Here is a 144,179-nt window from a genome sequence, read left to right on the forward strand (position 1 = left end):
AACCATCTTCTTTCCTTGTTTATGAATTGGGAATAATTTCTATCTCAAAAGTGTATGGTAAAGATTAAACAAAATAACATTAAAACATTGCTGGACTCGTAGATTCTCAAAAACATTAACCACATGCTCTCCTAAATCCTACATTCTCCAATCTTTCTATAACAGGAGGGTATTTTTGTTTTGTTTTGAGATTATAGACCTTTCTAGAAAACTTTAGGACAGAAAAGAAAGTACCACTAGTACCATAGATTGAAAATACATTAAATAAACTTCAGTTATGAAAGTTTATATTAGACATGCTGCTGCTAAGTCACTTCAGTCGTGTCCAACTCTGTGCGACCTCATAGCAGCCCACCAGGCTCCCCCATTCCTGGGGTTCTCTAGGCAAGAATACTGGAGTGGGTTGCCATTTCCTTCTCCAATGCATGAAAGTGAAAAGTCAAAGTGAAGTTGTTCAGTTATGTCTGACTCTTAGCGACCCCATGGACTGCAGCCTACCAGGCTCCTCCATCCATGAGATTTTCCAGGCAAGAGTACTGGAGTGGGGTGCCATTGCCTTCTCCAATATTAGACATAATTTATAATGAATGGGGACTCTCTGTTAGGTCATAAGTACAAAAAATAAGCCACTTGTTTTTCTTAGTACTCTGTACTAGACATTAGGGGAGAGGATGCTGTGTGTCTCAATGCCAGGCATGAAAAATAAGCAAATATCTTCCCAGGATGCCACTTTGCTAAAAGCCTACCATATGTCCACAGAGCAGTGAAGCATTAACAGCACATCTCATTTTATATCTCCACTTGACAAGCACAATGTAAAAGCAAGGGTGAGTTTACACTACATATGCTTATTCAATTTCCATTACCGCTAATCATGTGCACACAACAGGAAGACCACAGCTCTTCAGAATGAGACTTTTTAAGAGACAGATTATGAAAGTCAGTGAACTTTCAAATTTCTTACATTAATTAGCACTTTATATAACTGTGGATATATTATTTCATAGCCTTAACTGTTAGTTGTGGCCACATACCCTCTACATGCTTTCAAAAAGTAACATCATTTTTAATCTATTGCCTGGCAAGACCTGTAGACAGTTTGTCTTCATAAAAAACCCTCCATGCCATTTTCTGAATTGCAGAGTAGAAACATTGTCTCAAGGCAAAGATGCACCAGTGAAAGGAAGGAAACATTTACATAAAAAGAAAAACCCTCCACTATGTTTCTTTTTTTTTATTATTTTTATTTTTACTTTATTTTACTTTACAATACTGTATTGGTTTTGCCATACATTGACATGAATCCACCACGGGTGTACATGAGCTCCCAAACATGAACCCCCCTCCCACCCCCCACCCCCACACCCCCGTCCACTATGTTTCTATTTGGATTTTACTAAACTAGAGCATGCCATTTTTAAAAGGAGATAAGGAAACTTTAAACAGCCTTCCAGGCGATTTTCTATTTTGATAATACAAGGAAGTATTTACGAAATTCTTCAGCCACAACAGCACAATACCTGACATTACAAACACACTTCTCTGTGCAATTTCCCCCAGGATTTTTATAATGCAAATAAATGTGAAATTGAATAATTTTTTCAGTATTTCACCCTGGATTACATCTTTTTAAAGCATTTAAGAGTACAGAATATTGGAGAGGAAGTGTATTTTGATGAGATATGAGAACACATTGTCAAAACTGCAGAGCCTCACATCATCCCTATATTAAATCAACTAGAGTGTATTATTTCCACCAAATCTGCCTATATTTTAGAGAAACCCATTTTCCTGTGGAATATCCTATAGTAAAATAAAGTTTCTTCCACACCACAATACAGGGAGCAAAATAAGCCAAAATCCAATACTTGGAGATATATAGAGTTTACATTTACCTCTTTATCCTTAATTGACTGAATATATCGTCTTAATGTTATCCAAGTCCCAGTTCAACTGACAATCTCTGAAAATTGCTAATGTTACTCTGCTTTCTGCCAAATGATCTTTCATTAGATTTCCAGTCTGTGGAAGTTCTTCTTGAGGTTTCATAGTTTGAGCCTCTCCTTTTAAAATTGTATCATCAGGGGTGTTTGAAGCATTTTTATGGAGGGAAAACTCTGCCAAACGTTGCCTTTAAAGAAAATTTTTATGACTGTGCTCTCAGTCAAGTGAAGCGTGATTACTACATTCAGTTCACAGGGAGGGTAAATAAGTGCCACAGGGGAAAGAGGATAGACACAGGTTCAAGTTCATGCACAGTAAGGATTGAACAACTTTTCTTTATAGCGTTGTCCTTATTCTCTTCAATTACACATGATTTCATCTCCATCATCCTCCAAATGGAAAAATATCAAAAACAAAAACAAGTTTGGTCTTATTTAGCTGGTTAAGTCTTTCTATTACTGTCACCAAATGATTGTATGGAAATCTCAATTCAAAAGCAGGTTAATTGTGAATATAAAACTGACCCCAAAACTTCAATTAATTATCGCAGTTGAACTTTTTCTTTAAAAGATTCAGAAGATGCACTCCTAAATACTGAGAGAGCATCTCTGTTTATTTGGCCCCCCATGTCCACCCCCAAGTGGGCTGCAAAAGCCTCTCCAAGCTAAAACTAAAACCCTCTAATCTGCTAGGGGACAGACATATAAGTATCTTGTAAATGGTGATGGGGGTTGGGGGGAGTTATTTCCTGGAACAGCATTAGGACTATTCCTAGAATTGCCCAGCAAACCATTCTCCTATCCAATAACTGAGAGTCAATTCACTAAACTTCCACAGTTGACAAAATATGAATGCAGGTTGAATGAACATGTTAACTCTATCCATATTACAGGGTGAGTGGAATAAGACTTTCAAGAATGAACGAATAAAACACAATTGTGGACTAGCAAGACATTCTTCTTAAATTATATAAGTGCAAAATAAAAAAATTTTAAGAGACCTCCTGAAACTGGTTCAACTGGCTGGTTATTATAGGCAGAGTGGGATTAGTTGTTGCTTCTTTTTAAATGAATTAAGTAAACACTTCTTAATTGTCTGGGGTCACAAATTAAGCTTCTGGAAGAAGAGTAAACAAGTCACTATATATCATATAAAGATGCTTCATTAAAGGGACAGCCAAGCTACCTGGTTCTACCCTACTCTTTGACTCATATTATTGAACCAGAGAGCTGCCAGCCTCTCCCTTGGAGGATAGCCATTAAACTGCTGGCTAAGTGGCAGGAAGTACACTATAAATAATCTTTCCTACATACTTCTTCCCTGCCTCTTTAACAACCCTAGAGTGTTAATAATTTTGGGAAACAAGAAAACACAAAAGGAAAAAAATGTTTAAAAATTAATGTGATACCTAAAAATATAATTTATATTTCATTCATATAAGCAGATTTGCAGGAAAAAACTACAGTTTTTTTTCTCTACTTTTGTATTAAATGAAATCTGTCATATGAATTTATTCATCCTGTCTACCTATTAGATATTACTGCTTCTTTTTTTTTTTTTTTAATCATTTACTTAGCTGAGGTTCACAAACCCCATTCACATCTCAGCAAAAGTTTATCCTTTTGTGAGTGAGTCTTGTAATTCTTTTTTTTGTGTGTGGCCGTCCCCTTGTGGATTTAGGGATCTCAGTTTCCTCATCAGGAGTCAAACCCATGCTCTCTGCGTGGAAGCACAGAGTCCTTAGCACTGGACAGTCAGCAAATTCCCTGTGTCTAGAAATTCTGACAGTGGCGTTAAACAACCAAAGCCTGGAAGTCACTTTTGCCACTCCACTTACCCTTACATCTAACTCCAACCTTCCTTCCATTTCCACTGAGGTTACTCTCATTCAGACTTTCCGAAGTTTCAGTAACACCTCCACTGCAACCTCTCTGACTGATTCCTCACAAATGCATTGTGTACATTGATAAGAGAGTAGCTTTTTCTTGTCCTGCTTCCAGCATAACTTCTGCTCAAATGACTTCGACAATTACTAAACATACAAATGAAGTCCAAGTACCTTGGTTAGTATTCACTAAAGGCATTCAAATCCACACTCTGTTCTGACCCCAACTTCTCCCATAATTGTTCCCACTGCTTCCCCTCAAATCATGCCATGATCCTGACAATTAGATGGTTCTCTTGGATCTGCCCTGTAAACTCTCCTTCGTTTGCTGAGTCCACTGTATTCACTGCCAAGATTTTTACCTGAGGTCAGCGTCCCCAATAATGCCATAAACCCTTGCCAATTCAACCTAGTAACCTAGCTCCTTTAGATCTCTGCTCAGATTCCATCTCCTCAGGAAACACTTTGTTAAAAATTCAGAGTAGATTAGGTCTTCTACTTCATATTCTCCTGACAGTGTGTTTCTCCTTTGTGGTGTTCATAAGCATGTATGATTAAATATTTGCATAATTACTGCTCTACTTCTGTTTCTGCTACAAGACAGAAAGCTCCATGAAGGCAAAGACTGGTATCCATTTTTTCTCTATATTAACAGCACCTGGGGATGCAATCATTCCCCCTTCTTACTTCCTATGTGCAAAGTTTCTATTCCTATACTAACGCACAACTGTGCTAAGTCACTTCAGTTGTGTCCGGTTCTTTGCAACCCAATGGACTGTAACTCACCAGGCTCCTCTGTCCATGGGATTCTCCAGGCAAGAATACTGGAGTGGGTTCCCATGCCCTCCTCCAGGGGATATTCCCGGCCCAGGGATCAAACCCACTTCTCTTAAAGGCTCCTGCATTGTCAGATGGGTTCTGTACTACTAAAGCCACCGTCTCACTTCTCTTGGCCCTGCAGTAATATGCCATGATAAGGTGTATATGCATCTTATCTGCAGCTTTCTTGCTCTGTTCACCTTTGTCTCATTGACAGCACCTTGCACAAATCTGTGCAGCTAGCATTTAATCTTTGTTCAATCTACCGGAGTGGAAAAATCATTAAATGAGTGTTTTTACACACTGTAAAACCCATATGTAAGAGCTGACCTTTGACAGACTGGGATTATTAGCTCTGACTTCAGATAATCAGTATAAATTCTTGTCTAAGTGAGAATAAATGAAGTTTACATTTTTTGCCATTTCATTAAAGGGAAGGTCTTAAACCCTAAACTAACCATTTCTAAGTAAATTCATTTTTATTTTTATTGTGTTTACCCTCCAAATAGAGTTTATTTCACATTTGTGTAGTTCAAATTCTTTTCATTCAAAGTCTATTAAACTCTTTTTGGCATGTAAATGTACTAGGCTTCTTCACACAGAAATATGTCAGTTTGCTAAAAGGTCAAATTTTTTTCAGCAACATGTGGGTCTTCTCATGTCAAACCACCCCAGCCAGCTTTTCTCGAGGCTTGGCAATGTGCCAGCAGCTCCAGAATTTCCACAGAAGCTCACCAATTTCTACTGGAAATACAGCATCATGGTTCAGTGTAACTATGGGACTAGTCTTAAAGGTACAATTTCATAATAAGTGTACTATTTTATTTAAAGCCTGTATCCATTTGGATTGGCTTGAATGGAAGCTAATGTAGATTGCATGGAACATATTCTTGCACCACCAACTGATGGTGCTGCCAGATGGGTCAAGAAAGACCTAGTATTACCATACTTAGAGACAAATTTTCATATCGCTTTAGAAACAAAAATTAGACAATCATTTTTCCCTAACGTCATTCAGGAATAATTCACAGATATAATTGTACATATTTAAAGTGGACAGCACAGTTATTTGATGTACGTTGTGGAATGACTACCAATATTGAGATAATTAACACATCTCTCTTCACATAGTTAACTTGTGTGTGTGTGTGCACACGCGCGTGTGTATTTGGTGAGAATGCTTAAGATCTACTATCAAGTATACAATGCCATATTAACTACCATCACCATGCTGTATATTATGTCCTCATAACTTATTCTTATAACTGGAAGTTTGTGTTGTTGTTGTTCAGTTGCTAAGTCATGTCTGCCTCTTCTCGACCCCCTGGACTGCAGTATGCAAGTCTTCCCTGTCCTCCACCATCTCCCAGGTTTACCCAAGTTCATGTCCACTGAATCAGTGATGCCATCCAACTGTATCATTCTCTGTCGCCCTCTTCTCCTTCTGCCTTCAATTTTTCCAAGCACCGGGTCTTTTCCAATGAATCAGCAGTTCGCATCAGGTGGCCAAAGTATTGGAGCTGCAGCTTCAGCGCCAGTCCTTCCAAAGAACATTCAGTGTTGATTTCCTTTAGGATTTACTGGTTTGATCTCCTTGCTGTCCAAGGTACTTTCCAGCACCACAATTTGAAAGCATCAATACTTCAGTGTTCTGCCTTCTTTATTGTCCTGTCTTCACATCTGGACATGACTACTGGAAAAACCATAGCCTTGATTATACATACCTTTGTCAGCAAAGTGATTTCTTTGCCTTTTAACACATTGTCTGAGTTTGATGACAAAGAAGCTTTCCTGCCAAGAAGCAATTGTCTTCTAACTTCATGGCTGCAGTCACCATCCACAGTGATTTTAGAGCTCAAGAGTAGGAAATCTGTCACTGCTTCCACCTTTTCCCCTTCTATTTGCCATGAAGTGATGGGACCATATGCCATGATCTTAGTTTTTTAATACTGAGTTTTAAGCCGGTTTTTTCACTCTCCTCCTTCACCCTCATCAAGAGGCTCTTTAGTTCCTCTTTGCTTTCTGCCATTAGAGTGGTATCATCTGCATATCTGGAAGTGTTTACCCTTTGACTGCTGCTGCTACTGCTGCTAAGTCGCTTCAATCGTGTCCAACTCTGTGCGACCCCATAGACGGTAGCCCACCAGGCTCTCTCGTCCCTGGTATTCTCCAGGCAAGAACACTGGAGTGGGTTGCCATTTCCTTCTCCAATGCATGAAAGTGAAAAGTGAAAGTGAAGTCGCCTAGTCGTGTCTGACTCTTCACTACCCCATGGACTGCAGCCTACCAGGCTCCTCCATCCATGAGATTTTCCAGGCAAGAGTACTGGAGTGGGGTGCCATTGCTGACTACATCTCCCCATTTCACTCTCTTCCCAGCTCCTGGCAGCTCTCTCTGTTTCTATGAAGGTAGCTTTTTAAAAAAGATTACACCTATAAGTGATACCATATGATCCTGTCTGTCTCTCTCTGGCTTATTTCACTTAGCATAATGTCCTACAAGTTTATCCATGTTATCACAGATAAGGGCAGAATTTTCTTCCTTGTAATGGCTTACTAATATTCTATTATATATATATATAATATCACATTTTCTTTTAACTATTCATCTGTCAAAGGACATTTAGGTTGTATCCATATATTGACTATTGTGAACAATGCTGCAATGTGTGCAACACATAATGCAACATGTGTGTGCCGATATTTCTTCAAAATACTGATTTAATTTCCTTCAGAGGCAATCATTCTTCATTCTTCTCCAACCAACAACCTTGTAAAGGGAGTCATATATTTACTAATAAAGAATTGGCTGCTCTATTACACCTTGAAACAAACTGCTTATACAAAGTTCAAATTTCAAATAATTTTTGTTAACAACAATTGTTTCAGAACCATCCAAAGGGCTTCCCTGGTGGCTCAGATGGTAACGAATCTGCCTGCAAAGCAGGAGAACCATCCGAGTGTGAACCAGGATCTATCGCACGTATAATTTCATGATAACTGTCTTCTCTTATAAATAAATGAAAGTCTACTATTGCTTGAGAAGCAGTTTTCCTGATTTGCATCAACAAATAATATATAGTAAATCATCTTATAAAATGCATAGTTTCTCTCATTCTTTTCTACCTAATAAAATTCTTTGTAAAAGAAAAAGAAAACTTGATCAGTGCTGTGTGCATTCACTAAAGACTACTAAACCAAGTTCAAATCAGAAAGAAAGGGGAGCTATGCAGAGATGTAGGGAGTGTCCTGCCCATAGTGATTATCCTTCCTACCCTTCTATCCTTCACCTGCCTCTACAATCAGCCTGCCCAAAGCAGTGCCCAGTTAGGATATGTGAGTTCTATTCAAGACAATTCTTTTAATTTAATGTGCTTATTTTGATAATAATCTAAAATTTTATACACAAGAATATTCTGGATTGCTTTATCCTTAAGACCAGCTTTATCATTTCAACAACTTTGCATTTGTCTATACTGTCACAGTGAAACTAAACAGTTAGCGTCATTTGTTGAAGCTAATGACAAAAGCACAGATGTGGACTTAATATACAAAGATTTTCATGCCAAATGAAGGTTAGATGGTTATCACTAAAGTTTCTGAAAACAATGGTTATGAAGCTGTCTCAGTGAAGAAACATGAAGGAGATTTTGAGGTAGCCCTGAGCATATGGTGATATAGACATCCCAAACTTAAAGGAAACTGCCTTGCAGCAGCTGGTTTCATATTTATGTTTTGAGCAATGATTAAGTTTCAGTAAACAATGTCATCTGTCACAGGCAAGCAATGTTTTAAAATAAAAATGTTATGTTCTCTTTTAGTTTTGCTTGCATTTGATTGGTAAGATAACTTTGAAGATTACGCTGGAGGGTAGTATGGAAATTATGGGAAACTACTCTCCACCCTTAGCTATCAGTTGACAGCTCCATTGGGAAGGAAAACAGAAACACAGTATTACTGTACTATTACATGTAATTTTCCATGTTGTTTTAAACCAAGAAACAAAAAATAGTGATCACATTTCTATCCTTCCCCATTCAACAAACTTATAAAAATAAGTAGTATATTTCTTATAAGCATAAAATGTTTGAACATTTTAAAATATTGAAAATCATGTTGAAGTAAAATAATTTTAAACTACACTGAGGAGAGCTGTGATCATCTTTTTTTCATTTAAGAGGACATGCATGTCTCAATTTTGAGAAACACTGTTCTTATATACCCAGCTTCTGTTGTCCTGTAATTGACTAAAAATTACTCTTTTCACTCTTCCCTTGAAAACCCATTCCTCTACTCCATGTGGTTCTAGGAGAACTATAAATCATGCTGCTATTTTCCCCTTATCCTAGGTATGGGCACATAACTCACATTGGAACAATCAAAATTCTCTCTCTTAGGAATGTGAATATTGGATAGTGACATATAAAAGTTAGAAGACAGAACTGAGTTATTTCCAAGGAAAATGATTATGGGTCCTCACTGCCAAGATCACTGGAGAAACAGTGGGTTTCTGTTCTTTCCCAAAGCCTATGTTTTTGAACTATTCATTTTCCATTATGAGTAATGCATTATGTGTCCTTTAAATTCCTTTTGTTTGTTGCTTAGGTTAATCAAAGTCAGTTTCTATTGGTCACCACCAGGAATCCTACTTGATTTGCTAACCTAAACAAAACAAAGACAAACTTACGCAAACATCATAAAACCAAAAAGCACTAAAGAAATAGGAATATAAAAAAAGGAATATAAAAAAAGAAAACAAAGACTGTGCATATTTTGTTCCTTTCTTTGACTGAGTTTGGATTCACTTAGTAATATGTTTTAAAACTGGCATGTAGTCAGCTCTATATCACATATGACTAAGTGTTTCTTGAAAGTAAGACCAAAATCTTTGTCATGATCTCTCTAGCCTCTCACAAAATGCTTGGCATACATACTAGGTAGTCAATAAATACGTTCTGAACTTACAAAAGTTCACAGGTATATGAATATGTCAACAAAGAGCTTTTAAAATTCATTGAGTTTATTGTAGAGAGACACAAATGAGATTTCCAGTTACTAAAGAATGTTCTTTAAAAAGGTAATTATTGCCATCATGAACATCCTTCACTCGACAGTAAGCTCCTTTAAGTCAGAAAACAGTTTCTATTTTCATATTTCCAGAACTCTAAAAGTGACTGGTACGTAGCTGTTATCCAATAACTTTTTAATAACTTAATGCATATCAAAATTAGATACAACACTCTAGAATCTTCATGATGTAAATTAATGTGACTTGATTTTGTAGACACTATCTGTATCTTACTCTGCTGCTGCTGCTGCTAAGTTGCTTCAGTCGTGTCCAACTCTTCGCAACCCCATGGACTGCAGCCTACCAGGCTCCTCCGTCCATGGGATTTTCCAGGCAAGAGTACTGGAGTGGGTTGCCATTGCCTTCTCCGATCTTACTCTAGTTTATACCTAATATTCTGCCCAAACTATCTGTATTACTCTCACAAAATTCTCCTTAAAGCTATCATGAGTGTCATGCAGTACCACCAGTTCTTCTAATTATCTAACAATAGCTAGATTTGTTGAGGTCTGAGAGCACTGACTTATTAAATTAATTAGTAGCACTTATTTCTGTCAGAAGTACTGCCATTATCAACATCTTTATTAAGATGGTCTCATTCCTTTTTGCTGAACCAAAACTTCTGTGACCTAGGTTACTCTTGCACAGAGCTTTAAGAACCAGCTAGCCTTACACTTATCTGTAATCCATCTGTTTCTCACTTTCCTGATCCAAATGGGCCACTTTGATGAGATGCTCCACAGAAAGGAGACTTGGTCTTTTATATGTTCCACTTAAAAATGGATGTTGGTGTCACTAATTATTAGAGAAAACAAATCAAAACTACAATGATTTATCACCTTACACTGGTCAGGATGGGCATCATCAAAAAATCTACAAAAATAAATGCTGGAGAGGGTGAGGAGAAAAGAGAACCCTCATAAACTTTTGGTTGGAATGTAAATCAGTACAGCCCCTAAGGAGAATAGTATGAAGCTTCCTTAAAAAATTAAAAATAGAGTCACTATATGATCCAGTGATCCCACTCCTGGGCCTATCTCTGGAAAAAAAAAAAAAACTCTAATTGGAAAAGACACATGCACCCCAATGTATATTGTAGCACTATTTACATTAGTTAAGACTTGGAAGCAACCCAAGTATCCATTGACAGAGGTATGGATAAAGAAGATGTGGTACACATATACAATTAAATATTACTCAGCCATTAAAAAAAAGAAGGAAATAAAGTCATTTGCAGCAACATGGATGGACCTAGAGATTATCATACTGAGTGAAGTAAGCCAGAAAGAGAAAGATAAATATCAGATGAAATTGCTTATATGTGGAATCTAAAAAACTGATACAAATGGACTTATTTACAAAGCAGAAATAGACTCACAGACATAGAAAACAAATTTATGGTTACCAAAGGGTAAAGGGGTGAAGGTGCTTTCACATATTAGGAGCTCAATATATGAATTAACGAATGAATAGATAGATGGGTGGACGAACAAATAACATTGTTCTAATACTGGTGGCTTTTTAATGATTGAACCACATATATGGTAGATATTATTATACAGATATAAAAACCTCTGGGATAACACTTGGTATCATTACAATTGTATTCAAGAGGATTTTATATCTGTACAATAATATTTACCAAATGTGCCATTTTATCATTAAAACACCACCAGTAACAGAGCAATCTGTGATTTTATTCTGGGCTCCCTGATGGCTCATTCAAGCATCCTTCCATCCATCCATCCATCCATTCAAGTGAAGGAAAGAACTCCAGCCACATCCTTTCCTCCTAAAAGGGGACTACATGCAGGATCTATTTTTTTCTGTGGTTCTTCAGTTCAGTTCAGTCACTCAGTCGTGCCCAACCCTCAGCAACGCCATGGTCAGCAGCTTTCCAGGCTCCTCCGTCCATGGGATTTGCCAGGCAAGAGTGCTGTAGTGGGGTGCCATCACCTTCTCCGATTATAAGGAAAAGGCTGAAACATTACTTAGGTTTTATTTTCTATTTAAAAGTTATTTCAAAAAATATTAAGTAAATAATAGGAGGGTGGTAAATGGACAGGTCAAAACTTATAACTCTATAAGAATTACCTAAGTTTGAAAAACAGCAATTTTAAAATAATTGAAAGTTGACTATGCTCAAAAGAAGCATCAAGATTAGGTCAACCTATTTTACTATAACCAATTCATGCTGCTACTGCTGCTAAGTCACTTCAGTCGTGTCCGACTCTGTGCGACCCCATAGATGGCAGCCCACCAGGTTCCCCCGTCCCTGGGATTCTCCAGGCAAGAACACTGGAGTGGGTTGCCATTTCCTTCTCCAATGCATCAAAGTGAAATGTGAAAGTGAAGTTGCTCAGTCGTTTCCGACTCTTAGCGACCCCATGGACCGCAGCCTACCAGGCTCCTTCGTCCATGGGATTTTCCAGGCAAGAGTATTGGAGTGGGGTGCCATTGCCTTCTCTTCATAGTTGTTATTAAAGTTTAAAAAAATGAATAATTTGGTTCTGTATTAGAGGATATAATATCTTCAGGCATATCTCAAATTTATTCATTGTCATTATAAGCATTATCTTTTGCAAATCAAGCAAAAAAATAAAATATGTAACTTTTTAAATCGTGTATAATATTTACAGATTTTTCTCCCACTCAACTCTATATTTTACTCTGTAAAGAGAAAAATACCAAGACCCTGAAAAAACTTATAAATGCTTCTTAAAAGGCTTTCTAGAAATTTATTTGAGGCAGAAATATTAGGAACCATGTAAAAGAAAGTAAAACTGAGAGTAGATTCCATTCTTGATGCTCCACTGTAATGAGAATATGACAAAAGGCAGGTCCCATTTAATAGGTACAAAGGTAAAAGTGGTAGAATTAATTTCTGTAAGTTGGATTAGATGAAGTTCTTATTTTGCCCACCCTCAGCTCCTTCAAATTCTGTGAATTTGTGAGTTTTTTTAATTTAGTAGAGGAAAATTAGTAACATTAATTTTAAAAGATAAAATTCGTAAAACATGAATTATTTCTCATGAATTGTTTTTATTTCGGACATAAGCTTCCACTTTGAGACATCCTTTTCAGGGAAAAATTCAAAGTTATAAATACTATGAATATAAAGCAAATATAGACTATTAAATTATTCCAGATGCAAGTGTTTCGGCGCCAAAAGCCAAGAGGATTGTAGCGCTGTGCTTCAGTTGTTCAGTCATGTCCGATGCTTTGTGACCCCCACAGACTATAGCCCACCAGGCTCTTCTGTCCATGGGATTCTCCAGGCAACAATACTTGAGTGGGTGCCATTCCCTTCTCCAGGGGATATTCCCAACACAGGGATTGACCCTAGTCTCCTGAATTTCAGACGGATTCTTTTGGAGCCACCAAGGAAGCCCCAAGAGTATTGTAATTCAGAAGCGAATAACACATACGTGCTTCAACACCTAAAATTTGTATAGTTTAATGTATGTAGTGATACTTCAATAATTTCAACTCACTGAGAAAAATGATAGAAAAATACGTAGTAAAACTGAAAGGAGAATTACAGAATTAGCTAACTACTGGTAATGGTGAGCACTGACTGAAATAAAATTCATGCAAGCAAGCCGAAAATGACAAATAATACTTTAAAACTCTCTGTCACAAAAATTGTGACAGACAGTAGCTGAGGGGCAAATTAGAGAGCTGAGCCTCAGGCACTCTAGTTGGCTTGTAAGATTAATCAAATATATGTCCAGTAAGACTCAGATATATACAGCTTCAATACAGCAAAGGGATTGGCAAAGTCACTAAGGCTAACTGTTAGAGAAATACAACATGTATACACAACAGTCGTCAGCAAAACTCCATCATCTTGATCTCTTGCTCACTGTTCCCAGAAGAGTGGCCAGTGTGAAAAACTAAGTGCAAAAGTTCTGTCAGTTCCAATTTATTTATTTAATCAAAGTAGTTGATTATAATATATTATTTTCTGGTGTACAACACAGTGATTCAATATTTTTTACAGATAATACTCCATTTAACGTTATAGTCTGGCATGTAGTTTGTGCCTCTTACTCTCCTACCCCAGCCCCTCTCTCTTCTCTCACCTCACTGGTAACCACTAGTTTGTTTTCTTTATACATGTCTGTTTCTGTTTTGTTATATTCATTCATGTGCTTTGTACTATATATTCCACATATAAGGAATAACATTCAGTATCTGTTTTCTCTAACTTATTTCACTAAGCATAATACCTCCTAGGTCCATCCATGATTTTGCAAATGGTATCATTTCTTTTTTTTTTTTTAATGTCAAGTAATATGTGGCGCTAGTGATAAAGAACTCACCTGTCAATGCAGGAGATGCGCATGGGATCCCTGGGTCAGGAAGACCCCCTGGCAAAGGGCATAGCAACCCACTCCAGTGTGCTTGCCTGGAGAATCCCATGGACAGAGGAGCCTGGTGGGCCACAGTCCATAGTGTTGCAAAGAGTTGGACATGACTGAAGCAACTTCGCACATACACATTTCATTTTACATATATTTATATAAATGTGTGAGGTCTATATATACATATACATGCCACATCTTCTTTATCCGTTCATCTTTTGGTGGGCACTTAGGTTACTTCCATATCTCAGCTATTTTAAATAATGCTGTCATGAGTATTGGGGTGCTTGTATTTTTTCAAAATAGTGTTTTTGTTTTCTTTGGATGTACACACAGGAGTGGAATTTCTGGATCATACAGCAGTTCTATTTTTAGTTTTTTGAGTAAATTCCACACTGTTTTCCACAGTGATTGCATAAATTTACATTTCGAACCAACAGTGTACAGGGTCACTTTTCTTCACGCCCTTCACAGCTTCTATTATTTGGAAACTTTTTGATGATAGTTTTTCTAACAGATATGTGGTAATAAATCATCCTAGTTTTGATTTGCATTTCTCTGATAATTAGCAAAGTTCAGCATCTTTTCACACATCTGTTGACCATCTATATGTCTTCTTTGGAAAAATATCTATTCAGGTCTTCTGACTTTTTAAAAATTGTCTTTATTTTTTATATTGAGTTGTATGGGATGTTTATATATTTTAAATATTAACCCTGTATTCTTCATTATCATTTGCAAAGAGTTTTACCCATTAGGTAGGTAGGTAGTCTTTTCATTTTTGACAATGGTTTCTTTTGCTGGGCAAAAGTTTCTAAGCTTAATTAGGTTCCATTAGCTTATTTTTGTGTTTGCTTCTTTTGCCTTAGGAGGAAGAACCAAAAAAAAAAATGTTGATATAAGTTATGTCAGGGAATGTTCTACCTACATTCTCTTCTATGAATTTTAAGGTTTCAGGTCTTACATTTAGGTCTTTTATCAATTTTGAGTTTATTTTTTTATAAGGTATGAAACAATGTTCTAAACTCATCATTTTTTATGAGGCTGTCCAGTTTTTCCAGCTCTATTTATTGAAAAGACTGTCTTTTCTCCATTGTATATTCTTGTCTCCTTTGCCATAGATCAACTGACAATAAGTGTACGGATTTATTTCTAGGCTCTCGATTCTGTTCCATTGAGCTATAAATCTGCTCTCATGCCAGTACCATGCTGTTGTGATTACTGTAGTTTTGTAGTAGAGTCTGAATTTAGACAGCATGATATCTCCAGCTCTCTTCTCTCTCAAAGTTGTTTTGACTATTTGACATCCTGTTGTTTCCATAAAAATTTCAGAATTATTTGTTCTGATTCTATGAAAAATGTCATTGATATTTTGATAGGGATTGTATTGAATCTGTAGATTGCCTTTTGTAGTACAGTCATTGTAACATCATTACCTTTTTCAGTCCATGAACTTGGTATATCATTCCATCTGTTTGAGTCATCTTCAATTTCTTTCATTAGTATTTTATAGTTTTCTGACTGCAAATCTTCTACCTTCTTAGCTAATTTATGACTATATATTTCGTTTTTTGGATATAATTGTAAATGGGTGTGTTCTTTTAATTTCTCATCTGGACAGTTCATTATAAGTGTATAGAAAGCAACATATTTCTGCATATTAATATTTTATCCTACACCTTTACCAAATTCCTTGATGAGCTTCAGTAGTTTTTTGCTGGCATCTTTAGAATTTTCTATTCTATGTATAATATTATGTTACCTGCAATTACTTCTTTCTTCCCAATTTAGATTCTTTTTATTTCTTTTTCTTCTCTGGATGCTGTGGCTAGGACTTCCAAAAATATTTTGAATAGAAGTGGTAAGAATGGGTATCCTTATCTTGTTCCTAATCTTGGAGGAAATAATTTCAGCTTTTCATCATTGAGTATGATGTTAGCCATGTGATGATAATAAATGGTTGTTGAATTTTGGCAAAATTGACCTGTGAAGCTCCTTGATCCTGGTTGAACTTTTTTGATTACTGATTCAGTTTCATTGGGCTTCCCTGGTGGCGCAAACAGTAGAGTCTGCTTACAGTTTGGGAGACCCAGGTTCGATCCTTGGGTTGGGAAGATCCCCTGGAGAAGGAAATGGCAACCCACTCCAGGATCCTTGCCTGGAAAATTCCATGGACTGAGAAGCCTGGCAGGCTACAGTCCATGGGGTCGCGAAGAGTTGGACATGACTGAGCAACTTAACTTTCTTTCTTTCTTTCAATTTCATTACTGGTTATTGGTCTGCTTAGGTTTTCTATTTCTTCCTGATTCAGTCTTGGAAGATTGTATGTTTCTACATATTTATCCTTTTCTTCCAATTTTACTCCAATTTGTTGGTGTATAACGGGTCATAGTAATCTCTTAATTTTTAAACTTCTGTGATATTGGTTATAACATCTCCTCTTTCATTTCTGATTTCCTTTATGTGAACACTTTTTCTTTTTTTCTTAATAAGTCTGGCTAAAGATTTATAATTTTTTTTTATCTTTTCAAAGAACTATCTCTTAATTTCATTGATTTCTTTTTTTATTTTCTATCTTACAAAATATCAGTCTATTATGTCCCTCATTTTACTAACTTTGAGCTTGGTTTGATCTTTTTTAGTTTCTTTAGATGTAAAGTTAGATTGCTTATTTGAGATTTTCTTTGTTTTTTGGAGTAGGCTGGTATTACTATGTGGAGAAGGAAACAGCAACCCACTCCAGTATTCATGCCTGGAAAAATCCCATGGACCGAGGAGCCTGGTGGGCTACAATCCATGGGGTCGCAAAGAGTCAGACACGGCAGAGCAACTGCTTTTGTTACATCCCATACATTTTGGAAAATTGTGTTTATATTTATATTTGTCTCAGGTAATTTTTTTATTTTCTTTTTGATGTCTTCATTGACTCATTGGTTATTTAGTAGCATGTTGTTCTGTCTCCAAATATTTGTGATCTTTCCAGTCTTATACTTGTAATAGATTTCTAGTTTCATATTGCTGTGGTTGGAAAACATGCTTGATAGGATCTCCATCTTCTTAAATTTACTAAGGTTTGATTTGTGGCCTAACACGTTACCTATTGTGGACAATGTTCCACATACACTTGGAAAAAGTTTGCACTTTCCTTTTTTTTTTTTTTACTGGATAAAACATTCTGTAGATATCTATTAAGTTCAGCTGATCTATTGTTTTATTTTAGACCACTGTTAACTTTTTAACTTTTCTGTCTGGATGATCTCTCTATTGATGTAAGAGAGGTATTAAAGTCCCCTACTATTATTATATCGCTGTCAATTTCTCCCTTTGTGTCTGATCATAATTTCTTTATAGATTTAGAAGCTCCTTTATTGAGTGCATACATGTCAATGAGTCTTCTTGTATTGATCCCTTTATCATTATTTAAAGCCTTTCTGTCTTTTTTACAGGACTTCCCAGGTGGCTCAGATGGTAAAGAATCTGCCTGCAATTCAGGAGACCAGGGTTTGATCCCTGGGTTGGGAAGATCCACTGGAGAAGGGAATGGCAACCCACTCCATTATTCTTGCCTGGAAATTCCATGGACAGAGGAGCCTGATGGGCTATAGTCTATTGGACCGCAATGGGTTGGACACAACTGAGCAACAAATAGACTTTTTAATAAAGTCTAATTTGTCTGACATGAGTATTGCTATCCCCTTTTCTTGTTGTTTCCATTCACATTACTATCTTTCTCCATCCCTTGAATTTCAGTCTCTGTCCTTCTTTCTGAAGTACATATAGATGAGTTCTGGGTTTTTTTTAAATCCAATTAGCCACCCTATGTTTTCTGATTAGAGGATTTAGTCTATTGACATTCAAAGTAATTATTGATAGGTATATACTTATTGCCATTTTAGTACTTATTTTCCCATTGTCTGTAAAGTTCTTCTCTGTTCTCTTCATCTTATTTTTGTTTCTTCCCTTGTGGTTTGATCAATTTCTTTCATGCTGTGCTTATGATCCTTTCCCTCTGATTTTTGCCCAACTATTGTAGGTTTGTGATTTGTGGTTAACATGCGGTTCACAAATGTTGACTTATAATTATATCTACTTATTTAAATAGGTTTTCCTTTAAGTTCAAACTCATCCTACACTTGTTCTTAGTCAAAAGGCTGAGAAGTGATCAAATTCATTCTAAAAGTTGTACGTTTTCATTCCTCTCCTCCACATTTTGGGGATTTCATATCATATTTTAAATCTTCATGCTTATTCCTTAACTGCTTATTATACTAATTGTTGCTTTTATAATTTTTTGTCTTTTAATCTTCATACTAGTTTATTTAAGAGGTTGATCCTCAGTATTTATCATATATTTACCTTTACTAGTGGGATTTTTCATTTCCTCTAGTTTCTTCTTTTTATTGCCTTCTTTTTTCAACTTCAAGACCCATTACTTCTTTTAGATTTAGTATTGATGAGTTCTTTTAGATTTTACTTGTCTAAGAAGTTCCATTTTTCTCCTAGAATTCCAAATATACTCCTGGGGAGAGTAACCTATGTTGCAGGTTTTTCCCTTTCGGTAGTTTGAATATATTTATGCCACTCCTTCTAACCTGCAAAATTTCTGTAAAGAAATTAGCTAATAGCCTTATAGGGAATCCCTTGTATATGATTGTTTCTTCTTGCTGACTTTAGAATTACATTTACCTTTAACTTTTATCATTGTAATTATATCTTGGTGTAGGTCCATTTGTGTTCATCTTGTCTAGAACCCTCTCTTTTTGTACCAGATTATCTGTTTCCTTCTTCAGGTTTGGGAAGATTTTGGTCATAATTTTATCAAATATATTTTTAATCCTCTCCTGTTTCTCTTCTTCTGGGGCATTTATAATGAGAATGTTGGTGTGCATGATACTATCTCAGAGATCCCTTAAACTTTTTATTAATTCTTTTTTTCTTTTTGCTGTTTTGATTCAGTGATTTCCATTTTCCTATATTCCAGATCACTTAGATGTTCTTCTTAGTCTGCTATTAATTCCTCCTAGTGTGTGTGAGTGAGTGTGTGTGTGTGTGTGTGTGCATGTTTTAATTCCAATAATTGTAGTCTTCTGATTTGACTGCTGTTATCTTTTAATTTTCTAGTTTCTTGTCAAATTTTTTCACTATTTTCATCTATTTTTTCCTAATTCAGGTAGCATTCTTATTATTAAGGTTTTTTATTATCTGGTAAAATGTCTATTTCTATTTCATTAGTTGTTTTTTTCAGGGGTTTTCTCTTGTTCTTTCTACTAAAATAAATTCCTTTGTCTTATCATTTTGCTTAACCTTTCTGTCTACGAAAGTATGTGAAATAGTTATCTCTGGTGGTTTTGAATGGGTTTCCTTATGTGAGAGCATCCCTATATAGTCTGCATATGCTGATTACTTTGATGGGAGAGCTGGAATTGTTGTGAACACAAGTCACATCTTTCCTCTGGGTATGCTACCAGCTATCACCTTGGTGAGAAGTGGGGCTAGAAATGGAAGGACTGGCACTGGAGCCAGTTGCGAGCTGGGGCTAAACCCTCTCCTCACTGGCTATCACCAATTTATGAGGAGCAGGGTAGGTCCCAAGTGGCATGAGAGAAGCCTAAAGGATCATGGCCAAGCGGTTGTGTGTTTTCCCCTCTTCTAGCACCTGTATCCTCACCCAGAAGGGGAACAGTGCTGGAGCAAGAGGGTCTGGTGTGGATACTTGGTGCATGTCTGGGAACAGGCTGCAGAAATCTGACCTGGGTCAAAGATATGGACTGCTTTTGATGCACTGCTTCTATAAGTGCCAGTAATGGCTGGGCCCAGATGGCAAAGAATCTGCCTGCAATGCTGGAGACTCGGATTCAATTCCTGGGTCAGGAAGAACCCCTGGAGAAGGGAATGGCTACTCATTCCAGTATTCTTGCCTGGAGAATTCCATGGACAGAGGAGCCTGGTAGACTATAGTCCATGGGGTTGAAAGAGTCAGACATATGACTGAGCAGCTAACACTTTCACTTTCAGCTCCCTTTTCACTTTTCCACTCTGTTCAGATGCAGTTTGGGGTCTGTGTCGCACAGCCAAACCCTTGCCCCAGTATGGAGTTGTTTCGTGAAGCATCAGGCTGGACTGTTTGCTTGGTTAAGGCTGCAGCATTCACCAGGGCAATCACAGATCCAACCACTGGTGCAATTTTCAATACAACTTCTCTTCCCTGCTTTGGGAACAAAAAAACATGTATGTGCTTCTTATGAACAAGTTCAGGCTTCCCACAGCCCTCTTGTTAGTCTCACCAGCTTCCAAACAACAAAGGGAGTTTATATTCCCTGTGTTGGGCCGCAGAGCTTGGGCACTCAATATGTGGCTTGAACCACTCACTTTCCAGGAAAGATCTCCACCCATGTAATCTCCCTTTTCCTCTGAGTCCTCTCCCAGGAGCAAAGGTTCCAACTTGATTGCTTCTCTTCTCTTCTTGCTCAAATCAACATGGATCTTTGTTTACAGCCTTTGTTGTATAGGAGTCTTTCTGTCAGTCTCCAGTTACTTTTTAGTGAGAATTGTTCCACATAAAGATTTATTTTCCATGTGTTCATGGAGAGAGGTGACTTTCACATTCTCCTACTCTGCTATCTTAATCTCTTCCAGAACATTCCATCTTCCCAGCTTCTAGAAGCTTTCTGAATTTCTTGGCACCTAGCACTCATCTTTCCACTCTAATACTCTAATATTTGTGTTTTAATTATGATATATCTTGGTGTGAATCTCTCTGGATTCATCTTATTTCAGACTTTCTATTATTCCTGTGCCTGGATATCTGTTTCTTTCTCCAGGTTAGGTAAGTTTTCAGCCATTATTTATTCAAATATTTTTTTTGCCCCCTTTTTCTCTCTCTTCTTCTATAATGCAAATGTTGATGTGCATCATGTTGTCCCATAATTCTTGTAAACATCTTCATATTTTTAAATTCTTTTTTCTTTTTTCTATTATGATTGGGTGATTTCCATTATTCTGTTTTCTAGATCACATATCTGTTTTTGGTATCACATAATCTAATACTTATTCCTTCTCATGTATTTTTCATTTCCATTATAGTCTTCATCTCTGATTAGTTCTTTCTCATATTTTCTCTTTGTTGATATTCTCACTGTATTCCTTCATTCTTCTCCTCAACTTGGTGAGCTTCTTTATGACCATTACTTTGAACTCTCAGTCGGATAAATTATTTAGCTTCATTTCATCGGGGTTTTTTCTTTTTCTTTGAATGTACTCCTATGTTTCTTTATTTTGCTTGACTTTCTCTGTTTGTTTCTATGAAATAAGCAAAACAGGGACCTCAGTCCAGTTCAGTTAAGTCACTAAGTCGTGTCCAACTCTTCACGACCCCATGAATCACAGCATGCCAGGCCTCCCTGTCCATCACCAACTGCCGGAGTCTACCTGAACCCATATCCATCGAGTCGGTGATGCCATCCAACCATCTCATCCTCTGTCGTCCCCTTCTCCTCCTGCCCTCAATCTTTCCCAGCATCAGGGTCTTCTCAAATGAGTCAGCTCTTCGCATCAGGTGGCCAAGTATTGGATTTCAGCTTCAAATCAGTCCTTCCAATGAACACCCAGGACTGATCTCCTTTAGAATGGACTGGTTGGATCTCCTTGCAGTCCAAGGGACTCTCAAGAGTCTTCTCCAACACCACAGTTCAAAAACATCAATTCTCCAGTGCTCAGCTTTCTTCATAGTCAAAATCTCACATCCATACATGACCACTGGAAAAACCATAGCCTTGACTAGATGGACCTTTGTTGACAAAGTAATGTCTCTGCTTTTTAATATGCTGTCTAGGTTGGTCCTTCCAAGGAGTAAGCATCTTTTAATCTCATGGCTGCAATCACCATCGAAAGTGATTTTGGAGCCCCCCAAAATAAAGTCTGACACTGTTTCCACTGTTTTCCCCATCTATTTGCCATGAAGTGATGGGACCAGATGCCATGATCTTCGTTTTCTGAATGTTGAGCTTTAAGCCAACTTTTTCACTCTCCTCTTTCTCTTTCATCAAGAGGCTCTTTAGTTCTTCTTCACTTTCTGCCATAAGGGTGGTGTCATCTGCATATCTGAGGTTATTGATATTTTCCCCAGCAATCTTGATTCTAACTTGTGCTTCCTCCAGCCCAGTGTTTCTCATGATGTACTCTGCATATAAGTCAAATAAGCAGGGTGACAATATACAGCCTTGACGTACTCCTTTTCCTATTTGGAACCAGTCTGTTGTTCCATGTCCAGTTCTAACCAGTCCATCCTAAAGGAGATCAGTCCTGGGTGTTCATTGGAAGGATGGGTTTGAAGCTGAAATCAAATACTTTGGCCACCTGATGTGAAGAGCTAACTCATTTGAAAAGACCCTGATGCTGGGAAAGCTTGAGGGCAGGAGGAGAAGGGGACGACAGAGGATGAGATGGTTGGATGGCATCACCGACTCAATGGACATGGGTTTGGGTAGACTCTGGCAGTTGGTGATGGACTGGGAGGCCTGGCATGCTGCGGTTCATGGGCTTGCAAAGAGTTGGACATGACTGAGTGACTGAACTGAACTGAATTTGCCTATGAAATATTGATCAAACAGGAAACAGTTCCAACACAAATGTTACTCTTAAGAAGATACAATAACAAAATATCTGATGTCAATAATAAAATCTAAGGGTGCTTGTGAGTTTAGACTAAGTTTGAAACTGTTGTTTTAAAAATGTTTAAAGTCAGAACCTATTTTCTGCTCTACATTAATCTACCATTTTGTCTTGCTACTTCTAATAATACAGTCATACTGTATATGATGTTATGATTAAAATAAAGACTTGTGATGAATTTTCTTTATTTTTAATAAAAAGAAATAATTACATAGAAATAAAATTATACTTAACTTAAACAGCTAAATTGAAACCACTATTTACCTGAGTCCTTTAACACTCATTTAAATAATATGTGTTTTTAATAGTAACAGTTATATGCTTACTGAGAGAGTTTAATTAAGAAATACAGTGATGAAATTAGAAAGGTACTAAAGGAAGACATTTGGACATTTAGTTTCTTATACCATTGACTATTTGCATTCACTTTATGTTTTGAAAATGCATTTAGGAACAATTTAATGAGCAATATAGCAATACCAGATGTACTTGAGAAGCTGATTATGAAGCAGATGGTTTTATAATCACACTTGTGTTTTGAAAGGTGTTATTCTATTATATAAGGTTTGCATTTATGACACATGCTTCTCATTTAGTATTGTGGATAGTGTCATCCTGTCAGAACATCTCACACATTTCTCTTCCTTTGCATCTGTTCAGTAAGTAAGCTTACTGATTCTCTTAGCAGGAGGAATAAATTATACAATTACATTGTTGAGAGTATGGTACATTACACAGTCTAAATTTTCTCATTAACAGGATGACATCAATATAACTTATATTATAGGCAACCATGGAAAATCAACAAGATGTATAAAAGCCAAGTTAGATTGCATTCCATTGATTAAATACCTGATCCATGTAACTTAACAAGATTTGATGTGAACATTTTATTCGTTAATGGTATCTTTCTGTTATATATGATATAGTTTTGCTTAACCAAGCCCAAAGGGAAAATGCAGTCTGGAAGTAATTCTACATCAAGAGGCTATAATAATTATTTTGGGCATACCAAACTAATAATACAAATATTAGTCTCTACTTAGCTGTAATAGAAAATAAACGTGACTACAATAACAAGCATGGCTTTTTGAAGAAAGCAATTAAGGATTATGTCTTTTGACATGTAATAAATTTCAATTTTGTCACTTCTTCAGGATGTAATGAAATGTAAGAAAAGTGGTTCAAGAAAAAGCCTGATTTGTCTATGAACTCATCCTTAAGTGTCCTGATACATTTACAATGTTCTCTGCCTGATTTGTCAAGATAATCTAATTCTGGATTTGAGTGATCTGGCAGGATTTATCCTATTATCTTAACTTGGTATTGATATTGGTATTACTGTGAGGTGAGACCTTCATTCATTCAACTAACATTTATTTACCACCTACTAAATTCTCTTGCCAAAGCCTTTGACTGTGTGGATCACAATAAACTGTGGAAAATTCTGAAAGAGATGGGAATACCAGACCACCTGACCTGCCTCTTAAGAAATCTGTATGCAGGTCAGGAAGCCACAGTTAGAACTGGACATGGAACAACAGACTGGTTCCAAATCGGGAAAGGAGTCTGTCAAGGCTGTATATTGTCACCCTGCTTGTTTAACTCATATGCAGAGTCCATCATGAGAAATGCTTGGCTGGATGAAGCACCAGCTGGAGTCAAGACTGACAGGAGAAATATCAATAACTTCAGATATGCAGATGACACCATTCTTATGGCAGAAAGTGAAGAACTAAAGAGCCTCTTGATGAAAGTGGAAGAGGAGAGTGAAAAGCTGGCTTAAAAGTCAATATTTAGAAAACTAAGATCATGGCATCCGGTCCCAACATTTCATGGCAAATAGATGGGGAAACAATGGAAACAGGGAGAGACTTTACTTTGGGGGGGCTCCAAAATCACTGTAGATGGTGACTGCAGCCATGAAATTAAAAGATGCTTGCTCCTGGGAAGAAAAGTTATGACCAACCTAGACAGCATATTAAAAAGGAGAGACATTACTTCAACAAAGGTCCGTCTAGTCAAAGCTGTGGTTTTTCCAGTAGTCATGTATAGATGTGAGAGTTGGACTATACAGAAAGTTGAGCGCTGAAGAATTGAGCTTTTGAATTGAGCTTCTTATTAGAGAAGACTCTTAAGAGTCCTTTAGACTGCAAGGAGATCCAACCAGTCCATCCTAAAGGAAATCAGTCCTGAATATTCATTGGAAGGACTGATGCTGAAGCTGAAAGTCCAATACTTTGGCCACTTGATGTGAAGAACTGACTCATTTGAAAAGACCCTGATGCTGGGAAAGATTGAAGGTGGGAGGAGAAGGGGATGACAGAGGATGAAATGGTTGGATGGCATCACCAACTCAATGGATATGAGTTTGAGTAAGCTCCAGGAGTTGGTGATGGACAGGGAAGCCTGGCATGCTGCAGTCCATGTGGTCACAAAGAGTCAAATATGACTGAGTGACTGAACTGAACTGACTGAAATTCTCTTGTGTTAGCCCTTAAGTATACAAATATAAGTGCATACCCTCAAGGAGATCACAGTTCTGTTTTAAAGCAGAAGCAGAATGCAAATATTCATAATTATTTGTGTGTGTGAATTACTATTATCATAAATAAATATTAAATTACAGTTAGTGATATTTATTCTGAGGTATTAAAGGAGTTTTACTCATGCCTGCAATTTATTTTGAGATGCACTAAAATAAGATGAATTAATGATGCAGAAAGGGATGAGTGGACAGACAGCTATATTGTAAAGCAAATACAATCAAATATTAATGATAGAATCTAAATGTGGATATACAGATATGTATTGTAAAAATTCTTTTAATTTTTCTGTATGTTTGAAAACTTTTTATAATACAATTCTGGAAAGGAAAAGAAAGCAGTATGCTTAAACATGAAAGCATGGAGGAAGTGCAGTTATTGGTTACAGGTGGTTTAGAGTAAGAACATGAAAGCTGCCTGTTTTAAGATGAAAAATATGGTTAATAAAGGAAAGTCAAAGAACTGAGAAACCAGGACAAGGAAATGGAAGGTCCATCTACTTGAATCTATATGGATACTGAAATGATAAAATGCTTTTTGTATTTGTTGTACTGGGGTGTGACAGTGAACCAGTACTTAAGTCTTCAAGTAATGGGAGAGACTGGTCTGTGAGTAGCTAACAGAAAGAATAATGAGTGACACATTCTGAATGCAGGAGCTTCAGTGTTGAAGGCCTTCTGGAAAGAAGGAAAAGCAATATTCTGAATACAACAGAGAGAATAAAAATGGCCATTTATTTCTATTTCAAACTCAGAATCACAAGGGCCATAAGAGAAGAAAAAATGACCAGTACCTGAGAGACATAAATTTTTTTTTTAATGTAATAAGGCTACAACCAAATCTTGGTTAGAGCATGAAGGTAAAGGAAGTGCTTAATTAAGAGGTTGAAGATGTAGGATGTTTTCATAAGGACAAATCACAAGTTCCATAGGGTGATCTATAAGAATCTAGAAAATGAAATTGGGAATACAGGTAAAAAGTAGAATCAGATAAGGTTAAGCATAAGCCATATAGGATAGAGTCCAGGGCTTCCTCTGGGGACTAGAATATACAAAAATCAAAGGTGTGGTGGGAATGGTCTTGGTGGTCTCAAGACTGAGTTGAAAAAGTTCCAAATGAAGGAAAACAGTTGTAGGTATCTTTCCAAAAACATGCAGAAAGAGTAGATATTTAGTAGGCAGACAGGTTAGGAAGGGATTTATAAGCAGTGGGGACAGTTGAGCAAGATTCAGACATTTGTAAGTTTGATGTTTCAGGGGTTTCAAACAGTTGAACATATGTAGTATATCACAAGTGCAAAGGCAGGAGTTCTAAAAGTTAAAGCTGCTGAGAAAGGCAAGGTAATACCTGCTCTGTGGAAAGGGTTTCAGATGTATCCTGTAAATACTGGGGAATTATTGAAAAATTGTACAGAAGGAAGTGACATCGACGTGATAACATATCCTAGTTACAAAGATTACTCTGGATTCGGGATAGAACTTGGGTTGGATGGCATCATTCTAGAAACAGAAAGACCAGTTAAGAAACTGTGTCAAGGACAGGTGACACATGATTAATGCCTAAGCTAGAAATGGGCAGTAGGAATGGAGAAGCATGGAAAGAAATGAGACATGTTTAGGAAAAAGGACCAACAGTCTGTAGCAACTGAGGCAAAAAGTAAGATAAATAAAAAAAATTCATGACAGTCAGGTTTCTGGGATGCTCATGGAGCCAATAACTATTCAGGACAGGAAGTAATGAAAGTTGAGGACATAATGGAAATCGAGAGGGCTTGGAATAAGGGAAATATTAGATTGCTTTTGTAACATGAGGTTGAATACAAATGTGAACTTGTATAATGATAATTTGGGTTTTAGAATCAGGGAATGAGTGTAGATTACTAAGTAGCTTTTATATATTGAACTAAAATTTGATCATTCCCTGCCTATCTACTGCTAACCCAAACATTACAGTCAAAGAACGCAAATTACTAGGAAGGAAGCATGGAAATCAAGAGAGGTTTACAAGATTAATACATTGTAAGATGTTCTCATTTGAAAAATAAAATGTAATATTCAAAATGGTTAAAATTGCAAATAGCTAGAAAAGAGTAGTTCTGATGTATTATCTCAATATTTCTGATTTAGTAATACTTTTAAGAACCATAATTATAACCATGAGCCCATTACCAATATGTACCTTGATATACTTATGGAGTCAACAAAACTGGAAGCATAGTCTTCGCTTTCTTAGAATAGCTGCAGAGTTGAACTAACAAAACAATGTTATTTCAATACCTTTGTTTGCATTACCTTAGGAATTCATATAGCTCCTTTATTTTACAAGCAGTGATGACCTAATTTTTTGGCTCTGGCATCAGAGGGGTACTCTCCTGAAAACGTCAATGCTAAGCCAATGAAGAATGGACTTAAAATCTAGTAAATATACCAAATATGCCTGACCATAGGAAACTATTGCTTAAATAAAAAATTAAGAATCATTTCATAAATGCATTTATTTTTGGTATCATATTCTAATACATTTAGGATATAAAATTTCTCTGATCAGTGGATCTATGTAGAAATCATTTTTCATTAAGAATATACAATCATACAATACTGAAATTGATTCCTACATTTTAAAATACTAATATTATGAGATTTTCTTGTGTTAAATAATAAAAGCTAAAATTTAAAGTTCTTTCACTTCTTGAAAACTGAAAAATAAAATCACATTTATTCCAAAGGGAAATGCATTTCTTTAATTTGCTATGGAAGCTGTCTTGTAAAAATTCCTAATTACAAGGTAAAGTCAATAAAACTATAGCTTTGGGCTTCTTTTTTGGCACAAAAATATTACTATAGATGAATAAGGCATAATTCTGCCAAGTTCATGAGTTCATTTTTCTCATTTCTGTTTAGATACAGCATTCTACACTGGATGGACATAAAATCATTTAATGCTAGAAAATTGTCAAAATTCTAATCAAAGCTGACATTTTTTTTAAACCACTTCTGTCAGTATTTGAATTTGACATACTATTAGCAGTAGACACATTTAGCATTCTCACATAAAATACATTTCTTTTCAAACCTTTCTATGACTTTTAATTCTCTAGCTTTGTTCTGCCTGTTCAAACTTGATCTGTCTCCACTGGAAGAACATCATTTATACTATTGCTCTTTTTGCCTCTATTGAATTTGCAACTGGGGTCGGGGGAATTTAATCATTAGTATTTCTTGTGTGTTAAGGACATATGCTAAATAAGACACAATCCTCTTTTGGTTACAAAAGATATAACAACACAAAGGCAACTTTAAGAGTTCTAGTGGCTTCTTTCATTTTTAGCACTGCATTAGTGCTGTTGAAACTTAACGTTGAAAGTAAAGAAGGATTTGTAACATGGCAGGCTGATGATGTTGTCAAGCAATTGTTATCCTTTCATCTAGGATTTCTGACAAGAGGTTATTATTCATGATTGTTTAATTTAAGTACTATTAGAATTAAGTCTTTTTATTATCCAAATAGTAAAAATTGGAGCAAGTCCATTTAAAACTGAGCTCTATTCTGATAAATATATACACAGCATTTCAATCAGCATATAATCAAACATAATCAACCATCTCCCCAAAATCAGAAATAAATTAGGCCACCTCAGAACAAATTGAGGGCTGAGCACTTCAGCATTTTAAGGATTTTTTTCCTCCCGCACCTTTGTAAGTCTTGTGCAACTGACTCAGTGAAAGTAACCCCCTGGATTCTCCAACTTTTTAAAAGCAATTATCTTGGATTCTTTGACTTTGCCTTTGATCTTGCCCTTCTCTTGATCCTAGGGCCTATGTGGCCTCTAATATTCTTTTCTTTACAGCCTGTATTTTGCCAGTCATCACTTCTAAAACTTCATAACAGAGCTTAGTTTCCTCTCTTGTACCTTTTCTGTGGTCTAAAACATAATATTTTCTCCCTCTCTAGGTCTTTCTACACTGGTCCACTCTGGGAAATCAAGGGCCATGTAACTACAGACTTCCCCAGCAACCTGACTGGATTGTGAATCCCAGTTTAAGATAATCCATATCCCTCTGCCTACCTATCCTATTTTTCCCCCTAGGATTCTTATTCCTGTCACTTTGTTTTTCTCCTAGGAAAAAAGAAAACTATTAAGGAGCAGTAACATTTCAATTTGCCTGAAGTGAGCCTATGAAGAGAGAAAACCCCAGAAAATTCTTTAGTCAATTTTTTGAGCATGCTTGGAAATCAATTCATTTTTAAAATTGAAAAAATCTAGCAAGTTTTTACCTCGTCTATCCTATATGACTGTGCCCTAAGATGATCAAATAATTCAAAAGGAAGTTTCTTTTTATAGAAGTAAGAAAACTCCTAAATAAACTAACCATGAAATTAAAATACCACCATTTTGGAGCCATTAGGAAATTAACTGAACTAATCAATGATGGTAACAGCTACTTTATGTCACAGGAGTCAAATATACTTGCCTTCTTATGGAAGTACACATTATTACAAATGAAGTATCTTTATTTTAAGAAAAGTAAAAATTCTATTTATCTTCCAGATCTAAGTTCCAAATTATAAGAAATATAAGAGTTAGAGGACAGATTAAATGATACTATGATATTTAGATGTGATTTTACTTCTATAAAAAACACAATAAATTAATTTTAAAACTCAAAATATTCACAACATAAAATATGTCTTGATCTTGTTGTTCAGAAGAGGTATAATTAATACTGACTCTGAGAGCATAAAAGAACATCTTAAATTAGGTGTCTATTCATTTGTTTACATTCTTTCAGTGATTACAGTCCTATGCTTCCATTGTTCAATGTACAAAAATTATATATGAATTATATATATAATTTAATATATTTCACACAGTTTTCTAGTTTTTTACACCTGAAAGTAATATCAGATCCTGTTAGTCTCTCAAGGCTGGAAGATGAACATTCCTCTCCCCACTTTTTTAACTTAATCTTTAATATTTTGAAAAAATACTTTGATGAATTGAAACTTTCAATGCCCTTCAGTTGTAGAACACAGTAAACAACAGGAAAAATGATAATGTTCACTATAAAAATTGGTTCTCTGTTATCTTTGTATTAGTATTAGTTTGTATAGTTGGATGACATCACTGACTCAATGAACTTGAGTTTGAACAAACTCTGGGAGATAGTGAAAGACAGAGGAACCTGGAGTACCACAGTCCACAGTGTCACAAAGAGCTGGACGTGATTTAGTGACTGAACAACAGATATTTCTAAGCAACAAGACATATTTTATGTTATGAACTTTTAAAACATCAAAATTACTGTATTTCTCCCTGTATATTAGCACTATAATCTTAGATTTTAACTCATGGCTTATCTCTAAAAATGTGGCATCCATTTAGAATATAACCAATGTTCTGCTTCCATCTTATTTTCTTCCATTTCTTTTCCATTTGCCTTATTGACTTTATAAATTTATCCTACAACAAATTGTATATTGGTAAACTTCAAAACAGTTCCACTTGGTGTGCAATTTCAAACTGTTTTCATTGTCTTACCTTGAACAGAGGCAAGGTTTACTTCCATGTTACATTTCAAACCTCAGGGTCCGGGTCTCTCATATACATTTGCAGAGGCTTTCAATCGTCCTGAGCCATCAGAGAGAGGGTTGCCTTTAAATGATGTATTGGATACAGAGGTGAGACTGGCACAATCAAGTTTTAATTGAAACCTAATATTCCATAAGCTAAAGCTGGCTTTTGGTAATCAAGAAATATTTTTTCATAACTCTGGCAGAGGCTGTTAGTTTCTCCAGCACATTCTCTTCTACCCCATGGTTCTTTCAACTCTTTCTCTCCTCTGCCCATGCACTTTTTTCAGCTTATGTGAGTAAGAAAACTAACATTAGATGTGTATATCCTAAGATTTCTGAATTCTGCTTTGGCCGGTGGCTATTTTTTTTTATATAAAAATTCTTTTCATTTGTTTGTTATTTTAATACTTTCTCTAGCCTTTATGCTCCACTCTGAGTAATTCTTGTCCTTTTGACTAGGAAGAGAAGTTTTCAGGGTTCAGATGAAAGTATTACAGGAGATTGAAAAAGGACATAGATACTCATATTAAATACTATGTAATTTTGATGTTTTATAATATCCCACCACACTGCATCAAGTTCTTTTGGATAGATATTGATAAGTAATATATGGGAATAAAAGTGACAAATGGGTAGCTAAATCAAATGAAATTTCTTAAAAATGTGGTTACTATTATTATATCAGAGAAAATTAAGTTCACCCTCATGTTACCAAAAAAAAAAAAAAATCCAAATTTAAGTGGCTCAAACACACAAATTTTGTCTCATAATTCTTTTCACTCAAGGAATTTAGCCCTATCTTGGGCTATGTCAGTTCAATGAAGTAATCAAGGACCCAAACTCCTCCAAATTTTGACGTCATCATTATTTTATGTAGCCTTCATTTATATGTTTTTAAATATTGCTGGAGTTCCTGCCATTATGTCAACATTCCAGTAAAGGAGACAGAGAAATAGGCACATTCACTTCAACATAAGCCGTACAAACCACCTTTCATTTATGACCCTTTGGTCACAAATTGATAAGGTGGCTAGCTTGTCTGTAAAGGAAGCTTAAGAGAATCTATATTCGGGCGACTGAACATATTTTTAGTTTTCTAAGCTTGAAACCTCAGTAATTCTTTTACAATACCAGATGAGGAAAAGAAGGAACAGAACAAACTCTCAGTCTCCGTCAGTTCTTATGGAATTATCGACATAAGATACTGTGCCCTGAAGACACAGACAAACTGGAAAGTTCAGCAATCAAAACGTTAAAGGATTAAAAAGGCGAGACCAACTAGAGACAAGGTATAGAGAAAGGCAATATTGAGTAAAAAGAGGTTGATGGCTTAAGAACTAACTCAACATATGCTGAACACCTCAAGGATCTACCATGATGTTTCATGGGACCAGATTTGGTCTTTTAAACAGGAGAAGCAGAAATATAAAGTCAGACACCCTACATTATCATTGATCAGTGTATCTTTTAGATTAAGGAAAACATAATGATGCTAAGTAAAAAACTGCCACTGCTTCTTGCAAAAAGTCTGAGATGGACTTCTAAGGCATTTGAGGTGGGGGAGAATTTGCTGTCTCTTTTATCTTACGGAATTAAGATAATCTATGTGGAGCATTACTAGAGCATTAACCTAGTTTTACAGGTGAGGATTCTGGGGTTCAGGAAAGTGAATGCAGAGTTCTCAGGCACAGAGCTACTAAGTTTTAGTATTAGTACTATACATATAGAATCATTCTGACTCTTATTTCATAGACTTTAAATCTACTTAAATATTCTCTTGGCAGGATGTAATAAGTCATCAAATTTTAGCTTTTCAACCTTGAAAAAGTCTCAGCACAACAATTTAGAATTCTTATTTTCAGATCTATGTTAACATTGATTCAGAAGGGTGGTCTAACTATAGTCATTTTATATTAGCTACATTGTATGCTTTTATAAGGATTCATTTAATTCATTGCTCAATCTTTTTATTTATCTTCAACTATTTATCATAGTTGGATATTAAGAAAGTCTGACCTTGAATATTTCCAATTCAAAATATTTTGAATTTAACCAGGTACTCAGTTCAATTCTGCACCTGTTAACTAAGTAGTCTATGTTCAGTTCAGTTCAGTCGCTCAGTCGTGTCCAACTCTTTGTGACCCCATGAATTGCAGCATGCCAGGCCTCCCTGTCCATCACCAATTCCCGGAGCTCACCCAAACTCATGTCCATTGAGTCGGTGATGCCATCAAGCCATCTCATCCTCTGTTGTCCCCTTCTCCTCCTGCCCCCAATCCCTCCCAGCATCAGAGTCTTTGTTAGAAGCCTGAATATTCTGCTTGATGGTGGAGAATGAAATAGTGAAAAAAACAAAATATGGTACCTGCTGACTCTGAACTGAAGTTTAGTATGGAGACAGATATTAAACAAGCACACTAATTGCCATATAATTTTAAAACTTTTTTAGATGAATAACATGGCCCAAATAAAACACATCATAAATAATTTCAACAAATATTTATTGAATGAATTTTAGGGCACAAACCATATATGGTAACAGGACTGTGTGTGAAGTGAGACTGTAAAGTTAAGATATATCAAATTGTCAAGGACCTTAAATAAATAGCAGGGTAGGTACTTATACAATGTATAACGAAATGGTAAATAAAGTGAGTCATTAAGGTTGTAAAATGGAGGAAGGACATGATTTTACTTGTGTTTTGGGAAGAAATCTTTGACAATAGTGAAAGGATAACATGATTGGCTATAAAACAGAATCAGAAAGATCTGTTTATTGGCAACTGCAACTCTTCAGGTAAGAAATAATGAGGGCCTGAATCTAGATATTGAAATAAGAGGTATAGAAATTATTTTGAAAAATATTTCATGGGTACTTATGATTGAAATTGGTGATTAATAATTCTCTAAAATGTCAGGAGATTAGCAACCCACTCCAGTATTCTTGCCTGCAGAATTCCATGGACAGAGGAGCCTGGTGGGCTACACAGTCCATGGGGTCACAGAGAGTCAGACATGACTGAGTGACTAACGCTTTCACTTTCACTTCCAAAATGTCAGGAATATGAGAGATGAACATTAACCATATGTTTCTTGTTTGGATGACTAAGGTTATGCTAATAAATAATACAAAACAAAGAACAAGTATTGTAAAGAATTTAAGGAAAGACAAAATAGTTCCTGATATTGGAGACCTGTTCTGAAACACACAGGTAGGCCTCAGTGTTACTACAAGTCCTTATGATGCTAACAGTTAAACCATGATATTCTGCTCTTGGACATAAACAACCTCACCAAAGATGAACATCAAACACAAATAACTCTGTAAACATGACTACTGCTACTGCTAAGTCGCATCAGTCGTATCCGACTCTGTGCGACCCCATAGACAGCAGCCCACCAGGCTCCACTGTCCCTGGGATTCTCCAGGCAAGAACACTAGAGTGGGTTGCCATTTCCTTCTCCAATGCATGAAAGTGAAAAGTGAAGAAAGTGAAAAGTGAAGTCACTCAGTCGTATCTGACTCCTAGTGACCCCATGGACTGCAGCCTACCAGGGTCCTCCATCCATGGGATTTTCCAGGCAAGAGTACTGGAGTGGGTTGCCATTGCCTTCTCCGGTAACCATGACTACATAAGACAAAAAGACGATTATTGGGAAATCCACAAAATACCAAATATTTCCCTCCCTCAGCTAAAATAAGTGACTGTTACTCTTTTACCAATTATAGCTTTATTCTCACTCTATCCAGCCCTCTGACACAAAAAATTTATTGAGATACTCAGTCATAGATTTGCTCTTTGTTTCTGGCAGCACCCAGTCTAGAGCGAGCCTCTATTTCCTTAGGTCCTCTTCAAAATTATTCAAACTATATTAAAATCTTACAAGTTCTAACATACTTTTTGTGAGACATCCTCTTTCACTATGTTTTGCATTTTCCCTCACTGTAACCAGTAATAAGTTTAACTCATTTAACTGTAAGTGTATGTTGGTAGTCTTTGGCTTCATATCATTGCTAATATCAGACTATATAAACTTCTGGGTATGTAAGAGACAGTTGAAAATTCAGTCTTGGATTTCAGATAAAAGGAAAGACTGGATACATATATTAGAAAGTTATCAACTTTTATGATAATATTTCTGAAACTCGTATATACAGTTCTAGTAGATTTGGTAAATGCACAGTGATCTACACTCCAATGAGATTGGAAAAGATTAGTTTAAACATGGTTGAGAGGTTCATTACTTCAGAATTATAGGATTTAGTTTACATTATGAATGTTACTTTACATTATAAATAGTATAGAAAATTCTAAATGTATTTGAATATGGACCATTTTTCTAGCTAGACCTAATGCTGTGAAATATTGTGTAGAACATTACTTGGGAAATGTTTCAAAAGAAAGGTGAAACATTGGGGGCAGATGATATTCCTCAAAGAGTAAACATACACCAAAAAAGGAAAAATATATATATATAATCTGTTTCAAAACATAACCATTATTAAAATTTATGTAAATTTATTATGAAATAAACTATATTATCAACAAAGGTAATGGATACTCAAAACTCAACCTTTTCTATTTTTTTTAATTACATCATACTATTATTTATGTTTTTTATCTTGTTTGACCTGTATGGTGGACAGTGAAGATTTTAAAAGAGAATTAAAATGTTTCAATTTATAAGGTAATACATATTTTGTTTGGAAACACAGCTACTCCTTCTAAAAAGATACATATTAAATACAATAGAGTACTTACCTACCGGGGTGGAGGGTGGAAATAGGTGTGGAAGCTGAAACTCCAATACTTTGGCCACCTGATGCAAAGAGCTGATTCATTCGAAAAGACCCTGACGAAGGGAAAGATTGAGGGCAGGAGGAGAAGGGGATGACAGAGGATGAGATGCTTGGATGGCATCACTGACTCTATGGACATGGGTTTGGGTAGGCTCTGGGAGTTGGTGATGGACAGGGAGGCCTGGTGTGCTGCGATTCATGGGGTTGCAAAGAGTCGGACACGACTGAGCGACTGAACTGAAAGGAAATACATAAATAAGAAAGAAATTTTGTCCTAATCAATGATGAAAATGTATACAAACTGAGGAATATGACTAACCCAAATCTGAGATTACCCCAAGTTCTGAGGGGAAAATTGCATTAGAGTTAAGTAGTGCAGAAAGAGGAGAGTGAAAAAGCTGGCTTGAAACTCAACATTAAACAACTAAAACCATGCCATGCAGTCCCATCACTTTGTGGCAAATACTACAGATCGGAAAAAAGTGGAAGCAGTGACAAATTTTTATTTTCTTAGGCTCCAAAATCACTGTAGACAGTGACTGCAGCCATGAAACTAAAAGATGCTTGTTCCTTGGAAAGAAAGCTATGACAAACCTAGACAGCGTATTCAAAAGTAGAAACATACACATTACATATAAAATAGATAGCCAATGGGAATTTGCTGTATGATCCGAGGAGCTCAAACTTGGTGCTCTATGACAACCTAGAGGGGTGGGATAGGGTGAGAGGTGGGAGGGAGGTTCAAAAGGAAGGGGATATATGTATACCTATGGCTGATTCATGTTGATGTATGGCAAAACCCAACACAATCTTGTAAAGCAATTATCCTCCAAATAAAAATAAATAAAATGTTTTAAAAAGAAACAAAAAAAGCAGAGAGTCATTTTGCCAACGAAGGTTAGTATACTTAAAGTTATGGTTTTTCCAGTAGTCATGTACAGATGTGAGAGTTGGACCATAAAGAGGGCAGAATGCTGAAGAATTGATTTTTTTAAATTGCGGTGCTAGAGAAGCCTCTTGGGAATCTCTTGGAGAGCAAGGAGATCAAACCAGTCAATCCCAAAGGATTGGAATATTCACTGGAAGGACTGATGCTGAGGCTGAAGCTCCCATACTTCATCCACGTTATGCAAACAGCTGACTCACTGGAAAAGACCCTGACCCTGGGAAAGATTGAGGGCAGGAGGAAAAGGATATGACAGAGGATAAGATGGTTGGGTGGCATCACTGACTCAACTGACATGAGTCTGAGCAAACTCCAGGAGATAGAGAAGGACAAAGAAGCCTGGTGTGCTGCAGGCCATGGGATTGCAAAGAGCTGGACACAACTTAGTGACGGAACAACAACAAAATACATGATTTGACAAACTCCCAAAAAGCATTTTCTGCCTCTTACTGGTTATGGAAGTATTTTCCCTGCAAAAAGTTGTTGAGATGCTTGAAGAAGTGGTAGTCAGTTGGCGAGAGGACAGTCCTGAGAATCTGGTGGATAAGGCAAAACTTTGAAACCCAATTCATTAAACTTTTGAAGAGCTGATTGTGCAACATGCAGTTGGGTGTTGACATGAAGAACTGTGCCCTTTCTGTTTACCAATGTGTTGAAATTTTCAGTGCATCTCATCCATCTGCTGAGCATACTTCTCAGATATAATGGTTTTGCCAGCATTCAGAAAGCTGTAGTGGATCAGACCAGCAGCAGACCACCAAACAGTTACCATGACCTTCTTTGGTGGCAAGTTTGGCTTTGGGAAGTGCTTTGGAACTTCTCATTCCAACCGCTGAGCTGAGCTGGTCATCACTGGTTGTTGTATACAATCCACTTTTCATCTCATGTCACAATCCAACTGAGAAATGGTTCATTGTTGTTGTGTAGAATAAAAGACGACACTCCAAAACGATTTTTTTGATTTGTGGTCAGGTCATGAGGCACCTGCTTACCAAGCTTTTTTACCTTTCCAATTTACTTCAATGCCAAATGACCTTCAATGTCGACATTGAGTTCTTCAGCAACATCTCGTGTAGTTTAAGGGAATCAGCTTTGATAATGGCTCTCAATTATTGTCACCTTCCGAGCGCCAGCCTCTATGCTCCTCATCTTCAAAGCTCTTGTTTCCTTTGCAGAACTTCACCATCACTGCCCTGTACATTCATTAGTGTTTCCCGGGCCAAATGCTTTGTTGATGTATGAGTTGTCTCTGCTGCTTTATGATCCACTTTGAACTTAAGTAAGAAAATTATTCAAATTTACTTTTTGCCTAATATCATTTCTATATTCTAAAACAAACAGCAAGTAATAAGTCATTAGTAAAAAAACATAAAGTAAGAAATGCACATTAAAGTGATGTATAACATAACCACATTTATTTAGAATGCATTTCAACATAAAATGGCAAATTTCAACAACACAAAAAACACGATTATTTTTGCACCAACCTAACATATTTTAAAAATTTAAAAACTTTTAATTTCTATGTCTGCCCAATAATGTTTTTGGAAACTTTAATACTTTTTAAACTTAGCTTAAATTATTATAGTTTTTGTTGCATAATCTTTGAGCCTATCTTGGGCTAATTGGTAATAATTAAAATAAATAAATCATATATATGTTGATTTATAGTTTATAAAATACCTTAGCTCATTCATTAGTTGCTGAAAAATCAATAAACAATTAGGTGAATGGGAAAGAATAGCATTCATAAATTACTAATGTAACTTATACATTCATATACAGTTGTTGTAAAACTGCCACCATTGATTTTATGTCAAGATACTTGGATTGCCCTCATATTACCTCTTTGACCTCAGGCATATTTCTTATTCATAAGAAGGGCACCCTTTATATGCACCAAGCCTATCTTCCAAAGTCACTGTCAAGATCAATTTGGATAATGGAAAATAATAGCAGATTAAATTATTGAGAGGTAAATATTCAACTTTAGATGGTGTTTTCATTTAAACATCACAACAATCTTATGAGGGTGATTATCATTCCCATTTTTATAAATAAAGAAATCTTGTCACAGAGAGCTGATATAATTTGCCCAAGGGCATATGGCTACCAAGAGACAGAATTAGAATTTGATATCAGTCTGATTCCACAGCCAAAGCTCTTAGACAAAGTGCTAAACTGCTAAATGACAACTCCATCCCTTCAGATTTTGTAAAACTTGACTACATAATATTAACTAGCTATTTCAAAATTTTCTAAGACCTAAAATTCTTACAACAGACACTTTTCTTTAAATTTCCCAGAGACATAAAGTAATAAATCTAGCCAAAACACCCCATAAACATTGACATGCAATTTAGGCAAAAAAAAAAATCTGTTAGACTGGAGGATTGACTTAGTAAATATTTTAGTCTAGTGACTTGCCAACTACTTGTCTCCTCAGTATGTTATGTATATAAAACATTGAATCAAATACATTCATTAGTGACTCAATTTGAGGATTTATTATTGCTTGGTAATTCACTTCAAGTTAAAAATTGATACCAGAGGGGTTAATCTTAAGCATTAAAATTAGGAAATCTGAGGGATCCATCTCTTTTCCTTTCAAGTCAAAAATGCTATCATCATAAGCCATTCATTCAGATGGCTTTCTTTAAGATGTCAAATTTCTATTGTAATGTGAAATTTGGAGAACAACACTGCCATCCAGGGGATAGAGGATTGAAAATGCAGAGCCAGAATAACTGAGAAACGTAATGCAGTGGTTCTTACCCGGGACTGAAATACTCGGTTGTGTTGGAATCTGTTGTGAGGTGAATTAATAATAATAGTTCAAGTACTAAAGATTGTAAACAACATGCTTTCAAAAAGTGACAGTTTTGTCAATAGTAAGTTCTTTTTATCCACTAATTCAAGTGATAGAAAGGTGTAGCATTTCCCTTTATTTTTTTATACCCCATAGTTGTCTTTTCTAAAAACAAACAAAAAAAATGAGGCATAATTGACATACAAAAGCTGTAAATAATTAATATATACAACTTGATGACGTTGGAGAGACATATATGGTGAAACCATCAACACAATCTATGCCATTAGCATATCCATCAGCTCCAATAGTTTCCTCCTGCCCTTTTTATTATTTTTCTGATGATAAAAACACTAAAATGTTTTCAAGATCCATCCTCTTGACAAATTTTATATGTATAATAATGTATTGTTAACTGTAAGTAAGAACTATGCTACCTAGTAAATACATAGTACCTATTTATTTTGTATAACTAAATCTTTGTGCCTTTTGACTAATACTTTCCCACTTTTCCCTCCCTCCAGCCTCTGGCAATCATGATTATACTCTGCTTCTATGAGTCTGACAGTTTTAGATTCCTGATATAAGTAGTATTACGTAGTGTGAACTTCCAGATGTTCAAGCTGTGTTTAGAAAAGGCAGAGGAACCAGAGATTAAATTGCCAACATCTGTTGGATCATAGAAAAAGCAAGAGAGTTCCAGCAAAACATCTACTTCTACTTTATTTATTATGCCAAAGCCTTTGACAATGTGGATCACAACAATTGGTGGAAAATTCTTCAAGAGATGGGAATATCAAATCACCTTGCCTGCCTCCTGAGAAATCTGTATGCAGATCAAGAAGCAACAATTAGAACTAGACATGAAACAACAGACTGGTTCCAAATTGGAAAAGGAGTACATCAAGGCTATATATTTTCACCCTGCTTATTTAACTTATATGCAGAGTACATCATGAGAAATGCTGGGCTGGATGAAGCACAAGCTGGAATCAAGATTGCTGGGAGAAATATGAATAACCTCAGATACACAAATGACATCACCCTTATGGCAGAAAGTGAAGAAGAACAACTAAAAAGCCTCTTGATGAAAATGAAAGAGGAGAGTGAAAAGTTTGCTTAGAATTCAACATTCAAAAATCCAAGATCATGGCATCTGGTCCCATCAGTTCATGGCAAATAGATGGGGAAACAGTGGAAACAGTGTCAGACTTTATTTTGGGGGGCTCCAAAATCACTGCAGATGGTGATTGCAGCCATGAAATTAAAAGACGCTTCAGTTCAGTTCAGTTCAGTCGCTCAGTCATGTCCGACTCTTTGCGACCCCATGAATCGCTGCATGCCAAGCCTCCCTGTCCATCACCATCTCCCGGAGTTCACTCAGACTCGCGTTCATCGAGTCAGTGATGCCATCCAGCCATCTCATCCTCGGTTGTCCCCTTGTCCTGCCCCCAAACCCTCTTAGCATCAAAGTCTTTTCCAATGAGTCAACTCTTCACAGGAGGTGGCCAAAGTACTGGAGTTTCAGCTTTAGCATCATTCCTTCCAAAGAAATCCCAGGGTTGATCTCTTTCAGAATGGACTGGTTGGATCTCCTGCAGTCCAAGGGACTCTCAAGAGTCTTATCCAACACCACAGCTCAAAAGCATCAATTCTTCGGCGCTCAGCCTTCTTCACAGTCCAACTCTCACATCCATACATGACTACTGGAAAAACCATATCCTTGACTAGACAGACCTTAGTCAGCAAAGTAATGTCTCTGCTTTTGAATATGCTATGCTTACTCCTTGGAAAAAAAGTTATGACCAAGCTAGCATATTAAAAAGCAGAGACATTACTTTGCTGACAAAGGTCTATCTGGTCAAAGCTATGGTTTTTCCAGTCATCATGTATGGATGTGAGAGTTGGACTATAAAGAGAGCTGAGCACCAAAGAATTGATGTTTTTGAACTGTGGTGTTGGAGAAGACTCTTGAGAGTCCCTTGGACTGCAAGGAGATCCAACCAGTCCATCCTAAAGGAAATCAGTCCTGAATATTCATTGGAAGGACTAATGTTGAAGGTAAAACTCCAATACTTTGGCCACCTGCTGCAAAGAACTGACTCCTTAGAAAAGACTCTGATTCTGGGAAAGATTGAAGGCAGGAGGAGAAGGGAACAACAGAGGATGAGTTGGTTGGATGGCATCACCAACTCAATGGACATGAGTTTGAACGAGCTCCCAGACTTGGTGATGGACAGGGAAGCCTGGTGTGCTGCAGTCCATTGGGTCACAAAGAGTCGGACATGACTGAGTGACTGAATTGAAATGATGTAGTATTTGTCTTTCTGTGTCTGGCTTATTTCACTTAGTATGATGTCTTCCAGGTTCAACCATGTTATTGCAAATGGCAGAATTTCCTTCTTTTTAAAACTTGAGTAATATCTTTGTGCTTGTGTGAATCACACTTTTGTTTTCCAGTAATCCACTGATGAACATTTAAGTTGCTTCCTTGTCTTGGCTACTGTGAATAATGAATGCTGCAGTAAACATTGGCTGCATCAATTTACACCCACAATGTGCAAGGGTTCCTTTTTCTACACATCAATACCAATATTTGTTATCTTCTGTTTTTTGTTTATAGAAATCCTAACAGATTCAAGGTGATATCTCACTGTGATTTGGATTTGTGTTTCCTGGATGACTATTGATGTTGAACATATTTTCACACACATGCTGGTTATCTGTATGTCTTTTTTGGAGACATGTCTGTACAGGTCCTTTGCCCATTTTTTTTTTTAACTTGGGCTGTTTTCCTTTTGGTATTGAGTCATGTAACTCTCAAATATTAACCCTTTATCAGATGTATGGTTTGAAATTTTCCCATTTTGTGAGTTACCTATTAATTTTGATGATTTCCTTTGTTTTGTAGCTTTTCAGTTTGCTGTAATACTGCTTATCTACACTTACCTGAACTTTTAGGTGTCATATCCAATATCATTACCAAGGCCAGTGTCAAGAAGCTTTTTCCTTATGTTTTGTTGGTTTAAGGAGTTTTGTGGTTTAAGGTCTTTTTTGCAGGTAGACATACAGTTTTCACAAGACCATTTATTGTGAAAGTTTTAAAAGAGAGTTTTTCTTTTTAAATCTTTTCCCCAGTGTATATTCTTGGCATTTTTGTAAAAAAAAAAAATCAATCGACTTTATATGTGTGGGCTTATTCCTGGAACATTTATTCTATTCCATTTGTGTGTGTGTGTGTGTGTGTGTGTGTGTGCGTGTGTGCGTGCACGCCTGCTTTTACCATACTGTTTCCATACTGTTGTGATTACTGTAGCTTTGTAGTATATTTTGAAAAGGATGGGTGATGCCTCCAGGTTTATTATTCCTGCTCAAAACTGTTTTGGTTATTTACGGTCTTTAATAAGTCCATATGCATTTTAGGATTATTTTTTCTATTTAAAAGCATTGAATTTGCTTTGGGTAGTATGTGCATTTTCGCAGTATTTATTTTTCCAGTCCATAGACACAGGATCATCTTTTCATTTATTTGCCCTGCTTTAATTTCTTTCATCAGTGTTTTACAGTTTTTAGTGTACAAGTTTCACACCTTCTTGATAACATTTATTTTAAATATCTTATTCTTTCTTCTGCTATTTTAAATGGGATTGTTTTCTTAATTTGCTTTTGGGATAGAACATTGTTAAGTGTACAGAAACACAATTTTTGTTTGTTGATTTTTATCCTGAAACTTTATAGAATGTGTATTTTATTAGTTCACTTTTTATGTGTGTGGAATTTTCAAGGTTTCTACAGATAAGATCATGTCATCTGCAAACAGAAATCATTCTACTTCTTCTTTTTAAATTTTGATGCCCTTTTTTTCCTTTTCTTGCCAAATTGCTCTGGCTAGGATTTCCAGTATTATGTTGCATAGGAGTAGTGGGAGTGGGCATCCTTGTCTCATTCTTGACATCAGAGGAAAAGTTTTCAACCTTTTAGCTGTTAGCTGTGGGCTTCTTACACATGGATTTTATTATGCTGAGGTACATTTCTGCTATACCTAATTTGTTGAGAGTTTTTATCATGAAAGGATGTTGACTTTCTCATTTTATTAATATATTGTTTTCTTGATGCTATTTCATTTTATATGTCTGCTCTCTTTTAGTTCACTGAGGTTAATATAAAATCATTACTTTGAATTTTTGTCAGGAAAATTGCTAGTCACCATTCCCTTATGGTCGGTTACTTGATCTTTATTTTGTTTCTTTGGTGGTATCATGTTTCCTTGATTCCCATTATCATAGTAGCCTCGCATTGTCCTCTAATAGACTTTTCAATCTGGCTTCACAGGAAAGTCATTCACCTGGCAAACTGCCCAGAGATCCTAGGTGGGACTACTGGCAGGGTCCACAGGAAGGATGGCTGGTGAGGGCTGTGCATGGGACACAGATGAGCAGGCCCACTGCTAGGGTCCACATACAGGCAGGCCTGATGCTAAGGTCCACACCTATACCTTTCCAAAGGCCACAATAAAATTAGAACATATGTGGGGAAAATGCTTTAAAGGGAAAAAAAACACTATATGACCAAAGCAAAAGAAACTGAAAAAGCACATGATGAATTTCATCAACCATTTCTACATATCAAAAAAAAAGCTAGACAAATACAAGAAAACTACCTGAGTTTTATTATTCACTACAACAAACACAAAATGTCACTTCAAATGGTAAAATATTAAAGTATTCCCATTAAAATCAGGAATGATCTAGAATATATTAGAAGCTCTAGAAAATGTAAGAAAAGAAATTGCTGTTAAGTCACCCAGTCTGTGGTATTTTGTTGTAGCCTGGGTAGACAAATACAGTGGAATCTGAGAAAGTCTTAAGAAACTTCAAGTTGGAAAACTTGAGTCCCCATTGTATACGTTTGGGAATCCTTACTTCCACTAAATGGAACACTGTAATAAAGACAAAAGAGGTCTCATACCAGTTGCTTTTAATGGTAATACTATTGCTGTTTCATATCTCTGACAGCATTTACCTGATCCAGTTCAGTTCTTCAAGAATAAAACAAGCAGGTACTGCTTTCTAGAGAAACATGTAGTCTGATTAACACAAATATTAATACATTATTATTATTAGAGGACATATTCATTACTAGAATCACCTTTGTAAAGAATCAAAATTTTTGAGATTGCAGCATCAAAAGACAGAGATGATAGATAGGGAAGTGATACATCAGGGACAATGAAAAACTACTAGTCACTTTAAAAATGATATCTAAGTTTACTGAGAGGTTATCACATAAAATTAGCCATGTGGTGCTTACCCATGAAATTAAAAGGTGCTTACTCCTTGAAAGAAAAGTTATGATCAACCTAGACAGCATATTAAAAAGCAAAGACATTACTTTGCTGACAAAGTCCATCTAGTCAAGGCTATGGTTTTTTCAGTAGTCATGTATGGATGTGAGTTGGACTATAAAGAAAGCTGAGTGCCAAAGAATTGATGCTTTTGAACTGTGGTGTTGGAGAAGACTCTTGAGAGTCCCTTGGACTGCAAGGAGATCCAACCAGTCCATTCTAAAGGAAATCAGTCCTGAATGTTGACTGGAAGGACTGATGCTGAAGCTGAAACTCCAATACTTTGGCCACCTGCTGCAAAGAACTGACTCATTTGAAAAGACCCTGATGCTGGGAAAGATTGAGGGCAGGATAAGGGGACGACAGAGAAAGAGATGGTTGGATGGCATCACCGACTCAATGGACATGAGTCTGAGTAAACCCCAGGTATTGGTGATAGACAGGGAGGCCTGCTGTACTGCAGTCCATGGAGTCACAAAAAGTTGGACACGACTGAGTGACTGAACTAAACTGAACTGATCACATAAAAGAATAAACAGTACATAAAAAATTTCAAAATAAAAGTAGAAAACTGTAAATAATAATTTTAAAGAATTATGGAATCATATTAAAAACACCTTTTTCCTGAATTAGAAGACAGATTTTCCATAAGCTCTACATTTATCTTTAAAACATCCTTTCCTATATATTTTATGACTAAAGTGCCTACTCCCCAACTGTGGTGAAAAGCCCCTTCACTCCAGGAGATCAGTTTTGATAAGAAAAACTAGCTGAATAACAAGATAATTACAATTTCAGCATATGATTTATGAATACAAAAACTACCTTTATGCAACACTAGTCAAACAGAAAGTCGGGGTTAATCCACCTGTGCCCAAATCACACATTAAAGAATACCAATCCAAAGACAAGACTAAATTGTAAACTGAATACAGACTCAGGAATCAAGAGCATAGACTCTACACAGCACCCTCTTTTGGGGCAGAAGCTCAGAAGTGGGCCTGGTTTAAATTTTCTTTCATTACAGTATTGAAATTCTTAATAAGTTTGTGAATTTGAGTTTTGTTAAGTGAAATCCAGCAGGACAATGGAACATACATCAAGAGCTTAGTCTCAGATTAGTGTGGTCTTTCCTATCACATACTCCCATTCGGAATCTCTGGCTTCCTACTTCCCAGACTGCCTAGCAATTGCTGCCATCTTGGTCCAGTACAGGCACCCCTCCCTGGGGCCTCAAACATGAGTCCCAGGCACCTGTGAAGGTGTGCACTAGCCCCATGGCATCCCGGTTGCTTAAAGGAGCACCACGTTAAACACCAAATAAAAAACACATGACAGGTCAAAAGACACCACAGAAGAAAAGAAGAAACTTTCCCCCACTTTTTGAATTGGGGCAGGGGCAGGGGGACGGGGAAGGGGGTTGGGGAGTGGTGCCCTGTATTTTCATTTTGCCCTGGGCCCGTCAAATTATGTCACCAGCCCTGGGGTGCTGTAGCAGGGGTGGGCTCCAGCTGGGCAACTCTTGGTAAGACACTTGGCTCCTCAAAAGTTAGTTTGCAAATCTGTAAAATAAGAATAATAGTTTCTATCTCTTTAGATTTGACTATTTTAGAGATAATTCACGTAAAGCGTTTGTCCCAGCACTGGACCCCTTATAAAGCTCAATACTACCAAGTGTTAACTATTAATAATGTTATTTAATTTCGACTCACTTCTTGGTTCTCTGCTTGCACATTGTACTTCAAAACAGCCATTTTCACAAGCAGCAGCAACGGTACATCATGGTTTTGCTTATATGTTCTCTATATAATGTAAACCTTTCAGTGTGCAGAAAAATATGGCCATGCTTGAGTTATACAGTGAGGATAGGGAAAAAGGTGAATCTAACAAAAGTGCTTGTCAAAAGCGCAGAAATCTTCACAAAAGCTAGGTAAAAATTCGGGGCAAAACTGGTCGCTTTCATTCCCATTGAGACAAGAAAAACAAGGTCCTTACAAAGCTGAACCCATTTTGCAAAGGAATATAAGAAAATCAGCATCCTGAAAAACTTCTGAAGAAGGCAATAACTTGCAGAACACCCTCTCAGCCGCCAGCCTGCCTGGTTTCCATAGGAACACGCAAATCCGGTACGGCGCACTCTACGCAGGAAGTTGTTCTTCGTCATTTCCGCTCCTCTCCTCAAAGTCAGTGTACCTTTTACTTACGCGTCTGCTTGAGCAGACGGCGGATGCATTTTGGGCCACTGAGGCCGCCGTTGGGGGCGTGACGACGCATCCGCTTTCCGGCAGCTACAGTTCACGTGCGGCAGCGGCGGATCTTCTGCTGAGAGCTACCATGGCCGAGCCGGGGACTTTGAACCTCAATAATGAGGTGAGCACGGAGGTCTGGAAACGTGTGGGGCTGACCTTTAGGGGCCTCAGGACGGCTTTTCTGCGTCTTTTGGAAGGGTCTGGGACGAGGCGGGAAGTGCCCCTAACGGCTCAGGCGAATTTTCTGGAACTCTGAGGACTGACAGCCGTGACTCCCCACCCCTACTCTTCCACTTCCTGGTTTCTAGGTGGCTGAAATGTCTTTGGACGTCGGTTGTCTTGAATTTTTTTCCATGTACCTTGGGAAGATCATTTAATTTCTCTATTCAGTAACCGTTTGTAAAACGAAGCTCATGGTAGTACTTCCTTGAGAGGTCGAGAGCGGTGGCTTTCCCTAGGAAATTGCTCATCTTGAATGAGACCGTATCATTTATAAGGATGAATGCTTCCTCAGTACCTCATTTCTTCTTTCAGCTTTTGTTCCATTTCTCTGCTACCATCTGCAGCAAAATTTTAATACTTGCTGCCCCCAAGTTTTCATCTCACCTCTTTTAAATCCAGTTTTATCAGACATTTGCCCTCATCACTTCCACTCACGGGTTAATTTCACTAGCTTACCGTTTTTTGTCATTATCTCCTTTCTGGTTTCTGGTTCTATTCAAGAAATTCAAAAGTCATCGAAGCATTGAAGTAGGCTGGAAAGCGGGGGTCAGTTGAGAACTTTACAGCTCCAGCAAAAGGAAGTTCCTCGTATATATTCAGTGGTTATGTGTCTGCTCTTTAGACATACTTTCTGTTTTTAAGCAACCTGTATTCAGGTAGGAAAGGGTAATCGCATCCATCAATGATACAGAATACTCACAGGGAAAAAAAAAGATACTTAGTGCAGAAAAGTTTACAAAGAAAGGAAAATGAAATGAGTGATATTTGGTCTTGATCTTTAAGGATCTTACACAAGATTGCATTTAGTGATTCAATGAAGGGGAAAGAAGGCATTCTAGCCAGAGGGACACATAGGCGAAGAAAGACTGTTTTTGGTGTAAAAAGAAAAAAAAAAGGTAATATAAATATGGCAATGGTTGAGAAGTATGTTTTTATGTAAAACATTAAATTCTCTAAAAGTATGGGGCGGGGAGCGGAAGTGGGAAACATCTTGAGTTATACAGGAGTAAAGAACACATTACTGATGAGAACTTGTGAGATGAAGTAGGAAATAAAGTTAGTGTATTACTGTCTTCAGTTCAGTCATTCAGTCGTGTCAGACTCTGCAACCTCATGGACTGAAGCATGCCAGGCTTCCCTGTCCATCACCAACTCCCGGAGTTGACTCAAATTCATGTCCATTGTGTCGGTGATGCCATCCAACCATCTCGTCCTCTGTCATCACCTTCTCCCGCTTTCAGTCTTTCCCAGCATCAGAGTCTTTTCAGATGAATCAGTTCTTCACATTAGGTGGCCTAAGCATTTGGAGTTTCAGCATAGCATCAGTCCTTCCAATGAATATTCAAGACTGATTTCCTTTAGGATGGACTGGTTGGACCTTGAAGTCCAAGGGGCTCAGAGTCTTCTCCAGCACCACAGTTCAACAGCATCAATTCTTCGGTGATCAGCTGTCTTTATAGTCCAACTCTCACATCCATGCATGACTACTGGAAAAACCATAGCTTTGACTAGGTGGACCTTTGTTGGCAAGGTAATGTCTTTGCTTTTTATTTTTTATTTATTTATTTTTAAAATTTTTACTTTTACTTTATTTTGCTTTACAATACTGGATTGGTTTTGCCATACATTGACATGAATCCACTATGGGTGTACATGTGTTCCCAAACATGAACCCCCCACCCTCTTCCCTCCCCATAACATCTCTCTGGGTCATCCCCGTGCACCAGCCCCAAGCATCCTGTATCCTGCATCAGACATAGACTGGTGATTCGTTTCTTACATGATAGTATACATGTTTCAATGCCATTCTCCCAAATCATCCCACCCTCTCCCTCTCCCTCTGAGTCCAAAAGTCCGCTGTACACATCTGTGTCTCTTTTGCTATCTTGCATACAGTGTCATCATTGCCATCTTTCTAAATTCCATATATATGTGTTAGTATACTGTATTGGTGTTTTTCTTTCTGGCTTACTTCACTCTGTATAATCGGCTCCAGTTTCATCCATCTCATTAGAACTGATTCAAATGTATTCTTTTTAATGGCTGCATAATACTCCATTGTGTATATGTACCACAGCTTTCTTATCCATTCATCTGCTGATGGACATCTAGGTTGTTTCCATGTCTTGGCTATTACAAATAGTGCTGCGATGAACATTGGGGTACATGTGTCTCTTTCAATTCTGGTTTCCTCGGTGTGTATGCCCAGCAGTGGGATTGCTGGGTCATAAGTCAGTTCTATTTGCAATTTTTTAAGGAATCTCCACACTGTTCTCCATAGTGGCTGTACTAGTTTGCATTCCCACCAATAGTGTAGGAGGGTTCCCTTTTCTCCACACCCTCTCCAGCATTTATTGCTTGCAGACTTTTGGATCGCAGACATTCTGACTGGTGTGAAGTGGTACCTCATTGTGGTTTTGATTTGCATTTCTCTAATAATGAGTGATGTTAAGCATCTTTTCATGTGTTTGTTAGCCATCCGTATGTCTTCTTTGGAGAAATGTCTGTTTAGTTCTTTGGCCCATTTTTTGATTGGGTCATTTATTTTTCTGGAATTGAGCTGCAAAAATAAACTCAAAATGGATTAAAGATCTAAATGTAAGACCAGAAACTATAAAACTCCTAGAGGAGAACATAGGCAAAACACGCTCCGACATAAATCACAACAGGATCCTCTATGATCCACCCCCCAGAATTCTGGAAATAAAAGCAAAAATAAAGAAATGGGATCTAATTAAAATTAAAAGCTTCTGCACAACAAAGAAAAATATAAGCAAGGTGAAAAGACAGCCTTCTGAATGGGAGAAAATAATAGCAAATGAAGCAACTGACAAACAACTAATCTCAAAAATATACAAGCAACTTATGCAGCTCAATTCCAGAAAAATAAACGACCCAATCAAAAAATGGGCCATGTCTCTGCTTTTTAATATGCTGTCTCGCTTGGTTATAACTTTTCTTCCAAGGAGTAAGCATCTTTAATTTCATGGCTGCAGTCACCATCTGCAGTGATTTTGGAGCCCCTCAAAATAAAGTCAGCCACTGTTGCCATTGTTTCCCTGTCTATTTGTCCTGAAGTGATGAGACCAGATGCCATGATCTTAGTTTTCTGAATATTGAGCTTTAAGCCAACTTTTTCACTCTCCTCTTTCACTTTCATCAAAAGGCTCTTTAGTTTTTCTTCGCTTTCTGCCATAAGAGTGGTGTCATCTGCATATCCGAGGTTGTTGATATTTCTCCGGGCAATCTTGATTCCAGGTTGTGCTTCACCCAGCCCAGCATTTCTCATAATGTGCTCTGCATATAAGTTAAATAAGCAGGGTGACAATATACAGCCTTGACATACCCCTTTCCCTATTTGGAACCAGTTTGTTGTTCCATGTCCAGTTCTAACTGTTGCTTGCTGACCTCTAGATTTCTCAGGAGGCAGATCAGGTGGTCCAGTATTCCCCTCTCTTTAAGAATTTTCCAGTTTATTGTGATCCACACAGTCAAAGGCTTTGGTGTAGTCAATAAAGCAGAAGTAGATGTTTTTCTGAAACTGTTGCTTTTTCTATGATCCAGCAGATGTTGGCAATTTGGTCTCTGCTTCCTCGCCTAAATCCAGCTTGAACATCTAGAAGTTCATGGTTCATGTACTGTTGAAGCCCAGCTTGGAGAATTTTAAGCATTACTTTGCTAGCATGTGGGATGAGTGCAATTGTGCAGTAGTTTGAGCATTGCCTTTCTTTGGGATTGGAATGAAAACGGACCTTTTCCAGTCCTGTGGCCACTGCTGAGTTTTCTAAATTTGCTGGCCTATTTCGTGCAGCACTTTCACAGCTTCATCTTTTCGGATTTGAAATAGCTCGACTGGAATTCTGTCACCTCCACTAGCTTTGTTCGTAGTGAGGCTTCCTAAGGCCCACGTTACTGTCTTACTGCCAGGTTAATAAGTCTGGATTTCACTTGACAGTAGACATCGGGGTATATTGAAGAGAACTCTTGAAGGTATTTGGTTTATATTAATAACCATATGTTAAGCTCGTGCTAGTTACAGAAAGGATTTGGTGGTCTTTTTTCCCGTTAGATTACAGGTGAAGTATAAAAGCCCGTAATCGGAGTGATGTCCTTGGAAATTCACTGCAAATACTAGTGAGTTTCCCATTTGATTTTGAAATTACTCTGAAGAGTGGTGACAGTCGTTTACTCTACTCTTCACTTAAGGTTCTTTATTTTCCTTTTAGCTAGTTTCCAGCCCTCTTCAGAACAGTTAAAATTTGACCTTTAGGATGTTGTCACCAATTTCATCTCAGTATGAGCTAGGTGTCCATTCTTTATGCAACCAGGATGCTTCTATGCTGAAAGCATTTGTTTACCTGTTTCTCTCTTTTTGTGTGTGGGTCTATCACCTGCACCATGTGTGATCTATGAATGTTTGCTGGATGATTGAATGAACTAATCAGATTAGGAAGTTTATACATCCCATTGGAGAAGGCAATGGCACCTCACTCCAGTACTCTTGTCTGGAAAATCCCATGGACAGAAGAGCCTGGTGGGCTGCAGTCCATGGGGTCGCTAAGAGTCAGACATGACTGAGCAACTTCACTTACACTTTTCACTTTTCACTTTCATGCATTGGAGAAGGAAATGGCAACCCACTCCAGTGTTCTTGCCTGGAGAATCCCAGGGATGGCAGAGCCTGGTGGCCTGCTGTCTATGGGGTCACACAGAGTCGCACACAACTGAAGCGACTTAGCAGCAGCAGCAGCAGCATACATCCCATAGTGAAGTCAATGTTGTATGTTATAATATGAAAGTAGGGGAAAAAAGACAAAGTGGTGATAGTGGAAGAAAAGTGTTATAATTTAAAATTAATAGAATGACTACAAAGGGAAAAACATATTGCTTACATAAAAATTCAAAAACCCAGGGGGAATAAATGAGACAACCAGTTAGAAGAAAAATACTGTAGATATGACAGATAAATGGCTAATGTCATTACTATAAAATAGCTTAATGGAAACGAAGATAAATAATCTCATAGGAAATTGGTTAAAAGAAATGAATTAACTTATTTAAGTAAGAAATATATATATGAAAAAGAGTTCAAATTCACTGTTTTCTTTCATGTCTTTCCATTACTTTTTCCCCCTTTTAAAAAAATTTATTTATTTTGAATTGCAGGAGAATTGCTTTTCAGTGTTGTATTGGTTTCTTGTTGCCATACAACAACTCGAATCAGCCCCCTCCTTCTTGAGCCTCCCTCCCACCCCCATCCCACCCCTCTAGGTTTTTCTTCATCTCCACTATCCTAATCCAAGTTATATCTCCCAGCAGAACTGCTGTCATTGCCTCCCAGCTACTTGACCCATCTTCAATCTCATTCTGTAGTACAGATGGAGTGTGATCTTAAAAACATGCATAATCATGTGTTTTCTTGCTTAAAACTGATGGGGTGGTTTCCTGTTGCTTTTGGTCAAGACTGCTGCTGCTGCTAAGTCGCTTCAGTCGTGTCCGACTCTGTGCGACCCCACAGACGGCAGCCCACCAGGCTCCCCCATCCCTGGGATTCTCCAGGCAAGAACACTGGAGTGGGTTGCCATTTCCTTCTCCAATGCATGAAAGTGAAAGTAAAGTCGCTCAGTCATTTCTGACTCTTAGCGACCCTGTGGACTGCAGCCTACCAGGCTCCTCTGTCTGTGGGATTTTCCAGGCAAGAGTACTGGAGTGGGGTGCCATTGCTTTCTCTGTTGGTCAAGACTAAAGAAGGCCAATCTCTCCACTATTATACCACACCCCTCACCTGCCTCAGGCACTGTACTCAAGCCACACTGGCTTTCCTCCCTGTCAGTCATAGCCCTACCATGTGCATAGGTGGTATTCCTTTTATCCTTAGCTCCTTTTCCTCTAAGTACATTTTATACGTCTTTGTTGCTTTATCAGGGAAATGGTTCTTGACTTCCATTTACTCCTTTTGTGAGCTTTTGTAGCACTATTTACTTCTTTTTAGCATTTGTAAGAATTGCTTAATATGAGGGACATGTGAACATGAGAGATTTCTTATGCCCTCAACCTGACTAAATTTTTGCTCACCATCATATCCTCAGTGCCTGTGTGTTTACTGAGTAACTCGAGACATTGTTTTTTTGATCATTGATAACTGAATAATTAGCTCTTCTATAACTGAGATTCAGGAAGATTTCAGGGATCATATAACTGCCTGAAATTATATGCAATTTGTTGTGCTTATGCCTGTCTCTGGGGGGCAGAGGTTTTGTCGTATTTGCAAAAATTTGTAAATTTCTGGTATTATCTTTGAAATATTGATATTCATGAAGTGAAGTGAAGTTGCTCAGTCGTGTCCAACTCTTTGCAACCCCATGGAATAGTAGCCTACCAGGCTCCTCCCTCCATGGGATTCTCCAGGCAAGAGTACTGGAGTGGGTTGCCACTTCCTTTTCCAGGGGATCTTCCCGACCCAGGGATCGAACCCAGGTCTCCCGCATTCCAGGCAGACGCTTTAATCTCTGAGCCACCGGGGAAGTTGTTGATACTCATATCTGTGGTTAATTTGATTGGAATCCTTTTTTCATAATTTTTAGTTACAGTCTTTTCTTTTAAAAACTTGAATGGCCAGCTAATTAACAGTATATTTAATTTCAGAACTTCTTGTGAAAATAAAAGCCTGACTGCAGACACAACTATTATATTATGTGAACTTTAAATATGTTCAGCCCTAATTCTTTTTTTTTTCCAGTTGTTTTCCAAGGCTGACAGCTGAAAGTTACAGAACACTTCCTGACTCTAGGTTCTTAAAATACATGTAGTTTTCTGAAAGAATATAAGCTCCTACCTTTACTTTAAAAAAAAAATAAAATCACTTTTTACTTAATCTTATGATTATTTATTGCATATTTTATCTTCAATACTCATGTGGACTTTGAAAAGAGAATATTTAACTGATTTATTATAGTAGCTTCCCTAATCTTTAACATTGTTCCTTGTGTATGGATAATAATAAGTACTATATACTTACTGGGCAGATAAAAGTATGAATAGTTCAACTGAATCACTTAATGTTTAAATGAGGGCGAGAAATCTGCTAAATGTAAACTTTTTTCTCCCTTTCCATTAGAACCAGAAATGGGATGTATAATTGAAAACAATAGTGTCAAGGCTTTTAATGGATAAAGAATTTGCAAATCTAGAGCTGGATTTTCTCCAGTCATGTAGGCTGCAATGGTATATAAAAATGAGAATTAGAAGGTGAAACATTCTGATATGGTAAAGTACTTTAATTCTACAGGAGAACCAAGGGCTTCTATATGAAAATGACAATATTTTATTCTTGATAGCAGATTATCAAGGAGTCTATTAAAAAATTGCTTTCCATGTCCTTTAAGATAGTAGAAACTAAAATCCAGAGAACAAGCTGATTTGCAAAGGCTTATTGTCAAAAACTGATTTTGTATATGTTTTTGAAGTTGCAAAACTCCAGTTTCATAATTAAATATGTGATAACTTTTTAAATAATTCTTTACTGAAATACTAAACTAGGTTCGGTATAAGAGAATCATTTTCTGTTCGGTTCTTTAACAGTTCTAGAAAATTATGCTAGGTGGCAGCATATACTCAATCATGATTAAGTTGTAGACCATCACCAAGCACTGTAGAATTTTAAATTGTTGTTCTTCAGAAATAAAAGATATAATTCAGTAATAATATATCATCCAATAGGTCAAATTAGAAGTTCTCTGTGTAAAGCTGTAGTTAATGTTATTAACTATGAAATAGTTCAAATGTATGGATAAATGATACAAAAAATATCCTTGTAATCTACTTCCTATATTTAGCAAATATCAATATGTTGCCATATCATAGTGCTTGATTCCACCTACCTTCCTTTCCACATTAGAAGTAAACATTACTCATTCTGTGTGTTTTCTCATATGTAGTTTATAATTTTTGTAACATATACCCATATTCATAACCAGTGTATAGTATTACACTTTACATGTGAGATATCATACTGTTTAAATGCAGTATCATACTATGTATTCTTCTAAAAGTTATTTTTTCACCTAACAGTATTTTCAGAGTTTATCCATAATACATATAGATCCCTGCGTTGATCCAGCATTTTCTCTCTTATGCAACATTTTGTAAGAATGCCACATTGAGTAGTCTTGTGTGGAGCCCTCTTCTATAGCTGGAGGTATGTCTTCTGGACAGATTCCTGGAAGTGGGATTTTGTTAGATATTGCCAGTTTTCCCCAGAAGGAGTATACCAATTTGCATTCTGACCAGCAATGCATGAGTTCCTGCTCAAAGTCTCACAAGCAGAATGTGTTACATTCTGTTGTATTTGCTAGTCTGCCAGGTGAAAAATAAAAGTGAAAGTTGCTGAGTCATGTCTGACTCTTTGCTACGCTGTGGACTATACAATCCGTGGAATTCTCCAGGTCAGAATACTGGAATGGGTAGCCTTTCCCTTCTCCAGGGGATCTTCCCAACCCAGGGATCAAACCCAGGTCTTCTCCCACATTGCTGGTGAATTCTTTACCAACTGAAACAAAAGGGAAGCCCAAAAATACTGGAGTGGGTAGCCTATCCCTTCTCCAGCAGATCTTCCTGACCCAGGAATTGAACCAGGGTCTCCTGCATTGCAGGTGGATTCTTTACCAACTGAGCTAGCACTAAGTAACGAGTGGACTTCCCTAGTGGCTCAGATGGTAAAGCATCTGCCTACAATGCAGGAGACCCGGGTTCAATCCCTGGGTTGGGAAGATCTCCTGGAGAAGGAAATGGAAACCCACTCCAGTATTCTTGCCTGGAGAATCCCATGAACAGAGGAGCCTGGTGGGCTATAGTCCATGGGGTCGCAAAGAGTCAGACACGACTGAGCGACTTCACTTAAGTAATGAGTAAACTGAAGTTTTAATGTGTCTTACAAAACAGAGGAGTACTCGGATTTTTATTGGCACTGCAAGCTTCTCCAGAGCAGCTGGATCTTTGAATAATTGTTTTCTAATAACCATGTGTTTGTGTTATAAATTAATTCATATATTATGTAAACAAAGCATAAGCAATGTACTATTTAGATCAATGCAAGACATTATATATATTATGGATAAACTGAAAATACTGTTAGGTGAAAAGGTAACTTATAGAATGATACATATTATGATACTGCATTTATACAGTATGATATGTGGGCTTCCCTGGTGGCTCAGACAGTTAAGTGTCTGCCTGCAGTGAGGGAGACCTGGGTTTGATCCCTGGGTCAGGAAGATCCCCTTGGGAAGGAAATGGCAACCCACTCCAGTACTCTTGCCTGGAAAATCCCATGGACAGAAGAGCCTGGTAGGCTACAGCCCAAGGGGGAGACAGCCCATGGGGTCGCAAAGAAACAGACACGACTGAGTGACTTCACTAATTCATATATGTAGCAAAGTTACTACATAACCAAAAGAGGTTGGCTAATTGACAGACTAGCAGATAGCCAACTAGGCATAATTTCAAAGTAACATTTACATTTACCACAGCAAGGGTTTTAGTTGCATGATTCAGTGTTGGGCTGTGATAAAATCTGTCCCCATAATCGAGTTATTCCCGTCCAAATTGGAGTTTCCAAGGCTCTGAGCTGGGGAACCTTTCTCTGGAATCTTCTTGATTCAGAAACTGCCAGCTTTTGCTCTTTGTGGTTCCCTTTCCTATGTTTATATTGAGTCTTGCCCGTATGTTCACATGGTCTTTTTCTGAGCAAGTATATTAGCTTTTCATTTGATCATCATAATTTTTCTACTATCTACATAAGAGTTGATCCAGGTTTCCATTACTGTGTTCAGATTTCACCAGGTTAACTGAGGGCATCTCTGTGCCCAGGTTCTAGGTGATACCTCACTTTCAGTGCATGTGTTCTGTGTGGATGTGGATGTTTGTGTGTCTTAACTCTTCTTGTGCTCTTGCAGTTACTGAATGCATTCTTTTGCAGCTTAGAAGCACTCAGTGTGGGCTTACCAGTCTCGGTAATGATGAACTAGAGTTTTGTCCTTCGGTTTTTGACTTCACACTCTTTTACTTCTTTTTCATTGTGTCTCTTTCCTGTCAGCACATTTCATTATTATTCCTGTTTTGTCCTTTCTCACTTTATTTCTCTTTCCTTGTTTTCCTCCCAAACAGTATTATACGCTTTTCACATTTGTAACAATCACAGTTATGTTTGCTTTTGGTTAAAGAATTCACCAAAGTGTGTTGCCCTTAAGCAGTACATTGGCCTTCTGACAGTCCTGGGTGTTTAAGGACTGTTTGTTGATGTCTGGGATATCTGTCAACCAGCTTCATAATTCCTGGGTGACAAATGAATTGGCAGTCTTTTAAATTCTAAGTAAAGGGCTACTGGTAGCTGTTTGTCAGTTGTGCAAAAATAAATTTAAATGCTTGGAAAAAGCTAAGTGTTTGAGACAAACAGTGTGAGGAAAATAAAAGTAATAATTCCATTTTTATATGAAGTGAATATATGTATTTTTTTAGTATACTAAACTTACCAAATAACTGAAAAAGTTAATAGGCTAAAAAAGCATTTTTTGGCATCGGCATGAAACTAAGTACATGAAGCATTCCCTTTGGTTTTCAGAATTCCCTTATGCAGTAATGACAAACATAGTGCTTCTTAAATTGGAGTTTTAAAATTGGAGTCTAGCTTTCCCATGATTGGAATGTAACTGAGGACCGGTTCTGCTTCCTGCAGTTTATTAATTAAGTTTGGTTAACAGCAGTTAACCAAATGGATAATCTTCTCCTGCACTTGCAGGGTACAACAATTGGAAACATTTGTTAATATATTTTATCACTTGCTATTCATTTTATGAATGACTTGACTTTCAGAAATGGATCATAATCCACTATTAGGCTGCTTATGAAATGTAGCAGTTCATTTTTGTACTTAAATCTGATCTCAGTGGCTTTTTGTTTATGCAGGTATGTTTTTTTTTTTCCTAAATAGATCTAACTTTGAAACAAATTCTAAAGAAGTCAATGTTAATAGTGGAAATCTGATTATATCCTGTTAATATATTACTGTTTAGAAACAGTGAATGATCATGGGAGTATTGCTCCTTTTCTGTTCATTTACTTAACAAATATTTATTGAACACGTGTTATATGTCATCTGCTATGCTAACTGTTAAGATACAATGTTGAATAAAACCGGATATTTTACTTTCATGGAATTTATAGCCTAGTGGGAGAAAGACACATTAAGCATTATCAGATTAAAGGTAAAATATTAAAATAGGGTCATGATAACTCTATAAGCACTTTTTGACCCTCTGAGGGAGGCCAGAAGACACTTTACTGAGAAATGACAATTAGGCCAAATCAGATAAGATGTTAACAAGCTAACAAGAGGAGAAAGAGTACTCCTAACAGAGAAGACAGCAGATGTAAAGACTGGTGGTAGTTGTAAGCATGGTGAGAATGGACTGAAAGATGGCGCTTGTGGCCATCCTAAGGACAGTGGAAACCACTGAGCTGAAGAGAGTTAAGTAAAGGCGTTACATCAGATCTAAGTGTTGAAAAATATGTTCTGAATGAGTTGTGGATAACTGATTGGAGAAGGACAAAGATGGATATTGATAAACTAGTTGGCAGTAACTCAGCCAAGAGAGCCAGGAAAGTCAAGATAGAAGGAAAAATGGTACAATTTGGGAGATAAATAGGAAATAAAAGTATTAGGACTTAGTAATAGATTCATTGTGAGGGATTTAGAAAAGAAAGTTAAGTTTATAATTGAAAAGATTGTTCTATTCTCTTAAATATGAAAGACCAAAAAAGAATTCCAGTTGGGAGTGAATAGCATGGGTTCAGTGTGAGTTGGAGATGTTTTTAAGCATACTTGAAATGTTAAGTAGGCAGTTACACATTTAGGTCTGGAGCTAAAGTGGAGATCTCAGCTGATTGTAGACATTTTTTAGTCATCTTTCTTAGGTGGCAAATTAAAACTGTATATACACATATGATCACTTAGAGCTAAAAAAATATATCTTGAAAGGAAGAACTGGCCTAATCAATTCAAGACTAATTAGATGTGGATGTGTCTTCAAAGAAGACGAAGACGAAGTGGCTAGAGAGAAAGAAGGAAAACCAAAATAAGTATTCTGGTATACAAGAAAAGGGGAGTATTTTAAGAAGGAGAAATTATTCATCAGTATCAAATGCTGCTGAGATTTCAAGCAAAATAAGTCTGAAAAATTCCTGTTGGCTTCAGGGACTTTTAGAAGTCATTGGTGTCTTTGTGACAGCATTTAGTAGACTAGTGGAAATGGAAATTAAACTGGAATTATATGGCATGCATAAATGGAGTGATCTGTTTGAACATCTCTAAAAAACCTGACTCTGGGGCAGTTGAAGAGAGAGGATGCTTCCTGTAAACTTTGTAGTGAGGTGGTTTTGTTTCTGTTTTTGATGAAAATGACTCAAGCATGATCAAAAATTGGTGTGGACAAGGGATGGGGACGGATGTGGGGGATGAATTGGAAAATTGGAATTGACATAGATAAACTACCATGTGTAAAATAGATAGCTTGTGGAAACCTGTTGTGTAGCACAGGGAGCTCAACTCAGTGCTTTGTGATGAAGCAGATGGGTGGAATGGGGGGAGGGAGCTCCAAAAGGAAAGAGAAATGTATATATATACACATGTAACTGACTCACTTTGTTGTACACTGCTAACACAGCATTGTAAAGCAACTGTACCCCAATTTTTTAAAAATGCGTGAGAAACATCCATTTAAGAGATTGACAATGCTGGAGTAAATGCATAGTTTGTAGTGAGCATTCTAGGAAGGCAGAAAAGGATGGGACCCAAAATACAGTTAGAAGATTAGCCTCAGAAAAGTTTAGTAATGTTTCCTATATTGTGACTTTATTAAGTGCTTCCCAGGTGGCTCAGTGGTAAAGAATCTGCCTGCCAGTGCAGAAGCCACAAGAGACATGAGCTTAATCCCTGGGTTGGAAACTGGAGGAGGAAATGACAACCCACTCCAGTATTATTGTCTGGAAAATCCCATGAACAGAGGAGCCTGGCGGGCTTATAGCCTTTGGGTCACAAAGAGTTGGATATCATTGAGCATGCACATAACTTTATTAATAGAGGGGATGGATGATGCAAGGAAATTTACATTCATGATAGTAGAAAGATGATGGCTCCCATCTGATGTTTATTTTCTTCATGAAATTGAGAAGGAGAGGAAGAGAAAGGTTAGATGTTTTAGGAAAGCAGGCACAGATTTAGAATAATGATTGCAAAGTGAATTGACCAAAGTATGTATTTATGTATGATAAGAAGTGTAAGGACTCATTCGAGATTAGTTATGATGGGTATCTAGTAAATAGAATATCTCAAATGTTCATGGCTCTTGGGGTACTGTGGTAAAGAACTCAGAATATTGTTTTTATCTAGGATTCACTAACCAGAGGGATAGGTATAATATATTGGCAAGTGTTGGTTATGTACCTGAACTAGATAAGAGAAGGAAAATTGAAAAGGACTAATCATTTGAGGAAAAGTATAGGGCTTCCCTGGTGGCTCAGAGGTTAAAGCGTCTGCCTGCAATGCGGGAGACCTGGGTTCGATCCCTGGTTTGGGAAGTTCCCCTGGAGAAGAAAATGTAACCCACTCCAGTACTCTTGCCTGGAGAATCCCAAGGACGGAGGAGCCTGGTGGGCTGCAGTTCATGGGGTCACAAAGAGTCGGACACGACTGAGCGACTTCACTTTATAGGGGTCAGTGAACTGGTGGTTCCAGTGAAATCGTAACACCTTTGTGGTGGCTGGGGTTGAACATGCAAGCTGAAAGAAGTTTTGATCTCAGTATATAGAATTTGAATTGATGGTTTCAGAAAAGGAATAATCATGAACAATGACAGGGACTACAGTGTGACCATGAAAGTGGGTGGCTGTGATGGAACAAATTAAGTCATTAGAAAGGAGGAAATCAAGGAATGAGGCTATAGTATTGGGTAGATTATTCAAGTGGACATCTGCATCACCCAGAATAATGGCAAAACTTATGGTGGAGAGAAACTGTGGGTTGGTCGCCCATATTGTCAATGAATAAGGGGATGAATGATATTAGTGAAGGGTAAAAAAGTAACAGCTAAATACAAGAGCCTTGTAAAAACAGAATGATGTTGCTACTGTTATTTTGGCAAGAAGAATTTGAGAATTATACATGCCAGACACTCTTGCTTGCAAGGCACAGAAAACATTATGTAACTATTGCAAGGGACCTGCCCTTCAAGAGATTATAGAAAAAGACCGCTTTATGAGCAATTAGTGACAGTGCAGTGGTAGGTGCTGCCTACAGGTATAGTGGGAACTCCAGGGATAGAATGACTATCCTACTGAAGAAGTTGTTGAAGATTTCACAGGAATGATTATATCCAAACTGAATTTCATGTAGTTCTTAAAGTGGAGAATGGGGAAAAATAAATAAATAAATAAATAAAGTGGAGAATGGGATGAAGGACATTAGTGAGTGTCGCTCAGTCATGTCCGACTCTTTGCGACCCCATGAACTGTAGCCCACCAGGCTCCTCCATCCATGGGATTTTCCAGGCAAGAATACTGGAGTGGGTTACCATTTCCTTCCCCAGGAGATCTTCCTGACCCAGGGATTGAACCAAGGTCTCCCACATTGTAGGCAGACGCTTTACCGTCTGAGCCACCAGGGAAGTCTGAAGGACATTACAGAAGGAATTATATATGTATGCCTCTTAACAGTGATAGAGAAAACATGAACTCAAAATGGCAGCATCCCGTTGCACTAATAGCATGCAGTTGTTTATCAGTAGAATATTTCTCTCTCTTGGCCAATAGTTATTTGTTTTTTTTTTTTTTTTTTTTTTTTAAATTCTTAGAGCTCAGCATTGTTCTCTAATGGGGTAATTTAAAGTGTCTGTGTGTGCCTGCATGGTGCCTGCCCTTGTGTTTTTCAAGTTATGCTTAAAATGATTTGTTAAATATAAATGAAAGGGATGTGCTCAAAATAAGTAAAATAAAATCACTTTCATGCATTTGCTTTTGTTAATACAAATGCTCATTCAGTAAATTAAATTCCTACAGTTTATAGGTGAAGCTTTGTTTTAAACCACAAGGATTTAGAGATAAATATGATGGTCTCTGATCTCAGTGAGTTCACAGTTTATTATGTGCCAAACCCAACAAGATATAAGTGTAATTTAAAACACTAGCCACTGGGAATGCTGTGTTTTGTTCTGTGTTTTAAATCATGAGATGTTTCTCATAAGTCCTCATACACTTGTTTAGAATGTTGATTTATTTCTTATTCCTTCACTGTTATGGAAGAAGTTAGATTTCATCAAGCTGTAAATAGAGTTAAACGAAACTCGGCCAGAGTGGCAGGCATATTCTGTATTATTAGTATTCACTATAAGGTATATTCCTCTTGAATTAAGACTCTCTGTAATTTTGGCTTTATTCCTTGAAGGTTGTGAAGATGAGAAAAGAAGTGAAGAGAATCCGAGTTTTGGTTATCCGAAAACTTGTCAGGAGTGTTGGCAGACTGAAGTCAAAAAAGTTAGTCATTCAACGTTATGGTCCTGTGACTAATAAAATGTCAAAAGTTGTTTTTGTTCAGTATTTACAAAATTTGAGGGTGGGGCCTGGAGGAGTAAATTAAACGTCTTACTCTTACGGCACTTTGTTTTATGTGTAGACAGATCTTGAGTGAGGTAAACTGTGCTGTGTCAGCATGTGCCTACATAGTGCAAACCACATTCACTTAAGATGTATGAGAAATTCTGTTTTCAGAACTCTTCTTTTGGCTTTGTCAAACTGAAAAGTCTTTGAAGTTATTTATATATTTTATGTTATTAGAAGTTATTCTTTTAAGATGTTTTTCATATAGGCTAGCAAATCAAGTGATACTCTGAATCAATTATGAAGATTTTATATCACCGTATTCCTTGAATTGCTGATTAATTTGAAATCTTGAGTACCTTTTGGAAGTATTTGTCAAAACATTGTGTTCCATTTAAGTTTTTTGAAAAAATAATGTTTTATGTTTTTGTTCTCACTAGTATGAGAACAAAAGTATGTTATTTATACTTCTTATGCTTTAAAGCATGAATACTTACAAAGTCTTCAAACATGTTTTGTTTCTGGTTAATTTGTTGTTTTTGTGTGTATGCTTCATAAGGTAGCTCTCCTCTGATACAATTATATATTTAATTTCTTTAGGTATTTATTTAATTCCAGAAAACAAATTTTCATTTAATTATATCCAAGCTTATCGCTTACATGAAATGCAATGTGCTGTTAATTGACTGGAAAGTGTTATTCAGCTTTCCTATTAAGGAATTAGAAGACAAGCTATCAGTGATAATAGTCATTAATATAATGCCAAAATCTTGGGTTTGTTGTTGGAGTTGGAGTATGCGTTGGATGGGGGAAAGGGCAGTGCAGGATGACAGAATGCTTGTTATTTAGAGATTATTAAGCTTTTGCAAAAGAAATGGAGAGACTTTTTATTATGATGCTAGTCTAAAATGAATGCTTTTTCAGGCTACATATTATAATGTGTTTTTTGCAGGGGTACCGAAGATGCACTGTTAAAAAACCAAAGACGAGCACAACGATTGCTCGAAGAAATTCATGCCATGAAGGTAAGAACTTACGTGGAGTTGTGTATGTGTGTGTTTCCATGTCTCCTGTCAGCTACATTTTGTGTATGTGTGTTCAGTGTTATTTATTGAATATAACTGAGAGTTGGCTAAGGCTTGTTTGTGTGGATCTGTTTGGTGAAGAATGTAGCACTACATTTAGAAAATTAGATTTGTTTGCATTATTTTATGTTTTTTACTGAAGTTGTTAAAGTACTAGATTAACTTGAGTCAGAACTGCCAGATTAAACTCATCTATATTTAATAATGCTTCATGCCTGAGGTTTTTATTTTTACTAAAAGTTTAGGCATGAAGTCTAAGTTAAGTTCCTGTTGTTTGGTAATGTGGATGGTGATATTGGTGGCTGACATCATGCTTTGCCTATTGCCAGCTCAATAAATTTTTGTGTGGTGGCATCACCATTTTATTCAGCTCTGTAGTAACTTGAAATAAAATTAGTATTGGACCAAAATGATCCGTATTTTCGTTTCTTTCAGCCAGACTCTTCACTAGCATAATTTTTAGGTCTTCTCGCTGTTCTTTGTGGAAACTTTCATTTACCAAATGACATACTATTAAATGTCTGGAAGACTGTTTTATTGAAGAACTTAAAAACAACATTTGGTACCAGCAATTACCTTAATTGCAGGGTCATTTTGCCTGTATGTTTGACTATTACATTTTGGTAGAACTTCTAAGTTTTGAGATAGATAAAAGAGCAAGAGAAATCTCTTAACGATATTTTAATTGAGTTAGATTATCAAAATTTCTCACTGTTTTTTCCTTTTGAAAGGATGATAAAGTGTCCTATAAGACAAAGTTACCATAGTTAATCTGAATAGAAACACATGTAGGACATGATTCTTTGGTGTGAGGTATGGTGTTTGTGGCTTTTTTCCCTTAATCGGTATTTTTTTTCACAGGACCATAAAACTCATGGAATCCATTTGATATGTCATAAGTTTTAATATTCTTACTGTCCAGCCATTCATTCAAAATACTCTATATTTGACTCTTAATTATTATTTGTATCACTTTGTTTTATATGTTATTTAGACTTTTTTTTTCATAAAATTCCTATGAGAAATGAAATCTTTAGAGATTTTTGAGGATAACACTAAGGTAAGAAGTTATGATTTGTGCTGTTGTCTTTCACTTTCTCTTAACCAAGCTCCTTACTAAATTACATTCCTTACCTAAATTTTCCCTGTAATTTCTTCTGAATAGTCATTTTTGTAGTCCTAAATTATTCAGAGGCTTTGAGGTACTATGTGGAAAGGATGGATTATATACAGTAAGCCTCTGTGCATTGTATCAGGAGTTTAGAAACAAAAGATATTCATTAATCTTTAAAATACATCCCTTCCATAACTCAATAATGAATTTAATTTAATTAGAAACAAAGTTGTTCTATTTGATGTATATGTGAAACTTGTTCTCTGTAATTCTTAAACCTCACCAGCAGTAGAAAATCAGATTCACTGATAAAGTTCATAGATTTACAAGATTACTGTCATGATTATAGTGTTTATTTGTTTCTGTTTTTCCCTGTGTTTATAAAAGACCATTGTGGAATTGTTGCCTCATAGAAAGCTAAAATTCATTGCCTGATATAGTCCTTGAGTCATAAAATTAACAGTGTATATATTTCTTGAGTCAATGTCAGTGGTTAGGGTAGTTTAATTTGGATACTCTACCTTCAACTTTCACAGTGCTGTTTAAAAATTGGATTAAATCTAAATATAAAAACTAGAAAAAGAGTAAGTCTATATGTTTGCTTTCCTTACATGTCAAATTTCATTCTTCAGTTATGGTTCTTTTACAAAATTGGTCTACTTTTCTTTCTAAAAGAAGCAAATACATAAAGCATTTTTAAATTGAAATATCATTTGTAATTTCTTAAGGGAATGTTTTATCATGTACATGGGAGTATCAAAGAAATAGTCACAAAACAGAAAGCTTACAGTCTCAATTAAATTGGAAGAAAAAACCTTTTCTTACTCATTTTTCCAGATGAATTTTTTCCTCGGCTCATATACCACTACATTTTTATGGTCTTGTCCTATACTTGCTTTCTATGATAATAGGGTATTTTGTTGCAAGAGGACTTCCTTAAGAAGAAAACCTGAGGTATTTTTAGAAATAAGAGTTTGTTTTTTCTGGTCAAGGAAAAAAATTGCCTGGTCTTTATGATACTATAAAATGATAGATTCCAGTTTTATAGCCTATAATGTATGAATGTAAAAGAAATCTTGCTGCCTTTTCTAATAGTATTCACACTTTTAACTTTGATTCTGGTGTATATACACTGGCTTCTGAAACAGTTCTTTTCTCTTTGGATATTAAGGTAGCTTTTTGACTTAGATCTCTAGGTTGTTTAGCTAGAGGAGATAGTAAAATTAAACCATAAAATGAAATTAATAAAAATGTACAGAAATCTTTTTTCTCAATAATAAGGGTTAAATAACTAGCTTTTATTCTTTACTGTGTGCCAGGCACTGTATTGTGTGTTTTATATTCACGACCTCATGAGGTAGATATCATTATCTCCATCTTACAGAGTAGGAAACAGGCTTAGAGAAGTTCAGCAGCTTGTTCTCGGTCAAATAGTTGTTAGGTAGTGATCTAGTTGTAACTAACTATAAAGTTGATATTGTTAGCCATTTCACTATATTCCTTCATTAAAATGAGAACTTCTGAAATATATGTAGACTCTGTCTCCTAAAGATTGGATGAGTTAGTCGCTCAGCCGTGTCCGACTCGTTGCAACCCCATAAACTATAGCCCACCAGGTTCTTGTGTCATGGGATTTCCCAGGGGAGAATACTGGAGTGAGTTGCCATTTCCTCCTCTAGGGGATCTTCCTGACCCAGGGATCGAACTTGAGTCTCCTGCATTGCAGGCAGATTCTTTACCTTGCCATCTGAGCCACCAGTAAAGAGGTAATATAATAAACATGAAGCTTTCTCTCTAAGGAAAAAAGGTCCAAAGATGTGTGATAAGTTTACAGATTCTTTATTTCCTCACAGCTAAATATACCCAGTTAACTTTTTTTTCCTCACTTCTCTGAGGCCATTAATTTTCTTTATGCTAAGTATTCATATACAATGATAATTTACATGTGAGATCTTGCTCTGTCTGCTACTCTTCTCAGTGTTAAAACTCTTTCACCTTTTGTTCCATTCTTTTTCTATTTTTGCATGTTTCAATCTCTTATTAAAAGCATCCTTTGCACTTTATCAGCTATTAGAATTGCTTTGTCTTGTGCTCCATCATGGCCTGTTTCTAAGTTATATACAACTTATACCCAGATTTCCAACTACACATTAAACTCCATCGTCTATCTTTCCCTGAGTTTCTTCCTGGGAAGAAAAGTGAACAGATGGCAAGGCAGCTGTTTTAATTCTTCCTCTCTGATTTGTAAAAATACACCTTTTTTGCAATTTTTTTTTCCTTTTGTTTGTATTTCCCTCTAACTTTTTGGAAAATATTTCAAAACTAAACGAAAATTGTAATGTTATGGTGTAATAATAATAATACATTGTATCACATACATGTTTATCCCTTACTGGCAATGGTGAGTTCCAGACACTTGGTTTAGATATTGTCTGACAGATTCCTCCCTTTTAAAGGCTCCTTTTTCTATTTTAGCATTTGTTAACTCATCTGTAAGATGGTAACTTTGAGACTATGTGAATATCCTGTGGTCTTTTCACCCAGTGACTGATGTTCTGTGACTGAATCAGTTAACAGTTTTTATTGTTTCTGTGCTGGGATTTTTTTTTTTTTCTCTCATAAGATTTTAATCCATTGAAAGGATTTTCTTTTTGGAGGGGGCGGGGGGGCGGGCATCATGCTCCTGCTATTGCTGCTGCTAAGTTGCTTCAGTCATGTCTGACTCTGTGCGACCCCGTAGACGGCAGCCCACGAGGCTCCCCCGTCCCTGGGATTCTCCAGGCAAGAACACTGGAGTGGGTTGTCATTTCCTTCTCCAATGCATGAAAGTGAGAAGTGAAAGTGAAGACGCTCAGTTGTGTCCGACTCTTAGCGACCCCATGGAGTGCAGCCAACCAGGCTCCTTCGTCCATGGGATTTTCCAGGCAAGAGCACTGGAGTGGGGTGCCATTGCCTCTACTTTTAGCATCATAGGATAGGGATAATAGCAATTTTTGCTTTTGGAGAGGAAAAGACGGTTGTTTTTGTTGGTTCTTCATCTGCTGAGTAATTTGAGGGGTTTTTTGTTTTGTTTTGTTTGTGGCTGCGCTGTGCAGTATGCTGCAGTATCTTTAGTTCCTTATCAGGGATCGAACCCATGCCCCCTGCAGTGGAAGCATGGAGTCCTAACCACTGGACTGCCAGGGAAGTACCATATGCTGGCTAATTTTGAATTGTACTCTGAACTTTACGAAGATTAAACAATAGAGATTCAGGGTTTGGTTATTCTTCTCCAGTGAATGGTGGCTTTTTCAGTTAACTTTTGGAGTAGGCTTTTATTTCAAACTGTGGCTCAGCTGGTAAAGATTTTGCCTGCCATGCGAGAGTCCTGGGTTCGATCCCTGGGGGGGGGGTTGCAAAGATCCCCTGGAGAAGGGAAAGGCTACCCTTTCCAGTATTCTGGCCTGGAGAATTCCATGAATTGTATAACCCATGGGGTCACAGAGTTGGACATGACTCAGCGACTTTCACTTTCACTTGAATTTCAAACAGTGTTTCTTGGATAGCACCTTTAGCTTCAGTTCAGATCTTTTGCCTTTTGGTGAGATGAACTGAATCTGTTTCTTTGATGAATTGTTCAAGTTTCAGAACCGCTTGTATGGTTCCGTTTCTTCTGTGTTTCCCCTGCTCTCTCAGCGGGTAATGTACCCAGGCTTCACTGTTCCATGTGGTCCTTGGCCACTGCTCCTGAACCATGAAAAATGCAGTTAGTTTTAGGTTACATTCTGAAGAGATGGTGACTTATTTGTACAGCTTTCCATCTGTATTCCTAGTGCGCTTTGACACTGCGTCAGGGTCTGCCTTCTTTCATTTACCCTGCTTTACCTTCAGAGGTTTTTTGTAGTGTGCCCAGTTTTCATTTTTGCCTTATTTTGCTTTTTGAAGGAAAGGTTAATCATGTTATCTGCTAGTACCGTGGTCTGTCATTCCCAGAAGTGGAAGTAGCCAAAGTTCAAAGTAATTGTAAATTGCTAAAGAGGACTGAGCACCCCACAACACTGCAAGTTTAGATCTTAGAGAGAGAGAATAAATAGACTGAGAAAGTGTAGATAGTGAAGGAGAAAGAGAACCAAGAGAGTATGGTATCTAGGAAACCAAGTGAAGAAACTGTTTCAAGAGAATGGAGTGATGAACTAAGTGTTTATATTGATACTGTTGTTCTTGTTTTCAAAATTAGCAATATTATTTGTAAAGTGTAAACTCACCTATTAGATCATAATCATTAATGAATTTTTCAAGTTGCCTCAATTCTAGACTCTAGAATACCTTGCAGAATTGTGCTGATAGAACCAGAAGGGATTTTGTTCTTGCTCATGTCATCCTAAGCATGCCTTCTATTCTTCCCCTTCCCTGTCTTGTTTCTTTTTGTAAATGATATTAAAATCTCAAAAATTTGAAATGTTTCCACCTTTATGTCTGAAACCTAGAACCTGCAAACACTGGTCCAAGTATGAAAGAGGCATAATGTTTCTGTTTCTTGGAAGCATAACCCACGTTATGGTCTTCTATAGTTACAGGTTCAGCACTATGACCTGTAAGTCTCTTATAAATCTGTACTTTTCATTTAGATTATTTTTCTCTAATGCATTATAGAAATCAAGTAATAAATAATTTTTTAAACCTTTAGGTAACTTTAAAGATCCTCAATAAAAATTGTCAACTTAGGATAGTATGTTTTTGTTTGTTGGTTTTAATGTTAATTTTCAGAAACCAAAGAATGAATAGGCTCTTCATTTTATAGCCAGCTTAAGCAGCATTCTTAAGACCATTTAACTTCTAAATCAGTTTTGTTTTTTTTAAGGGAGAACTTTTATTGGTTCTGAAGGCAGAGCAGGATTCCCTGATTTAATATCCTCCTGTACTCAGCTTGTGACATTTGAAATGATAAACAGGAAGTCATAGTGGTATTTTAAAAGGGCAAGGGACCAGTGTATACCACTCTCCTCACACTCTTACAACATCATTTAGTAACAGATCATCACATTGGAATTCCAGTTTGCTTTCTTGGCATGTGGATCCTGCAGCTTGAAGCCAGTATTTTGAATAGTTCATATTCCTGAAATCCTTAGCAGTGTTGCATTTTTTAATATGTAGGAGTCATGGTTTTCATTGTAAGCTGCTTTGATATTAAAGAGGTTATGTCAAGTCTGTGGTGGCCTTAAAGTATTTTTGTGTTTTAAATAAAAGCAGTTGTAGCAAATAAAAATGGTATCCATTCGCTGCTTTTTAAACTCCTTGCTTTTATTTGAAAACGAAAAGGTACAGGTCCTTGTTGGTAAAATTGATGAAGTACTGTTACCACTTACTGAGTCATTATATACACTGAATTTTAAAAGGAAAGACTGACTTTGGAATTGCTTCAATCCAGTTCAAAGGCTACTTAGTGTGTAAACAGGATTTAGGGGTAGGAAGGAAGGAGTATCATATGAGGTTTTTTTCCCCCAGAATGTATATTGTTGTTTTTTCTGTTTTGTTCTCATTTGATTTTTTAAATTTTGTAATTCTGGAAATTTGAACTTACAACCTTGGCATGACATTCCAACTAACTGTGAAAGTATCCAAAGCCCCTTTCAACTATTAATTTTAAAAAATTTGGACAACCAATACTACTGTCCTAATTCCAGTATGGAATAATGCAGTGATTGAGAAAAGGAGCAAATATTGCAGCATATTTTGTTGGAAATACCCAGTGGGAGACAAAGGGCCCCAGAGGAAAGCAGCAATAAGGATAGTAAATAACTTTTCTTTTAATGAGGTTCTTTCTATTCATCTTGGGATATCACCTGAATTTTGGGTTAAATGGAGACATTATTTTTAAACATTTAAATTCCTTACTTTGAACATATATTTTATGTTGCTAGATTTCTATTGTAATGGAAGCTCTCTCTGTATTTTTTTCTGTGTTAGAATACCTCATGTTAATGGTTTGCTGTTCAATTAGTATTTTGTGACAAGAGAAACTTTGTTTTTCTTGCCTGTGAAGAATTTTATTTTTTTCTCTACCTGCCACTAAATTATGTAAACTATGTAGTCTTCCAAGAAATAAAAATAATCCTGAGTAGTGATTAATTCAATTAAAAATGTGGGGTTTTTTTTTAGCAATTTGCATTGAGAATGTATAGTTCTCTTTTATTTTCCCCTTCTATAAAAACTAAACTCTTTGCAAGGCATTTTAATTTTATATATGAGTGAGGTTGAGAGAGAAATTCTCACTTTTTAAAATTATTGATTTTTGTTGAAACTCGGTATATTAAAATATAGTAGAACTTATGAATTTTGGTTGTAGTGAATCAGTAACTATAGTTTTCTTCTGTTAATCACAATCTAAGGTAGCATCCTAGTTTATTAATGATCATATATCTTTAAGACCCATGAAATTTGCAACCAGAAAAGAAGAAAGTATAAAGAAAAAAAAAAACAATTAGGAATTTACAGTACAGCTGTTACAAATTCCATATTATATACTCAGGTTGGTTAAATGTTTTTTAAATTAGAGCCTATTATATATGTAGATTAATAGATTTCTGCCGTCAGGGAGCACACTGGGGAAAAAGCATGTTAGTCTCTCTAATATATGCCATACCCTGTTATAGTCAAAGAGTTGTAAGAACCTAGAGAACGGTTCAATTTATTTAATTACTTTTAGGACTTAGGGAAGATCTTATAGAATGGGTGGCACTGAGTTGGAACCTGAAGAATAAATATGATTCTGTTTTCAAAAAGGTAGACTAGAGAAATAGAGCATAAGAACAAAGCATATAGATCTGCAAGTACCTCCAAGTTATGATAGGGTCTTTGAAAATTATGGAAGAGCAAAAGATTGCTTTTAGCTAGTAATTAATTGAGGAATGTTTCTTGGGATAATTTAATTTAAAAATTACTGATTTTTCAAATTGATGTGATTTCCTTGATAGTAGTTAATTGAACCCCAATTAGACAGCAAGGATAGTGTTTCGTGTAACAACTTCACATCCAAGATTTACATATTATTTATAGCACTGTGAAGCTCAATTTCAGATATAAGGATACTGCTCTTAAATAGCTTAATAATTTTAGTTATTATTTAGCACTTGCTCTATGTCACATTTTTTGCTATAGTCTACATGTATTATTTGTAATCTTCTTATAAACTCATAAAGGTTCCTGTTTAACCCCATTTTAATGAGATGGAAACTAGGGATTTAAGTGTTAATTGCTTTGCCCAGGGTTTTTCAGTCTATATCTATCTATATCAGTAACCTGTGTTCTTAACACTCTACTAACCTAACCTCTCTTAACTTAAGAATTAAGTACACAGTTTTTTATCAAGATTGATAAAGGTATGATAAATGTGCTTTTGCAGTGTGTTTTTAATAGAAAAGTAAAAATACTGGTGAAATACTGTATCATCATTGCTCCTTTGAATTGAAAAATAGTATTCATTTTTAATTTGGTATAATTAGAATAGTTGGGACTCCTAAAGATACAGAATATCTTGTTATCCATAAAGGCTTTTGTGTGTAAATTTAATATTTAGAAATAATGCCTGGAAGCTAAATACCAAAATAATCAATTCCCTTGGGATTATGTACTGATAACAGTGATTATATTTCAAAAAAGTTTTATTCCTTACTCAGTGTGGCACTTTATTTCCCTTGTGGCTCAGCTGGTAAAGAATCTGCTTGCAATGCGGAAGTCCTGGGTTCAGTCCCTGGGTTGCAAAGATCCTCTGGAGAAGGGAAATGCTACCCACTCCAGTATTCTGGCCTGGAGAATTCCATGGACTGTAGTAGTAGTCCATAGTCCATGGGGTCACAAAAAGTCAGACATGACTGAGCAACTTTCACTTTCACTTTAAAAACATACTTGAATGTAACATCCTATTGATACAGGTTCCTTAAGCTATTAACACTTAGAAATATAATTAAGAAATGAGTATGTATTTTGTTATCATATATGCCCTTGGAAAAGTTTACTTCAAATTTGAAGGTTCTAGAGAAAATACTTTGAAGGAATTTGAACTTACAGTAACAAATAATGTGACTTTCTAGAGACTTTGAAAGATTGTTCCTTATGCTTTCAGTTAAAGATTGCTCTCTTTCTTAACACATGCCTATAACCCTTTTAGAACATCCCTATATCTTAGTCATAATTCTAAAATTACAGGGAAAGACTGCCTCAGGCACCTAATACAATTTCCCTAACAATTTCCTGCCTTTTGATGCATTTTCTAGGTGCTACACTGTGGGGGATATTTGCTATGAGCTTATATAATTATTCATTAAATTTGAGGTTTTGTTTGTTTCTTTGTTTCCTTAACTCTTTGTTGTTGGGTTAAGAAATCTAAAGTTGCAGAGGTATGTAGATTAAAAAAATTCAGGAGTAAAGTGCATTTAATATATTCATACCAAGCTATAATTTTGTCCTCTTTTTGACATACATACTAAATAATAAAAAATAATACCTATATATTATCTCACCTTCTCTAATTGTTCTTATTCTCAACATGTTATTCTAAATATGGTATTTAAGTATTTTGTTTACTCCCTATAAACTTGCCACGAAATAATGCCCATTTAAACAAATGTTTGGATTCCACTCAAAAATGGTTAACTTTTATCCCCAAAGCCAGCCATTTTGTTAGAAGAGAATCTCTAGAATGAAAAAAATCTCTTTACTCTGACTTATTTTAGAATGCAAAAGTGTTCTGTGTACAGTCTCTGGGTTGAAATAATTACTCTTATCTCATTTTGTCTGCCTGCCTCTTTGAACATGACAGAAGTGAGTCATTTTATGTGCCAAGAACAGTTTAGATCAGGGGAAAGGAGGATAAAAATGTCCTATTCTGTTTTCTAAAAAGTGTTTCTATTGTGAGCGATAAGGTGGTTTTAGAGTTTCATTTGACTAGATTATTTGATGATGTTTATGCTTAGTTACTATTTTTAAGTGAAATGCAAATGTTTGGACTGTCAAATTGTACAAGTTGTTTTTAGCACACTGAAATCGTAATTATTTTTCATATATAATTATTTTCATGTCTAATTATTTTCATATCTTGATGAAAATAATTTATAGTTGAAAGATGAATTCTGTTTTTAAAATACAAAACTTCAACTTTAAACATGAATGAAAGTCAAGTTGGAAGTAAAGTCAGGCAGTATAATAGTCCTTTATGTGCACACATCCCAAGACCGTCAGTTCAGTTCAGTCGCTCAGTCGTGTCCAACTGTTTGCGACCCCATGAATCGCAGCACACCAGGCCTCCCTGTCTGTCCCAACTCCCAGAGTTCACTAAAACTCAGGTCCATCATGTCCGTGATGCCATCCAGCCATCTCATCCTCTGTCGTCCCCTTCTCCTCCTGCCCCCAATCCCTCCCAGCATCAAAGTCTTTTCCAATGAGTCAACTCTTCACATGAGGTGGCCAAAGTACTGGAGTTTCAGCTTTAGCATCATTCCTTCCAAAGAAATCCCAGGGCTGATCTCCTTCAGAATGGACTGGTTGGATCTCCTTGCAGTCCAAGGGACTCTCAAGAGTTTTCTCCAACACCACAGTTCAATAGCATCAATTCAGTAGATGCCTAAAATGGCAGATGATATCCAATCTTATGGACTTCCCTGCTGGCTAGTATGGTAAAGAATCTGCCTGCAATGCAGGTGACCCAGATTTGATCCCTGTGTTGGGGAGATCCCCTGGAGAAGGGAACAGCTATCCACTCCAGTAATCTTGCTTGGAAAATTTCATGGACAGAGGAGCCTGGCGGGCTGCAGTCCATGGTGTTGCAAAGAGTTGGGCATGACTGAGTGACTTAACAGTTTCAAACCAATCCTATAAATATTGTATGTTTTCCTAAATGTAAATACCTGCAGTAAAGCTTAGTTTACAGATTAGGTGCCGTAAGAGATTAATAGTAACTAATAATAAAATGGAACAATTTTAAAGTAGACTGTAATAAAAGTTGATCTCTCTCCTTTATCAACCTCTTCAACTCTGCCAAAAATGTGGCAGAGGCTTCTTGATTGGCAAATGCAGCTTTCCAGTAATTTTTACATTTTTCAGTCCAAACCTGTTACTGAATCTGTGTAATTGTCCCTTACTTGCAGTAAAGCTAGTGTCACCTGTTTCAGTAAGTCTTCCTGTAGGCTCAGTGCTTTCTGGTGCAGCCCACGGCTGTCACTTGAAATGTGTTTTGTGTTCCTGTTGTCCATCCACAAATTTAATGCCTTTTCCATTTTAACTAGGCACTTATCCATGATTTTTGCAGTTTGAGGCTCAGCAGCAAAACTAGCTTGAATTTCTTTTTTTTTTTTTTCCATCATAATTTCATGGATGGAAAATTTGTTCTTACTATGGATCTTACCAACCTCAATACAGGATTTATTATTATTATTATCAAGAACTTGTACATTTTCACTTAAAGAAAGCACTTTACTGCTTCTCTTTAGCATATCCAAATTGCCAGTGTCACTACTCCAAGGCTCTGTGATACCTCAGCAGTCAGTCTGATAGGAAATGGCTTCTGAATGACTAATGAGCTTGAAACCTGGGCAAACGGATGATTGATGTACCAGGCAGGACAGATCAGAATAGCACAAGGTTTCATCACCCTATTCAGAGTTACGGCTCAGGATTTAAGATTTATGAATTGTTTATTTATGGAATTTTTTATTTTTGAACTGCCATTTACTGTGGGTAACTGAAACCACAGAAACCAAAGCCACAGATAAGGGGAGGGTACTGTACTATTTGTTGATCTTTAGTAATGCTTTGAACTGGCTGCCAGCAAAAACCTGAAATTGGTAAAATTTTCCAGTAGTAAACCTACTTTGTTTTGTTATATCATTCTCATAATAAGCAACCTAAGTTAGCTTTTCCTGTTGTCTACCAGACCAGATCTAATTCCTTGTGGGTAGTAAAAGGTTTTTATCAGTTGGTCTTTCTCTTCCTGATCCTTTTTGTCTGCATATTACAGTCAGCTTTGCATCTCCTCCACAGACTTTGTACACTGTCATGTTTTTAAGTTTCATGGGCTTTATTTGATAACAAGGCAGAATTCACCACCTCTGACATGCTCTTTACAAAACTAGAGTAAATCATTTTCACAGCCTTCACCATCCTCTATCACAGTGGCTTTACTGGGGGAGGCAGGGGATAAATGCACAAAGATTCATGCCTGGGATGCATATCATAATGGATGGGAGGTTTGGCCAATTTGAGAAAGGTTCCCAGTAATTTGAGTATCTTTTTATTTTCCCACCATTGAGAGCTACAACACTGAGGAGAAATTGCCCTGCTACTTCATCTTCATATGTATAGTTCTTAAGTGATAGTTTTTAACAGTCTATATTTTAGTACATCTTCCCTTGTGTTATGTTAGGTCATTTATGTGTTATTTTAAAAACTAAACTCTACTCTTTCTGGTTATTTGTATTTTTAAACAGCACCTGATATTCTGCACAATAGTAACATGTTTCAGATGTTAATGTGCACATCTATTATAAACAGATATTTGAAGAGATAATAGCAAAGCACCATTAAATTTTTCTAATCAGAATGAAGATAGATCTCTATCAAAGTTGTTTGGTAATGTTTTTTTTCTTTTTCATATTTTCCATCTAATGCTAATGTTTGAGATTTTATTATTGAAGAATTTTGGATTTAAGAATTTGAATTTCAAAAGTTGAACTAAAATCAACAGTAAGTTGATAACTTTTAAAATGCGGAAGGGTGTAATTCTAACAGTGAATAAGAATAAAGCCATTTGCATTATTTCCTGCAATTTTTAACAAGTTGGATTGACACTGTTTTTGTACCATTAACTAATTTGTGTCCTTGAGTCTATTTCTTCACCTTAAAATTTGAAATAATTCCTGTCTGAACTATTTGCTATAGGGATTAAATAAAATATGCCACATCAATGTTCCTAGTATAGTACTTTTAATTTTTCAAGATTTTGAATGTCTGTAGTCTTTTACTCCATATAATTTGCATGGATGAATTATTATTCGAGATAGCCATTGTCTTCAATACCATTTTTTTTAAGGTAGGCCAAAACTATTCAATGACAGAGAGTTCCTGAACCAGAGGTCTTTTGGAGATGTAGCATACCACACAGTCCATTATCATTGTCCATGTTGCATTATGACTTTAGACTAGTGCAGAAATCATTCTTATTCTTTTACTTTGTACTGTAGGATCCAAAAAATGAAAGTTTTACCTGGTATGTTTAGAACTGTACTTTGCCTGAAGAGTTTGCACATTTTTATAATGACTTCAGAACCATCCAGATGGCCAAAGTACTTTACTTCAGCTCAACAAAAATGTACTAGGTCTGTACTTTGTATGCCAAATACTGTGCTAATTTACAGGTATAGAGAAATCAGTATGGCATTTGCCCTTGAGAAGCTTGTAGTCTGATGAGAGACATGGACATGTAAACAGTTTCAGTACAGTGTATTGCATACAATACACTAGAATACAGTACATCTCCTGGTAGATGTATTGGAGGAGCACCACTTACTACTGCTTTGAGGACTCAAGAAAAACTTCCTGTAATATGAAACTGACTCTTAAAAAGTGACTGACTGTAACTTCACAGGTTACAGAATGGAGACTTAAATTTATATGGCTTTATTGTGCCTTATTATTTGAAAAAAAAGGAAGTACTTGTAGGATCAAGAGTTATAAAGTTTTTAGAGTATTTTACTAGTTTGCCTAAATGAAGTTATGTTATCTGTGATAATGATGTAGATTCACATCTCAGTGTAGTCGTGGATAAAGATTCATGGGGTTTTTTGTTTTTAACTTAGAAAATTAAAAAATAACAAATGTGAATGAAAGACATGGTTATAAGTGTACTCTCTTGTAGTTCATTCAGCTCCTGAGCAGGAGCAGTGTTTACTAGCAGGTCTGGTGTATATTATACCCAATACTGAGATAACAGATACTTAGCTTAACAATTTATAATGCCTAATAGGTAAAAATAACTTCAGTATCTATTCTGTTAACAAGTATTTCTGAACACTTACCAAATGACATGCCCTTTTCTAGGCGCTTAACATACACCTGATGCTCCTCAAGTAAGAGGAGTGCTGAGGTCTGCTCAGTAGATTTAGCAGTGTGGAGATTAGTGAGGACAGGAGAGACTGATGGGGATATTTGTGTTCAAAGTCTGCTTGAAGTGGCTTTAAGAGAGAAAGAGCATTTGGAGATAGCAAAGATTGGCAAGTTTTATGATTAGGGTGGCTGTATGACTAGATTTCCCTCGTGGTGTGGTAATCATCACTTGTCCCAGCATTATTTTTAATAGAGCCTCATTTCACTCTCAAATGGGTACTGGTTTAAACAGCTAATTATATGGTCAGTGTGGTTATAATTCTTTGCTCTCATTATTCTTCTGACACCCAAATTTGACCAGTAGTATCCTTTCTAAGCTGCCTTTTATGAGTTTTTGAGAGAACCCAATTTTCTTTCCTGGCGTAACAAAATGTTGCATGGATTATACTTTTTTCTGCCTCAGATTCTAATCAGCCATGTCTCTAAGAAGCCTTGCTTCATTTCAGTGACACTCAGAAACAGAGTTGAAACATTAATAGATCTTGATTGGGGAGAAAGAGAGTGAGAAAGCTAGGTGACTGGTTAGAGAAAGGCATTTTGCAATAAAAATTGTTAAAGCACACAGCAAAGATACTGGGGTGGGAGAATAGGAAACTTATTCAGGGAATTCTGTGTAAAGCTGAATGAATGCATATAAGGCTTATGGAAAAAGAGTATTATAGTGTTAGAAAGAGGCACCGAGACCAGATAATGAAAGGATTTCAACACCAGAATAAAGGTTTCGGGCTTCTTTCTGTATTCAAGACAGTGACATAATGGTCCTTGGAATTACTGGTTGTGGAGGCAGGAAACTGCGTTACGTTATTATAACCCACACAATCCATAATGAAGTTCTGATTCTGTGGGTAAAATAATGGTAATCCAAAGGAGGGAACTAAATTCAACAGACACCACATCAGAGTAGTGGAAAGGGGGATGGGGAGCACAGCAGAGGCATGCCGAGGAGACCCGCAGTCTCAGATGACTCTGAGCTGTCTAACCTGCGTAGCAGAGGCTGGAGATGCCATTAAATGCCATAGATAACACAAGAATAGGTGAAGGATGAAGACAGAGGTGTTTTATTTGGAAAAATCCCTTGGCAAAATGATGACAGAGTATAACCTTATTGAAGTTCCATCTGGTACTGTATTTAGGAGACAGTAGAACAGTATTTAGGAAATAGGGTTTTTGTTGTCACTGAAGGGTAACCATAATGACATTCCCATCTGTGGAAAAGCATGAATTTGGATGTCAATAGCTCTCTCACGAGTTATTTCAGATTCTTTATTTCAGAGAAGTGCATTTATTGCTTCATTTCCAAATAGACAAAAAATATGTCCAAGAATCCAGACTTTTCTTGGCACCTTGTAAGTCCCTGTATTAGAGATTAACCCCTCATAATCTAAGATATCATGTTCTAGTTTTAATCACATTTTGGAAAGTATAAACATGTTTTATATTTTATTACATTAGAAGCCCAACCTTAATGAGAGTCTCTTGGAATTAAAAGCATCAGCTTGATTAATGCCTTCAAGTTATTTTTTGTCTTAGTGTCCCTCTCCACAGCCTGCTATAGAATAGTTTGGTTGCAAACGTACTTTCCCCACTCAGCCAGAGACAACATTACACTAGTTTTATGTTTAGTTATGAGTTGGTATATTCATTTGTTCAAACGAAAGCCTTTGGAGAGAAACAAAGACAAGGAGATAGCCAAATAATCAAACTTTGAGATTAGCTAATTCCCACTGAGTTTGCTCTTTTGAGTATAAGCAAAGCCATAGCATCTGGCACTGTGGAATAAGGAACTGAAATATTCTGCTGGGTCTGGTTATTAGTGAATGGCTATCTTTAATGTGAGAAACTTGAGCAATGGTAGTTTAAATTAATGAGTTTCTTAAACTTTATTGGCTTCTCATTTTCTCTTTTTAAAATTGAATGGTTGAGGGTCCCCAAGGTTGAATGATTCACTGGAAGGATTCACAGGACTCAGGAAAAAAAAAAAAAACAGCTTTTATACTCAGAATAACAGTTTATTTATACTCAAGGATACAGATTAAAATCAGCAAAAGGAAGAGGCCCATGAGGGAAGTCTAGGAAAAAATCAGGCAGAAGCCTGTAGATGCCCTCAGCCGGTATAGTGTGGTTGCATGGACACACTCCTAGCAGAAATGTATGAGAACACTTGCAAAGCGTTGCCTACCAGGGAAGCTCACTTGAGCCTTGGTGTCAGGGGTTTTATTGGGAGCCAGTCACATAGACATGAATCACCTGCATGACTCCTCTCTACTATGCAGACTCCAGCTCCCCAGAGTGAAGACATAGTCATCATAAATCACATTACTAGGACAAACTACCTGATCAACTTGGTAAGCCTGTGGCCCAAGGGCTCAGAACTTAATTCCTAGGAACTGGCCAAAGGCCAGTCCTGAAGAAGTTAGGCCTTCTCAGGAATGTGCAGTTGGAGCAGCCCAGGCCTGCTGATTTAACCCTTTCCTGCACAGGTGGAGAATTATGTCATAGCTGGAGTCCCTTATAATTCTGATGTTTTATAAACAGAGTAGTAACTCATATGTTGTAAAGTAGTTAATGCTTTATTTCATCTTTAAGAAGGCTTAGATAATCATAACTATTTGAAACCTGAAATAAAAGAAACAAGTTATGCTGATGCTAGAAAACAAAGCTGAATTGAAAGTCAAAAAACAAAAGAATGTGTGTCTTATACAAGTCAAAACAAGCCCTGCTTACTAATGAATAAGCTTACAAGTCAGAAGATGAACATTAAGGAAATTAAGGAAGTGAACATTAAGGTAATCTATGGAGGAAAAATTACTTAGGCCCAGTTTCAGAAGCTTAAGTTCATTTAGCATTTGATTAGCAAATTATTGATATTTTTAATTTCTCAAGCACTTATGATAAATTTGACATCTTTTTTAGTAAAAAATTTTTGCAGCATTTTTGTACAATTGTGTAAAATTGCTGGCTTTACTTGTCTAGTATAATGTTAGTCTCTCACTCATTTTAAACTTGTTTAGTGAAGTATTCAGTATTTAACACCTGTTACATAGTTCCGATATCCTCATTTTCCCATTGTTTTTTCTCGATCAATAGTTTTCTAATTGAGATTAGTTTTACATTTTAATATTGTCATTCTTTTTCCCTTTTAATGTGCTTGGGTCATATTTAAAATTTCTTTGATTTAAAAGTGTTCAACATTTTCTTTTCATAAGTTGAAATATACCTAGGCATTTTTTTTTCCCCCCGAGTCCATAATGTATGACTTTGGTATAAAATTTGCAAATTACCATCTGTAATAATGCATCTTGTTCTGCATTTAAAGTTGCAGAATTATTTGAAATGGTTAAATTCAACTTAAAGTAGAGAAAGCTCTAAAATTTAAGAAAAATACTTTTATCTGAAAAAAGATACTAGAATTAGTTTTTATATAAAAGAAAGCTAAGTGTTCCTGTCTTAGTCATTTTACTTATCATTAACCCCAAATACTATAAATGGCATAGTGTAAAATAATCACATAAGCACTGAACTGATGTCTTTTCTTTCACATTTTTACTGGTATTTTCTTAACCATGTTGAGGGCTTCCCTGGTGGCTCAGACATTGACGAATCCGCCTGCAATGCATGAGACCCGAGTTTGATCCCTGTGTCAGAAAGATCTCCTGGAAAAGGGAATGGCACAATCTTCTTGCCTGGAGAATGCTATGGACAGAGGAGCCTGGTGGACTACAGTTCATGGGTTGCAAAGAGTTGGACACAATTGAGTGACTAACACTATGTTTAAGTCTAGTGCATGAGGGGATCATATGACCTTTCTACACTGAGTATGTATAATGTCTTTGGAATAGGAACAGAGCTGTTGTGTAAAAGTGTCTTTTCCTGGGTCTGGAAATGAATCTTAATTTTTGAGTTGGTATGAAGTCTTTTCTCAGAAAGAGCAGTCTTATCTTTTATGGCACCTGCCTGGCTTATTAGCTAATGTGGTTTCCTGGCCATTCACGATATATCTATATGTTTCAGTGAGTTCTTAAGTAGTATTTAGCCTTTTTCTGCTATACCTAAAAATTAAGGTAGTGTAGAATACTTTTGAGCAGTAATGTTCTACTTTGAAACAAATATCCTAGTGGGTCCTTGTAGTTTTTTCTAGTATTTGTCTTTGCTTTGCTTTTCTAAAGAAAAAGCCCACATTGGCATCTAAAAATTCTTTGGAAATTCTGAATTTGACTTTTCTGTTGATAAGAGACTTTACTGACCTCTCACTGAGGAATAAGCATTTTAAATGTCTTCGCCCTGGTCCATTTCTATTGAATAAATGTGTCATTGTACTAGGATCAGATACTCAGAGATGAATAAGAAACCATTCTCACCCTTGAAAAACTTATACTCTAGGTTTTTCATTTCATTTTCCCATCAAGAAAATGAAAGACAAGATTAACATAAGCATAAATTATTCCCCAACTTTTTTATGTAGTTCCTCGGACCTTTTGACCAGATGGCTTACTGCCTAACCATGTGCAAGCTAGCTTCTTCCCATGTACTTGAAGTGGAAGTGTTCCCAAGATGCTAGTTAGATTATACGTCAATTTCTGAATAGCTAGCCTGAAAGCTGAAATTGTTGAAACTCTTTCATGAAGCCTCTAAATACCACTTGTCTTTTAGAGTTCTCTACTTTTTACCTAAATGAGGGCTTTTTGGAGTTTTATGTACAAAGCTTGCAATCTTTCATGCTTTTCAAACTCTTATGGGAAGCCATTCATTTATAATGAAGAAAGTAGCTGAATTGTCAGGTAAGGTACTACAGCCACAACTTCCCATCCCATTTACTGCAGTAAAAAATTCCCATCATCCAAGGCATTCTTTGAAAACTGTAGATTACTTCAGATCTTGTATTAAAAAAAAAATTATACTATTTCCTGTAGCTTATATTACTGATCTGTTAGACCCTAGTGAATTTTGCTATTGCAACTGGCTTTCATAATCAATTTGAAGGATAATTTATTCTTACAATATGAGTAAATTGAGTTTTGTGGCTAGATTATAATCTATCATTAGAACTACTAAATCGAAACCAAGAATAGTGAAAATGGTTTCTTAAGACTTCTTCCTTTAAAAGTATATTAGATATACTGAGTCAGAATGGATACAGATTTAGAATTTGGAGAACAATTTGAAAGTCTTGGTGGTTTACCATGAATTTCACAAGTAGACTGCATAGCTGACTCTTAGAAGAATTGAGAAAGGCTGTCAGTTAGATTTCATCTTATCTTCTAAAAGGAATACTAACATTTGAGGTGCTGCTCTCCATTTGGAATAACATATCAAAGAGTCTTTTCTGAAAGGCAGTTCCTGATCTTTTCTGAATAAAACTGTAGGGAAGAAAGAATAACTTCACAATTTATATTTTATTACCAAATGAACTGCTTGATTTATTAAATTCCTCAGTGTCTAATTAGGATAGTTCTGAACCAAAATCTAGTTATGGCATAGCATTTCTATTTATACAGTGTTACTTAAGCACCATTTAAAAATTTTGTATGATGTCATAGGAGATATGGTTATATTTAAAATTAAGTTAAAAATGAATTGACCCAAAACACTGAATTATGCTATTGTTGTTCATTCGCTAAGTCGTGTCCAACTCTTTGCGACCCATGAACTGCAGAACGCCAGGCTTCCTTGTTCTTCACTATCTCCAGGCATTTGCTCAAAATGTGCATTGAGTCAGCGTTGCCATGCATTGGTCACTTAAGAAGGCTTTCTTACATCTCCTTGCTGTTCTCTGGAACTCTGCATTCAGTTGGGTATATCTTTTCTCCTTTGCCTTTCACTTCTCTTATCTCTCAGTGGTTATCTCAGGCAACCACTTTGACTTCTTGAATTTCTTTTTTCTTGGGGATGATTTTGGCCATCGCCTCCTGTTCAATGTTATGAACCTCCGTCCATAGTTCTTCATACACTCTGTCTACCAGATCTAGTCCCTTGAATCTGTACATTACCTCCACTGTATAAGCATAAGCAATTTAAGTCATACCTGAATGAGGTTGTGGTTTTCCCTGCTTTCTTCAATTTGAGCCTGAATTTTACAATAAGGAGCTGATGATCTTAGCCACAGTTAGCTCCAGGTCTTGTTTTTCCTGACTGTATAGAGCTTCTCCATCTTCAATTGGACAGAATAGAATCAGTCTGATTTTGGTACTGATGATTCCTTAGTGGAATGCATATCAAACTTAAACTCTGAAAGAAGCTTGTAGAAGGATATATAATAAAATTATAATTATGTAAACACTGCCAGTAATTTTTTTTACTTTTCTTTGTGTCTGTGTTTCTTAGTTTTCTAAAATGAAAGATTAATCCTTTCCAGAGTAGAAAAATATTTGTGGTTTAGATTTTTTTTATATCAAGGATTAAAATTAAGTATTTCTCTGTAAATATGGGCTTTTCTTTATAAATTGATAGAATTTCCAGTGTCCTAAAATATCATTAAAATAAGTAATCATTTCTTTAAATAACAGAGTCCTTGAAAGCAAAACACAGGAAGAAATTCAACTCATAATATAATGACAGTTTAAAGTTAGGCTCATAACTAAAATTAGTTTACTGTTTTACAGGAGTTGAAACCTGATGTAGTAACTAAATCTGCTCTTGGTGAAGATATCAACTTTGAAAAAATCTGCAAAAAGGTAATTTTGCAGTAAGTTATATTTCTTTTGGGAATAGTTCCATGTTTATATTCTTGACCTCATTTTTTCTTTTAACTTTTTTTCCTTGAATAAACCAGTTACTGTTAGTGTGTGATGATTTTCCCTATTTGAGCTCTACTGTTGCTACCAAAAAATTTTTTATAATTAATTAATTTTACTTTATTCTTATATCACACCTCCAGAGACCTTAAAAGGTATGTTGAAGTTAATGTGGCATTTGTGTGCTAGACTGCAATTAGTCTGTTAATCTTATTATTTAGAACAAAGATTTTTTATTTTTTCCAAATACTAGTTTTTATAAATATTTAATCTCTGCATTTATCCTGTGGAAATTACTTCTACCCCCTTTTTATAAGTAAGGAAATTGAAGCTCAGGAAGTAAGAAGTGAGCTAAGTAAGAGTACACCACTGTTAGGTTCACAGTTACTTACGTGGACTTTTACACAGATCTTCTGCCCCTTGCGTTTGCTATACTTGCTTCTTGCTTTTCCCTCTTTTTCATTTCTGCCCATTTTGCTGAAGCCTACATACCAGTTCCACCAGGGAACAGTTTTGAATTAACTGATTTTTGTTAACTGATTTTCTGTTTTCAGTTTTATTCACGTTTGAATTAACTGATTTTCTGTTTTCACTTTTATTCACGTTTGCTGTAATCTGTATTATTTCTTCCTCTTGGATTTCTGTGTACTTGCTCTTTCCTCTCATTTCTTAATTTAGAAGCTTAAATTACTAATTTAGACATTTCTTTTTTTTTCTTTGAATATAAACATTTAATGCAATAAAATTCCCTCTAAGCACTGCTTTAGCTACATCTTATAAATATGATATATTGTATTTTATTTTCTTTGATTTTAAAATGTTTTAAATTTCCCTTAAAACTTCACCTTTAACCTATGGTTTGATTAGATGGATATTGTTTAATTTCTGAACAGTTAGAGGGTTTGAAGTACCTTTCTGTTTTCTTTATGATCCATGAGCATAGTTTTCATGATTGTTATTCTTTTAACTTTAGTATTTATGTTATTTGTTCAGAGTATGGCTTATCTTGGTGAATATTTCATGTGCACTTGAAAGCAATATTATTATATTGAGATCAGTGTCCTGTAAATGTCATTTAAGTCAAACTGATTGATGGTGTTGTACAGATGATTTACAGCTTTACTGACTTTCTGCCTGCTTGTTTTATTGATTACTAGAAGAGATGTGTTGGAATCTACAACTATAAATGGCAGTTTTCCTATTACAGCTTTAAGGAAAAAAAAATACTCTTAACTCCACATTTATGTACACTAGTACTCATTTCTCTGCAATTAATTGATATTAGACATTAGAATTTTAAAACATTTTATCATAAGAAGGCCAGAAAATGAAAGCTTGTTGTATGTTTGAGGAAAGGGAACATTTGTTTTTGTTATGGTCCTTGTCAGGAAAGCAACACCAAAAAGTCAGGAGCATGATTTTACAGCTTCTTTATTTTGATTCTACCTGATTCTACAGTAAATATTCTTACTTCATAGCATTCATTCATAGAGAGGAAAAAAATTTAGTTCTATAATACTTTTTTACTTGGTGTATATGTTTCTGACAAAATAATGACATGTTAAATAGAATAGTTATATTGTATAAAAATATGGTAGAATGTATTTGTTTTCTCTTGAGAGTTTAAAAAAATAATTTAAGGTTTTTACCAGAATAAATTTTTTTCATTTTCTTGTTGCTGCACCCTAAGAGTATCTCAGTAATATTTAATCTATGATGGGAATAAAAAACATTTTTGTTGCCTAATATTATGTTTCCATTTAAATTTCAGCACTGAAGCTTGACAGTATTTTTTAATTGGAACTTGAAAATATCCAAAATAATATATCTTTGTCTTTTTTTCTTTGAACTTTTCAGTCTGATTATTTTCACTTGGAAGTTTATTGTTAGTTAATGTATGTGTAGTGTTTGTAAAATCAGGTTTCTTTAGTGCATCTTATTTCATTTACAACCTTTTGTTTAACCTTCCAGTGTGTGAAATGTCATCCTAAAAAAATGGGTCTGTATTCACTTATCATTTATATTTTCTAAATAGTAAATTCATTTGCATATCACTAGATTTATAGTCATGAGATGTATCATAAACATGTAGAAAGTTTGGATCAAACTGGAATGTTGTCAAGCAAAAAAAAAAAAAAAATTCATTACATTTCTGCCCTTTTAGTACCTTCCTCCAAATGAAAGGAAGGAAAGGGAGGTGGAGAAGAACAAAGGAAGACGGTTCTGTTTTATAGGTCTTGATGGAACCCTTGAGGATTTAGAGCCAAGGGAAATTGCCTTGCTTAAGAATGGTTTCAGATTCCTCCTGAGCTATTTGATTTCAACTATTTTGTTACTGTTTTATTTCATTTATGATATTCCCATTGAATTAATGTTCTTCTGTATCAAAATATGTTAGTAAGTTAGCTGAGTGTCATGGAGAGAAGACTGATTGGTTTGCCACAGGAAGGGAAGTTAATTAAAGATGACCAAAGAGGTAGTATAAGGCTGTTACATAGAGCTTATACATTTGAAGCTGTCTGACCATCAGAATAGAGCAGAACAAGCTGATTTGTGTAACTCCTTAGAGCTTGCTTAGTTCTTCCACATACATTAGTATCTCAGTTGATCTTACAACATTGATTTCAAGTGTAAACATTCATGTGTGCACATGCATGTGTGTATGTGTGTGTAGTAATACTAGTAGTATCTTCATTTTCCAAATTCAGAAATAGTTAGAAAGATTAAGTAGCCAGTTAATATTTGTATGAGAGTTTTAAAACTATAGAGTTTGGGCACTAGAACTGTGACATTTCTGGACAATTATTGCCAGAATTTCAAGGACTTCTCAAATCCAAATGTCTATTACATGCAGAACAGTTGGCCAGGCACTATGGAAAAAAGGAAAGGAATAGAACATAGTTATTTTAAAGGATTTTAAAGGATAAGAGGAAGCAAATTAATATTTGCTAACATCTACTGGTAGCTGACTTCTTAGATACTTTATATACATTAGCTTTCTCATTAAGATGATAATAATCTCATTTAACAGATGAGACAGTGGGCCCAGAAAGGTCAAAATATATCCGTGGTCAGTCAGTAGGAAATGTTAGATCCAAGATTTAGATCTAACCAGAGTCTCTGCCTACAAAATGATATTTTAGGACAAAAGGATAGAATAAGTCTCTATATAAAAGCATTTTGGAATCATGGGATTTTAAGAGTTTAATGAATACAGAAAAATCTCCCGTTCTCCTAAATGTGGACTCTAAGCCCTTTACTTGTCACAGTTCTTCTGATTCAACTAAAAGGACTGTTTCTTTTTATATTTCTAAATGTTTTTGAGTTTTTTTAATATAAATTTATTTATTTTAATTGGAGGTTAATTACTTTACAATATTGTATTGGTTTTGCCATACATCAACATGAATCTGCCACAGGTATACATGTGTTCCGCACCCTGAACCCCCCACCCTCCTCCCTCCCCATACCATCCCTCTGGGTCGTCTCAGTGTACCAGCCCCAAGCATCCAGTATCATGCATCGAACCTGGACTGGCGATTCGTTTCATATATTATATTATACATGTTTCAATGACATTCCCCCAAATCATCCCACCCTCTCCCTCTCCCACAGAGTCCAAAAGACTGTTCTATACATCTGTGTTTCTTGCTGTCTCGCATACAGGGTTATTGTTAACATCTTTCTAAATTCCATATATATGCATTAGTATACTGTATTGGTGTTTTTTCTTTCTGGCTTATTTCACTCTGTATAATAGGCTCCATTTTCATCCACCTCATTAGAACTGATTCAAATGTATTCTTTTTAATGGCTGTGTAATACTCCATTGTATATATATACCACAGCTTTCTTATCCATTCATCTGCTGATGGACATCTAGGTTGTTTCCATGTCCTGGCTATTATAAACAGTGCTGTGATGAACACTGGGGTACATGTGTCTCTTTCAATTCTGGTTTCCTTAGTGTGTATGCCCAGCAGTGGGATTGCTGGGTCATAAGGCAGTTCTATTTCCAGTTTTTTAAGGACTCTCCGCACTGTTCTCCATAGTGGCTGTACTAGTTTGCATTCCCACCAACAGTGTAAGAGGGTTCCCTTTTCTCCACACCCTCTCCAGCATTGCTTGTAGAGTTTTGGATTGCAGCCATTCTGACTGGTGTGAAATGGTACCTCATTGTGGTTTTGATATGCATTTCTCTGATAATGAGTGATATTGAGCATTTCTTCATGTGTTTGTTAGCCACCTGTATGTCTTCTTTGGAGAAATGTTTATTTAGTTCTTTGGCCCATTTTTTGATTGGGTCGTTTATTTTTCTGGAATTGAGCTGCAGGAGTTGCTTATATATTTTTGAGATTAGTTGTTTGTCAGTTGCTTCATTTGCTATTATTTTCTCCCATTCTGAAGGCTGTCTTTTCACCTTGCTTATAGTTTCCTTTGATGTGCAGAAGCTTTTAAGTTTAATTAAGTCCCATCAAATCAATAAAATTAGAAATGAAAATGGAGAGATCACAACAGATAACACAGAAATATAAAGGATCATAAGAGACTACTATCAGCAATTATATGACAATCAAATGGACAATGTGGAAGAAATGGACAAATTCTTAGAAGAGTACAACTTTCCAAAACTGAACCAGGAAGAAATAGAAAATCTTAACAGACCTATCACAAGCACAGAACTGAAACTGTGATCAGAAATCTTCCAGCAAACAAAAGTCCAGGTCCAGACAGCTTCACAGCTGAATTCTACCAAAAATTTCGAGAAGAGCTAACACCTATCCTACTCAAACTCTTCCAGAAAATTGCAGAGGAAGGTAAACTTCCAAACTCATTCTATGAGGCCACCATCACCCTAATACCAAAACCAGACAAAGATGCCACCAAAAAAAAAAAAAGTAGAAGAAGAAAACTACAGGCCAATATCACTGATGAACATAGATGCAAAAATCCTTAACAAAATTCTGGCAGTCAGAATCCAACAACACATTAAAAACATCATACACCATGACCAAGTGGGCTTTATCCCAGGGATGCAAGGATTCTTCAATATCCACAAATCAATCAATGTAATACACTACATTAACAGATGGAAAAATAAAAGCCATATGATTATCTCAATAGATGCAGAGAAAGCCTGTGACAAAATTCAACATCCATTTATGATAAAAACTCTCCAGAAAGCAGGAATAGAAGGAACATACCTCAACATAATAAAAACTATATATGACAAACCCACAGCAAACATTATCCTCAATGGTGAAAAATTGAAAGCATTTCCCCTAAAGTCAGGAACAAGACAGGGGTGCCCACTTTCACCATTACTGTTCAACATAGTTTTGGAAGTTTGGGCCACAGCAATCAGAGCAGAAAAAGAAATAAAAGGAATCCAAATTGGAAAAGAAGAAGTAAAACTCTCACTGTTTGCAGATGACATGATCTTCTACATAGAAAACCCTAAAGACTCCACCAGAAAATTACTACAGCTAATCAATGAATATAGTAAAGTTGCAGGATATAAAATCAACACACGGAAATCCCTTGCATTCCTATACACTAATAATGAGAAAATAGAGAAATTAAGGAAACAATTCCATTCACCATTGCAACAAAAAGAATAAAATACTAAGGAATATATCTACCTAAAGAAACTAAAGACCTATATATAGAAAACTATAAAACACTGATGAAAGAAATCAAAGAGGACACTAATAGATGGAGAAATATACCATGTTCATGGATCAGAAGAATCAATATAGTGAAAATGAGTATACTACCCAAAGCAGTCTACAGATTCAATGCAATGCCTATCAAGCTACCAACAGTATTTTTCACAGAGCTAGAACAAATAATTTCAAATTTGTATGGAAATACAAAAAACCTCAAATAGCCAAAGCAATCTTGAGAAAGAAGAATGGAACTGGAGGAATCAACCGGCCTGACTTCAGGCTCTACTACAAAGCCACAGTCATCAAGACAATATGGTACTGGCACAAAAACAGAAATATAGATCAATGGAACAAAATAGAAAGCCCAGAGATAAATCCACGCACCTGTGGACACCTTATCTTTGACAAAGGAGGCAAGAATATACAGTGGATTAAAGACAATCTCTTTAATAAGTGGTGCTGGGAAAACTGGTCAACCAATTGTAAAAGAATGAAACTAGATCACTTTCTAACACCATACACACAAAAAAAAACTCAAAATGGATTAAAGATCTAAACGTAAGACCAGAAAGTATAAAACCCCTAGAGGAGAACATAGGCAAAACACTCTCTGACATACATCACAGCAGGATCCTCTATGACTTCTATCTTTAGGTAAAACCTAGAATTGAAGTCGAGTTAATGTTAAAAGTACTGCTACTAGCTTTCTACCTGTATGAGTTCCTTTAATCAATTTGATTTTTATTTTTAACTGATGGAAGATGCTTTACTATGATGTTTCGGTTTCTGCCATAAGCAGCACATTACAATCTATTCATGCTGCTTCTGGCAGAAACCAACACATCATTGTGTATATATATACCCTCCCTCTTGAGCCTCCCTCCACTCACTCCAACCCATCCCTCTAGGTTATCACAGACCACCAGGCTGAGCTCCCTGTATTTATAACAATTTCCCATTAACTGTTTTACACACGATAGTATGATACACATGATAGTATCAATATATATACAAGACAACAAGTGTGGACACAAGTCTGTTCTGTACTAGGTTTTTCAGTACCATTTTTCTAGATTCCATGTATGTGTGTTAATATATGATTCTTGTTTTTCTCTTTCTGGCTTACTTTACTCTGTATAAGAGGCTCTAGGTTCATCCACCTCACTACAACTGACTCAGATTTATTCCCTTTTATGGCTGAGAAATGTTTCATTGTATTTATGTACCACATCTTCTTTATCCATTCATCTCTCAATGGATAGCTAGCTTGCTTCCATGTCCTCCTGCTGCTACTGCTGCTAAGTCGCTTCAGTCATGTCTGACTCTGTGCAGCCCCATAGACGGCAGCCTACCAGGCTCCCCCGTCCCTGGGATTCTCCAGGCAAGAACACTGGAGTGGGTTGCCATTTCCTTCTCCATGTCCTAGCTATTATAAATATTGTTGCAGTGAACATTGGGGTACATGTGTCTTTTAGAATTGTGTTTTTCTCAGGGTATATGCCCAGTAGTGGTATTGCTGGGACATATGGTAGATTTATTTATAGTTTTTTTAAGGAATGTCCATACGGTTTCCCATAATGCAGAAGGATTCCCTTTTCTCCACACCGTCTCCAGCATTGATTGTAGATTTTTTGGTGATGACCAATCTGACTGGTGTGAGGTGATGCCTCATTGTAGTTTTGATTTGCATTTCACTAATAATTAGTGATGTAGAGCATCTTTTCATGTGTTTATTAACCACCTCTATATTTTGTTTGTGGAGACATGTCTGTTTAGGTCTTCTGCCCATTTTTGATTGGGTTGTTAGTTTTTCTGATATTGAGCTGTATGAGCTGCTTATATATTTTGGAGACTAATCCTTTGTCAGTTGCTTCATTTGCAGTTATTTTCTCCCATTCTGAGAGTTGTCTTTTCATCTTATTTATGGCTTTCTTTGCTGTGCAAAAGCTGTGATTTATGTCAGAGAATTCTGCCTGTGTTTTCCTCTAAGAGCGTTATAGTTTCTAGTCTTAAAATTTAAGTCTTTAATCCATTTTGAGTTTATTTTTGTGTGTGTTGTTAGGAAGTGTTCTAATTTTATTCTTTTACATGTAGCTGACCAGTTTTCCCAGCATGACTTTTTGAAGAGGTTTTCTTTTTCCATTTATATTTTTGCCTCCTTTGTCAAAAATAAGGTGCCCATGTATACATGAGTTTATCCCTGGGATTTCTGTCTTATTTCATTGGTGTATATTTTTGTTTTTGTGCCAGTACCATACTGTCTTGGAGGACTGTAGCTTTGTAGTATAGTCTGAAGTCAGGGAAGTTGATACCTCCAGCTTGGTTTTTCTTTCTCATGATTGCTTTGGCTATTTGTCGTCTTTTGTGTTTCCATATAAATTGTGAAATGTTTAGTTCTAGTTCTGTGAAAAATGCCATTGATAATTTGATAGGAATTGCATTGATTTGTAGATTGCTTTGGGTAGTACAGTCATTTTGACAATATTGATTCTTCCAATCCAAGAATATGGTAGATTTCTCCATCTGTTTGTGTAGTCATTGGTTTCCTTTATCAGTGTCTTATAATTTTCTGCATGCAGGTCTTTTGTTTCTTTAGGTAGTTTTATTCCTAGATATTTTATTCTTTTTGTTGCAATGGTAAATGAGATTGTTTCCTTAATTTCTCTTTCTGATTTTCATTGTTAGTGTATAGAAATGCAAGGGATTTCTGTGTATTGATTTTATATGCTATGACTTTACTAAATTCATTGATTAGCTCTAGTAGTTATTTTGTGGTATTTTTAGGGTTTTCTATGTGTAGTATCATGTCATCTGCAAACAGTGAGAGTTTTACTTGTTTTCCAATTTGGATTCCTTTTTCTTCTTTAATTGCTGTGGCTAGTGGCAACCCACTCCAGTACTCTTGCCTGGAAAATCCCATGGACAGAGGAGGCTGGTAGGCTGCAGTCCCTGGGGTATCTAAGAGTCAGATATGACTGAGTGTCTTCACTTTCACTTTTCATTTTCATTGGAGAAGGAAATGGCAACCCACTCCAGTGTTCTTGCCTGGAGAATCCCAGGGACAGGGGAGCTTGGTGGGCTGCCATCTGTGGGGTCTCACAGAGTCAGACACGACTGAAGTGACTTAACAGTATCAGCAGGACTTCCAAAACTATACTGAATAATAGTGGTAAGTGTTCCTGATCTTAGAGGAAAAGCTTTTAGTTTTTCACTGTTGAGAATAATGTTTGCTGTGGGTTTCTTGTATGTGGCCTTTATTATGTTGAGGTAAAAAGTTCCTCCTGCAAATTTTCTGGAGAGGTTTTTTTAATTATTATTATAAATGGGTGCTGAATTTTGTCAGAAGCTTTCTCTGCATCTGTTGAGATGATCATATGGTTTTTATTTTTCAGTTTGTTAATATGGTGTATCACTTTGATTTATTTGCATATATTGAAGAATCCTTGCATCCCTTGGGTAAACCCCACTTGATAATGGTGTTTGTTCCTTTCAGTGTGTTGTTGGATTCTGTCCGTTAGAACTTTGTTGAGGATTTTTGCATCTATGTTCATCAGTGATATCAGCCTGTAATTTTCCTTTTCTGTGATATCATTGTCTGGTTTTGATATCAGGATGGTGATGGCCTCATAGACTAAGTTTGGGAGTTTTCCTCCCTCTGCAATTTTTTAGAACAGTTTGAGCAGAGATAGGTGTTAGTTCTTCTCTAAGGTAATAACATTTCAAAGGAATGAACATTGCATGTAAGAGAGCTGTTCCACTTTTAGACTCTTGTTTATATTTACGTGTACATTCTCAAAATTCTTTTCAAAATTGAGCACCAAATGCTTTGTGTTCACAGAAATACCCATATGCCAAAATAAAATTTTTCCATTCAGAGATGGGGTGTTTTCCCTTTTTTATTTAATTTATTTGAAATGGAAGAAACTGGAGGTGTGTGAAAACCACAGTTTCCTGAGAATGCTCCAAGGCAAACACTATGTCAGCTTCAAATAAGGAAAGTTGTGGTTTCCTGCATATCTCCCAATATTGTGATGACTGTTTCTTGCAGGTGTGGAAGAGATTAACAAATCTCTATTTGTTAATAGAGAGTGCTTAGGCTTTTAAGCTTCAAAATATTTTTATTTTAAATTAAGATGTTTGACTATATTTTAATTCTTCTATAAACCTCCACAACATTTTCAGTCTCTCTTCTGAATTTTATCACGTTCTGCTTTGGATTAGTTGTTTGTGCATTTGTTGTAAACTTTTAAATTAGTGAAAGATTCTGAGCCTCAAGAGATGATATTTGTATCCTTATGTGTAAGATTTCACCTTCACATAATAAAGCATACTTATATATCAGTCATTCAGTTGAGTCACATCTGACTCTTTGAGACCCCATGGACTGCAGCACACTAGGCCTCCCTGTCCATCAGCAACACGCAGAGCTTGCTCAGACTCAACGTCCATCAAGTCGGTGATGCCATCCAAACATCTCCTCTGTCGTCCCCTTCTCCTCCCGCCTTCAGTCTTTCCCAGCATCAGGTGGCCTACCTATTGGAGTTTCAGCTTCAACATCAGACCTTCCAACGAATATTCAGGACTGATTTCCTTTAGCATGGACTGGTTGGTTCTCTTTTGCAGTCTATGGGACTCTCGAATCTTTGCCAACACCATAGTTCAAAAGCATCAATTCTTTGGTGCTTAGTTTTCTTTATAGTCCAACTCTCAAATCCATACATGATGACTGGAAAAACCATAGCTTTGGTTAGATGGACCTTTGTTGGCAAACTAATGTCTCTGCTTTCTAATGTGCTGTCTAGGTTGGTCATAGCTTTTCTTTCAAGGAGCAAGCGTCTTTTAATTTCATGGCTGCAGTCACCATCTGCAGTGATTGTGGAGCCCAAGAAAATAAAGTCTGTCACAATTTTCATTGTTTCCCCATCTACTTGCTATGAAGTGATGGGACCGAATGCCCTGATCTTACTTTTTTGAATATTGAGTTTTAAGCCAGCTTTTTCACTCTCCTCTTTCACTTTCATCAAGAGGCTCTTTAGTTCCTCTTCACTTTCTGCTATAAGGGTGGTATCTGTATATCAGAGGTTATTGATATTTCTCCAAGCAATCTTGATTCCAGCTTGTCCTTTATCCAGCCTGGTATTTTGCATGATGTACTCATCATAAGTTAAATAAGCAGGATGACAATTTACAGCTTTGTCGTACTCCTTTCCTAGTTTGGAACCAATCTGTTGTTCCATCTCCAGTTCTAACTGTTGCTTCTTAACCTGCATACAGATTTCTCAGGAGGCAGGGGTAAGGTAGTCTGGTATTCCCCATCTCTTGAAGAATTTTCCAAGTTTGTTGTGGTCTATAATTAAAAGACACTTACTCCACCAACCTAGACAGCATATTAAAAAGCAGAGACATTACTTTGCCAACAAAGGTCCGTCTAGTCAAGGCTATGGTTTTTCCAGTGGTCTGTATGGATGTGAGAGTTGGACTGTGAAGAAAGCTGAGCACTGAAGGATTGATGCTTTTGAACTGTGGTGTTGAAGAAGACTCTTGAGAGTCCCTTGGACTCCAAGGAGATCCAACCAGTCCATTCTGAAGGAGATCAGCCCTGGGATTTCTTTGTAAGGAATGATGCTAAAGTTGAAACTCCAGTACTTTGGCCACCTCATGAGAAGAGTTGACTCACTGGAAAAGACTCTGATGCTGGGAGGGATTGGGGGCAGGAGGAGAAGGGGACGACAGAGGGTGAGATGGCTGGATGGCATCACTGACTTGATGGATGTGAGTCTGAGTGAACTCTGGGAGTTGGTGATGGACAGGGAGGCCTGGCGTGCTGCAGTTCATGGGATTGCAAAGAGTCAGACACGACTGAGCGACTGAACTGAACTGATACAGCCAAAGGCTTTAGCATAGTCAACAAAGCAGAAGTAGATGTTTTTCTGGAATTCTCTTGGTTTTTCAATGATCCAGTGGATGTTGGCAATTTGATCTCTGGTTCGTCTGCCTTTTCTACATCTAGCTTGAACATCTATCATGGAGTTCATGGTTCACATACAGTTGAAGCCTGGCTTGGAGAATTTTGAGCATCACTTTGCTCTAGTGTATGTGTTTTGTTAGCTGTATTTATTTATATATATATATCTGTAAATTTAAAGAGGGAGAAGCTTAAGTGAAGAAGGAAAAGGGATGGGAAAGAAGTAAGGAAGTTAGATAAAGAATTGGAAGTCCCTTTTTTCAGGGACTGTTGTACTTACTCTTATGAGTTTCTACACTTAACCTCAGTGCCTTAAGGAAAATGTAGCTATCTCTTATTGCAGCACAGACCCCAAACACTGCCAAAGGTATGAACTTAGCCCACTTGATTAATAAGCCTCTTTTTGTTTTTATGTTTATATTTAATTTCTTTACAAAAAGATTTGAGGGTGGCTTGGAATTGGGTCACAAAATGAAGGAAAGTTATTTGAAATAGTTGAGAAGAAAGCTTATTGAGAATACCAGATTGAATTTAGAAACCTGACTTTGAGTTCTCACTTGTTCCTAACTGGCCAAGTGGTCTTGAAATCAAGTCAATACTGTTAATTTAATTGTTGATAAAATCTGTGATCTCTATTTACTTCTTTAATCTCTTGTTAAAATTTGAACTTAAAAAATTACATGAATGATTTCTAATTGCTTTCTTAAGAATAAAGTTAAAGAAAGGTTTAAAGTGTTAAATTTGACAATTTTTTACTTAGAGAACTTTATAAATTTATTTAAATGTTTGCTGTAATATATAAAATTTGATATTTTTAACTAAGACTTTATCCAAATCAAACATTTTAAGAACTGCTGGCATACATTGAGGATACTGGGTGTTCAATTTCAGACCACCTCGGTAAAGCAAATAACCACAATAAAACAATACACAAATTTTTGGTTTCCCAGTGCATGTAAAAGTCATGTTTGCAGTGCTGTAGACTATGAAGTGTATAATAGCATTATGTCTTAAAAAAATGTGCATACCTTTATTTAAAAATACTTCATTGCTGAAAAGTACTAGCCATCATCTGAGTCTTCAGCAGGTTTATTCTTTTTGCTGGTGGAGGATCTTACCTTGAAATTTATGACTGCTGACTGATCAGGGTGGTGGTTGCTGAATTTTGGTACTTTAATAATGTTCTCCCTTCATTTTTTCTTTTTTTCTGAAAGAGTTTGAAAAGGATTGGCATTAGAGAAACCATTAGAGAAACCCATTCATCTCCCTATGTTTTTTTAAGCAGAATTGTATTCCTACCAATGGAGTAGTGTTTATCCTAGCTGCTATTAAGGACATGGACACTGCTTCATAGTACTGGACACTGCTATAGTATGGACACTGCCTCAACAAGCCAGCTTCCTCTGTCCATGAAATTCTCCAGGCAAGGACACTGGAGTGGGTTGCCATTCCCTTCTCCAGGGGTTCTTCCTGACCCAGGGATCGAACCTGGCTCTCCCACATTGCATTCTTTACCATCTGAGCCACCAGGGCTTGTCATCACACACTAGCTGTCAAACTAGGAAGCACAAAGAATGAGAATTCATTATATATCTTTATTTTAAAGTAATTATTCATCAACAGTGTACTTTCAGAAGAATAATAAATTTTATTTGCTGATATCATTAACTGTTTTCTTTAAAAACACAAATTGCATATAATCACAAAACCTAAAGCTGTGATATACATAATTCTACTTATTGTTATGTAATCATACCTGATTAGTAACTACTTATTAGTTTTATAGACCTTATTAGTTTTATAGACTTATTAGTTTTATAGTTTTATAGTAACTACTTATTAGTTTTATAGCTTGTCGACTCAAGCCTTAATGTTTTTGTTTGAATTCACTGCTTACATTTGGGTGCATAAGCAATATACTATACAACTCCAATTGTAACAACTAGTATGAATGCCAACCCTAGGATTATGGAATACAATGATGCTTTTTTACTCAATCTCACTTCTTATTAACCTGGTATTCTTCCCAAATAAGTCCACTGCAAAGGTTGCAGCATAGAAATACAGTTAAACAGAATGATATGTAACTAATAAGAATAACTCTTCATTTATGAGAAGTCATATGTAATTGTACAATTTTAAATCATATTCTATGGCTCTTTTTTTTTAATAAAATTTACTGAAATTGGATCACAAAGATTACTCTGAGAGATCTTCCAGAGCACAGAAGTAGCATTGCTAAGTAAATTCAAAGATAAAGTGATTATTGTCAAGGTAGTGTTACTTAGTATCTACACTTGATATGCACATATTACCACTGTTCTTTTAAACTTTTTCTGACTAACTGGAAAGATACAGCTAGCTCTGGAAAGAAAAACACCCAGGTCATTAAAACTCTTTGCAAGTTGTCAAAACAGAGATTTGGTAACAGTAGTAAATATAGCTTTGAGCAATTATACATGAATACATTAGTCAGAATCTATTTTGGATTCCCAGAACTTCTTATCTAAAACATGTGAAATTAACTCACATGATAAAAATTGTTACTTTCTAGTTTTTCTGCTTTACAGATACAGTTGTTCATATATCATCAGGAATTTTCTTTGAAGTGAATTGAATTTTTAGTAGCTACCCAGGGAAAATGCAATTTGCACCCAACTCCAGTACTCTTGCCTGGAAAATACTATAGATTCGAAGAGTCGGACACGACTGAGCGACTTCACTTTCACTTTTCAGGAAATGGCAACCCACTCCAGTGTTCTTGCCTGGCGAATCCCAGGGACGAGGGAGCCTGGTGGGCTGCCGTCTATGGGGTCGCACAGAGTCGGACACGACTGAAGCAACTTAGCAGCAGCAGCAGGGAAAATATACTGAAAGAAACAGTTAAAAACAGATGCTGTTGGAAAGTATTCTTTTCCCTTGTAGCCTAAAGAAGGATTCTTGGGGTGTGTATAGCCTTTGTCAGGACTAGTTGGTTGGTTGTTGTCTTTGTCATTGTTTTCACATACAAGTGTTTTTACATAGAATTAGTCCTGAGGATTAAGAATAGTGCCTCTGCACTGAGCACCAAATTGTTTCTTCTAAGCCAGAATATCTTATTATATCACAGTTCAGGAAGTACATTTACTGCATTTAGGGCTATAACCCATTGCCTCAGTTTGGCAGCAGAACTGTCAGGGCAGTGTTTCTGTTTTAAATTCAAGTTTTAGACATCATGAGCTTGCTTTAAAAAAAGAAAATTTTTTTTTTTCTGTTTTCATCAGTTTTTGGTTGATCCCCACTGAAGATTCTTCTTGCATGTAATATAGAGCAACATTAACTCTTTTCATAAAGGACCATATTGTAAATATTTTAGGCTTTCTAGGCCTTACAATCTTCGTCACAACTATTGAACAATACAACGGTGACATAATGCAGCCATAGATGAATGAATTTGGTTTTATGTTCCAGTAAAACTTTATTTTTAAAAGCAGATAGCAGGTGAGAAACTGACCCATGAGTTAGTTTGCCAGCCACTGATTTTGAAAATCAAATACTTCTACAGATATGTGTGTGTGTGTGTGAGAGAGAGAGAGAGAGAAATGACAGTTCTCTATTGGTCATCTCCCACCTTCAGTTACAGTTGATTCTTATGGAATTTACCCCCACATCAGTATGTTTATATTAATACATTTTAAGCACTAGCTATTGACTTCCTGCTGTGGTTTACAAGGATTTAGTTCTCTTTCCTCCTTTAGCCTTTGGGTCATATATGTACCCTCTTTATCTCTCCTGTCTTCCTAATATGCTTGGGTCAGATTTAGATGAGGTGGACATTTAGTGATTATGTTAGTTTGGCTATGAGTCATTTAGTGAATGTTTATTACTTTTGTTTTTCTGTATAATATTTCTACTTATAGTTTGTAATTTTTATGTTTATTTTGTTGATTGTCTGTGTACTCTATGTGAAACCAAATTCCTCATTGGTTTTTGAAATCTTCTCAAGATATTTAATAACACTAGGTATTCTGAATATAAATCTAAATTCTCTATTTCTCATATCCATGCCTTCCTTACTCTTTCTGTTTCCTTCCTCATTTAGTGGAGCCAGTAGCTTCTTCCAGCCTGGCTTGTGGGAGGCTACATCCCACCTTTACTTCCGTGTTAATCCTTGTCTGTCTCCTGTGTCTCTGTATCCAAGTGTCTTCCTTATAAGGACACCGGTCATAATAGATTTAAGGCCCATCCTAAACCAGTATGCTGTCCTCTTAATTATATCTGCAGTGCCCTTGTTCCTATTTCCAACTAGGATCACGTTTTCAGTTTCTTGTTAGGTATAAAATTTGAGGGTAATACCATTTGACCCAAGATAGAAAAGGTAATTAGGCAGCAAGTGATTCTAGCACAGGATTTGCACCAGGTCTAAAGTTGTTTTCTGAGTGATTTTTACCTAGATAAATTCTCCAAACAGAATAGGTTTCAAGCTATTATCTTGCTTTTCCTTAGGTACTCATCTGTGTTTATTACTGGGAGGAAAAATAGCCTTATTGGGCTATTAACAATGAGGGTAAATATAAAGATGTTTAAAATTTATAGCTTTGCTTTCACACACTAGTGAAATTTTTACGTGCTTCAGGGAGTGTTTATTGAATACCAGCTATTATCAGTTATTGTTTTAGGCACTAGGTCTATAGGAATGTGGAAGACAAAGTCCCTGCCTCTTCTGATGTGAAGTAAATGGTGATGAAAATTGTTGTGTTAATTCAGATTAACATTTGAGCAGAGACCTGAATACAATGAAATGATCAGCCAAGTAGAGAAGAACTTGCAAAGGGATAGCTTAAGCATCAGAAGGCAGTAAAGCTTTCAAAAGAACCCATAAGGAAGTAGCATGGTCTGGTTACATTTAAACTTCACTGTGACTGCTATATGGAAAATAGTCTGTGGAAGAACAAAAGCCAATGGAGAATGACCAGTTATGGGCTTATTGCGTTGGTCCAGGTGAGAGGTGTTAGTGATTTGGTCGAAGGAAGTAAGCAGCAATGGTGATTAGTGACTGGTTCTGGATAGATTTTGCAGACGAAATCACAGGATGTGCTGAAGGATTTATTGTGAGCTGTGAAGAAAGGAGAAACGTAATGGAAGAATCATGAGTTTTAGCCCTTAAACACCAGAAAAATTAAACTTACATCTAATAAGATGGAAAAAGGTTTAAAGTTTCAGGAGAAAATCACAGAATTTTCTTTTAACGTGTCAAGTAGGTAGTTGGATATATGAGTCTGGAGATCAAGTTAGAGCTTGAGGTAGAAATTTGGAAGTTTCAACCACAGATGATATTTATTTAAAGTAGTCTGAACTATGAATTTTCTCAGTGAATAAATACTATGTATGTGTGTGTCTGTATGTTTGTGTATGTGTATACACACACACACATATATATCATTATATGTACATAATCCCAGTCGGTCATCATCAAACATCTACAAAGTGTTGGCTATAAGCCAGGCACTGGTGAAAGGTTCTGAGAATGAAATAGTGGTATTAGTCATTCAACATAAAAATATATAGTATTTGATAACTTTAGGTCTCTAGTAAATGGAACTTCAGGCCTTATGTTAGTCATGGACTATATAACCCAGCTTAGTACTAATATGTTACTTGATTCTTTCACATTATTTTAGTATTTTGTACTAGATTTTTAAACTCTTTGACTGCAGGATCTATATTACACTTTTTAAAATATCACACATGATGCCTATCACAATTCTGGAACAATATTAATTACTCAAAGAATATTTGTTAATTGATTATCTAATTTTAACTGTCAAGAACAGTAGTATTTTTTTCAGCATGTTATCTTTAGAATGCATTATATAGGTGAGTTACCTAGTTAGAATATTAACAAATTTCTGTTCCCTAACTCTTAACTTTCAAAAATTATAATGAGTTGCATTTTATTCACTTCTTAGTAGTGTTAGTTTTTATTCCCATGTGTTTATCTCAATTTGCAGCCTGATTCGACTGCTGCTGAAAGAGCAGTTGCTAGACTAGCAGTGCACCCTCTTCTGAAGAAAAAAATTGATGTGCTAAAAGGTATGAATTAAATGACTTAAGCCATTTTCAGTAAATAATTTGAATAAATGGCCATTCATTTATTTACTTTTATGATTTTTTTTTTAACTTTTGAGGATCTTTTACATCATAAATGTCCTTTCAAATGCTTCCAAATGTAGGAAACTACCTGAAAAATTTTTATATCTAAAAAATTCTGCATTTTTTCTAAATTCCTAAATTTTATAAATTCTTAAAATAGATAATACTCATCGTAATATTAAATACAACTGACTTTCTAAATATTTTGCTATGTTTAGTCACTCAGTTGTGTCCAACTCTCCGACCCCATGGACTATAGCCTGCCAGGTTCCTCTATCCATGGAGATTCTCAAGGCAAGAATCCTGAAGTAGGTTGCCATGCCCTCCTCCAGAGGATCTTCCCAACCCAGGGATCAAACCCATGTCTTCCGCATTTTTTACCATCTGAGCCACCACGGAAGCCCTTTCTAAATATTGATGTAATTCATATTATTACTTACCTTGCCATTTAGTCACATAATTTTATTTATGTTTGTATATTATAAAATATAATGAACTAAATGCTTCTGACACAGATTAGAAGATAATTATTTTTATGCCTGAAAGCACAATATATAATACCCTGCAATTGTATTAATACATTATTGCTATAGAAATTAAAGTTGCCATTTTATTCATTTATATTCAGTGAAGTTTTTACTGTTCTTAATATCATACATGAAAGAATAAATTTAATTTTAGAGATTTAAAATGGATACCTCTGAGCATTTCATAAATGTTTTGGTTTTCTAAAAGTTAATAGAGTTCTTTGTGAATTTGCACCTATTATATATATGTAATTTAAATTCCAATCATTCTGTTACGTATTTCCAAATAATTTAAGAAATACGGTACTAAAACAGTGATTTTTTTAAATTATTTGTTTCAGTGCTGAAACAAGTCATGTGCTGTTTCTCTTGCAGCTGCTGTCAGATCCTTTAAAGATGCAAGGCAAAATGTTGTTGAAGTTAAGTTATCAAACAGTGCCTCAGAAGAAAATCATTCCAAGGACACTTTGTGTTCAAATGATGATGCCAGTAAGTTACAGCATGAAGGAACTATTATCCATGAACAAAAAGAGAAGGAAGCCAAAATATTGGCAAAGAAACCAACAAATAATTCAAAAGAAAAAATGGCCAAGATGGATCATGGACCCAAAGTAATGGACGTCCGAAATTCTCTATCAAAGCCTTCCGAAAAAGATTCTGCAACTCCCTCAGCGTCCCAGAAGACACCTTCTGACCCCAAAATGAAAGCACTAAGTAAAACCAAAAAAATGAAAGAGTCCAGTAGCTCACTTGATGTTGACAGTGATGGAGAAGAATTATATGAAGAAGAGAAGGAATATTTTGATGATAGCACAGAAGAAAGGTTTTACAAACAGTCTTCCATGTCCGAGGATAGTGATAGTGGTGATGACTTCTTCATTGGGAAAGTCAAACGGGCACGAAAGAAGGAAAGTAGTTGTCGTTTTTCAGATAAGGAACAAAACCCCCCCAAAAAATTGTTGCTTGAAGAAGATACACTTGAAACCCATCAAAATTTACAAAATGATAAAAACAAGCCACATACAGAGGCAAGGAGGTTTGAATCAGTGTTTTTCCAGTCTTTATCTGGATCTAAGAGCCTTGAAAGGTAAGAATATTTTTTCATTCTGAAATAATTATTAATTCTTAATTTGTGAAAGGTATGAAATATCTACACATCCTGACATTGAGATGGCTGTCTCTCATACATAATTCTAGTTTGAACAAAATTTGTTTTTAGACTTGGCCCTCTCCAACTTTATATTAGAGTAATATTTACAAATACACGTTATAATGCCAAATTCTTCCAGCCTCATCAGAAAATGAGATAATATAGATAAATAATTTATCTAATATAATGTCTAGCTAATTTAAGTGTGTTTCTTCACTATCAAAGTTTTGAAACTTTGGAGTTAACTTTTGGTGAAAACTTTTGAAAATGTCTCATGTATTTCACTTTGTAAACAGAACTTTCTGAAAAGACTGTGGTGAATTTTTTTTGGTTTGTTTTTTTCTCTTGTTGACCTAGAGCATTATTGTAAAACAATTGTTTTATTGTTTCAGTATATAAGGCTGCTTGCTTGCCCTAACACCAAGAATCTCCAGACTGCTTTCTATTTGGTGGTGCTTATACTTGGTGGTCATCCTTATCCCTTCTGTAATCACTGCTTTTTCCAGCTGTTTTGTTGTAAATCAATAGGTTTAATTTCATTTGTAATACTAATGTTAGGCGATATCTTTACATTTTAGAATAAAAATCATGGTTAGCTATCTTCTTCAGTAAACAACTTTTTCTATAATAAATAGGTTAGGCATAATTTTTAATAAAACAGAAAAAAGTGATGTTGAAATTTTCCCAGAAAGTAAGAGTATGGAAAAGACAGATAAACCATCTTTGAAGCCTTGAAAATTATTAAATTAGTCCTTGTAGCTCCCAACTCTGCCTTCAAAAGGTTTATTTTCTTTTCCTCACTTGAAAATCACACACCACTATCCCTTTCTTTGCCCCAAAATTGTTAACTTAATTTTTGTTACATGTGATTCATTGCTCCAGTAAGAAGATTTTTGAACTTCTTTGTCTAGATAGTTCTCAAGCACCCAAGGTAACCAAGACAGGACATTTTACAGCCAGAAGTCATGATGAGGATGTTGAGAGGAGGGATCCCTGCATACTTCTGTAGTGAAACTGTGCCCAGTCACTCAGCCGTGTCTGCCTCTGCAGCCCCACGGACTGTAGCCCACCAGCCACACCCATCCCTGTCCATGGGATTCTCCAGGCAGGAATACTAAAAGGGGCTGCTGATCCCTACTCCAGAGGGTCTTCCCCCACCCAAGGATCAAACCCATTTCTCTTGCGTCTCCTGCATTGGCAGGTGGATTCTTCACCACTTTTACTAGTGCCACCTAGGAAGCCCATAGTGATATTGGGATCTAACAGACCTTTGATGTAGCTAGAACATGGGGTTTTCATAATTTTTTAATTGTTTCTAGTGGGGGAGGTAAAGGAGCATGATAGTTTTTAAAGTGAGTTTTATCAACATTCTTATTATGTTGTCTTCTTAAAGTCAGAGGATTTATTTCAATATTAAATATCCTAATGGTGTTTTTCTTCTTTAGAAATCACAGAGAACAGGTTCCAAGAAGCAAAACCCTGGGTATGTACTGATAACTACCTGACTTTCACATACAGTTGAGCAGTTCCTTTCCAAAGAGGAAAGAAGAAAAACTCTGGTTGCTTACTTGTTAATTAGTCATGAAGTCGTATCTGAGACTTTTGTGTCTGAGTCTTTTGTGACCCCGTGGACTGTAGTCTGCCAGGCTCCTCTGTCCATAGGATTTCCGAGGCAAAAATACTAGAGTGGGTTGCTGTTTCCTTCTCCAGGGGATCTTCCCGACCCAGGGATTGAACCTGTGTCTCCTGATTCTTAACCACTGAGCCACCAGAGAAGCCTGGTTGCTTGGTAGTCTGAATAAATTTGTGCCCACAGAAATGAAAATAGAGCATCTTGTAATTATCAGTATAGTTTTTTGTTTTTTTATTTTATGTGTTTTTTTAACTATGTTCTGCCAGTAGGAAAGATACAGACACAACTTATCAGTAATATTGAGTCTGATTTCAGTTCAGTTCAGTCACTCAGTCAAGTCTGACTCTTTGCGGCCCCATGGACTGCAGCACCCCAGGCCTCCCTGTCCATCAGCAATTTCCCGGAGTTTACTCAAACTCATGTCCATTGAGTTGGTGATGCCATCCAACCGTCTCATTCTCTGTCATCCCCTTCTCCCACCTTCAATCTTTCCCAGCATCAGGGTCTTTTCTAATGAGTCAGTTCTTTGCATCAGGTGGCCAAAGTATTGAAGTTTCACCTTCAGCAACAGTCCTTCCAATGAATATTCAAGACTGATTTCCTTTAGGATGGACTGGATCTCCTTGCAGTCCAAGGGACTCTCAAGAGTCTTTGCCAACACCACAGTTCAAAAGCGTTAATTCTTCAGCACTCAGCTTTCTTTATAGTCCAACTCTCACAAGCATCCATGACAACTAAAAGAACCATCGCTTTGAATAGATGGACCTTTATTGGCAGGGTAATGTCTCTGCTTTTTAATATGCTGTCTAGGTTGGTCATAGCTTTTCTTCCAAGGAGGAAGGGAAGTGAACTGAAGTCACTCAGTCATGTCCAACTCTTTGCGATCCCATGGACTGTAACCCACCAGGTTCCTCCACCCATGGGATTCTCCAGGCAGGAGTACTGGAGTGGATTGCCATTTCCTTCTCCAGGGGATCTTCCCGACCCAGGGATCGAACCCAGGTCTCCCGCATTGTAGGCAGACACTTTTGCAAGTGTCTTTTAATTTCATGGCTGCAGTCACCATCTGCAGTGATTTTGGAACCCCCAAAATAAAGTCTCTCACTGTATCCATTGTTTCCCCATCTATTTGCCATGAAGTGATGGGACCAGATGCCATGATCTTAGTTTTCTGAATGTTGAGCTTTAAGTCAACTTTTTCACTCTCCTCTTTCACTTTCATCACTTTCAACTAAAGAGGCTCTTTAGTTCTTCACTTTCTGCCATAAGGGTGGTGTCATCTGCATATCTGAGGTTATTGATATTTCTCCCAGCAATCTTGATTCCAGCTTATGCTTCATCCAGCCTAGCATTTCATATGATGTACTCTGCATATGAGTTGAAATAGCAGGGTGACAATATACACCCTTGACATACTCTTTTCGCGATTTGTAAACAGTCTGTTGTTCCATATCCAATTCTAACTGTTGCTTCTTGACCTGCATACAGATTTCTCAGGAGGCAGGCAAGGTGATCTGGTATTCCCATCTCTTGAAGAATTTTCCACAGTTTGTTGTGATCCGCACAGTCAGGCTTTAGTGTAGTCAATAAAGCAGATGTTTTTCTGGAATTCATTTGGTTTTTCATGATCCGATGGATGTTGGCAGTTTGATCTCTAGTTCCTCTGCCTTTTCTAAAACCAGCTTGAACATCTGGAAGTTCATGGTTTACATATTGTTAAAACCTGGCTTGGAGAATTTTGAGCATTATTTTGCTAGCGTGTGAGATGAGTGCAATTGTGCAGTAATTTGAACATTCTTTGGCATTGCCTTTCTTTGGGATCAGAATGAAAACTGAGCTTTTCCAGTCCTGTGGCCACTGCTGAGTTTTCTAAATTTGCTGGCATATTGAGTGCAGCACTTTCACAGCATCATCTTTTAGGATTTGAAATAGCTCAGTTGGAATTCCACCACCTCCACCAGCTTTGTTCGTAGTGATGTTTCCTAAGGCTCACTTGACTTCGCATTCCAAGATGTCTGGCTCTCGGTGAATGATCACACCATTGTGGTTATCTGGGTCATGAAGATCCTTTTTGTACAGTTCTTCTGTGTATTCTTGCCACCTCTTAATATCTTCTGCTTCTGTTAGGTCCATACTGTTTCTGTCCTTTATTGTGCCCATCTTTGCATGAAATGTTCCCTTGGTATCTTTAATTTTCTTGAAGAGATCGCTAGCCTTTTCCATTCTCTTGTTTTCCTCTATTTCTTTGCATGGGAAGGTTTCTCTCCATGCTATTCTTTGGAACTCTGCATTCAAATGGATATATCTTTCCTTTTCTCCTTTGCCTTCTGCTTCTCTTCTTTGCATTTATGAGAGAGCCATACCTTTACTCTTATCTCTGCTCCAGGGCTACATCTCTGTAGGTCTTTACTACTTAAAATCTTTCTCAATCTTATCTCTCACAGTTTGGAGTCCAAAGGCTTTTCTAAACCTTAAATGCCCAATAATCTGTACCCTCTTTTCCCTTTTGTATCTGCCTGTGAATTGGCCGGTTTTTTCCTGAACTCTTCTCTTTTTCTTTTTAGTACTTTGCCAAAGAGCCATCAGTACACTAATCTTTTTATTCTTTCCAGACACTTACCTTGTGCTGCAATTCCATAAGCATGTAGCCTGCTTCCCAAGTTTTAACTAGCAACAGTTTTACCTTTTCCTAACACATAGGATACTCACTTGTAATACATAGGATACTCACTTGTAGCCTTAGATATCGTTTCCTTACCACCTACTACAGCACTGCAAAACCCATGCCACATTTTTATGTTATTTTAAGACTGTATAAAGTCATTGGTAAATACGTGGCCTTATATTCACAAATACAGAATAGCTGCAAATTTAAAAATCCCCACATCTTCCTAATGAGAAGACCCAAGTAGAACGTGTTTTTGTTTTTACTTAGCTTATAAATTTATGATACTTAATTTATCCATTTATTTTCACATGCAATTATGCTTTACATAGTTATTAAAATACATATCAGTTTAGAAATACTATCTTATTCAAATTTTAGGTTACATGAAATGGTTTCATTTAACATTTTAATTCTTCACTTTATCACTAGAGGCACTCTTGGAGTATTATAACAGATTTCTAGAGCACGTGTGATTTGTACAAGATATGGGATGTTTTGAATCTGTTTGCAGTGATCTTTGGAAATGTTATCCCAATTGTACACTTGTTTCAGTAACATTATGACATTTGCTTTTTAAGATCTTTAAAAGGCTTCTTGAAAATGATGGCTAACTAGCAGTGGAGAAATTATGCACCCCTAGGACTGATTAATAAATTGATATTAAATTTTTTGCCTTGTCTTTCTGATCCTATAAATGTGCATTGATTCAGTCCTTCCAGGCCCATATGTCTCCCAGTACTTTGTTCAAAATAATGTAATAGAAGTTTCTCATAATGAAAGAGGTGAGCTAGATTACAAATTGCCACCCTCATATTTGGTGGATAACTTTATGGTCAGAAAGAACAATGTCTTAAATTTGAGTAGATATTGTAGTCACAGATTTTTTGTTCAGTAACAGAAGGGAGTGGAATCAATTAATAGCCCTTTAAATAGCTCACCCATCAACACTGTTGAATTCAACATTTTAGTTAAAACATGTGAGTTTTCTGGCTGTATTGCTCCACACACAGATATCATATGCCAATGAATCATATTCCTTTAAAAATACAAAATACTCTCCTTTTAAAATTTTGTTTCCTTATGTGTAGTCTGAACTGTGTTTCCTTTTTTCATGTCAATGTAAAAAGATAGAACAGCATATACTAGGAGGCATGCAACAAACATCTATTGACAACAGAAAGCATGTGTCCCAAAATTCACTGGCCATATGTGTATTTCAACTTCAAAGTTCCCAGTAGGGCTTAGATTTTTTTAACAGTTTGAGGTATTCTACTTAAGTAAAACTAAATTTTTTCCTTAAATACTGGTTTGAGAAGATACAATGTTTTTGTCTTCTGTGCTATTTATGTATAGACTTAGTTTTCATTAATTTTGTTTTCTCCTGCAGATTTTCAGCACATTGAACCTCAGATCAAGAGTCAGTTTAATAAGAAAGCACAAAGAGGATTTGAAAACACAAAACAGAAATCACAGCTGCCTCTTCATCCTTCATGGGAAGCAAGCAGGCGGCAAAAAGAACAGCAATCCAAAATTGCTGTGTTTCAGGGGAAAAAAATTACCTTTGATGATTGATCAGTACTATATTTTTGTTAACTTCTCTGTCTAAATTTGATTTTCTTCTTATTTTTTAAGCTAGCTCATTATTAAAATATATATTTAAGTAAGTCTCTGAATGGGTTATAGAAATGAGTTGGTTTTGTCTTTATTTTTTTAGTGTGTTCGTGTTACGGTTAAGCTTCTCTAGATCAAGTACATACTTAATTTTAAATATGTCTAGACTGCTGTCCCTCTATAAAAGAATTTTGAGATGATAGCTATCTCAGATTTTCTCATTTAGTTTTTTCATGAGGTATATTTCACTATGTCAGCTCTGTGTTTCTTTACTTTGAAAATGTTGAATGATATTTGAAATAATAATGCAAAAATATGAGGAAAGTGTAGCTATTTAAAACAGACTTTTTACTGGAAGTTACTCTTGTTAGCAAAACTAAGATGATAACTTTTATTATGGGTATACAGATAATAAGGTAAATAAGTAAATATTAGTTTTTATTATAGTTTTATTTGTAATTTTTTAGTTTTTGACTGTTTAAAATAGTTTCCAAGGAAATTTTTGGAGTTCTGAATTATGTTTAGTCATTTGGGCAGCATTCTTGTTCAAATGTTGCAACCAACCAAAAATTGGTTTTACTGCATATAAAATTTCTGTCAAATCATAAATATATAACATACTAGACCTGTGTTCTTTATAGAAACAGTTTTTGAGGAATCATAGGTTTGGAATTTGCAAGAGCAAATTCTGAAGGAGATATGATTACAGAAGCATTTTCACTGATAGCGAAGCCGAGGTTATAACTCAATGAAGAAGGGACTGCTTAATATTTCATAGTACTGTTATTTAAAAGGGAAACAATTTTAAAAATCCTTTCAAATGTTTCACTTCTTGCTACTGGGAGAAATTAAAGTTCTTGGTTAACTAAGTAATGCTAACTAAATTCTGTTTTTTCTATGCATTGATCCTATTAATGATGATAAAAAGCTTTCTGGTGGTAGAAATTCAGGAACTCTGGAAAGTCATTTTTATCTTTTTCAAAAGCTTAAGAGTTTAGATAACTAAAGCAGTAGAATTCAAGAGGTTATATGGAAAGAAAATTATTTTTGCTGTGTTAAATGCAAATTTTGTTTTTTCTTTTAAGTTTGTTTACAGTTACATACAAAATTATGTCAAATTGAAATTAATTTGAATTGAAAGTTTAATTATGAAAAACTACTCCAAGAAAGTTGAAAAATAATGTTTCTAGCCCTACCCAGATTTAGCCAAGCTGTGAGGTTGAGAGCACTATTTGTCAACCCAGCTCTTCTAACCCTAACTTCAAGGAGTTAGGGTTTGACTACAAAGTTAGAAGAAAGAGGGCACACAAGACTACTCACTTCTGACACCAACTGCAGGTTTGGAGATTGCAGGGGAGGGCTCCCCAAATACTGTCAGATTCAAAATTTTGCTTGCAAAACTCACTGAAACCTGTTATATTCCTAGTTACAGTTCATTATACAGTTCAGCGACTGAACAACAACAGATAGTTGATTACAAGTAAAGAGTACAGATTATAACCAGCCAAGGGAAGAGACGCATAGGGCAAAGTCTGTGAGGCTTCTAAAAGCAAAGTTTCTATTGTCCTCCAGTTGCATTACCATCCTTGCATCAATATGCACAGTGTTGCCAACCTGAAAAGCTCACTGGAGTTTTAGTGTCCAGAATTTTTATTGTATCTTTCATATATAGACATGCTCAGTTGATTGCCCATGTGATGGTTTCAGATGCATTGATAATATCATATGACCCAAAGACTCATCCTAAATGAGGTCTTTTTTAGTGCAGCCAACCCCTGCTCTAAACAAGGACACTTCTACCAGGAATGATATAGAGTGCCTCATGAAGCTGAAGGCAAAGGCAGTTTCTCTCTTTGGGCAAGGCCAGGTTCTTTACTACACAGCATCCATCACCCAAATTCCCCCAATATTAACATTTTTCTGTATCTACTTTATCTTTGGCTCTCATACTCCCTTCTCTCCTCCTTTTTTCCTTCCTTTTCCCCTCTCTCTCCTTCCTTTTTTATAATCTTTATCACTTCATCTCTATTTTCCTCATTTTATCCCTGTCTCCCTCTCCATCTGCTCTCTTCCTCTCATCCTTTTATCATTTCTTCTTTTTTCTCTACCCTGTTTATAGCCTCTCTCTAAAAACAAAGTCATTCTCTATTCTTTTGTATTACCACACTTCAGTTATCAAAAATTAAGATTTTGCCAATTGTCCCAGTGTCTTTTTACAGCAACGGAAAAATCCAGCATCCAGCCTTACATCCAGTTGTCACCTTACATTCAGTTATCTCTCTTTGGTTGGAAACAGTACCTCAGTCTGTCATAGGATTTCATGACATTGACCTTTTTCAAAAGTGCAGATCAGTTATTTTGCAGTATCCTTTTATTTGGGCTTGTCTAATACTCACATTTTCATATTCAAGTTATGCACTTTTGGCAGGAATGTTGCAGAAAGAATGTTGCATTTGTCCTGTTGCATCATATCTGAGGTTAGGTGATGATGTTGATATGGCTGGGCCTTTACTGGTGATGTTAACTCTGCTTACTTGTTTTGAGTGGTATTTATACGGTTTTTCCACTGCAGGATTACTATTTTCTCTTTGTCATGAATAATTATCTTGTGAGGAGATACTTTGAGACTGTGTGAAACTGTCTTGAAACTTTCATGCACTAGTTTTAACATTCATTCATAATTCTTACCTGAAATAATTAATGCTATAGTAGTTTAAATTATGATTTTTTTTTTATTTCACTGTTTTTCTATACTTAATAGATGGCTTTTTAGAATAAGGGAGAATCTTACATTTTCTCCTGTTAATTGAGCTTTTAAATGTATTTCAGTATTATCTCATGGGTACTTCTCTTTTCTCCTTTTCTATTATTTTTTTTTAATTAATTGGCTATTTTTTATTCATTTTATCGATTATTGAATTATAAGATTTATTGTAGTATACATCTTAAGTAGTATTTATACCACTTTACTTACGGTCCAAACACCTTACTGTAGTAAATGTCACATTTCTCCCCAAGCTTTTGTACTATTGTTTATATACATTTTGCTTCTACATTTAACCCTGTAGTGCATTGTTTTTGATTTTACTAAAATTTCTGTTTTTTTTGTATCATGTTTATGTTTTTCTCTACTTCCTGGAACATTAATAGCTGTTTTAATGATCTTGTCTGCAGTGATTCTTTTGGGGCAGTTTGTACCAACAAGGTATATTTGGCATTGTCTAGAGATATTTTGAGTGTCACATCTGGGAACGATGTTGCATCTAGTGGATATAGGCCAGGGATGCTGCTAAATATTCTGTTATATATGCAAGAAATAATTATCACACCCAGAATTTCAGCAGTACCAAGGTTATGAAATCTTGGTCTGGGGCTCATTTGGTGCCACTGCTGAGGCATTACTATTCTAAGAATTCTGCCTAATTCTTTGTCTGTTAGGAGATTTTTCTGTTGTGTCCGGTGAAAGCAGATTGTACCTGGACCTGTGTTAGGATGTTTCCACTAATTCTTGTTTAGTGACTTTTTTCCCCTGGCCCTATTAGATTCTTTATATACTTTATGCAGATCGGTCTGATATGATTGATTTCAGGGAATCATTGTATAGACCTCCAGAGCACTTACTCCTCTCTGTGCATCTCTTTCCTCTTTTTTTTGCCTCACAAATTCTAGGCACATAAACCTACCTAAACTTTGAACTGTCTCCTAAGTAAAGCTATTGGGCTATTTTGATGTCCCTTCCTCTTGCATTATAATTTGGAAACTCTTCAATCAGTGAGCTGTGCACTTATAGCACTCATTTGTGTTTTCTCTCAGGTATTAATATCCTGTACTGCTCTTTGTCCATTGCCTGAAACCTTTGTTTCAAATCTGTTTTGTCCAGTTTTCTAGTTTAATATAGAAAAATAAATCTAATTCCTGTTACTTTATAATGGTAGGAAATAGAAGTTCTTTTCAATAGAAGTTGCTTGGTTTATCCTTACTTTGGTTAGTGGAAGCCCCTTCAAGTTGTTTTCTGTGTTTTTTTGGCATGTAAGTCCTTTCTGTAGTAGTGAGGAAGGTGGTTTCTTAGTTTCCACAGTATATTTATTTTCTCAGTCCCAGAGTACACAGAAGTTCATTTCAAAATTGCTGGTTGATACCTCTGCAAAACACAGGTTTATTAACGAAACTAATTTATGTTTGAGGTTCTTTTTTCTTTACCCTGAAGGCATATGGTTTCAAAACTAAGTTTGCAAGTTATCTGGGATATTGTTAGCAAAAATGGCTGACTAAGGACATCCAAGAATTACCTTTCTCCTTTAAAAGCAGTGGAGAAAGCTGTCCATAGTGTCAGAATTGATGTTTTCAGAACTGCAGAATTAACCAAAAGCTTACTAAGGGTTGTTATTTATTAAAAATGGCTGAAACTTGATAGAGTATCTTTGTGACATTTTAACTTGCCCTATTCTCATCCCCCACTCCCCAAGTCCATGGTGTCTTGAAAATCAGCAGCCCACAATCATGATGAAAACCTGCAGCCTGACAGATACTGGAGGAGCCAGAAAAAGGTTGGGACTTTTTCAAAGACACATTCCCTGAGAATTATCTTTATTTGACCAGTAATGTAGTACACTGGAAGACCCCATGGCAATTCTGTCTTTATCTAACTTGGCTAAGAGCTTGCCCAATGTGAAAAGCCTTTTTCCTGAGATCACTTTTTGAAATCAGTTAGAGGCAATTGTTTAACATTACAACTTCCCAAGGCAGTGAATAAATTGGTGAAGACAGAAGTTAATCAAACAGCTTAAAAGGAAGTCTAGAAAATTCACTGTCCTTAGGAACTTTGATAAGTTTTGACATATTTCCTGGAATTAAGAAAGCCATATGAATGACAGGATTATGTGCACGTTCAGGAAAGTGTTGAGAAGGCCCTAAACCCTCACTTCTGATTGACTTTGGGAGCTCTACATAAGCGGGAAGTGATAACTAGTGTGGAGTTGTCAACTTCCTGGCCAAGTGTTGAAGGTGTACCCCAACACACATAACGGGCTCTCAACAAAGTTAGTGAAGTATCAATTCCAGGCATTAAGGGAATCTTTGTCCAGTTATTAGCATACCAGTAAGCAAATGAAGCAGAGACTTTAGTGGCCATATACAACAAAGAATACAGATTTCACAAAAATAGTTACGAAAAATCAGTAGACAAACAGCACAAAAAATAGCAACAACAAACCCTAAGGAGAAGAGAATATCTGATTTCTAGAGTTGCAACATCTATTATTATTTAAAATGTCTAGTTTTCAACAGAATGTTGTAACACATATACAACGTATGGCTCATATACAAGGAGAAGAAACGATCTATAGAAACTGTCCCAAATAGGCCCAAACTTTGAATTTATTTGAGGAAAACTTCAAATAGGCTATTTTAAATGTGTTCAAAGAACAAAAGGAAACAATATCTAAAAGTCTAAGAGAAAGTTTGAGAACTATTCTTATCAAATAGAGAATATCAGTAATGAGATAGAAATTATAAAGAAGAAAGAAAAAAGTTTAGGAATTGAAAACTACATTATTGAAACAAATGTCAACAGAAGGGTTCAACAGTACATATGAGCAGTTAGGAAGGGTTGACTGAAGCTCACAATTGATCAATTGAGATTATCCAGTTAGAGGAACAGGGAAAATAAATAATGAAAGTTAATAGACTCTTGAAGACCCATGGGGATACCATCAAGCATGTTAATATAGACATAATAAGAGTCTAATATGACCCCACATTTCCAATCATAGTTGTGTACCCCCAAGAGAATTGAAAACATATTTAAAGGAAAATTGAATGCAAATGTTCATGAGAGCATTATTCATAATAGAGAAAAAGAAGAAAGAACCCAAATATCCATCCCCTGATGACTGGATAAATGGTATATACATGCAGTGGCATATTATTGAGCCATTAAAAAAGAATGAAGTATTGATACATATTGTGACATGGATGAATTAGAGTTCTGTTCTGTTTATTTGTAATGTCTAGAATAGGTAAATCCATTGAGATCAAAAGTAGATTAGTGGCTGAGAAGGGCTGAGGTGGGTAGGAATAGGGAGTGCCTGTTAATGGATGTGACATTTCTTTAAGGACTGGATGTGTTCTGAAATTGGATATTGTAGTGTTGGTTGCACAACTTTGTGAATATACAAAAATCCACTGAATTATGTGCTTTATAAGGATGCATATTACTGTATGTGAATTATATCTCATTTTTTTAAATAATAAAATATTACCTGGGTTAGTGTATTTTTTTCCCCCAGTCTTCTTCCTTCCATATAGTACTTCATTTGAAATGCATTTTAGTTCAAATACTTCTGATTGTATTTTATTTTAAGGATTATTTTCTATATCCTTGGTAATTGTATTTACTTTTTTCTTTATGTATGTGAAATGTTAATATTGTTCTGTGTGTTAGAGCTCCATAAAACAGTATACTCAGAGAAGTGGCAGCTCCGCTCTTCAAATTGTTTATTTCCTTTTCACCCCAACCCTCTCCCCATGTAGATAATCAGCCTCATTTGTCCTTAGTGTATTCTTCCTGTGTTTTTATTTGCAGATTAACAAATACGTATATTTTTTTATTTCCCCTTTCTTACATAAAAATTGACATTTTCTGAATGCTTTTATAATCCTTGCTTTCTTCATTTAAAAATGTTGGGTTGCTCCAAAAATTCATTTGTTTTTTTCCATAAGATGGCTCTAGTTAATGCTTAGTTGTCTTTAACATTGTTCAGAACAATTTTGTTAGATTCCATTGTGACAGCTGTCATATCAGCATGCATTAAAAACTTATCAAAATTGTTGAATTTTTGTATAGCCATTTTAATATTGAAGATGGGAAAGCAACATTTTTGGCATATTATGCTTTATTATTTCAAGAAAGGTAAAAACAACTAATATGCAAAAAAGATTCATGCAGTGTATGAAGTAGGTTCTGTGACTGATCAAACATGTCAGAAATGGTTTACAAAGTTTCATTCTGGACATTTTTCACTGAACGGTCCTCCATGGTCTTCGGGTAGACCAGTTGAAGTGATAGCAATAATTGAGAATAATCAATATTTTACCACACAGGAGATAGTCAACATACCCAGAATATCCAACTCAAGTGCTGAAAATAATTTGCACCAACTTGGCCAAGTTAATCTCTTTGACGTTTGGGTTCCATATAAGTGAAAAAACCTTCTTGACTATATTTCTGCATGCAATTCCCTACTTCAAAGTAATGAAAATGTTTTGTTTTTAAAACAAATTGTCATAAGTGATTAAAAGTGAATACTGTATAATACTGTAGAACAGAAGGGATCCTGGGGCAAGCAAAATGAACCACCAACCACACCAAAGGCCAAACTTCATACAAAGAAGGTGATGTGTATATGGTGTGATTGGAAGGGATTCCCCTTATGAGCGTCTTCTGGAAAATCAAATGATTATTTCCAACAAGTATTGCTCCCAGTTAGACCAACTGAAAGCACTCGGTGAATAGTGTCTGGAATTAGTCAACAGAAAATGCATAATCAGCTTACCATAAGACTGCATATTTCTCTGATGACCAGATAAAAACTATTAATGCCCGGCTGGAAAGTTCGGATTCATCTACCATTTTCACCAGACATTGCACCTTCACATGTCCAGGTATTTCAGTCTTTACAAAATGCTCTTAATGCAAAAAGTTTCAGTTTCCTAGAAGACTGAAAAGGCACCTGGAACAGTTGTTTGCTCAAAAAGAAAGTTTTGGGATGATGGAATGACAGTGTTGCCTGAAAAATGCCAGAGAGTAGTGGAACAACATAGTGAATATGTTGTTCAATAAAGTTCTTGGTGAAAATGAAGAATGTGTTTTATTTTTAGTTAAAAACCAAAGGCCAACCCAGCATATTCTGGAAATCACTACAGATCTGTCCATAGAGGTCTTCCTTCTTTAAAATAAAACTAATGACTATCACAGAATAGAAATGGACACAGATACGGAGAACAAGCTAGTGGTTACCAAGGGGAGAGCGGTGTGGGAGGGACAAGATAGGTGAAGGGGATTAAGAGGTTCAAACAGCTAGGTACAAAAAAGTATCGAGGATGTAGTACACAGCACCTGGAACATGGCCAGGTGTGTGAGAGGGGCTGTATCCACTGTTGCTTGCTCTGAAGACAGACAGAATCACGACCTGAGGAAAGCTAGTGGCTTCTAGAAGCCTTCCGTTGACATCCAGGAAGAAAATGGGAATCTCAGGCCTACTACTTCAAAAAACTGAATTCTGCTAACAACCTGAATGAGCCATGGAAAGGATCCTACCCGAGTGCCTCTAAAGAGAGGAACACAGCCCTGCTGGCAGTCTGATTTTAGCCCATTGAGACGCATGTCAGACTTTAGAACTATTTGATAATGTTTATTTTTGTTTAAGCCATTACAGAATAGAAACAGCATCACACATCATTGAGTAGATCTATTTATTCCCTCACTTATCTATGAGCCTTGGAGAAGGAAATAGCAACCCACTCCAGTGTTCTTGCCTGGAGAATCCCATGGACAGAGGAGTCTGGCAGGCTCCAGTCCATGGGGTCGCAAGAGTTGGACACGACTTAGCAACTAAACCACCACCACCACCATATATGAGCCTTTGGTTATTTTTCGTATTTTACAACTACAAACAATGTTTCAAATAAAATATGAACCAACAGTGTGTATTTTCATCTTGTTGCAGATGTGGCTTTGAAGTAAGTTCCTAGAAGTAATAGTGTTACATTAGAAGGTAAATGTGTATGTCTTTTTTTAAAAAATAGCCCCATACATTGTCAGTTGTCTCGATTTTTGTCATTCATGTTTCCATTGTTTGTCTATCACTTATTTGATGTATTCAGATGTGCTCATTCCTCTGTTTACTATTATTTTAATATTTATATATACATTTGGGACCATAGTTAGAAAATCTTACTCTGCTGCTTTCTTTCTACTTTGATATCAATTTTGCTGTCCATGTTTTCTTTGTGTTTCCATTTGTCTGAAACAACTTTGACTATCCTTTGATTTTGTCTCTGAATCATTCTGTTTCAGACATGTCTCTTGAAAAGAGTTGAGCCTTTATGAGCCAGCTTGAAAATCTTTCCGTATAATCAAATTAAACCCTTTCACAGTTGTTAATAAGATGAATATGATTGCTTTCAACTCTTTCAGATTATCTTATGCTATTTTTGTTCAGTCGTGTGCAACTCTGCAACCCCATGAACTGCAGCACTCTAGACTTCCCTGTCCTTCACTGTGTCCCTGGAGTTTGCTCACTTTCAAGTCCATTGAGTCATTGATGCTGTCCAACCATCTCATCCTCTCAGGCAATAATTATATTCATTTTGTTCCTCTCCATAATGTATGCTATATTTAGAAAAGCCAGTATTTCCATTTTGGCAGTTATCTTTGTGCTTCTACCTTTATTTAATGCCTTTAGTCCTGTATTTTTTTTTTTAATTCACAATCTGTATTATCCATTTTCAGTGACATCCCTTAAGTTTCACTTGTTGCCTAAACCACAGCTAATGGGTTTATTCTACTTTCCTCCTTCCATCTGCGTTCTCTTCCAGTTTTTAGTTTTGTTATTTTTACTTCATTAGGAGATACAACACATAACATAGAGCATTATTATATAACATATTATTGTACCCTTATCCCCACCTTTGTTTTAGGCTTAGATTTACAATTAAGTATGTTAAAGCTAAATTGCTGAAGTTTTCTCAGTCATCTTTTGTTGGATAAAGTTCATTTTCTAGCAGATTCCTCAAAAAGAACTCATGGAAAAAACTATTTGAGCTGTTGATGCTTCAGTGTTTTTCTGTAGTTTTCATACTATAAATTTTGTGTGTGTGTGGTTTTTATAGTTAAACATGACTGGATCTTGGGTGTGTAGCCTCAGTGATCCTGCCCCTTTTGCTTGTGATGGTTAAACAGTCATTGTATCTGTGGTGGAGTTTCTTGTTCCTTCCCAAGTTAGGAGATCTGGGTGAAGCCTTGACCCTTCCCAGGGATAGAGTTGTTTCTTGTTTTTCGTATTTTTCCTTTTACCCTTCCCCAAGCCACAGCAAGTCTTTGTACCTGTGTTCTGGGTAACAATGTTTGATGACCTTATTGTGGCTTAAGCCCTTTTTTCTCAGTAAGGAAGAAGGATCCTTGTAGGTATTTGTGTCCTTGCTTCAGCAGTAATCTCTCCTCTTTCAGGCCTGCACCATCCAGAACAGTTTTTGCTCTGTCCCCGATCTTTCTCCTGAGTGTCCAGTGTAGGCCCATGGAATTCCCATACCCTTTAGGGTTCTTGACATCTCTAAATAATTATCCTACATTTTCCTCTAGTACTTTTATGGGTTTTTGTTTACCTTTCAACCTTAATACTTCTGGAATTTACCCTGATGGGCAAACTGCTAAATCAGTTACAGTGAATTTGTGTTTCTCAGCCTCTCCTGAAGTTAGGTTGGGGACATGTGACAGGAATTAATTAGTGGAATATGAGTGAAAATTACATAAACTACTAGGTCTGCCCCATGAAATCATCATCTATCTTCTACCCTTCTTTTGACCCTCAGGTATCAAGTCCTGGGGGGACAGTAGAGGACCCTGTTTTTAAGATGAAGAAATAACCATCAATGTGGGAACCGCAATAACTGTGGAAATCATACTTAACAGCTTTCCCTCCACTTAAGCCAAATGGACTTAAGTTAGCCTCTATCAAACATCTTTGTGTAAAACCAGTGAGAATTTTTTTTATAGTACAAGTATTACTCTGATACAGAAATTGTTGCTAGAAAAAGAATGTTCCTATGACAAAAATCCAAAATATAGTTAGCACTGGTCCACTATACAGTCAAGATGGAAACTAATATCCAAGGCTCTAAAACTGGAGATTTGTGCATACAATGACAAAACTTTTTTTTTAATGGTCATTTGCAATTGCTTAAAAGGTGGATGACGTGTTTATTGACCTCATAGTACTAAGGAGAGAGGCTGGAGAATGGAATGCTGGTATTGAGTGTTGATTGTTACTCTGGACTTAACAGGGTGTTAGAGGGGGAAAAAATGGGATTTAGCAAAAATCTGTTAGTTCAAAAGCAGGAAAAAAAAAAAATGAAAAAGCCATGACTTCTAGTCCCAAATAATAAGAGATAATGGACAAATGTCCACTGAGACTTCTGGGTCTACAGAGACCTAAGTAAAGATGTGGCATTTCCTCCTAAGCATGATAGATTTAAGCCATGTTGGCAAATGGAAAAAATAAGGCAGGCTTGAGAATTATATTTAGGAAAGAACTTTGAAGGATACTATTGGCATACGTAAGTGAATAGATATCTCCCTCAAAAATAGTAGTTTGCTTTTTTGTAATGCCAACAAAATTGGAAGTCTGGATTTCAGTAACCTTTGAATTTTCTGTCATTATGAGTGTTTGGGGATCCCAAACTTGCTTACAGAAGAGATGAGTTGCAAAAACTAAAGGCTCCCAGGAAAGTCAATATCCCCATCATTTATTTCAAATGTAATAATGGACCAAACAATCTCCAGAAAGGTACATTCAAAGCTATGAAGAACACCATATAAGTAGTTCCTTCTAGATAGGAAAGCTGCTATCAGGAAAGTGACCCACTACCAGAAAGAAGGATCTCAAAATGCCTGCCAGAAGCATATAACCAGTGCCTTCTGTGTGTCTCCCATATTCCTTTTACCAGATGGCAATTTATATCACAAACCCCCTGTCCATGCTTTATCGTGGTAAATTGGGTCTGGTGGCAATAGAGAGATTTCTGTAACTTTGTTGTTAGTGCAACTGTCACTGGAACCTCAAGTGGCCATATCCAGAACTGGTAGAAAGAACCACATATCATTCAGAGATCTTGGCCTTTGAGCTGATTGCGATAACTGAATGGAATTTTGAGTTTTCTCTCTTGGGGAAGGAGGGAGTGTGCTTTATGAGGTAGGGCACCTGGTAACCAGAAGGACATACTATGTTAGAAACTGGCTAAAAAGTGTTCATTTAATCTATTTCTTCTTTTAGTTAGGTACCTGTCTAAATTACACTTCCGAGCCTCCTTGAAGTTGGCAAAAGCTGGCCAGAAGAATGTGGGTACATGATTTTCACCTGCCCCACAGAACTTTCCAGGCAATCTCCACATTTCTCTCTTTGTTTTCCAGCTAGATGTTAAACATCTTGGACAGCCATACAAGATAGATATACAAGATGGTGAAATTTCTATTAATATCAGCCAGGGTCCCTGCTTGGTTGCATGGAACAGATCCCTATAACCCCATCCAGCCACTGATTGAACTTCACATGAGCAAGAGATAAGTAAGTATTTGGTTATGTCACTGAGATTTAGAGTGTTAGCTGTTACTACAGCTAAGAATTATTGTAAAACATATGTGTGGTTGGTATCTTACTATTCTAGTTTTTCCAAAATGCATATTATTCTAATGCCTTTTTTGAATAGTTGGGTTGTCTGTCCTCTACTGATTTGAAATGTCACTGTATATTAATATTCACTCCATTGTTCATAGACTCACTCCCTTTGCTGCTTATCTGTCTCTGACCAAATACTGCATTTTAAATTATTATAGCCTTATAATTTATTGACTTACCTGGTGGCTCAGACGGTAAAGCATCTGCCTACAATGCGGGAGACCTGGGTTCGATCCCTGGGTTGGGAAGATCCTCTGGAGAAGGAAATAGCAACCCACTCCAGTACTCTTGCCTGGAAAATGCCATAAATGGAAGAGCCTGGTAGGCTATAGTCAGTCCATGGGGTCACAAGGAGTCGGACACGACTGAGCGACTTCAAGTAGCTGTTTTTACTTAACAAGTTGTTTTTTTTTTTTTTCCCCTCAGAATGTTCTTAGCAAGACTTATATCTTTTCTCTAGCAACAGATTTTAAAATCAGCTTGTAAAAAAAAAAAAATATCAGCTTGTAGGTTTTATTTCAAAAAATTGTTTTGGGATGTTAATTTGGACTCCTTTTAGAAATTTTTTGTAACCTGGAAGGTATTCGTATTTCAAATGTGTTCTCATTGTTCTGTAGTTATATAAAATGATGGGTCTCTTTCCATGGATGGGCCTAAAATGTAGAACTACAGAAGAAATGATATGAACAGGAGCAAGCTCAGTAGTCTTAAATATACATCATTGTGCAGAAATTAAGTAGCCTTAAGTTGGAAACTGGAATGTTGTTTGTACTTTGAACATGTGTTTTCCCTCAAGGGAAAACTGGTTGTGAAAGAAAGTCATTCTCCATGCTGTTTTCAGGATATAATTAAAAGGATGTTTTTCAGTAAAGACAGCCAAAACTTAGAGGATCAGTGAATGGCAAAGTGTTATTTGTGTTTATTTTTAAACTAAACATGATATGAATATTCTTTGTTTAGCTTAGCTCTCTTATGGACAGAAGTTCACAGTCTTCACATACATCAACAATAACCAATTTAGCTCAGCTGAAATAAGTGTGAACTAGTTCTGATTATTTTTTAAATCGTAGATACCACCTGTGATAAAGGAGAAATTTATAAGCCCTATCAATTTTTTAAGGTCTGTATGTGCTGTGTATACAATCTGAAAGTTCTTGTCCTTCCTCTTTCTAATCATCATCTTTATTGGATTGAATTCCTACTCTGCTTTTCTCTTTCTTTTCTTTAATCTGTCCTTTTCTAAACAAAGCACTTAAAAATCTAAGTATAGAAGTTTAATTTCTCAGCATAAAAATGGGTGTCTTACACTAATAATCCAAGTACTGCATTTCAGACTCTTTTGTTGACCATGATGGCTACTCCATTTCTTCTAAAGGATTCCTGCCCACAGTAGTAGATATAATATTCATCTGAGTTAAATTCACCCATTCCAGTCCATTTTAGTTCGCTGATTCCTAGAATGTCGACATTCACACGTGCCATCTCCTGTTTGACCACTTCCAATTTACCTTAACTCATGGACCTGACATTCCAGGTTCCCATGCAATATTGCTCTTTACAACATCGGACCTTGCTTCTATCACCAGTCACATCCACAACTGGGTATTGTTTTTGCTTTGGCTTCATCCCTTCATTCTTTCTGAAGTTATTTCTCCACTGATCTCCAATAGCATGTTGGGCACCTAATGACCTGGGGAGTTCCTCTTTTGGTATCCTATCATTTTGCCTTTTCATACTGTTCATGGGGTTCTCAAGGCAAGAATGCTGAAGTGGTTTGCCATTCCCTTCTCCAGTGGACCACATTCCATCAGGCCTCTCCACCATGACCCGCCCGTCTTGGGTTGCCCTGCAGGCAAGGCTTGGTTTCATTGAGTTAGACAAGGCTGTGGTCCTAGTGTGATTAGATTGACTAGTTTTCTGTGAGTATGGTTTCAGTGTGTCTGCCCTCTGATGCCCTCTTGCAACACTTACCATCTTACTTGGGTTTCCCTTACCTTGGCGTGGGGTATCTCTTCACTGCTCCTCCAGCAAAGCACAGCCACTGCTTCTTACCTTGGACGAGGGGTATCTCCTTTCCACCACTGTTCCTGACCTTCAACGTGGGATAGCTCCTCCCACCACCACTCCTGGGGTTGCTCCTCCTGGCCTCGGGCATGGGTGGCTCCTCCCAGCTGCTGCCCCAACAAGGATGGCTCTCATTATACTATTAATACATTTTCACTTAACATTGTTTTAAAAGTTGAAGCCGGTGCAGTTAGAAATAGAAAGGAAGAAATTAAATTAACATCGGTTCTACCTCTGCCTCATTTGTGGTGTATTTCCCATTCATTTTATTGCAATTTTGCTGTGGTTACAGTAAGGATGTTTTTTGTTTGTTTTTTATCCTCATCTTCGTGTAAGGTATCCAAATTCCCTCACCCCTTTCTCCAGGAGGACCCACAAGTGTCTAGGACTGTTGAAGGAGAGGTTACATGTGTGCTTAGTCACTCAGTTGTATCCAGCTCTTTGCAACCCCATGGACTGTAGCCCTCCACCCATGGGATTCTGCAGACAAGAATATTGGAGTAGGTTGCCATTCCCCTCTCCAGGGAATTTTCCCAACACAATGATTGAACCTGGGTCTCCTGCATTGGCAGGCATATTCTTTACCATCTGAGCCACTGGGGAAGCCTGAATGACAAGTTATCTGTAGGTAAAAAATCAGAAAACCTTTCATGCTGCTTCCCAAAACTCTGAAAATTCTTGTCCTTCCTCTTTCTAACCATCTTCCTTATCAGTTTGAATTTCTATTCTACTTTTCTCTTTCTCCCAGTTCCTGTTTTATTTGAGGCCAGAGAAAACAACCCTACAAGTATGGCTAGAAGAACTCATCAGGCACTTTAGGAGTGAGGTTTTTTTGAATGTTTGTTCTTAAGTGAATATGAACTGGGAGTAAAGAAATGACCAACCGAGATTAAGTGAGAAAGAAAAGGTGAGAAAAACCTTGAAAACAACAAAATAAATACTGCATGGATTGCATACATATAGGGTTCCTTGGCAGGCACTCAGTAAATAATAACTATTAGTTCTTGAGAAACTCATCTGACTTCTAATTAATCATTTATAAACATTGTCAATCTTTTAGTCACTTTGCTGACAATTAATATTTTAGGGAGAAGGTGTCCTTTAATTCACTGAACATGGGATCTGGAGCTGTGTCCTGCTTGGTGTAGGATATCATGGTTAGCAATGCAATGTGGCAAAATATTCCCCCCAAAAGAAATCAAGGCGCTAATATCTCTTAAATAGTAGAAAGACATGGTGTTAGCCAAGAAAGAGTAGCTGTCCTCTACAAGTCTAGTAAGAGAGCATGAATATATGTGAATTTGTTAATAAAAAGAAACGAAACACCTTAGGAGAGAAGTAAACTCCCCATGTGTACCCCAGGGAAATACTTGACTCCTGGAGAGACAGGAGGAGTAAGGGGAATAGTCAGTTGTCTAGTTTGGCTAGAGAAGAGAATGCAGAAAAGTGGTATATATGAAACTGATGAAGTGGAGAATTAAGGCTAAAGGAAGGCCTTGAATGTCATTTAAGGTTCTTAAATTTTAATTTACAGGAAATTGAGAAACTCAATTGAAAATTGAAAAATCTGAGGATGGAGAAAGCTATGTACTTGTGTAGAGATTTGAAGCATGTAATATAACCACCTTGCCAAGTATCCTTAGCTTTTTTGTATTTCCAGTAACTAACCTCTTTGAAAATGTTCTAGGTCAAAGTTTTCCCATGATATTTCAAATCAACAGATCATTTGTGTAAGGTTAAAATTATCTTTAACAATAATGGGAGAAAAATATACACACACACGGGAAAAACAGCTCCAAAAACAACGTTTTGGCTTTTCTTGTGAAAGAGCACAGCACCTTGAACGTCTTTTATAAGGTTCCAGAACTATCTCAAATTACTAAGAGGAGGGGAAATAAAGATCAGTTATTAAATTTCATATTAAATGTTATTTAGTAAAGTGCATTAATGAAATAAACAGTTCAGTTCAAATTAAAAAGCATGTATGACATTATGAAATACTCAGCAGTTCTCTTTTTTAGAAAATTGCCTAATATGGAAATTGATAATGGATCTAGCAGTGATCATCAATGACTGCTCTAATGAGTAGGTAAGAATCTATTGGGGATTTCTGTAGTGGATGTATCAAACTGGCAATGCTGAGCCCACTAATCATTCTTATCATCACAAAAAGATAGATGGTAGAGACATCCTGGGCTTCCTCGTATGACAGAGTTATGAAGGATGCACCACCATCTATCAGGTCTTGTTGCTCCCCCAAATCAAACCTAATCTACATCTGGTCAAGCCTCCAGATTTGACATTTTATTAGAAATACAAGGAACAGAAGAATGTATTAGTATTAAATGACACCACCAGGATCCAGTCTTCAAAATCTAGAATGTGGAAAATTCTATGAGACAGTAGGTGTTCTATAAAAAGAAAAAATTCACACACTTTAATAGCAAGACAAAGAAAAAAATGATAAAAGGGAAATATATAGATTTTAAAGAGATTTAACTTATATGCAGAGTACATCATGAGAAATGCTGGGCTTGAAGAAGCACAAGCTGGAATTAAGATGGCTGGGAGAAATATCAATAACCTCACATATGCAGATGACACCACCCTTATGGCAGAAAGTGAAGAGAAACTAAAAAGCCTCTTGATGAAAGTGAAAGAGGAGAGTGAAAAAGTTGGCTTAAAGCTCAACATTCAGAAAACGAAGATCATGGCATCCGGTCCCATCACTTCATGGGAAATAGATGGGGAAACAGAGGAAATAGATGGGGAAACAGTGGAAACAGTGTCAGATTTTATTTGGGGGGGCTCCAAAATCACTGCAGATGGTGACTGCAGCCATGAAATTAAAAGATGCTTACTCCTTGGAAGGAAAGTTATGACCAACCTAGATAGCATATTGAAAAGCAGAGATTACTTTGTCAACAAAGGTCCGTCTATGAAAGTCAAGGCTATGGTTTTTCCAGTGGTCATGTATGGATGTGAGAGTTGGACTGTGAAGAAAGCTGAACACCAAAGAATTGATGTGTTTGAACTGTGGTGTTGGAGAAGACTCTTGAGAGTCCCTTGGACTGCAAGGAAATCCAACCAGTCCATTCTAAAGGAGATCAGTCCTGGGTGTTCTTTGGAAGGAATGATGCTAAAGCTCAAGCTCCAGTACTTTGGCCACCTGATGCAAAGAGCTGACTCATTGGAAAAGACTCTGATGCTGGGAGGGATTATGGGCAGGAGGAGAAGGGGACGACAGAGGATGAGATGGCTGGATGGCATCACCGACTCAATGGACGTGAGTTTGAGTGAACTCCGGGAGTTGGTGATGGACAGGGAGGCCTGGCGTGCTGCGATTCATGCGGTCACAAAGAGTCGGACACAAATGAGCGACTGAACTGAACTGAAAACACATAATAACTAAGTCAGTGTGTCCTTGTTTGATCCTGAATCAAACAAATCAACTTTAAAAAAAATTTTAAGACAATTGGTGAAATTTGACTGCTAACTAGGTATTTGATGCTATTAAGGAACTGTTACCTTAATTTTACTGCAGTGAAAGGAACATTAGTTATTGATGACAACCAACTTTAAATAACTTCATAATGGAAATATTGAATGAAAATCTAGAATATTCTGATAAGCCAAACTCTTAACCCTAAGATGTTTTTCTAAGCACATTCAAACAAGACTACTGTTTGAGGTTAAAACTCTTATTGGCCTCTTGATCATCAAAAGAGAAAAAAAAACACAGAGGACCACCTGTTGCTAAATTGTGGAATCCTGTAGACTCTAATCCTGTAGTTTCTAATACTCAGAAGTATTCATTTTAGAAAATTGGGGAGCAAGGGGTGGAAAATAAGGCTTTGTATGCTTAGCTTCTGATAAGTCTTCTCAAACTCTGAAAGAGTAACAGGATAACTCCCTGTGGACGAAAAGTCATCTCTGGTCATCCTGAGCCTTGGAGAAAATCTTGACATTGTAGGTCACTTTCTGGAGAACTAGTTGCCTAAATTAGTGAAGAAGTTGCACCATGTATCTGTTTTCCATCCTATTCCTCTTACTTAGTCCCCTCAGATCTCTCATCTGCAAAGCAAATTTACCCCAGTTGCTGATGCTCTTGGATTCAAGCGCAGAAACATCAGGGATGAGTTGTGCCACTCTTGCCTCACCCCAGCATCAACCACGTGTAAATTTTTCTATATAATGGATTAAAAAGAATGGTGAAAACACTAAGATAATACTGCAAGAGAGAGGGGGTACAGCTGATTACTGTTACTCTCACCCAACCCTCTCATTACAGCTGCAGTTCTTCCAGAACACTAATATTTTGCTGTGTTTTTTTCTGAGGTTTTCATTCCCCACTTTTTCTGCCATTGAATTGTACCCACTCTAGAGGGACTGTGACTACTTAGAATGTATGTTTGATTAATGAACTAATAATAATGAACAGTGCCTGAAACAGCGAACACTGGGTGACACCAAAGTAATCATCTTTTACACTAACACCTTTCCTTGAGCCGGTGAGGAAAGCAGGAAATCGGTGGCTTCCAGTGCCGCCGAGTCCTATACTGTCAAAAATGAAAACTGCCAGCCACAAGCCTATGTCTAGTTTACCTGCAAGAGCTCCTTAAAGGTAAATTGTTTGTGGATTAATTATTGTTCTCCCAAAACACTTGCTTACAGTTTGGGGCCTGTTTGTCTCCTTAGGCTACTAGCTTCAAGTTAATCTGGTACACATTTAAAGAAGGATTACCATGATAGCAATGTTTCTCTTCATATAAATAATTTGTATCTTGAGCCAGATGTGTCCCCTGGGTGCACATATGCTCATGAGTATTTCTAAGAAATGCAAATCAAAACAGAGGCGAATCAAAACAGAGTTATTCTTTCTGTGCCTGTTCCGCATCCTTGGAAGTGGTTGGTAATGATGACAAAAGTTAGAATCTGTTCCGGTGTGATAGTTTCTTTTTAAAATATCAGCTAGACTTTTATCCATTATAGACAAGCTTCAAGTCGTGTGAGTTTGATAAACAGTTTGTTAACATAAAAGGCAATTAAAAAAATCACCAACCATACACATGGCTTTAAGATCTTAATCTAAGTGAAATTCATATCATTTATTTATATGTAACAACAAATGACCACTCTAGACACTTGAAATCATTTATTCAAGGCATTTTTACATAATCTTGCAATCATAGTATAGGCATATAATAAAAGAATGTGAGAGTCTAAAGAAGATTATAAAGCCAGTGTCTGGGCATTTAAAATAAGAGCTCTTCAAAAAAAAGTTAAAAATGTTTTACAACTAGTATTCCTGAAAAATTTGGAAGAAACTAAAACTTCATTAAAAACATTACAATACCAAATCACGTTACGTAGTTCATAGCAAGCAGTTATATATTAAATGTTTATATCCTGTGAGCTAAGACAACACATTTTACATTCAAGTTGAAATAATTCAGCACCATTTTGATTAGAAGGATAAATGACATGCTTTAAGCATTCAGAAGTGGCCCAAGACTTTTGGTAGCTGGGAATGAAGTGTGGCTATTGATTGTGATATATAGGAAAGGGTAGTTTTACTTATTAGTTATACTGTTAGTATCAAAACAAGTTATTCTTAAAATGTCTTCTGATCAGAAGTTCAGTATTTTAACATAATTTGGTAAAGAGAAATTCTTAGTACCATGATTTTAATGAACTGCATTTCCTCTACAGTCTGAATATGGAGAAGATTATGAGTGTGATGATCTCCTATGAGGTCAAGGAGAAAAAAGAAAACGTTCTTCATTAGCAAAAATAATATCTAGTGAATAATTAGCAATTGTGAATGTCATTATGTAAAAATATAAAGATTTCCTGGAAATAGGAAAGTTATGTGAGACTGAATCCTAGCCTTAGAAGGCAAGACATCTTTAATACAAACTGTGGTTTGAATAATTAGGAGGCCACTAATATGGCATGTGGAAGACTCACTGAGTTATCTTCCTATTTTTTCACAGTCTGTGTTTTAAAACCAGTCTCTTTTCAGTACTCAAAATTCTTTGTTTCATTTCTACTTCCTATTTAAAAGATTTTTTAATTTAGAGTTTGGTAAGGCTGGATTATGTTTTTTATTAATGGATACATTTTACCAACTAATCATTATCTGTGAGTTTTGGTGGTTATTCAGATAAGAGATTCTTTGAGGTTTAAAAATACTGAGCGTTAAATCAATATTTGTGAGTTATTTGAGAGTGTTTAGGAGTGATTGGGGTGGGGAGGAATATTTATATAAGGAATAAGTGAGAATCTTTAACCTTTTAATTGAATTTTTTTCCCAAAATCAATGAAAATAGTATGTGTTATATTTAAAAGGCAGAGATTTCAGGGATTGGAAAGATAGTTTTAATTATTAGTAACACATACATGCATATATGTATTCATTTTAAACTTATTTTTTAATAAAATATGGTCATAAAAACAATAGTGCTTTAAATAGAAACTTTTAGACATGTACTTATGATGTTAAAAATGAGATAGTTGAACCTAATGAGTAATAATGACATTTTGAATACTTAATGAGGTTAGGGACAGCCTTTTTCATATCCTAATGCCTAGCATGTTAGTCCCTAGCATATTTTAGGCCCTAAAATGATGGATTTACAGGCAGATGGAAGGCCAATGGAATGATAGTAAACACATCTCATATGTATCCAAAGGCCATGATATTAGCTAGCTTTTAGTATAGGGGTAAGAATCTTGATGAAATGATAGGTCGTAAATCTGTAGATGCCAGTCTGGCTCAGTATTATACTGACAGTAGTTTTTGTTTCTTAAAAAAGCAAGTATATTAAAATATCTCTATTAGAAAAGATTACAATTTTAAAGGATCGTTCTACAATCTTAAAACTAAAAGCGATCGAAGGCAAAGAGGTACATCAAAGAAGCTATTCCATAGCTCAGATACTAGCTCAATGGAAATTCTGGGTCTCTATCAAGCTGTCTGTATTGTCTCATGATGTGTGCCTGGCAGATGAGGCTCCTGCAGCCCGCTCTATCTCCCCTGACGACTGCCCACCTCTAGCCCTTCTTACAGTGCAAAGCACTCGGTGAGTGAAGAATGGTTGGTAGTTGGTGCTAACTTTACAACTGTATGACACAATACAGGGATGCCACTCATTTTAAAATTCTAGCTAATGTGTCTTGGCACTGGAAATACCTTGCTTGGGATTTTAATACTGGTTAAGAGAGAAAAACTTCTGCTTCAGCACCACTAACTTTAAAAGTGTGATTTGATCTCTTTCTACATCTTTTGAATCTAGGAAAAAAAGAAATTCTCCAAATTCTGATGTGGCACATGGTTTCACAGTTTAAAATAAAATCACAGCTGTCTCATTATGCAACACACTCCTTGGTTTTGCAGAAAGCTGTTCTTTTTTTGTCCCCCTTATTCACCAATGTCTAAAGCATGTAATGCTATGTGCTTTGCTAGTTTGTATTATATTTCAGATACACACACAAAAAAACACGTATGACTGATTCCTGGATGACCTAGAATGTTTGTGTATTCATATACATTATGTCATCTATTCTGGATAATTTAAAAAATGTTAGTCTTACTTACTCTTTTTAAAGCTGATCATTTAAAAAAGTGTAGAAAAGTTGAAAATCCTAAGTTTCTCACTAATATTTCTAAGTATTTTAGAGACAGTTGTGGTCTGGGGGACTTTTTTGTATGATTTTTATGTCAGCAAGGGAATTTTTTTGGCTAATAGTTAAAGATACTAAATGCATCACATCTATCATCAGAACCACTTCCCATTGATACAGTTGTCCTATGTCTAGCAGATCCCCAGAACAGTAATTTTAAGAATGTCACTGAAAAGGTCTCTGCCCATAGTAAAATTAAAGAATAGAGGGGCGCATCAACAAATGTCAGACACAAGTTGGGCAGCTCAATTACTTAATTCGTTCCAAAACAAAAGCTGACTTAAGTCAGAATGAACTTGTACACTTGACAGAAAGAAAGGAGTTAATCTACTAATTTTTAAAATGTAAACAAATTTTATATAGGGATGTAACTATCTGAATACATATATTGCCATTTCTCTGCTATATAGTAACATCTTGACACCAATGGTAACCTGTTTGTTCCTCCCTCAGTACCAAATGTGTCCATATCTATTTAAACAGTAGGAGCTTCATTTCTAAAGTGATCTATGCTAGGACATATATAAGCCAGTTATTATTAAAGTTCACTAAAGTTTTAGAACTTTAGAAAAGTCTCAGTTTAAAATAATTTTTGACTCACTCATCGAATTTTCTTTTCCTTTTTGCACTATAATTTCAGAAGAAGCATAAGAAATTTGAATTTCTCTGAAAGAGCCAAGTGTGCAATTACAGAATTGAAACACTGTGTTAATTCACAAAGTAATGTGAATAATAATAAAAAATTTCCCAAATAATGCCGATTGAAATGTTCAAAATCCAGTTATGTGCTTTGTTATAAAACAGTCCAAACAAAAATTCTTTTGTTGTTTTCTGTTCTCTCTTTCAAAATACATAAATCCTACTGAAGTTAATCTATTTTTTTTCCACTTCAGAACACCAGGCACTGATATATCCTTTGGGAGTTTTGGCTTGCTTTCTAATACCTAGATTAAGAAAACAAAATAAAACAAGTTATTAACCTGATAATACTCTGAATGAGTATAGTAGACAAGTTTAAAGTCACCTTTAAAAAAAATTACATATATATATATGACAATTTCCCTCCACCTATGCAACAGTCACCTTCTGAAATTATCCATTAATACATTATTTAATACATGATTTGAAGATGGTGACTATGTCAATAGGAGAAAATTTATGCCTGATACCTACAAACTTGATGTTTAGAGTTAAAAGAAACACCCTCTGAAACATGTAAGAATAAAGCAGCGCTTATAGGACCACGAGTCCTGGCCAAGTGAGTTCACTCTATGCAGCTAGTGTGGCAGGCCCACCAAGAAGCAGGTTCATGACCTTCATACTGTCCTGCATTGGTTGTTTCCCAGCAAGGTTCTGAATGTAGAATGTTACACTAATAGGCCAAGACTGGGTCAAAGCCAGTAAATCAAATACTGTATTTATACTGTGATCACCGATCCCTATGTACATGAAATAAGAATCACTTAGTCCAGATTATAAACTATCAGTTTCCAAATAATTTCTGTGAATTTATTCCCAAGTAGTTTCTGTGAAAAAAGAATTTAATGATGGTATCTTAGAACTGAACTGGGCCACAGAGTCACCTGGGTCATTCATTGGGTTTACAGTAACGAAAATGAGAGAGAGGGGATACACCCAAGGCACACACTTTCTTACTGGGTGGTTTTATACACCAATACCTCGTGGCTCAGATGGTAAAGAATCTTCCTGCAATGCAGGAGACCCAGGTTCAATTTCTAGTTCAGGAAGATCCCCTGGAGGAGGAAATGGCAACCTACTCCAGTATTTTTGCCTGGGAAATCCCATGGACAGAGGAGCCTGGTGGGCTATAGTCCACAGGGTCACAAAGAGTCGGATACAACTGAAGTGACGAACACAAACACACAGAACCCACTCAGATATTTGATTAGCATGAAAAACAACCAGTGAACTAAAAGATGATATGTCTTTAACAGTTTTGTTTTTTTTTAAATTACAATAACATTACCAAGGGAATCACACACACACTGCTGCTTACAGAGTCGCTAAGCGACCACGTGGCTTTAGGCAAGATACACACCTTGCTCAGGAAACCTCAGAGACTCCCTATGGTCACCAGGATGAAGCTGAGACTTTTCAGCTTGCTCTTCAGTGCTCACTTTGATCTCGTCCCAACTTTTCCATTCTTCTTGCCCATGAAATTTATGCCTTAGCCAGGCTAACTTGCTTTTCCAAACATGCCCTGCAATTTCTTCTTGCCATGTAGTTGCGGGTGATGTTACTCCTCCTAGCATGGCCCTCCTTAACTCTCTCCAGTGCAGCCCTCCTCAGCCCTCAAGGCCCAATTCAAGTGCTGTCCTAAAGCCACAGCCAGAGAAAATTTCTCCTTCCTCTGAACTCTGATCCCTATCAAGGGAGGTGGAACTGAGAGTCAAAATATAAGAGGCGAGCAGCATTCTCCTGAGGGTGGGGGTTTAAGTCGAGGTTTTTGTATTTTCCACTCATAGATATGTATGAGATTGTTATTTAATTACAAATCACTACCTATGAGTCCTTTAACTTGCATATTTTCATCTGATCCATATTAGTCATTAAAGTTTGTCATCAACCACTCTTATAATTCATAATCAATGACAACTGGCTAAAATGATAAAAGAGAAACTCTCTGCTGGAACAGAGTAATAGTTCTTATTTGCTCTAAATGTCTATCAGTATCCAACCCAATGGATTCTGCTGATGATAAAACAAGCAAGTCACTTTCTATACAACAATAGAATCACCTCTCTGACTTTTTCCTCATAGGAGGTCAGCAGTTGTACCTGAGGGTCACTTAGCTTATCATCGCAGAGGTCCTCCTGTTTCTAATGCATTTCATTTTAGCAACCCCCCCATGGAATTTAAGCATTGTATCAAAAATTAAAGTGCCAATGAATAAATAATGAGTAATAAATTATGGAATTATAAAAATTAAGAGAAATTAATAATTTTAAATTAAGTCATATTCCTTTTCTGGGGATTTTCAGTTATACTGTGATGAGTTCCACACAGTGTGGGCCATAAACCCAGCCAGGTTTTCTGTATTTCAGACATGTTCAGAAGAATTTATTTGATAATCTTCTTTCAGTCCTACACCTTTGTTTCTCATAGACTACATATGTCTCTAATGCTATGATCACACGTAAAAAACACAGGCTTTGCTCCTTCATGGAAATAAGGAAAAGGCTCCTCTCCAAGGTGAATGTAGCCCAGTCCACAGTGCACAGCATGGGCTGCTTTAAGCTCCACCTTTCCCCTGGCTATTAGCCCCCGAGTAGTCGACAAAATATGCACAACCAGATAGGTTCATGTGGAGTTCGGAAAGCCCACAAACTACAGGTTCGTGTGCAGTAATCATTGCCCTGGTTTGTGTAACAGGGAAAAATTTCTATTAAGTTTCCAGTGTGGTTCTGTTAGACACCTTTCTACTAACTAGTGCCTCTCTCACATCACAGCAAACCTGGCTTATGTTCAGTATCACTCTACTGGTATTTTATTGTTGGGAAGGTATCCCTCCCAGGTGGCAGATGAGTTAGAATCTATAACCCAGCATCACTAGGGCAGGCAGTGCCACAGGTCAGGGTGGGACAGAGACACAAGAAGGCAAAACTGCCCAACTTTCTTTCATTACTCTCATCAAAGCACCATGTCTATAATAACTGCTGGGATTCCTTCTAAAATGTCATCCAAAGAAGGGCTTTAGGACTAAAAAAATTATGAAAGCATCTCCACAGAGCCCTTCTTTTGCAAGGTATTTCCTTATTACTTGTGTTTGTAGAACTCAAATATGTGGAATCTTGATTTCTACAGAACAGCTGGTCTGACCTCTTCAGTTGTGTACTCTAAGGCAGTGACTTTCAAAATGTATTTTGAAGAATTCTAGGAATTTTTTCAGGGCTCCTTCATGGACTATGAGGAAGAGGCCAGAAATCCAACTCTTTGGGCCCCCACAAGGTCACCCACACTGTATATTTTACAGATTCAGCTGCCACACAGGCTTTGTGGGTAAATGCATGCGTTCTGTGTCTTGTCTTAAAAGCTAAGTTTCAGGGTGATTAAAAACCTGAGCATATCTCCTCCTCCATTCTCTTGTTGTTTTTGTTTAGTCCCTAAGTTGTATCCATCTCTTTTGTAATCCCGTGGACTATATAGCTCACCAGGCTCCTCTGTCCATTGGATCTCCTAGTCAAGAATACTGGAATGGGTTGCCATTTCCTTCTCCAGGGGATCTTCCAGGGATCAAATCTGTGACTCTGTTTTCTAGCATTATCAAAAAAGGATCAGCTCCAATTATATGATAGTGCAGACTCTCTATCATTTTCTACCTTTGACCTATTTTACAAGGAAGCTGCAGTAGTAGTGAAAACAGATGTATGTGTAGAATGCCTATCAATGAATTAAAACTCATCATCAAGAGAATTAGCTAGGCAAATGGGACTCACGGTGAAATTGTGCAGCCTGAGGCATATGCGTGATGTCCTGTGTAGCGAATTTCACAGCGGACGACGTTGTTGGAATAGTCCGACTCAGGCACCAAATAGCTGGGATTCACACTGACCTAGGCATAACAAACATCATCTGTGTTTCAGATTTCATCAGCAGTGTTTACTGGTTAATTTTTTCCCTCTTTCCAGGATGGAGGCTAAAATAGAGGCAGCATAATTCAACTAAATCAGGCAAGGAAGAGGGTGTAAGTTAGGCATGTGGTTCAAGTCTGGAGTTTTTGAAGGAGGCTGGATCTTTTTCCATAAAGTTCTTTCAAATAAGAATTTTTAAAATATATCTAGGTTAGTTTAGAAGTAGTTCTAGAAGATGTATAATTGCTTGCAGGACCATGAATATTTAACATTTGACTCCAGAGAATAAGCCCACTGAGTTGCAATTGCAATACATTATGGGTATATATTCAAAGTTCTCTACCTTGAGAATATAGTTTCCAGGTTTGACATCAGTGATATCAATCCATTGGCAGTCTATGTCTGCATTATAGGTATCATAGCAGCCAGGACTCAAGCCCTGAAACAAATAAAATTCAAAAATTAAAAGGATGGTATATGGCTAGAGTATGCTAAAGAATATACTTATTATTTGCAAATTAAATTTTAATTTAGTACTTACAAGAGTTTGACATAAAACTATACTTATATTGCATCTCCTTTGAGAAGTATATATTACTCAGCCTTATAGCACCTCCAGCTAAAAAAAATACAGGACTAATATAAGTAGTAGTACATCTCGCTTAAAAGTGTAATAAATCACTAGTGATAAATACAATCTTAAGTGACAAAATAGGCCTCCACCAAAATCCTTGAATATTACCAGTTCAGGAATAAAGGCCACATAATAATCAATTTAGCTCAAATGTCATCTTATCAGTGGAACTCTCTCCAATTTCTGTTCTTGGAAATTACCTTGCTATACTCTGAAAGCCCATGATACTCAATTTGTGTATACATTTTATGCTATTTATCCTTCTATTCTCTATATTAAAATCATCCTATATAAGAATGAATCTACTAGAGATTGTAAGCTCCCTAAGGATGGAGTCTGATTGCATTTTTGAATAGTTAACACTTATGAAGTATGTATTATGTGCCAGGAGCAATTTTAAGCATGTTTTATATATATATATAAATTTAATTCTCACAACTACACAAGGGAGAAGGTAGTATTAACGCATTTTATGAATGAAAAAACTAAGGCTGTATAAGGTCAAATAGCTCATCCAAGAATAAATAGCTGGTCAGTGGCTGAGCTGGTTTTGAGTTTAGGCATTTGGGGCCCAAGGTCCCTGTTTGTAACCACCACGCTGTAATCTTTCTCACATCATCACTGAATATTTTGTTGTTGTGTTAAACGGATGAATGCCACGTCCACTCTACTTGCTCAGATTCTCACTTCAGTAGTAAATGAGTGCCTTCTAGCGGCTGAGAGGAGAAAAACACCACCAAGATATGGTTCTTGCCTGGAGAAATTTGCTCAAATTGGAATCCATAGGTATATTCTTGATTCCACTGGTTCTTTATCAGAAGTTTTCACTGTTGTATTTTCATTCTAATACTAATCAAAGTAAATTTAAAAGAATAGGCTGCAGTCATTTAAACTCAATATTGTTGGTGCTTAAGATCACCTTGGCCACCAGAGAGAGGGCAGAATCGTCTGGAGCATGCTGGACCAGTGCTGGTTTGCCTGGGCCTCGATTTGGGAAGAACAGGGGAGCACTGTGTTCTCAGACAGTACACAGCAGTATAGACAGGCCAGACTCAGAAAGGGCCTGTGCCACTGCAATGAGAACTGTTTTCCCATGCTGGTCCATACCAACCTGTACTCATTCATTAACCTTGTGCTGCGTAGTCAATATATTGTGAAGAATTTTCAGTTTCTGATTTCCAGCACATAATTCTTATTCTGGCACCGAGTATATACTCATTGTTAGCTGTTATCGTTGCTACTTCTCCTACCTGTACCACCTTCATGGCACTGTAAGGGATTCACCAAATTAGATACCTATTTAAGACTGGTTTAAATAATGCTTATCTTACCTTCATGTGAACAAGAGCACTTTGGCACTCTACCTTACTCAGATGGCAGAATTTAAGTATAAGTTTTGATTATTTGAACTGGCAAACAAAAAAAGGGGGGGTTTTCAGGGCAGTAAGCAAACAGGCATTTCCTGTATTCAAACTTTAAAAACTTAAAAAATGTAGAACCACAGCCAAGACTATATAAATTAACTATTTGGTTTTAGCCAAACGTAACTATTGCAAAGAGATCCAACCAGTCCATTCTAAAGGAGATCAGTCCTCGGTGTTCTTTGGAAGGAATGATGCTAAAACTGAAACTCCAGTACTTTGGCTACTTCATGCGAAGAGTTGACTCATTGGAAAAGACTCTGATGCTGGGAGGGATTGGGGGCAGGAGGAGAAGGGGACAACAGAGGATGAGATGGCTGGACGGCATCACCAACTCGATGGATGTGAGTTTGAGTGAACTCCGGGAATTGGTGATGGACATGGAGGCCTGGCGTGCTGTGATTCATGGGGTGGCAAAGAGTCGGACACAACTGAGCGACTGAACTGAACTGAACTGAACTATTACATAAATGAATGAGGTTAATGTAATTTCTAGCTTCATATATATTTAATATCCAAATTCTTTGCAACCCCATGGATTATACAGTCCATGGAATTCTCCAGGCCAGAATACTGAAATGGGTAGCCTTTCCCTTCTGCAGGGGATCTTCTCAACTCACGGATCGAACCCAGATCTCTCACATTGCATGGGGATTCTTTACCCAGCTGAGGGAAGGGAAGCCCAAGAATTTATATGAGAGTGTAAATATAAAGAAGTTATGTCTAGTTTTATATTTGGATACATTTTAAAGGGCCATAATATAACTAAGTCAACACTGGGGCTTTGTGAAAAAAATTTTTCCCTTTAAAGGAAGCCCATGTTCAAGAGACAACCAGTGTAGTGAAAAACACAAATACATTAGTCATTTGTAGTGTAAGATCTAGTGAATAGTGGTTAAATAGGATGTAAAATGGAGGATAATTAATAAGAAAGCTACCACATAAAATGAAGTAGGGTCACCAGCCAAGGAGTTGGGGGAGTCACATGCTGCCTATAGTCTTAGATTCAAATATTTGAGCATTGAGCTGTTCAGAGTGCCTCTTCTAAGTGAAGAGAGTAAACTCAAGGTTCCCTGCACTGGCAGGTGCTGTGGGACTTAGGGATCACTGTGTGAAAGGGAATCTTTACACAAAGATACGTGTAACGTGAGGTTACATCTTCTTTTTCTTAGAGTAAGCGCTGCCCCAGGGTAAGAGGAACTGAACCTTTCGCCTTCCAATTGCTATGATGTTTTAAGCCCAGAGAAAGAAGGAATGATAATATTTAGGTCACCAGAAAGCTTCCTGCCACAGCCCTGGAATTTGCTTCCCAAGATGCCAGCTGCTGATCCTCTGTGCCCTGAGTTACGTATATTCACTACTCCCTGCCAAGATTTCCGCTGGAGTAAAATTATAATGTCCTTTTACAAATTAGGGTTTCTTATGGAAATACTGGCACGGCTTTTAACTGACACACATTTTCCCATTATAAGACATACAAACTGCTTAGGACAGCACTATTTTTAAAAATCCATCCAAAGGACATCTGACATCAATTATACCGTAGGTTTAAATATATATGCATGGAGAAAGAAACTGTCCTTCTGCTCTTCTCTGCATGATTAAAAGAGACATTTTTTAAAGTGCTATTTAAGAAACTTATTTCTGTCCTTTTGCTAACCCCAACCACCATTCTATTTTTAGCTCAGATGGAGAAAGAGTTTTGCAGGTGACAAAACATCTCTCTTCTATAGTTACTTACCAGTTGAGTTAAAGAATACAGGATGAGTGCAAAAACAGGAAACTCTTCCGATCTTTTCAGATAATAGACTATTGCTCTTCATTGTGGAACATAGCAAGTATACACCGTGACCTTCTGTGTTGATGGAATACTTTTTAAAAGTAATTTGGATCATCAAGCCATCACTTTCCTTTTCCCAATAATTTACCATTTGGACTAGATGACCCCCTGAGTAAAATAGTTTTTCACAAAGATGGGCAGGAGGAAAGAAAACAGATGGCTGTTTTCTCTCTGAAGCGTGTGGGCTCCTGATTCCCAGTTGCCATCCTACCTGTGTGTGTGCAGTGCATGCAAACCGCCTGTGGTAGCCGTAGTCACACGACGTGTCCTCAAGACAGAAACTCGCTTTGTGGCCCTCAGCCACTCTCCTCTGGGTGCTGGCATCAAGCAGGTCATAGTGGCTGAATTCATCCATGCTGTGGTAATGTCTAATGTCCCACACGACACAGAAACAGCAGTCAGTAACATACAGCGACAGCAGTGAGGATTCTAGATGACCCCTCCCCCCACACACTGCTTCCCACATTTGTTTTTGCATCAAAATTGGGATCAAGTTGAGCCTCTTAAAGCTAGATTCATGCTAGATTTTTTTTTTCCAGGACAAAAATCTATCAAAATGGTAAGGCTTTAGCTTTGGTATGTGGGAAAAAAGACTTATTTTGAGTATTCTGCTTTTTTATTTCACCCTGTTTTATCTTAGAAGATTAAATAGAGATAGTAAATTATCTTTGTTTAAGTGAAACTTGTCATATGTTCTCTAGTATATCTCCTTTGGCTGCTACTACTGATGTTTCATTCCAAATGAGAAGAGCAGTTTTCTCTTGGGAGGTTTCTGTGAAATTTTTAAAAATTGTATTCTCACACATTTAATCCATACTAAAATGCAAAGGAGAAATAAAAGCATGTTTTATCCACCATTCTTATTTAACTAGTATAAACTTTTATTCATAAATCTACTTTATCAGCAAAGTAGTTTCTCACTTTTTTTTTCATTTCATTTAAGTGAAGGTGCTGAACTGTTCATTTTCTCACATAAGAAGAGAACAAAAAGTAATGGCTCAAACTGTAGAAATTTTAAGACCATAAAACAGGATTTCCTGGCAATGAACACCTAAGCAAGTTACCAAGTCATACTGTAGAATTGGTGGTGGTGGTGTAGTTGCTAAGACATGTCCTTGCGACCCCATGGACTGCAACCCACCAGGCTCCTCTGTCCATGGGATTTCCCAAGCAAGAATACTGGAGTGGGTTGCCATTTTTCTCCAGGGAATCTTAACAACCCAGGGATTGAGCCCAAGTCTCCTGCATTGCAGGTAGATTCTTTACCACTGACCACCAGGAAAGCCCTACCTGTAGTACACTGGGACAAAATTCTAGTGAAGCTAACTGATGTAATCTTATCAACAGTTTTAATAAGCTGGGCTTAAAAGAGTTTCCAGTCTAAAAGATAACAATATATAGTAACTGATGTATTATCCTAAAGATGGATTTCCTTGATTATGTCAAATTATATAGAGAAATTCTAAGTGTAAATAACAGCAATTTTCTTCTTTTGTGTAAGAATTTGTCATATCAAGAATCACCTGTAATTTAGAAAATGAACTTACAGTTGCCAGGGGAAGAAGGGATAGTTAGGGAGTTTGGGATGGTCATGCACACACTGCTACATTTTAAATGGATGACCAGCAAGGACCTATTGTATAGCACATGGAACTCTGCTCAATAGTATGTGGCAGCCTGGATAGGAGGGGTTTTGGGGGGAGAATAGATACATGTATATGTATGGCTGAGTCCCTTCGCTGTTTACCTGAAACTGTCACAACATTGTTAATCGGCTATACCCTACTACAAAATAAAAAGTTCAAAACAAAAAGTTAACTCTTAAAAAACATAAAAAGAATCACCTGTAAAGTGAAAAAGCAACTCAAAAGTACCCAAGAGTCCCATCCACTTACTGGTGACAACTGTGCCATTCCCAGGAATATCTTGGTCGACTTGGTAGGAAATCAGATGTCCCTTGGTTTTTCACTCTCTGGGGAAATCTTAGCAGCACCCTGTGATCATAATCTCTGACATCTGCCCTGTATGCTGAGCTGTGATTTTACAAACAGAAACATTATGATTTTCACAGAATATGAACTAAACTAATATAACTACAAGCAAAACCTTCCAAGAGTTCACTGCCCTCTTCTCCCAACGAGGTTATCAGTTCCAAAAGACTAAAGCATTTTGCATACATTTTTTCCTCACCCAGTTAAAGAAGATGTAAATTGGGGAAATAACCCTGAAAGAGTATACCCAGATAAGATAAATAATTTAGTAACTTTAAAACAATGGCATTACTGTAAGACTACCATAGGGAATGCAATGGTGTGTGATGCAAGACTCTAGTAGAATGTAAATGATGAGCTTGGATTTCTTCTTTTAGCCTGACAGTTATAAAGGAAGTGAAAGAAATTGACACAATAAATAAACATTTCTGTCTTGTAAAATATTTTGTGTGAATATATATTCAAATTCTATCGATAGCCTTATTTTACATTTAAAGAAATTGTGTCTTATCAAAACATCTTTTACTCCCTCTGCTGGTTTCCCAGCAGCAAACTCAGGGAATTTCATTCCCCAAACTGCTAAGATTTTATTTTAGTACTAATGCAAAAGCAAAGCTCTTGCTCCTGATCTTATTCTGGCTAAAGTAATGCCAAAACAACTAAGTTAATTGTGACTTCAAACAAAAGAAGAAAACAACGACATCCAACGGAGGGGTGACACACTGGCCAAGTGGCCCCCGATGTTTTGAGGGGGTTTTAACAAGCTCTTCCATTACGGTATTTTTTCCACGGTATAGTAGTTTAATAGAACGTCATTGGAAACAGTTGGCTCCAAAGTTTAAGGATCTTGGAAAAAGAATAGGAGACCTCCACTCTCCAGGCTAAGGGTTTGCTTAATCTCCCTGATTTATGCCAGGTTTGAAAGTCAGAACCCACAGAAATCTTTCAAATTTTAATTTTCCACCTAGGTCAGCATGCCCGAGAGATCACGTTCCACTTCCTAACCCTTGTCTGCACAGAACAAGAGTGGTCAGGATCAAGCACCTGAGGAGCCCCCTGGAACCAAGACGGGGGAGCTAGGCCGAGGAGATCCCAGCTGGTACCTGGCCAAGCAGTTTTCCTCCGCAGCGCATCTCAGGTTGTACATGGCCATCTTTTGCACGTATGTGGACGCCTGGATGTAGTAGGGATC

General features: G+C 36.5%; 2 protein-coding genes and 1 non-coding gene across 4 annotated transcripts in view; 2 read left to right on the forward strand and 1 right to left on the reverse strand.

The window, feature by feature from the left end:
• The first annotated feature begins 46,960 nt into the window (after positions 1–46,960).
• SRFBP1 (serum response factor binding protein 1) lies at positions 46,961–117,135 on the forward strand. Its single transcript, XM_040241704.1, has 8 exons — positions 46,961–47,142; positions 62,737–62,825; positions 63,841–63,913; positions 84,821–84,892; positions 102,577–102,658; positions 103,621–104,332; positions 105,841–105,878; positions 110,084–117,135. The coding sequence occupies exons 1-8, from the start codon at positions 47,107–47,109 to the stop codon at positions 110,266–110,268; spliced, it is 1,287 nt and encodes a 428-aa protein (XP_040097638.1). The 5' UTR covers positions 46,961–47,106; the 3' UTR covers positions 110,269–117,135.
• TRNAC-ACA lies at positions 55,940–56,011 on the forward strand. The gene has a single exon. It is a non-coding gene; the product is annotated as a tRNA-Cys (tRNA).
• A 12,828-nt stretch (positions 117,136–129,963) lies between the features above and the next one.
• LOX (lysyl oxidase) overlaps positions 129,964–144,179 on the reverse strand; it is a 15,842-nt gene continuing 1,626 nt past the window's right edge. The window contains exons 3-8 of one of the 2 annotated variants that reach the window (XM_040241705.1): positions 144,091–144,179; positions 142,892–143,029; positions 141,208–141,364; positions 137,445–137,540; positions 136,967–137,082; positions 129,964–133,453 (exon numbers count right to left, since the gene is read on the reverse strand). The exon at positions 144,091–144,179 is cut by the window's right edge and continues 20 nt beyond it. In XM_040241705.1, the coding sequence (XP_040097639.1) occupies positions 133,447–133,453; positions 136,967–137,082; positions 137,445–137,540; positions 141,208–141,364; positions 142,892–143,029; positions 144,091–144,179 (603 nt within the window). In that variant the 3' untranslated portion in view covers positions 129,964–133,446. Of the gene's footprint in view, positions 133,454–136,962; positions 137,083–137,444; positions 137,541–141,207; positions 141,365–142,891; positions 143,030–144,090 lie in introns of those variants that run through there. The other variant, XM_040241706.1, reaches the window with a different exon arrangement.

The sequence above is a fragment of the Oryx dammah genome, unplaced genomic scaffold (genome assembly GCF_014754425.2).
Source record: "Oryx dammah isolate SB20612 unplaced genomic scaffold, SCBI_Odam_1.1 HiC_scaffold_5, whole genome shotgun sequence".
NCBI classification, from domain to species: domain Eukaryota; kingdom Metazoa; phylum Chordata; class Mammalia; order Artiodactyla; family Bovidae; genus Oryx; species Oryx dammah.

Coding starts and splice junctions, on each gene's coding strand:
- SRFBP1 (XM_040241704.1), top strand. CDS start 47,107: ATGGCCGAGCCGGGGACTTTGAACCTCAATAATGAG. Junction 102,659..103,620: donor AAAAATTGATGTGCTAAAAG/GTATGAATTAAA, acceptor TTTCTCTTGCAG/CTGCTGTCAGATCCTTTAAA. Junction 105,879..110,083: donor TCCAAGAAGCAAAACCCTGG/GTATGTACTGAT, acceptor TTTCTCCTGCAG/ATTTTCAGCACATTGAACCT.